Genomic DNA, 102,386 nt, shown 5'->3' on the forward strand with positions numbered 1-102,386 from the left:
GGAAACACCCGGAGTGGCCAGTGACGAGCAGTGCCCTTCACATCAAAGGGCAACGCTGTGTGATCAAACAGTGAAGGAGAGGGCAGGGGTTAAATCAAAATAGAGTTGGAGGGGGAAATGATGCACTCCACTCCCTGCGGCGCCCACCTCCCCCTGAACGACTCCAGGGTGTTGGTGGACACCGCGTGCTCCTTCTCCAGGGACACCCGGGCTCTAACGTAACCCCGGAAGAGGGGCAGGCAGTCGGAATAGGGAACCTGTCATTGCAGTGTCTTGCATGTGATTGGTTAGAACAACACACACGTGGAATCCACTCAATGTCTCGTTCGCCTGTTTTGGTCGGAGACGGTCAGCGAGTAGAAGGGAGTCTGCCTGGTGCGTTTTTCTCTGGTTAAAGATGTCTCTCTGTTTCAGCAAAATCAGCTCCCAAAGCAAATCGCACTCCACCCTGGCCAGCATCCATTCAGTCCTCTCCACACTCCCCCCACCCCCCACCCCAATCTCCCTTACCCCCTTCCAATCTCAGGTCCAGGGCTTCTGGAACTGCAACGTGGGCGAAAGTGAGGACTCCAGACGCTGGAGCTTAGAGTCGAGAGCGTGAAGCTGGGAAAAGCAGAGCGTCCGGGGAGCAGGCGAATCGACGTTCGGACGCCGCCTGGCCTGGTGTGCTTTCCCAGCACCTCACTCTCTACCGTAACGTGGCACCGACCGAGCGTTTTGGACTCGCCTCTTACCTGAATTGTGAACCTCTCTGTTTGCGTGCACTTTCGCTTTTTTTCCCCTCCCCAAAAACAACATTCCCAACGGAGGCGGCGGGTTGGACGATGAAACGCCCTGCCTGGTGAAAGCTGTCTGATGCCAGACAGGAAGGACAGTGACCGAAGCTGCAGGAAGATTAGCAGCAGCCTTGCGATACCTTGGTTCCACCTTGTGGAACGTTTCAGGGAACACCTCTGGGACACCCGGACCAACCAACCCAACCACCCCAACCACCCCGTAGCTCAACACTTCAACTCCCCCTCCCACTCCACCAAGGACATGCAGGTCAGAGGCCTGGAGGAAGAGCGCCTCATCTTCCACCTAGGAACCCTCCAACCACAGGGATGAATACAGATTTCTCCAGCTTCCTCATTTCCTCTCCTCCCACCTTATCTCAGTCCCAACCCCAGGACTCAGCACCGCCCTCTTGATCTGCAATCTTCTTCCCGACCTCTCTGCCCCCAACCCCTCTCCGGCCTATCACCCTCACCCTCACCTCCTTCCACCTATCGCATTCCCAACGCCCCTCCCCCAAATTCCCTCCCCCCTACCCATTATCTCAGCCCGCTTGGCACACCAGCCTCATTCCTGAAGAAGGGCTTATGCCCGAAACGTCGATTCTCCTGCTCCTCGGATGCTGGCTGGCCTGCTGTGTTTTTCCAGCACCACATTTTTCAACTCTGGTACTCCAGCATCTGCAGTCCTCACTTTCTGCTTGATGTAGCAGAAAGTCCTACTGCACTATGGTGAAAACACCGCACAAAACAAAAACTCACATAAAGTTGCACTTCCAACCAAGTGAACTGATCTATGTTAAAACAGCACATACTGTGTTTAGGGTCCTTGAAAAAAAATGAATGACAGTGATAAGGCGAGGCATTGATTGGCAACGATTACCCTCTTGATGGGGCGCAGAAGCGGAGAGATTTTTCAGCAATGTCTCCATCTCGATTTCCACACATTGGACGGAAAGTAGTGGGCAGGAAAACGAGATGTTTCTGCTAAAGTTGCTGACTGTGCGTGTAATGCCCTCGCCCACGCCACCACACACCGCCTACTCACTGCAGTGCCCTCTGCATTACAGATGCTAGCTCAACTTACTCGCCTCCGCAATCCTCTTGCAGATACAAATCAGAGCTGGTTCGCGATGAGAAGCAACTGTGCAGTCACCCGACCTATCATTGACACCTCAAGGGGCTATGAGTTTAGTTACCTCGCTCTGCCTTATCACCTGAAACGTTTGGAAATATATTTGCATCCTTGATAACTTAGGGAACAGTTGCAAACTACCATCGTGTTTTAGGCCGGGAGTTCGCCCGTATCCCTGTCCCGGTTGCTATATAAGGCGTTGGGAGAATTCCATCTGGGATGGAAAATCAATTCTTATTTGTCTTCCCCTGCCCTTCCCATCTTCGTATTTCCCTTGTATCTACACAACTCACTGGGGTCAGCTCAGCATCGTCTTCACGTGTTCCGGATATTTGTTGAGAAGTTCTTCCAGACATTATCCATCATAAGGGATCTTCCAGGTGTCGAACGTCACTCTTAAAGCCTCAAGACTCTCGAATTAGCTTCAGAATGCCTTTGTCCTGCTATTATCGCAAATTGGCGATTCCTTTCACGTCGAGCTTTGCATTGAGCTGGTCGCAGCCTTAAGTTTCCTTAATCCTTAAAGTACAGAGTTAGATTCGACACAAAAGTGTCTCACTCATGGTTTTTGGACCCGGGTTAAATGAAGTTAATCTCCAACTATATTTTTCATATTTAGTCAACAGACCTGGAGAAACTTGCAACTCCCTAACACAATCTCATTATTGAGGAGATGTGCAGGTAACTAAATACAAGTTGGCTCTTCAGGGTTCTCTCCAGCTCCTCGGATGCTGCCTGACCTGCTGTGCTTTTCCAGCACCACTCTGATCTGGCATCTGCAGTCCTCACTTTTGCCTCCTTAGGGTTCTCTGTCAACACGTGCACAACTTCAACCTATTGCTTCCATCTCTGGCACTGCTCGACCAACATAGGGCTTACTGGGGGCCATTCCTGTGCCTGTGCATAAAGATTCAGCGCCAACTTCACACAGAGTTGGAGATCCAACTTCTGGCTTGGCAGCGCAAGTTTGCAGACATGATTTGGAGGTGCCTGTGTTGGACCGAGGTGTACAAGGATAAAAATCACACAAAAATCACCAGGTTATAGTCCAACAGGTTTATTTGGAAGCACTAGCTTTCAGAGCACCGCTCCTTCATCAGGTGGTTGTGGAGTATAAGATGTAAGACACAGAATTTATAGCAAAAGTTTACAGTGTGATGCCACTGAGATGATATATTGGAAAAGACCTGGATTGTTTGTTAAGTCTCTCATCTTTTAGAATGAGCATGTTGGTTTCAGTTCTTTCTTATGTAAATCCCATAACTTTTTTAAAGTTACATTCTCAAGTGAACATTAACAACAGGTGCCATGCCAGCTCAGATAATGCATTGAAGGTGTAAGGTTAAAGTCTGTTCGTCTGTCCCCAGTGTTCAGACTGATTCTATATCTTAAAAAAAGGATTTAGAGAATCTTACGCGGATTCATGCAATTTTTGAGCAAACTAAAACATAATTCTGCAGGTACAAATTCACCTCATAAACTTATATGTGTGTGTGCGGGAAGGTGTGAGTGTCTGTGAGACAGAGTGTGTATGTCTATGTCCATGAGTGTAAAGTCTGTGAGAGGGTGTGTGTGGATGTAAGTGTGGGGGGAGGGGGGGGGGGGCGTGTATGCGTGAGCATATGAGAGAGGGTCTGTGTGAGTGTATGGGTCTGTAGGAGTGTGTGCGTGCATGTGTGTGTACAAGTACGTGTGTATGTGTGTGTGTCTGTCTGTATGTGTGTGTGTAGTGCAGTAGGGTCACCTGTCGTGTGACATGAACCCAAGGCCTAGTTGAGGCCATCCCCATGGCTAGCCAATTTCTCTCTCTCTCTCTCTCTCTCTCTCTCACACACACACACACACACACACCTACAGACCCATACACTCAAGCAGACACTCTCTCATATACAAGGTCTCTCTTATACGCCCACACATACACACCCCCACACTCACCTACATATGCACCCTCTCACAGACCTGTATCCCTTTACACTCACACACACTACACACATACACACACTCTCACAGACACTCACACCCACCCACCTACCCACCCACCCACGCACACATATACGTTTGTAGAATTACATTTTACTTTACTCAAAAACTGCACTAATCCATGTAAGATTCTGTAAATCCTTTATTTTTAGAAATAGAATCAATCTGAACATTGACACAAACACACAGACTCTATCGTTACATCTTCAATGCATTATCTGAGCTGACATGGCACCTATTGTTAATGTTCACTTGAGAATGTAAGTTTTTAAAAAAAGTTCTGGGATTTACATAAGAAAGAACCGAAACCAACACGGTCATTCTAAAAGATGAGAGACTGAACAAACAATCCAGGTCTTTTTCGATATATCATTTCAGGGGCATCACACTGTCAACTTTGGTTATAAATGCTGTGTCTTACATCTTATACTCCACAACCACCTGATGAAGGAGCAGCGCTTCGAAAGCTAGTGCTTCCAAATAAACCTGTTGGACTATAACCTGGTGTTGTGTGATTTTTAACGATGTTTGCAGAATTAACCAGGTCTGGAAACTACTGAAATGATATTATGATTTGCGTTTTAAAGGGGTGCGTTTCTGCACGCACGAAATTAATTTTAATTTATTATTTATTTAATAAATTTGGTTATTTATTATCAGCTGCTAACAAATAATCATTACGGTGAGGTGCTTTTGGCGGTAACTATTTGAACTACGGAAGGTTTCCCGTATAAATTCCTCCCGAACGTTGTCAATCAGCAGCCAGTCATCGATGGGATACAAGTTCTTGAAATTTGTTTCTGAAGATGCTGTTTCAAAATCAGTTGCTGCTTGCAAGTAAATAATGAAAATTGCCTGAATAAGGGATAAAAAAATGTTCTTTTATTTACTTCTCTTGGTAACCGACACTTGCATTATGTAGATTAATATTAATATGGCACATTGAACAAGCAAGAGATTGCAAGTGGATGGGAATAGATACAGCAATGGCTTGCTAGGGTTCTATGCAACGTTACTGCGACCCCTTCTGGACAACTGTGTAAAATGTTGGTCCCCGAACTGAGAAAGGATACAAATGTATTGGCTGTATTTAACAGATGATGCACTTGAGTGATATCTTGAATGAGAGATTATCTTATAAGGAAACATTTGAAAACTTGTATCTATGTCCTTAGGAGTTTTGAAGACCAACAGATAAACCTAATGAACTATGTGAAGCCCTGACAGAACATGCAGGGCCATGTTGTACATTTCTATGACTGATTTGGAGGTGCCGGTGTTGGACTGGGGTGTACAAAGTTAAAAATCACACAACACCAGGTTATAGTCCAACAGGTTTAATTGGAAGCACACTAGCTTTCGGAGCGACACTCCTTCATCAGGTGATAGTGGAGGGCTCAATTGTAAGGCACAGAATTTATAGCAAAAATTTACAGTGTGATGTAACTGAAATTATACATTGAAAAATATCTTGATTGTCTGTTGAGTCTTTCATCTGTTCGAATACCATAATAGTTTCACTTCTTTCATGTGTAAATCACAAAGCCTTTTTTTAAAAGTTGCATTCTCAGGTTGACTGTAACAATTGGTCTTAGTTAGACAATATGTTGAAGGTGTTAGCCCCCTGTGTTCTCTGTATATGCCATGATGTTTAGATTGATTCTAATCTGAAAAGTGAGACAACAGAGTTTTACATGAATTCAAGCAGTTTTTGATCAAAGTAAAATGTAACTCTGCAAGTACAAATTCACCCCACAAAATATATGTGTGCATGTGGGTCTTTGTGTCTGTCTGTGTGTGTGTCTGTCTGCGTTGGGGGTTGTGAGTGTGAGAGAGAGTGTATATGTGTGTGTATTGACTGTAGAGTGTCTTAAGTCTGTGAGGGGGTGCATTTATGAGTGTGGGAGTGTGTGTGTATCTGAGGTCGGGTGTTGTGAGTATGAGAGAGAGTGTATATGTGTGAGCGTGAGTGTAGAGTGGTCTAAGTCTCTGAGAGGATGCATGTGTGAGTGTCGGAGTGTGTGTGTCTGTAAGGGTGTGTGTGAGTGCCTGTGTATATGTGTGCCCGTGTGTATATGTGTGTTTTGGAATGCCTGTGTGTGCATGTGTAGGAGTGTCTGTGTGTGTGTGTGTGTGTGTGTGTGTGTATAGTGTAATGGTGGTCACCTGTAGTGTGACATGAACCCAAGGTCCCGGTTAAGGCCCTCCCTATGGGAACGTGGGTTCATGTCACACTACAGGTGACCACCATTGCACTATACACACACACACAGACACTTCTATACACACACATATACACAGACATGCACACAAACACTCATGCACACATATATACACACTCTCTCACACACACTCACAACACCTGACCCCAGACACACACACTCCCACAATCACACGTGCAACCCCTCACAGACTTAAAACACTCTACACTCAATATGCACACATATACACTCTCTCTCACACTCACAACCCCCAACCCAGACAGACACAAAGACCCACATGCACACATATATTTTGTGGGGTGAATTTGTACTTGCAGAGTTACTTGTACTTTGCTCAAAAACTGCATGCATTCATGTAAAACTCTGTTATCTCACTTTTTAGATTAGAATCAATCTAAACATCATAGCGTAGACAGAGAACACAGGGGGCTAGCACCTTCAACATATTGTCTAACTAAGACCAATTATTACAGTCAACCTGAGAATGCAACTTTTTAAAAAAGGCTTTTGTGATTTACACATGAAAGAAGTGAAACTATCATGGTATTTGAACAGATGAAAGATTGGTGTATGGGAGAAGGATTCACATTTTTGGATCATTTGAATCTCTTTTGGGGTAGAAGTGACCTGTACAAGAAGGACGGATTGGACCAAAATTGGAAGGGGACTAATATACTGGCAGGGAGATTTGCTAGAGCTGCTCAGGAGGATTTAAACTAGTAAGGTGGGGGGGGGGGAGGGGGGACCCAGGGAGATAGTGAGGAAAGAGATCAATCTGAGACTGGTACAGTTGAGAACAGAAGTGAGTCAAACAGTCAGGGCAGGCAGGGACAAGGTTGAACTAATCAATTAAACTGCATTTATTTCAATGCAAGGGGCCTAACAGGGAAGGCAGATGAACTCAGGGTATGGTTAGGAACATGGGACTGGGATATCATAGCAATTACAGAAACATGGCTCAGGGATGGACAGGACTGGCAGCTTAATGTTCCAGGATACAAATGCTACAGGAAGGATAGAAAGGGAGGCAAGAGAGAAGAGTGGGGGGGGGGGGGTGGCATTTTTGATAAGGGACAGCATTATAGCTGTGCTGAGAGAGGATATTCCCGGAAATACACCCAGGGAAGTTATTTGGGTGGAAGTGAGAAATAATAAAGGGATGATCACCTTAATGGGATTGCATTATAGACCCCCTAATAGAGGAAAATTGAGAAACAAACTTGTAAGGAGGTCTCAGCTATCTGTAAGAATAATAGGGTAGTTATGGTAGGGGATTTTAACTTTCAAAACATCAACTGGGACTACCATAGTGTTAAGGGTTTAGATGGAGAGGAATTTCTTAAGTGCGTACAAGACAATTTTCTGATTCAGTATGTGGATGTACCTACTTGAGAAGGTGCAAAACTTGATCTACTCTTGGGAAATAAGGCAGGGCAGGTGACTGAGGTGTCAGTGGGGGAGCACTTTGGGGCCAGCGACCATAATTCTATTTGTTTTAAAATAGTGATGGAAAAGGATAGGCCAGATCTAAAAGTTGAAGTTCTAAATTGGAGAAAGGCCAATTTTGACGGTATTAGGCAAGAACTTTCGAAAGCTGATTGGAGGCAGATGTTCGCAGGTGAAGGGATGGCTGGAAAATGGGAAGCATTCAGAAATGAGATAACGAGAAAATCCAGAGAAAGTATATTCCTGTCAGGGTGAAAGGGAAGGCTGGTAGGTATAGGGAATGCTGGATGACTAGAGAAATTGAGGGTTTGGTTAAGAAAATGAAGGAAGCATAAGTCAGGTATAGACGGGTTAGATAGAGTGAATCCTTAGAGTATAAAGAAAGTAGGAGTATATTTCAGAGGGAAATCAGGAGGGAAAAATGGGGACATGAGATAGCTTTGGCAAATAGAATTAAGGAGAATCCAACGGGTTTTTACAAATATATTAAGGACAGAAGGATAACTAGGGAGAGAATAGGGCCCCTGAAAGATCAGCAAGGTGGCCTTTGTGTGGAGCCACAGAAAATGGGGGAGATACTAAATAAATATTTTGCATCAGTATTTACTGTGGAAAAGGATATGGAAGATATAGACTGTAGGGAAATAGATGGTGACATCTTGCAAAACGTCCAGATTACAGAGGAGGTGGTGCTGGATGTCTTGAAACAGTTAAAAGTGGATAAATTCCCAGGACCTGATCAGGTGTACCCGCGAACTCTGTGGGAAGCTAGAGAAGTGATTGCTGGGCCTCTTACTGAGATATTTGTATCATCGATAGTCACAGTGAGGTGCCGGAAGACTGGAGATTGGCAAACGTAGTGCCACTGTTTAAGAAGGGCGGTAAAGACAAGCCAGGGAACTATAGACCAGTGAGCCTGACCTCAGTGGTGGGCAAGTCATTGGAGGGAATCCTGAGGGACAGGATGTACATGTATTTGGAAAGGCAAGGACTGATTAGGGATAGTCAACATGGTTTTGTGCGTGGGTAATCATGTCTCACAAACTTGATTGACTTTTTTGAAGAAGTAACAAAGAAGATTGATGAGGGCAGAGCAGTAGATGTGATCTATATGGAGTTCAGTAAGGCGTTCGACAAGGTTCCCCATGGGAGACTGATTAGCAAGGTTAGATCTCATGGATTACAGGGAGAACTAGCCATTTGGATACAGAACTGGCTCAAAGGTAGAAGACAGAGGGTGGTGGTGGAGGGTTGTTTTTCAGACTGGAGGCCTGTGACCAGTGAAGTGCCACAAGGATCGGTGCTGGGTCCTCTACATTTTGTCATTTACATAAATGATTTGGATGCGAGCATAGGAGGTATAGTTAGTAAGTTTGCAGATGACACCAAAATTGGAGGTGTAATGGACAGCGAGAGGGTTACCTCAGATTACAAAAGGATCTGGACCAGATGGGCCAATAGGCTGAGAAGTGGCAGATGGAGTTTAATTCAGGTAAATGTGAGGTGCTGCATTTTGGGAAAGGAAATCTTAGCAGGACTTATACACTTAATGGTAAGGTCCTAGGGAGTGTTGCTGAACAAAGGGACCTTGGAGTGCAGGTTCATAGCTCCTTGAAAGTAGAGTTGCAGGTAGATAGGATAGTGAAGAAGGTGTTTGGTATGCTTTCTTTTACTGGTCAGAGTATTGAGTACAGGAGTTGGGAGGTCATGTTGCGGCTGTACAGGACATTGGTTAAGGTACTGTTGGAATATTGCATGCAATTCTGGTCTCCTTCCTATCGGAAAGATGTTGTGAAATTTGAAAGGGTTCAGAAAAGACTTACAAGATATGTTGCCAGGGTTGGAGGATCTGAGCTACAGGGAGAGGTTGAACAGGCTGGGACTGTTTTCCCTGGAGTGTCGGAGGCTGAGGGGTGACCTTATTGAGGTTTATAAAATTATGAGGGGCATGGATAGGATAAATAGACAACACCTTTTCTCTGGGGTCGGGGAGTCCAGAACTAGAGGGCATAGGTTTAGGGTGAGAGGGGAAAGATATAAAAGAGACCTCAGGGGCAAATGTTTCATGCAGAGAGTGGTACGTGTATGGAATGAGCTGCCAGAGGATGTGGTGGAGGCTGGTACAATTGCAACAGTTAAGAGGCACTTGGATGGGTATTTGAATAGGAAGGGTTTGGAGGGATATGGGCCGGGTGCTGGCAGGTGGGACTAGATTGGGTTGGGATATCTGGTCGGCGTGGACGGGTTGGACTGAAGGGTCTGTTTCCATGCTGTACATCTCTGTGACTCTATGACTCAACAGACAATCAAGGTATTTTTCAATGTATAATTTCAGTTACATCACATTGTAAATTTCTGCTCTAAATTCTGTGCCTTTGAATTGTGTCTCTCACAATCACCTGATGAAGGAGCGATGCTCCGAAAGCTAGTGTACTTCCAATTAAACCTGTGGGACTATAACCTGGTGTGATTTTTAACTTTGAACACCCCAGTCCAACACAGGCATCTCCAAATCATTAAAAAACCCAGCATGTCGAATCACAGAATCATACATGGATAGGGGCATTGCCCCTATCCATGTGAATAGCCAAAGTCTTTGACCCAACATAGGGGAGTCCAGAACTGGACGGCATAGGTTTAAGGTGAAAGAGGAAAGATTTAAAAAGTACCTAAGTGGCAACTTTTTCATGCAGAGGGTGGTGCATGTATAGAATAAGCTGCCAGAGGAATTGATGGAGGCTGATACAATGACAATATTTAAAAGGCATCTGGATGGATACATGAATAAGAAGGGTTTAGAGGGAGATGGACCAAATGCTCACAAACAGTCTAGATTAATTTTGGCTATCCAGTCAGCATGGACGAGTTGGAGGGAAGGGTCTGTTTCTGTTTTGAATATCTGTATAACTCTATGACTCATACAGTATGGAATGTAAAGAGAAACACAGATAAAGGGTGAATGGACTTGAAACATTAACTCTATTTTCTCTCTACAGTTGTTGTGAAAATTGAAAGGGTTCTGAAAAGATTTACAAGGATGTTGCCGGGGTTGGAAGATTTGAGCTATAGGGAGAGGCTGAATAGGCAGGGGCTGTTTTCCTTGGAGTGTCGGAGGCTGAGGAGTGACCTTATTGAGGTTTATGGATAGGGTATAAAGACAAGGTATTTTCCCTGAATTCAGAATACCCTAGTCAGCATCAACAAGTTGGACCGAAAGGTCAGTTTCCATGCTCTACATCTCTGTGACTCAGTGACCTGCTGAATTTTGTTTACACTTTCTGAACTTGTTTCAGATTTCCAGCGTCTGCAGTTCTTTGTTTGAAATTTGTTTGTAAGTTGGGGGCACAGTTTAAACATAAGGAGTCTCCCAGTGAAGATGGAGTGAGATGGAACTTCTCCCATAGTGTCGAACTGTCTTCCACCAAACAGCAGTAGATATGGGTCTATTAAATACATTGAAGGCAGTGTTAAATGGGGAAAGGTAAGAATGTGGAGCTGAGGCCACAAGCAGATCAGTCATGACTTTATTGAATGTTGGAGTAGATTTAAGGCACCAAAGGGTTTATATCTGCTCCTGATTTGTATATCTATACAAGAATTTGCATTGGTTTTTCAGATAGAGTTTGCCATTTAGACCATCCCTATCCTTTACGTGTCAAAATTCCATTCTGGTCAAGCTTTAAAATGCTTTGCTGTAGGTCTCTATGTCATGTGCATCTGGTTGTTTTGGGGAGGTGGCAGGACAGGGAGTGGTGTATATATTGTCCTCCAGATATTTCATTTTCTTGATTTTCACCCTGATTTTAGGATGTTTGGGAAGAATGTTCAACTTCCATGTAAGACTCACACTGGTCTTCCCTGGTCTCCTTCAGTGTCAAACTGTAGCGAAAACCTTATCACAGGTTACAAGGTCAAAAACGACTCGCTCAGTGACACCATAGATACTACATGAATGTGCCCGACATGTGAATCCCAGAGCATCTTGGTGTGAGGTGGACAGAAGCAGCCACAGTTGCTATCACTGTTCACTTTTCAGTAATGCCTGTTGGATGTGGATAGAACAGTGGCTGAGATGGATATCTGAAGAGTTATCCCATAAAGTGACATTGATTGAATCCTGGTCAGAGACAATGGGTGGTCTCTGGTGTATCACAACCTGCTTGAGCTCATTAGTTTCAGAGACAATAGCAGGGAACTGAGGAATGGCATAACATTGCTGAGGAACCAGCTCAAACCAACTTTTCCATGATAAGAAATAGCATTTCATTTTCTCTTCCATCAGAATTTCACCTTTCAGTATTTAACTCCCTATTAAATTTGACTTCTCTGTATTCACATTAAAATGATTCCAAAGTTCCTACATAGAAATACATATAAAATTCACGGGTTCTGTATTCCCCTCAGATGTTCTTATTTTCCCTAGCTGTTCTTAAGATCCCAGAGGCAGTCACAGATTTGAAACAACTTGGTGGGACAAATTATTTGACTCAGTTCCTGGATTCACTGTTCAGACCATGACCTGGACAACTTAATTAATTTCCTTCACCTTCAAGATGCTCCAGCAGGACAATCTCACATGATCTTCAGTCGTCCAGCCTGGTCTTCAAATTTATATTAATTATAGAGTGATTGTTGTTGTGTAGGGAGAAATATCAAAGAGGAGTCCTTACTTCTATGTCCAGCAATATGAGCAACTTTTATTCAAAGCTTTTCTAGCACATATGAGGAGATGCCGGAGACAACTCTGTATCTGGCTTACACATGGGTCCCAGTCACCCTCTTAATTACAGCTCAGATCAGAGGAGAGATCAATGACATTAAGTTCCCCAGCTGAATACAATATTTTTATACCATTCACATTGCACAATTACATGCAACATTGAAGCCATTGTTAGCCACACACCCCCTAATTTATACATCAGATTCTGTAAACGTACAATCAATGAAGGAAAATTCTACGGACAGCTCTAGGTCCTCCCATGCTTACTAGACCCCTCCATCATCTGTCTTTGGGACTTTACAGTGCTTCTGACAGTTTAATTCATTCCCAGACATTATTCCCAGCTGTATCATGTTAATTGCCAATAAACTGGACACTTACTTATCGCTTAGATCTCTTCCAAATTTTGTACTAACTTTTGTATGACAGACTAGGACGGATATTAAATTCTACCAATGGTTATAAGATCAACTCTAATAAAAAGTTGCTACAATTCTGTGACACAGCTGATAAATGGAGAAAAACTCTTCTCTCACTTCAACTGAGAGATCACATTACAGTCCCTCTGATTTGTAGCTGCAGTTTATATCCTCTGCTATTTGCATGCTGTAAGAGAATCTTAAACTAAATTTTCATTTGTAAATAAATCTTTACTGCTCCTACTCTAAACACTTGCCATTACTAATCTTTTTCCCTCAACAAGAAGCATCTATTCGAATTCCACTTATAAGGGTGGAATTTAATCACTTTACAACTTTACCAAGTCTTCAAACAAAACTGAACTAACTGGGGGACATCAGCACATCTTCACTCGGCATTTTGTAATCTGTCTTTGTCACTCATCCTCTGGGTGTAAGAATTCGTTCAAATTATCTGCATCAGCATTTAAGCTTCAATTGTTGATCTCTCCCCAATCGTAACCTCTCTTTTTACAACCTTATTCTGCCCTCCTTCTCTGCAAATAGTTTTTTAGGGATCATTTTTACACCAGTTATTATTTTATCTTCCAGAATGATGCAATGGACCTTTTTACTGCCTGCAAATACGTGCTCAGGGAATGCAACTAAACCTTTTCATACTAATTTGTTGCTCTAATTCTACAATTACCTGAAAAATTAGGAATACTATAACATCAGACTTTTCATTCGACTTTTTACTAAATAACAAACTTGGGACTGTGGCCAAACTAAGTCTTTCAAAAATGCCCCTTATTAATATGCTTGTATGTTTAGAACCGCCTGTTTATAGAAACTTGATTAACTTCCTTAATGGATCTTCCTACGGAGAATCTTATCTTATTCAGTATCTCTGTATGGAGATCACAAGTCTGGCTGTGAATATCTGCTATATGTAGTTGCCAACCTCTTTCGGCCATCTTGTCAATTTTAGTTATGGGCCGGCACAATAGTTGGGATTCATGTTGAGTTTTGATTATGTTGTTGGTCAATAATATATGTGAGTTGCATTTATTTTGTACCAAGTGCAACAAGGCTTTGGGCATTTACAGAGGACATTCAATGTTAGAGCATAATGGACACTTTACTTAAACTTCTCTCCCAAGCTTACAAGCAAGTTTTAATCTGACGATGTTAGTGGACTCCATTTCTTCTTTCAGAATTTTGCTTTCTCTCATGAAACTTAAATTGAGAGTTGCCATTTTCCTATTCGCCGTTTGCTAATGACTAAACTTCAAATTAATATGGTGGATCACGCAGCAGCTCATTGAGATATTGTGGAGAGTGGGTGTATGACTTGCTGCACTGACCACCAAAGTCGTTGAAGAGTAATATTGGCTGATGTATTACACCAACTTTACACACAGTGTGTGGGCTCCCTGCTGGTCAGGTAGGTTGAGATGGGTGGTTGGCTCCTGGTTTAACCATGCCTGTCAGTTTCAGGGGAAACAAAATGGCATTTTTGAAAGACCTAGGTTAGCCACAGTTTGCTATTTCATAAAAAGTCGAATGAAAAGTCTGATGCTACAGTATTCCTAATTTTTCAAGTAATTGTAGAATTAGAACAATAAATTAGTATGAAAAGGTTTAGTTGCATTCCCTGAGCACATGTTTGCAGTCATAGAGCTGTACAGCACAGAAACAGACCCTTCGGTCTAACTCGTCCATGCCGACCAGATATCCTAACCAAATCTAGTCCCACCTGCCAGCACCTGGCCCATATCCCTCTAGACCTATTCCCATTCATATACCCTTTTCAATGTTGTAATTGTCCCAGCCTCCACCGCTTCCGCTGGCAGCTCATTCCATACACGTACCACCCTCTGTGTGGAAAAGTTACACCTTTGGTCCCTTTTAACTCTTTCCCCTCTCACCCTAAACCTATGCCCTCTAGTTCTGGACTCCCCCACCCCAGTAAAAAGACATTGTCTATTTATCCTATCCATGACCCTAATGATATTGAAAAAACATATTGTGTGGGACAGTCAACGTCAAATACATGTCATGCAATTATTTATTTCTGTCCAGCATTTGATGCACTAATTAGAACCTATTTGTCGAAACCCTTCATTTAAACACCTTGGGACAGATCCAAGAATTCCAATTTCCAAGGGAACAACAATTTGTACACAGGAGAAGCAAGGGGCTTATTATTTGGCTAATGAATTCTAATCAGTCCAGGCACCTGTCCTGTTTCTTGACCCTGGGCCAGCCATGAAACAATGAAAACAAAAAACTCTGATTTCAGCAACCAAATAGCATCCCAACACAACACTACAGTACACGGAACATATACAACACATCAAAACATTTATTTGTCATGAATCATATTTACAGTGCTTATGATAATAGGATACCACAAACAAATGTTTAAAATACAGAGATGCTCATTTGCTATAGGGTATCTTCCGTGGCTGGAAAGGACTTTGAAATGTCCTGGAGGTGGAACAGGCACTGAAAAAAGTAACTTGCTCCTTTGTTACTCAAGAATGGGAAAGGAAAACAACAATGAAAGTGTGCAAGTCTTTAAAATTATGAACAATTTCAACAAAGTAAATCAAGAGAGAATGTTTCCTTTTGTGACAGAGCCCTCAGTACAAGACAAACAGAATCCAATTGTTTTAAAGACTTCTCTCTCCTAAACTCGGTCTGCTGAACATCTTAGTACATGGAGTGGTTAAAGCACAAAGTATTGATGCATTAAGTGGGAGACAAGATAAGCAAATAAGGGAAAGGACAATAAAGGGTTCGAATGATCAATTTAAATAAGAAAAGTGGGACCAGGCTTGAGTGACATCTAACCACAGATATGAAATGCTTGTGATGGATAGACTGGTTTTCTGTTGTATATCATGTCTAATCCGACGTACTGAAGAAAGTTTAAACAGGGCTGGTCGCACACCAGATATGTCCATGAGCCACTGCATTGAAAAACAGAACATTAGGTTCAATGTTTCCATTATCCTATTGATTCACCACTTCAGCGCACTGGTGAGAATTTTCTCCATTTTCCTGCACAAATTATGAATGGAAAAGATGGTTAAGGAGTACAGTTGAACACTGGTTAAAGAGACCCTCACAAATCCCCCATCCTATTGCTTTTTGTGTTAATACAGGGTGCATAGAGGTTGCTTTAATTACAAAATGCAAACAGCAAGTTCAATACAATTTGCTCTTTAGCATCAAACAGGTGAGAATCACAATTTGCATATCTGTCTATTTTTCCCAATTGTACTTCTCCAATAATTCAGCATATTCCCAGTTTTCTGTGTTGATCCATGTCCAATTTGATGAGATAATATTGAATATGAATAATTCTGTTGAGTGCACTAATCAAAACACGTTTTGAAGGGACCCAATAAATGCTGCATGATCAACAGATAATGGATGAGTAACTCCAGTTGGTCGGATCCATCTTTTCAGTTTCCTTAAACAAAACAAAGTTTTTCCTGAAATGAATGCCATCTTGCACCTACTTTCCAACTGCCAGTTACCACCTTCTGCAGATGCCAATTAGACAGCAATCTTTAATTGGAACCAGGTCATATTTGTTAAAGTAAATGTTACACAAGAAGGGCACTGTCTCTGTTCTCTTACCTCATCCTTTGATGCACTTTCAGGTATAGGACAACGTTTCACTGAAATTTGAATGTGAGAAAAGTACAAGTAATTAGCTTTATGTCTCAATCCCATGAGGAAACTGTCTCAAACGTTTGTGTAAAATCGTTTCTCCATTAAATTTGCACTGATACCACACCAATTTTGAAGAACACGTCAGGAATTTGGTTCAGAACATTTGCAGTTTAATTGTTCAAGCTCTTGTTCATGCGGTGGCTCAGTGGCTAGCGCTGCTGCCTCATAGCACCAGTGACCCAGGTTCGATTCCTGCCTCAGGCAACTGTCTGTGTAGAGATTGCACATTCTCCCTGTGTCTGCATGGGTTTCTTCCCACAGTCCAAAGATGTGCAGTTTAGGTGAATTGGCGATGCTAAATTGCCCCTAGTGATAGGTGCATTAGTCAGGGGTAAATAGGTGAGGGAAATGGGTCTGGGTGGGTAACTCTTCGGAAGGTCGGTGTGGACTTGTTGGGCCGAAGGACCTGGTTTCATTCCGTAGGGAATCTAATCTAAAGTTTTCCTGCAGAGTTGCAGGTAAGTGGGATTAATTGGGCAGCTCTTTGAAAGTGCTAGCACTGGTATAATGACCTGAATGGCCTCAATCCGTGTGATATCATTCTATGACAGGTGCAAGATCATGACAGCATAAATGCCAAGGGACAGGTTATCTTCTTGGGTATATATGCACGTTTTTAATAGGTATGATATCAAAATCCTGACTAATGAATCGAGCAATGTGATGGGAGTATTATTATCACAAGAAAGGCAGCACGGTGGCTCAGTGGTCAGCACTGCTGCCTCACAGCACCAGGGCCCCAGGTTCGATTCCAGCCTCAGGTGACTGTGTGGAGTTTGCACATTCTCCCAGTGTCTGTGTGGGTTTCCTCCGGGTGCTCTGATTTCCTCCCACAGTCCAAAGATGAAAATCACACAACACTAGGTTATAGTCCAACAGGTTTAATTGGAAGCACACTAGCTTTCGGAGCTACTCTGAAAGCTAGTGTGCTTCCAATTAAACCTGGTGTTGTGTGATTTTTAACTTTGTCCACCCCAGTCCAACACCGGCATCTCCAAATCAGTCCAAAGATGTGCAGTTTAGGTGAATTGGCCATGCTAAATTGCTCGTAGTGTTAGGTGCATTAGTCAGGGATAAATGTAGGGGAATGGGTCTGGGTTGGTTGCTCTTCGGAGGGTCGGTGTGGACTTGTTGGGCCGAAGGGCCTATTTCCGTACTGTAGGGAATCTAATCTTTAAAAAAAACTGATGCCACAATTAGCTACGAGTGATGGTTAATAAAAAGGTGGCCCTGTTGACATTAAATTCATTTCATAATGCATTCAATTACACGAAGAGGTATCATTTAAACTCGGTCAGTTTTGAAGTGGTAATGACAGCGGCGCTGTTAGCTTTGACTATCGTCATCATGACTGCATCGCAACTGACATTATCTTCAGGAAATGGTGCATGAGTTACCAGGATGTTGCTGGGTATGGACGGTTTGGGTTATAAAGGAAGGCTGGATAGGCTGGGACCTTTTTCACAAGGATGTAGGAAGTTGAGAGGTGACCCGACAGAAGTTTATAAAATAACGTGAGGCATAGGTAGAGTTGATGGTAGTTGGCTTTTCCCTAAGATGGGAAGCTTCAAGACTATGGAGCATATTTTTAAGGTTAGAGCAGAGGGATTTTAAACAAAGACATGAGGTGATTTTGGTTTTACACAGAGGGTGGTTCATGTGTGGAACGCACATCATGAGGAAGTGGTGGATGTGTAAACAATTCCAATGTTTAAAAGATATTTGGATAGATACATGAATAGAAAAGGTTTGGAGGGATGTGGGCCAGGTGGGACTAGTTTAGTTTGGGATTACGATCGGCATGGACTGGTTGGCTGTATGACTCTACGTGCTGAATAATGTGGAGACCCAGAAGTTGCTGCTTTAGGGATTCGATTTCACTCCAGGGATGTGGGGGTAAAACAAGTGCCTAAAATACCCCTTCTTTGAAGAGAAATGACCCAGCTTTCACTTGGAAATAACTTATTTACTGACACTGAAGAGACTTTATTTGTTGGGGTACCTCAAATTTCTCCAGAGTGAGAAAAGAAAATCACAGAATCCTTGCAGTGTGGAAACAAGCCCAATCGGTCCACACTGACCCTCTGAAGGGTATCCCATCCTTTGAGGGATGATAGATATAGGACAGATGTCAGAGATAAGTTCTTTACTCAGAGAGCAGTAAGGGCATGGAATGTCCTGCCTGCAACTGCAGTAGGCTCACCAACTTTAAGAGTATTTAAATGGTTATTGGATAATCATGGAATATTGCACGTTAGATGGCCTGCAGATTGGTGCAATATCAAGGGCCAAAGGGCCTGGACTGCACTGTAATGTTCTATCTTCACCAAGAACCATTCCCCCACCCTATTACTTTACATTTCCACCGTTTAATGCACCTAACCTACACATATGCCTGAACACTATGGGACAATTTAGCACGGCCGTTCCACCCGAACCGGCACATCTTTGGGTTGTAGGAGGAAACTGCAGCACCCAGAGGAAACGCAGGCAGACATGGGGAGAATGTGCAAACTCCACACAGACGGTTGCCTGAGGCTGGAGTCGAACCCAGTTCCCTGGCGCCATGAGGCAACAGTGTTAACCACTGAGCCACCATGCTGCCCTGTACGTGCTCATAAGAGTTTTTAAAAAAAGTGTATCCTTATTTTATCAATTTTTAAAATCGTAGATGAAGAGATTCTTAATTTAAATTTCAACATTGCCGGCTGTGGGAATACTTCAAATGGAAGAGTTGATTAAGATGTTTGCTGACATCACCACTGCAGCAAGGTTACAGATCACTTCAATTTAGCACTCTATTCAAATGTAAATGGGAAAATATGCAAATTGCATCACAGAGATTGATACATCTGGGCAAATATTTCAAAGGGAGCTAAACAGGAGTTAGTGATTTGTATGATAACAGTAACCAGCATCAGTAAAGGGATCTTTAGACAAGACAGTAGCAGTCTCTCCATAATCAGCACTGTCACTCCAGCCTCCTGTTGCTTTACATCTCTCTGAGTGATACCAGCAAGGAAGGTCAAATTGTATCCGGTTTCTGCTCTGGCAAATAGGGATTGAAGCTCGTCTTCTTGGGAAGGTATCGGAAATATCTAATCGTTCAGCATTTCACTCAACTGACTCTGGGATACTGCCTGTTTCACCCATAACAAAATCCTGCACCAATAAATAGGTAGTTATTGTCATCAGGGACAGCAAAACCATATTGAACTAGTCACTGTTTGCCGCAGTCGCTTGAGGTTACAATACAAAGGTTACAAGATATAATAAACCATGCAGCTGCCCCAAAATATATATTTTCTTGTTAGTTACCTGTTACGTTAAGCTCGTCATATCCATAATCATGCCTGCAAAAGGAGGGGAAGATTTTATAACCATCAGAATAAAATAAACATCAAGGAATGAAAAGTTCGAAGATGATTGTCAGCATCTAAAATGTACTTAAACAAAAAAGCCTCAGAAACTCAGGCCATGTGTTCCAAAAAAACACCTTCAGCCTACCCAACCAATCACTGTGCTCCATTTTATTTCAATAAAGCCACATCATTTCAGTCTTGTTATGGACCAGACCAAATCCCCTCAAAATACATTAAGGAGATGGCCTAGACGCTAATCTTTTCTTAATTTAAAGGTAAATTTAAGGTTCCAGATGCAATTCAACTGGTCAAACAATCAGATTTAAGGTAAAACACACTTTATTCATGTACGATAGTTAAAATACAACCAAAGAAAAAAATAAAGAAAAGAATCGGCTTACCTGTAACTCTATCAAAATGCTTAACCAAATAATAGATACAGTATATATTACTAATTAACTGTTCCAATATATTAACATCCCATAAAGACCCCCTTTACAAAGGCAAATTTAAAAAATAAGATTGACTAGTATGCAATTCTAACAGCAGGAACATAACGCTAGCTTTTCACTATAACAGGGAGAGGGGAAAAAAAACAGCATCCACACCTTCAAGAGCCCAGCAGCAACTTCTACTGAAATGATAAGTCCTGGTTCTATAGGAGTTTGACCCCCACCCATTCAGGCTGCTTCTATTGTTCCAACTTTAAAACAAAACCCAAATCCTCACAAACTGCTTAATCTGGTGGTTCTGCGTAGACTGCTTGGTGTATGTGCCTTGAAACCTCTCAGAAAGAAACAGGGCAAGCTACACCTCATAAAGCCATAGTATCAGCACAATCTTTATATTTTATTTGCAGAACAGAACATAGTCATAGAGTGTAGCATAGTCACTGCCGTTACTTGTAATTATGAAAATGCTGACGAATCTGAAGATGTGCAAATTAATACCCTGGGATGGCTTTACAAGAGTTACTTGCACTTCATTGAGATATCTTGGCACATTGATAGTTCAACGGGCTGTCAACAATGTGAAAAAAAAATACTCCCTGCTTTGCTGTCACACAATGCAACACTGTAGAAACTGTGCGGTAGATTTTGACCGAGACACTTCATGGTATTCCAGGATCTTTCAGGATAGATTCAGGAGTGCAAAACTGGCTTCCTGAATCTCCTGACCTAACAACAACACATACACTGTAAGGTTTAATGCTGCTTGCTGAAAGGTAAGTAGGAATAGGCATTAAATGCTGGTCTTGCCAAAGATCCTTATATCCCCTTGAATTTAACAAGAAATGCGAACACATTTACAAAAGGAAACCATCTGAGATAAATTAAAGTGGATTTGTGGAATTCAGAATTAAGGAAGAGTGTTGAAATTGCATTTAAAAATCGGAAATGAAGCAATAATCTGAGATGTTGGACCAGTGGGGCTGTGCTGTCATCAAAAGGGATGGTCAGTTGGATGGGTCAAACAGATTTTGTTTGTCTCTTCTTGCTTTCAAGTTACTAGGACAGAGTGACAAGACAGAGCAAAACTTTTGATTGGTCCTTTCAGTAAAGATGGATATTCAATTATCTACAATGAGCCAGGTGTGTCAGAGGAGACCTCTCAGCTTATATGCAAACAACATATGCTTGGGTCCATGACTAGAAAGTGAGAGAAATTGCCATTATACAGCAAAGATATTTTAAAGGGAGAGCATTCAATGTCCCTCAGGATGAGAATGCCTCTTACTCTGGGCACAAATCTTTGTGTGGAATTTTCTTTTAACCACAGAATGGGGACTACAGATCTGACTGATCAGGAAATTTTCTCCCTCTCTTTCGTCACCCCCTACCATGAGCTTGTTGGAAAAGTTTTGTCAACAGATAATCAATCAGTTTGGTGAAATTATAACAGGGCTCCCATTGCCGCCAGATCTTGAAGTGGCACTTGAGCTTGGAGATTCTGACCCAGATAGAAGGGCTTTTATCATTGCAACAGCTCCCACCTCTTCTAATTCTGAGTCGCAAGTTTTCGACTACGGTCCAGTACAAGCATTGAAATGTGTCAATTCATTACATCTCCTGAGAATTCTTTCAAAGCATCTTGAGAACCACTTGTTTACTTTGATTCCAAATGAATGTGGAACTTGATTCTGGGAGCATTGTAGTTTTTTTATTTCAAAAAAATACTTTATTCATAAAATAATTTGATGGTCTGTATAGTTGGACATGCCATACATCTGTAAACATCCCATTTGTTTGCATACCGAAAACAGAGTAATCATTCCTATTTACAGGTCTGTACGATTACATATTTAGCTGAGGCACCAGCAGAGCCCAAATGACTGCGCGGGCCCCCTGTTCTTCTTTAGGCAGGCAGATGTTACACGGTGGTCTTTCCCTACCACGCCATGGCAGCAGCTGCCCCAAGCTTCAGCGCGTCCCTCAACACGTAGTCCTGAACCTTGGAATGTGCCAGTCTGCAACACTCAGTCGGGGTCAACTCCTTCAGCTGGAAGATCAACAGGTTTCGGACCGCCCAGAGAGCGTCCTTCACCGAGTTGATGATCCTCCAGGCTCAGTTGATGTTCGTCTCGGTGTGCGTCCTGGGGAACAGGCCGTACAGCACGGAGTCCCGCGTCACGGCGCTGCTCGGGATGAACCTCGACAAACACCACTGCATTCCTCTCCAGACTTCTTCTGCGTAGGCACATTCCAGAAGGAGGTGTGTGACAGTCTCGTCCCCGCCGCAGCCACTTCGAGGGCAGCGTGCGGTGCGGCAGAGAGTCCGGGCGTGCATAAAGGATCTCACAGGCAGAGCCCTTCTCACCACCAGCCAAGCCACGTCTTGGTGCTTGTTGGAAAGTTCTGGTGATGAGGCATTCTGCCAAATGGCTTTGACAGTCTGCTCAGGGAACCGCTCGATAGGATCCGCCCTCTCCTTTTCCCGAAGGGTCTCAAAGACACTACGTGCTGACCTCTTCCTGATGGACTTGTGGTCAAAGGTGTTTTTCTTCATAAACTTCTCCACGAAGGACAGGTGACATGGAACGGTCCAACTACTCAGAGCGTTCTGCGGCAGCGAGACCAGGCCCATCCTTCGCAACACCGGGGACAGGTAGAACCTCAGTACGTAGTGACACTTGGTGTTTGCGTACCGGGGATCCACGCACAGCTTGATGCAGCCACACACAAAGGTGGCCATCAGGGTGAGGGTGGTATTGGGTGTATTTTTTCCCCCGTTGCCCAGATCTTTGTACAGTGAGCCCATTCGGACCCGGTCCATCTTTGACCTCCATATAAACTGGAAGATGGCCCGGGTGACTGCAGCGGCACAGGTTCTGGGGATAGGCCAGACCTGTGCCACGTATAATAGCAATGACAGTGCCTCACACCTGATGACCAGGTTTTTTCCCGCGATGGAGTGCGACCATAGCTTCCATCTGCCCAGTTTCTCCCTCACTTTGCTGATACGCTCCTCCCAAGACTTGGCGCACGCCCCAGCCCCCCCGAACCAAATACCCAGCACCTTCAGGTGGTCGGTCCTGACGGTGAAGGGGATCGAGGATTGGTCGGCCCAGTTCCCGAAGAGCATGGCCTCGCTCTTGCCTCGGTTTACCTTGGCCCCCGAGGCCCGTTCGAACTGGTCACATATGCACATGAGTCTGCGCACGGACAGCGGATCCGAGCAGAAAACGGCAACATCATCCATGTACAGGGAGGCCTTAACCTGCAGGCCCCCGCTGCCAGGAATAGTCACCCCTCTCAGGCTCGCTTCCTTCCTGATGGAATCGGCAAATGGCTCTATGCAGCACACAAACAAGGCGGGTGAGAGGGGGCATCCCTGCCTGACTCCAGATCTGACTGGGAAGCTATCTGATTCCCACCCATTGATTGAGACTGCACTGACAATGTTGGTGTAGAGCAGTCTGATCCAATTGCAGATTCCCTCCCCAAAGCCCATTTTGGAGAGGACCTCTCTCATATACCTGTGTGATATCCTGTCAAAGGCTTTCTCCTGGTCCAGGCTGATCAGGCAGGTGTCCAACCCTCTGTCCTGCACATAGGCGATCGTATCTCTGAGGAGTGCGAGACTCTCAGCGATCTTCCTGCCCGGTACAGCACAGGTTTGGTCAGGGTGAATCACCAATTCCAGGGCAGACCTGACCCGGTTGGCGATTACCTTTGACAGAATTTTGTAATCCGCATTCAACAGTGAGATCGGTCTCCAATTTTTGAGTTCCTCCCTCTCCCCCTTCCGCTTGTAGATGAGGGTGATGATGCCTTTCCTCATGGATTCACTCATGGTACCTGCCCGAAGCGTACTGACATACACCTCCAGCAGGTCCTGGCCGATCAAGTCCCACAGAGCGGAATAGAGTTCGACTGGTAAGCCGTCGCTTCCGGGAGTTTTATTCTTTTCGAAGGACTCGAGGGCCTTGGTCAGCTCATCCAGAGATAGCGGCTGGTCCAGCCTCTCTCGTGTTCCGTCATCTAGGACCTCCGTGATAGAGGACAGGAACGACTGGGAGGCCGCGCTGTCGGTTGGCTTCGAGTCATACAGACTGGCGTAGAAGGATTTACTGATCCTCATGACGTCAGCCTGAGATGACGTTATCGAGCCACCTTCTTTCTTCAGGCTGCTGAGCACGGAGCTCTCTTTGTGCACCTTCTGGAAGAAGAAACGTGAGCACGTCTCGTCCTGCTCCACCGAGCGGACCCTGGACCAGAAGATTATCCTGGAGGCCTCCGAGGCAAAGAGCGAGGCTTGCTGGCCCTTCACCTCCTTGAGGTCCTCCGTGACATCCATTCCCATCGTCTGCAGCAGGAGCAGGTTCTGCATCCTTTCCTGGATCTGGGATTGTTTCCCCCACCTCTCTCTCACCTCCTGAACACCTTAAGGATGAAGAACCTCTTGATGTTCCCTTTTACTGTTTCCCATCAGTCTGCTGGGGACTCAAAGAGGGGCTTCACGGTTCTCCAACCTGCGTAGTCCCTCTTGAGCTCCTCAATGTTTCCCGGGGTCAACAGCCTTGTGTTCAGCTTCCATGTTCCCTTACCAGCCCACTGCTCGTCCTGTAGGTGACAGTCGGCCAGCAGGAGGCAGTGGTCAGAGAAGAACACCGACTTGACATCATGGATCTGACCGAGAGCGTTCGGGTAGTTATACCTATACTGTCCAGCAGTGGTTAGTATGTAGGTCTTTGGGAATGCCAACACACTTGGGTTTTTGCAGTTTATCAGACCATTCCTCAGTTCGGATGTGTTTGTTTCCCTCTCCTCAGTGGGATCCAGGAAATCCATGCGGCAGCGTCCAAGCATTGGTCAGCAACCCTGGCTAATTCGCAGAATTTGGGAAGGATTGGACTCATTGTCAACACACCACAATCACATGATTGACAGGAGTCACCAAGCAATGAATGCATTCCAACATGTCACCTGGCGGCCACTATCTGTCACAGAAATCAATATTGACTTTCAGGCTGATGCTAATTACAGAAAGGACAGTTTTCAACAGGAAGTGTGTGTCTCGAACAACCTTTTTATCAATGCTATACTGACTGAAAATGGTTGACTCCTTAACGGAGATAGTTACAACACTGTAAAAGTGATGAATAATTTTTTTTAAAGGGACAACCCCCCCCCCCCACAGCCCCCAGCAATTGCAGTGTCAATGAATAAGGTGTACATTACATTTGAGTCATTTCAATAAGAGAAAATTTTGACTCACTCTAAATCATTGCCTTCCACAATCAAGTTCAGAAAAGATGATCCATTAGCAGCCTCGTCTAACTTTAACGTTGCGTAATGTATATTGGCTGATGAAGTGGTCTAATTAAACAGAAATGTTACGTTAGACTAAATTGACCATATTTTACGCTCTTTGGTTAAATAAAGTTTGTGCAAGTGACCGGCTTTTTCAATTGAGATTGAGAAAGGAAGCTTGTTAAAATGTAAGTGATTTTGAGACAGTAATGGTCAAGAAATGCAACTAAGCTTTAAAAGGTGTAGATGAGTTCAATTAAGGGTTGGCACTGTGGCTCAGTGATTAGCACTGCTGCCTCACAGCACCAGGGACCCACATTTGATGCAACCCTCTGATGACTGTGTGGAGTTTGCATGTTCTCCCTGCTTGGGTTTTCTCTTGGTGCTCTGAGTTCTTCCCACAGTCCAAAGATGTGCAGGTTAGGGTGGATTGGCCATGCTAAATTGCCCCATAGTGTTCAGGGATGTGCAGGTTAGGGTGGATTGGTCATGCTAAATTGCCCATAGCGTTCAGGGATGTGCAGGCCAGGTGGATCAGCTATGGGGAATACAGGGATAGGGTAGAGGGGATGGGTCTGGGTGAGATGCTCTTTGGAGAGTTAGTGTAGAGTTGATGGGCTAAATGGCCTGTTTCTGCACTGTAGGGATTATCTTCTAAGATCTGGGTGCATTTTTGCTGAAGCAGAAAGTTGGTGGAGGTATACAATAAAGAGATTTGATATTTAATTTTAAAAGGATATTGATTCTTGGCCCTGTATCCCTTTCCTATTTTTGCCATGTCTCATCATCTTTAAGCAGAGTGTGCTGAACATTTTATTTTCATGTCATGGTTTGGTAGCTGTTCAGTTTGCTAACTTATGAAAGCCAGCCAATTTACACACGTCCTACGGTCTGCTATTGGTACTGCAGAAAACCTCAATCTGAAATTTGTTGAAAAGGGTAACTTGTTGGGCTCTTAAAGGCTATGAACTTGAAAGGCAGTTTGATCCGGAACAGCATGGATTAAGTAAAATCTATCAATGGTGAGAGATGTGCTTGTGAAATCATTGCAACTAAAAATCGCACGTGCATGGTTTGTTGATGAAGCATGCATTTTAGATTATTGCTTACCTGTCGTTTGGGTGCAGAACTTTGGCAATCTGCAAGAATAAAATGCAGTAGGTAAGAAAAGGCCAGTGAAGTTCAACACACTAAGGCACAGCACGGTATTAGCAATAATATATTGATGCTTTATTTGTGAGTGTTAGGATGACTGTTTGAAAAATAGCAGATTTGTTTTTCGATCCAGTTGGGCCATTTTCTAATTGTCTGATAGAATAGCCCAGAAGGGTTGAATGGCCTCCTGTCCTTACATTTCCATAATGTCGAATAATTCCTGGATTGCCATAGACTTTCTCATCCAAATAGTTGCTGTATCTATGCCCAGCTAACTTGTACTGTGCTGCTGGTCACTTTTCAATGAGGGATTCTCTTAACAATTTTTATAGATGTGCTACAGAAAGCATTCTATCTGGATGCATCACAGTTTGGTAACTGCTTTTCCCAAGACCGCGAGAAACCTACAGAGAGTCACAAACACAGCCCAATTGATCACACAAACCAGCCTTCCAACCATTGATTCCCTACAGTGTGGAAACAGGCCCTTCGGCCCAACTAGTCCACACCGACTGGACGAAGACTAACCCACCCACACCCATTCCCCCAAACTAATGCAGCTAACTCTACAGGAAATGTAGCATGACTACTTCACCTAACTTGCACATCTTTGGACTGTGGGAGGAAACTGGAGCACCCGGAGGAAACCCACGCAGACACGGGGAGAATGTGTGAACTCCACACAGTTGCCCAAGGCTGGAATCGAACACAGGTCCCTGGCGCTGTGAGGCAGCAGTGCTAACCACTGAGCCACCATGCCACCCCTCATCGATTCCATCTATACTTCCCGCTGTCTCCGGAAAGCAGCCAACATCATCAAGGACACTTCCCACCCTAGTTATACTCTCTTTCACCCACTTCTGCTGGGCAGAGGCTACAAAATGTTGTACACACGTATGAATTCATTGGAGAAAAACTTCTTCCCCACCATTATCAGACTTTTGAACTGACCTCTCAAATGTTAACTCTGATCTCTCTCGGTGCACCTTCTCTGCAGCTGTGACACCATATTCTGAACTCCATTCTGCTATCCTGATGCATGTTGTATAGTCTGTTCTATCTGTAGAGCACTTTTCACTATAACTTGGTACATGTGCTAACAATAAAAATAATTCAAATCAAAAGGTTATGATGTCAAGCTCTCAAATCCAGACTGGAACTCTAGTGCAATGTTTCCAGAGGGCTAAACTGTCATTTGATCTCTACCCCAAATACCCACCACCGCACCACGTTAGCATATTAGCTAAGCATATCGGTGAGCTCGCAGTCAAGATCGATTTTCATTCTGTGGGGTATGAGTTCAAGCCCCATCAGTGATGGTTCAAACATCGAATCTGAAATTGAGTGAATTTAAGAAATCGTGCCATGAAGCAATTGCTTTGTTTTGTAAAATTCCTTCTTGCTGTATTTCCCTTGAGGGAATGAAATCTACCATCATCATCTGATCTGACCTACATGCTGTTCCCGACACACAGCGAGTGGCTAATTCTCAACTACCCTCAGCCCAAGGGCAATTAGAAATGGAGCAAAAAATTCCAGTTTCAATTCACACCTCATGACAGAATAAATAATAATGGTGATTGCATGGAGTGAAATCACTGCTGTTACGAATGTTTTCTTTAAAAAAATAATAGTCCCAAAGATATAAGTGGCCAGTTAATCTCATTGATGTGTGTTTGGATGCCACAGTATGTTTCATGTCAGCAATAAGCTGGATTAACGCAGTTTGTCAAAACAACATTCACCTGGAAGAGAGGACAGAGGTGGAATATCTTGCATCGCAGCACACCCTCACTCCCACACAATTGCAGGAAACCATAAATATCCAAGGAACGTTTGAAGTCACACTTAATTCTGCAACATCCTGCTCCAGAAGCAGAACTGAGCCAAATTCATGCAAAAGAGATGAGTACCGATGGAGTCACTTGTATTCATATAAAGTCTAACTGACAAATCATTTTTAAAAAGAGCAATAGGTGGCTTACATCATGAACAACACTGATTTAAAATAACAAGTAGAAAACTGTGAAACAAACACAATTAGTGTTCACTATGTCATATATTGAGGGGAAGAGTTGGCCAAGTGGTAATATCAGTTCATCCAGAGACCCAGGTGATGATCTGTGGCCATTGGCAGATGGTAGAATTTGAATTCCGTAAAAAGAAATCTGGAATTAAGAATCTTACAATCTCCATGAATCCATTGGCAATTGTCAGGAAATACCCATCTGGTTAACTGACGCCCTTCAGAGAACGAAACAGTCATCCTTACCTGGTCCGGCCTCCATGCGACTCTAAACCCACAACAATGTGGTTGACTCTTATCAGCCCTCCAAGGCAATTATGAATGGACAAAGACGCTGGCCTAGTCAGCAACGGTGGCATTTCGTGAGCGAATTTTAAAAAATTATGTCGACCACTTTGTTACAATTTGCTGATGGCACCTTCCATTTGATGTCACTTATGAAGGCAGATAGTTACTCTGAAAGTTCATTCCTTTGTCACTGTTAAAATCAAAAGCGCCACTTATTTTTACATTCAATATCTGAAGTAGCATGCGGCTAATTTAAATCTCAAGGAAACCACTTCAACATAATGCTTCTATTTCCCAGAGCAGCTCTGTTCCTGAGAAGGTAATGAACGGTTTTGTGGTGGTTTATCAGTAATTTCCTGTTGTGATCACATTAAGGCACTTCATATTAATTCACATGCTAACTTTAGGTCAAGCACTTGGAGCATTTAGCCTTCTCTCTATCTGTGACTGAATAAATGAAGTTAGCCGATATAAGTTGTCTTCTGTATTCACCCAGTAGGACTACTGCTGCTCAATGAGGCATATTCCGTCATCCGTGAGTAAAAAGATTATGGTATCAAGCTACTCAAATCTCAAATCTAGACTTGCAAAATGCTACCAGAGTGCTACCAAATTTTACACATTATAGTGGATGTAAAAGCACAACAACAACTCTACTTCCTCAGAAACCTAAGAAAATTTGACATATTGATAAAGATCCTGATAAATGTTTACAGATATGCCTATCTGGATACAGACCAGCCTCAGCTATCTGAACATCAATTAATCGAATTTTGGATTGTCCGAACATGATCTCAAGGTCGCGCAAAAACATTACCTATTGTCCGAACTCTCAGTTATCCGAGCAAAATAGTTGTTCTGTGCATCATAATGTAATTTGACAACAACTCTGCCTAAGACCACAAGAAATTACAGAGTCCTGAACACAGCCCAGTCTATCATGCAAACTCTTATCCATTGACTTCAACTGTGCTCCCTACTGCCTTGGAAAAGTAGTCAGCATACTCAACACCCCCTCCCACCTCAGTTACTCAACATCCCCTCAACACCCCAGTTACTCAACATTCCATCCCACCCCGTTACTCAACATTCCCTCCCACCCCAGTTACTCACCACCCCATCCCACCCCAGTTACTCAACATCCCCTCCCACCCCAGTTACTCAACACCCCCTCCCACCCCAGTTACTCAACACCCCATCCCACCCCAGTTACTCAACATCCCCTCAACACCCCAGTTACTCAACATCCCCTCCCACCCCAGTTACTCACCACCCCATCCCACCCCGTTACTCAACATTCCCTCCCACCCCAGTTACTCAACATTCCCTCCCACCCCAGTTACTCAACATCCCCTCCCACCCCAGTTACTCAACATTCCCTCCCACCCCAGTTACTCAACATTCCCTCCCACCTCAGTTACTCAACATCCCCTCCCACCCCAGTTACTCAACATTCCCTCCCACCCCAGTTACTCAACATCTCCTCGCAACCAGTTACTCAACACTCCCTCCCATCCCAGTTACTCAACACCCCCTCCCATCCCAGTTACTCAACACCCCATCCCACCCCGTTACTCAACACCCCATCCCACCCCGTTACTCAACATTCCCTCCCACCCCAGTTACTCAACACCCCATCCCACCCCAGTTACTCAACATCTCCTCCCACCCCAGTTACTCAACACCCCCTCCAACCCCAGTTACTCAACATCCCCTCAACACCCCCTCCAACCCCAGTTACTGAAAACCCCCTCAACACCCCAGTTACTAAAAACCCCCTCAACACCCATAGAACATAGAACATAGAAAAATACAGCGCAGTACAGGCCCTTCGGCCCTCGATGTTGCGCCGACCAAAGCCTACCTAACCTACACTGGCCCAATAACCTCCATATGCTTGTCCAATGCCCGCTTAAATGACCATAAAGAGGGAGAGTCCACCACTGCTACTGGCAGGGCATTCCATGAACTCACAACCCGCTGAGTAAAAAATCTACCCCTAACATCTGTCCTATACCTACCACCCCTTAATTTAAAGCTGTGTCCCCTAGTAACAGCTGACTCCATATGCGGAAAAAGGTTCTCACTGTCAACCCTATCTAAACCCCTAATCATCTTGTACACCTCTATCAAATCTCCCCTAAACCTTCTTTTCTCCAATGAGAAAAGTCCCAAGTGCCTCAGCCTTTCCTCATACGATCTTCCTACCATACCAGGCAACATTCTGGTAAACCTCCTCTGCACTCGTTCCAGTGCCTCCACATCCTTCCTATAGCATGGTGACCAAAACTGCACACAATACTCCAGATGAGGCCACACCAGAGTCTTATGCAACTGCAACATGACCTCAGGACTCCGGAACTCAATTCCTCTACCAATAAAGCCCAGTACACCATATGCCTTCTTCACAGCACTATTTACCTGGGTGGCAACTTTCAAAGATCTGTGTACATGGACACCAAGATCCCTCTGCTCATCCACACTACCAAGTAGTCTACCATTAGCCCAGTAATCCATCTCCTTGTTAGTCCTACCAAAGTGAATGACTTCACACTTAGCTACATTGAATTCCATTTGCCACCTTACTGCCCAGCTTTGCATCTTATCTATATCACGCTGTAACCTGCCACATCCTTCTTCGCTGTCCACAACTCCACCGACTTTCGTGTCATCCGCAAACTTGCTCACCCAGCCTTCAAGCCCCTCCTCCAGGTCATTTATAAAAATGACAAACAACAATGGTCCCAAAACAGATCCTTGTGGAACACCGCTAGTAACTGTGCTTCAAGATAAACCTATACCATCAACTACTACCCTCTGTCTCCTTCCAGCCAGCCAATTCCTAATCCAAACCTCTATTGCACCCTCAATGCCATACCTCCGTAATTTTTGCATTAGCCTGCCATGGGGTACCTTATCGAACGCCTTGCTAAAATCCATATACACCACATCTACTGCTTTACCCTCGTCCACTTCCTTGGTCACCTTCTCAAAGAATTCAATAAGGTTTGTGAGGCACGACCTGCCCTTCACAAAACCATGCTGACTATCCTTGTTCACATTATTCCTATCCAGATGTTCATAAATCCTATCCCTTACAATTCACTCTAAGACTTTGCCCACAACAGAAGTGAGACTCACTGGCCTATAGTTACTCGGGCTATCCCTGCTCCCCTTCTTGAACAAGGGGACCACATTCGCTATCCTCCAGTCTTCTGGCACTATTCCCGTAGACAACGACGACATAAAAATCAAGGCCAATGGCTCCGCTATCTCCTCCCTAGCTTCCCAGAGGATCCCAGTTACTCAACACCCCCTCAACACCCCAGTTACTCAACATCCCCTCCCACCCCAGTTACTCAACACCCCCTCCCACCCCAGTTATACTCTCTTCCACATTCTTACAACAGGCAGAATGTATATAAAAGATCGTATACACAGATGAACAAATTCAAGAACATTTTCTTCAGTGCTGTTATTAGACTTTGAATGGACGTCTTAAATGTTGATGTTGCTCTCTCTCTGCACCTTCTCTGTGGCTGGAACACTTTGTTCTGTTACCCTGATGCACTTGTACAGTACGATCTCCCTATAAAGCATGTAAAGTGACACTTTTCACTATATCTCGATAACGGTAATAAATCAAAACAAAAAAAAACTGCCATGGCATTATTTTGAATAAGAGCAGAGGAGTTATGTCTGGTGGCTTAACTAACGTACTTTCCTGAACAAGCAACTTTAAACTTTATCACTGTCAATTACTGCTTATGGGGCACTGCCACATACAAATTTCTGTTTCGTACATTGTATCAATGGCTACACTTCCAAGAGTTCTTCATTGGCTAGAAATCACTTCTGTAATTCACACTGTAAATAACATGAACGCATTGTTATGACACTGCAGCAAAGCTTTTCCATGCCACTACCACCTGAGAAACTATGAAGGCTATTTCCAGTAGGTCTGCCGACAAATGGTAACAAAGATGGTCAACCTACAAAGGCATATGTACTTCTAATTCATACGATTACTCATTAGCTGTTCCAAACATTTAATTAATCTTTAATGAGTTACTTGCCCATCACATTAGCTGTCGAGTTGCTGAAGGTCTTTAGGCTGTCAGAAGCAAAAAAAAAATGCTGTTTATTATAAACAGAGAATGCAAACAACTGCACTTGTTTCAACTTTACTTTTATAGTTATGTTTAATCAACCCCACTGAGACATGTTATGCCACTCCTCTGGAGCAAGTGGGACTTGAACACTCGTACAACTGGCTTCATATTAAAGTGGACAAACTGAGTAAATGGTCAAATCAATCTGGACCTCATGACTGAGGCCTATTCCCCAAAAGGGTACTTCCCCCTTTGTAATTACTCCCATCCCCACTATGATTACAAAGTTAGACCTTGTCTGAGGAATTTGAGAAGAAACCCGTCCATTCTGTGGATAGTGGCCAATCTGGAGAACCTATCCAGACAAATAAAATAGCTTGTTTATTCTTGATCAACCACACTTTCCTGCAGGGTAAACACTGACAAACAAAATTCAAATCCTAAAGAACACCACCCATTCATACGAATGACCGGGGCAACTTTGTTTTACACAGAGTGGTTCATGTGTGGAATAAACCAGTCAGGAGAAGTGATGGATACAGCTACAGTTACAACATTTCAAAGACATTTGGATAAGTACATGTATAAGTAAGGTTTAGAAGAATATGGGACAAATGCGTTGGGCCATCTGGTTGGCATGGACGGGTTGGACCAAATAGTCTGTTTCCATGCTGTACATCTCTATGACTCTTAGTGGGACAAGTTTAGTTTGGGAATGTGGTCGGCATAGGCTAGTTGGACCAAAGAGTCTGTTTCCATGCTGTGTGACTCGATGACTGCGAGATGGCAATGGAGGCAGCAGGAGAAACCTTCACTTCCCCCACCGACAGAAGACCAGAGGTTCAGAGGGAAAACTAGTTTTGCATCCGACTCAATATTACTCCCCAGTGGAATGTGGAGTAAACCTTACTGCTCTTTAAGTCTCTGTCAAATTGCACCGATCCCCTCAGCATCCCGACCGGTAGGTCACTTGCATCTCACGATTTAACTCCCTAGTGTAGGGTAACTCAGCATACAATGTAAAACTAGGTGGAGGTGGGTTCTGTGGATGCTAGAGATTAGAGTCAAGATTAGTGTGGTGCTGGAAAAGCACAGTGGGTCAGGCAGCATCCGAGGAGCAGGAAAAATCAACGTTTCGGACAAAAGCCCTTCATCAAGAATGCTCTGTGCTTCCTGACTTGGGTTAAAATTTGCTCCTGCTTTGTCAATGATCACTTCAAAGTGAACATAAGTTCATTCAAATCTCAACAAGTACAACGTGGGATATGGAAGAAAATGAAACAATTTCTACGGAGTTAAATAGCTGTGGTGAAAATCAACTTCCTGGGATTCACCAAAGGAATGGTCCCAGACAATGCATGGGAAGAAAAGCTAGCAGAATGCAGAATGAACTGCTGATCGTCTCCGTGTTGGCTTATGAGCTTATAATGTGCACCCAGGTGTCCTAAGGGGGGGGGGGGGACAAGTTGATGCACAGTGACAAGTTTTGGAATCCCATTGAGCAAACCCCCCACTTAGTACCAGTTGGGCCCACACCTTTGATGTCAGTGTCTGAGCACACCAACCTACTGTCACATTCATGAACTGCTTTTGCATGTGGGTGCCTGAAAATACTGCTTGTTGCTGGAGAGTGCTGGGAATCCTTGTAACAGGATTAAAGCATACCCTTCCTATTGTTTGCCAATGGGCATGTGATATCACTTCCCATTGGAGCAAAACTGAAATGTTACGGTTTATCTGTGAAAATACGAAAAGAGAAAGACGATCATGTTCCTTAAGGTTCATTGATGTTTTGATATCATTGTCCACATTTGAACTCGGAAAGCACATCCACGTGTCTGCCACTAAATCCCCAAGGTTACTTTAATGTTATGGGGTGATGCAAGGCTGTGTTTTGGTCAGGGTCCAGAGTATTCGTTAGACCACCATGACATGGAGCAGAGAATTCTGCTCCTCTCTAGTAGACCTAAAGTTCGGTTGTTGGGGGATATGTAGGAAAGCCCATACATTTCTTCTTCCTTGATCTCAAAGCCATCCATAACCACACTAAGATGGCTAGATCACATGTCTCAGCAGACTACTATCAGTTCCACGGGAAAATGAGTAGCTGCAACTAACACGACAATAGAAACATTAGGATTCACCTTTCCATTGGGAGATAAATGGATGTTTCTTCTTCGCTTCCAACCTTTGGAACACAAATTAAACTCTGTTCTTGATTACTTTGTTTTTGTTGGAGGGCAGCATAATTGCACAAATCATCAGATTCCAGCAGACCCGCATATTGATTCTGTCATAAAATAAAATCATTACCCAAAGAAATGGATATTTTACAGAGACCACGATATTTTAATACATTCATCTGTAAACTGTCACTAAAATTGAAAACATCATTCTCTGCATTCAGAGTTAAAGTTATGTATAGACTCCTTACCATTTGTAATCAGGCCATTCAGCCCATTGAGTCAGCATTGACCCTCCAACGAGCATCCCACTCAGACGCACCCCACCCACTCTATAACTCTGCATTTCCCATGGCTAACTCACATATCCACACATCTTTGGATGGTGGGAGGCAACTGGAGCACATGCTGACCTGGGGATAATGTGCAAACAGTCGCCCGAGGGTAGGATCGAACTGACGTTGTCATTTGGTTTAGGGTGTAGGTTTGCTCGCTGAGCTGTAGGTTTGATATCCAGACATTTTATTACCTGGCTAGGTAACACCATCAGTGGTGACCTCCAAGTGAAGCGAAGCTGTTGTCTCCTGCTTTCTATTTATATGTTTGTCCTGAATGGGGTTCCTGGAGTTTGTGGTGATGTCATTTCCTGTTTGTTTTCTGAGGGGTTGATAGATGGTGTCTAGATCTATGTGTTTGTTTATGGCCTTGTGTTTGGAGTGCCAGGCCTCTGGGAATGCTCTGGCATGACTTTGCTTAGCCTATCCCAGGATAGATGTGTTGTCCCAGTCGAAATGGTTTTTTTCCTCCATGCGTCGGGCTACGAGGGAGAGAGGGTCATGTCTTTTTGTGGCTAGCTGGTGTTCATGTATCCTGGTGGCTAACTTTCTTCCTGTTTGTCCTATGTAGTATTTGTGGCAGTCCTTGGATGGAATTTTGTAGATGACGTTGGTTTTGTCCATGGATTGTACTGAGTCTTTTAAGTTTGTTAGTTTTTGTTTGAGAGTGTTGGTGGCTTTGTGTGCTACTAGGATTCTGAGGGGAGGGGTGTGGGGGGGATTCCTGGGGGGGACAAAACCAACGTCATCTACAAAATTCCATACAAGGACTGTCACAAACACTACATAGGACAAACAGGAAGAAAGTTAGCCACCAGGATACACGAACACCAGCTAGCCACAAAAAGACATGACCCTCTCTCCCTCGTAGCCCTACACACGGAGAAAAAAAACACCATTTTGACTGGGACATCACATCTATCCTGGGACAGGCTACATAAAGACATGCCAGAGAATTCCTAGAGGCCGGGCACTCCAACCACAACGCCATAAACAAACATATAGATCTAGATACCATCTATCAATCCCTCAGAAAACGAACAGGAAATGACATCACCACAAACTCCAGGAACCCCATCCAGGAGAAACGTATAAATAGAAAGCAGGAGACAACTGCTTCGCTTCACTTGGAGGTCGCCACTGATGATGTTACCTAGCCAAGTAATGAAACGTCTGGATATCAAACCTACAGCTCAGCGAGCAAACCTACACTCTAAACCTCAACCTGAGCTACAAACCTTCACAAACCTTGCTGCAATTTGGTGTCAGCTGTATTGATGCAGAGTGTAATGTCGGAGTTTGACAGTTGGAGAATGGTAATCGCTCATTGTCTCACTGATGATTGTATACAGATTTTAGCCTGCAAAAAAGTGCTAACGTAAACTTTGAGCCAACTTCTATCCACAGTTGGACTAACATGTCTAGTAAGAACAGAACTGCCTGAATGAACACTGAAGCACAAAGGGATTAAAGACATTCTAGCAAATGTCAGTAAGACAGATGATACGGAATTGACTTCTGATTAATCACTTCCCTTGATATTTATTCCTGTTGACAACAGTACAGCCAAATAGCGTGTGCTGGCTACCTTGTTATCCAAGAACACAAACCATATTCAGTAAAGTAAAGTGTGTTAACTAGATTTAAATCATGCATAGGAAGTGAAGTAAGATTATGACATACAGTTGATTAAAATATATACACACTCTTTCAGTATACAATGATATTTCCAAAACTCATCATCTGTATCAGAAATGAGTCTTCATGCATGAGAAGTTGTTCAGAACCAGTAGAGCTGTTTGAGAGTGTTTTTGTTACTCAAGTCATTTATTTCCTAATGCACCAGCTTTAATTATGTCCTGCCCATCTTTATACAGGGAAACTAGTCATCGGTTATCCCGAGTTCAAGGTGGTGCGTTGTTCCCATTGATGAGACAACAATAATGGAGAGTGTGGGAGCTCTGATAGCAAATTGTTAATAACCACTTTGAATTGAGACATCAAACATTGCTGTCTGATTTACTTGAACATAATAGTGATCAGTGTCAGCCTCATAATTATTTTTAAACAAAATCTGTTTCAGTTCTTTAATGGCAATAATTTTCAGCAACATCATCGCAATCTCATGTTTGATTTTCTAAGTAGGGACTTGGGTATATTTTATTTCAACCCTAAACTGTAAATGTAGTTTTTGAGTGTTGTGAGTTGCTTCTTTTGAGGTTACTTACCAGATCCTGTGCTCCATCCTGTGCACATAATGTTACAAAATCTAAAAGACAAAAGCATAAGAATGCAGATTAGAACATGTATGAATAGGAAAGGCTGGGAGGGGATATGGGCCAGGAGAAGGCAGGTGGGACTAGTTCAGTTTGGGATTATGTTCGGCATGGGCTGGTTAGACCCAAGAGTCTGTTTTCCATGCTGTATGACCCTATGACCCTGTATAGGAAGGTATCTGCTCGGATTGTTAAAAATGTTGCATGCATGGGTATTTTGATAGGAAGAGTTGTTGACTTTTAAGATACTACCTCACAAGAATGTCTATAAGACTGTTGAATATTTCCAGTTGTGCTTAGTTGGCAACACTGAATGGTGAAAATTCTGGATTCAAGCAACACTCCACCATCAGAGAACAGAAGAATTGCTTTACATTTATGTCTAGAACTGAGGGAGTGCAGCATTGTCAGAGGTTCTTCATTCAGTCAAATAGAAACTAGTTTATAGTCAGTACAATTTGAAGGGATCCTTCAGAGAAGAGTTGGGTACCTTTGGAGTGTATTTGGGTAAGCAGTTTCAACACGGGAGTTATACTGTCTGTGAGGCATTGTAATGTATAAATTGGCTTTTACTTAACTCATCAGTTAAGTCCCGAGGGTCAGCAATAGTTCTGCAATTTTGATACCCTTGCTTTCTTTTGCTAAAAAAAAATCTCATTGCATCTCATAAATTTTATTAAACTACCAGTTTATAGTCTTCACCAAAGATTTACAAAGATGTTGCCAGGGTTGGAGGGTTTGAGCTACAAGGAGAGGCTGAATAGGCTGGGGCTGTTTTCCCTGGAGTGTCAGAGGCTGAGGGGTGACCTTATAGAGGTTTATAAAATCATGAGGGGTATGGATAGGGTAAATAGGCAAAGTCTTTTGCCCGGGGTGGGGGAGCCCAGAACTAGAGGGCATAGGTTTAGGGTGAGAGGGGAAAGATATAAAAGAGACCCATGTGGCAACGTTTTCACGCAGAGGGTGGTACGTGTATGGAATGAGCTGCCAGAGGAAGTGCTGGAGGCTGGAATAATTGCAACATTTAAAAGGCATTTGGATGGGTATATGAATAGGAAGGGTTTGGAAGGATATGGGCCGGGTGCTGGCAGGTGGGACTAGATGAGGTTGGGATATCTGGTCGGCGTGGACAGGTTGGGCTGAAGGGTCTGTTTCCATGCTGTAGATCTCTATGACTCTAATTCGACTGACGGTACTTTAAAATAAACAACACCAATTTGCGATTGTACAAGTCATTGGTGAGGCTTCTTCTGGAGTGTTGTGTCTGGTTCAGGTCGCCCTGTTATGGGAAGGGTATTATTGAGCCGGAGAGGGTTCCAGGAATGGAAGGTTTGAACCATAAGGAGGGGCTGGGACTGTTTTTTTCAGTGGAGCATAAGAGGCTGAGGGGTGACTTTATAGAGGTTTAGAAAATCATGAGGGGCATAGATAATGTGAATGGCAGGTATCTTTTCTATAGGATGTGGGATTTCAAGGAAAGGGAACATATTTTAAAGGTGAGAGGAGCAAGATTTTAAAAAAGGCCATGAGGGGCAATTGTTTCACACAGAGTGGTTCGTGTGTGGAATGCACATCCAGAGGAAGTGGTTGATGTGGGTGCAGTTACAATGTTTAAAAGATATTTGGATAATTACGTGAACAGGAAAGGTTTGGAGGGATATGAGCCAAGTGCAGACAGGGAGGACTAGTTTAGTTTGGGATTATGATTGGCATGGACTGGTCAGATGAAAGGGTCTGTTTCTGTGCTGTATAACTCTGTGACTCCATGACTCTTATTATGCATTTTGAAAAATTTCATTGAAACAGTTGTATTTTTACCCTAATCTGCCATTTGGGAAAACCAGCAAGAATGCTTGGAACATTGGCTTTAAACTCTTAAAAAAAAAATCCTATCACTCAATAAAATTCACTACAGTGATATCGTCGAGGAGATACAACTATCTTTTCAACCTGTTCGTAGGATACTTACCTGGTTAATATTTAATATTAACTTTGATAACAATGAGAGTTAAGTGCCTGATATAACAGTCAGTAAAATACATTTCCAACATGCTTTGTGACACCACTCCCATCCAACTTAAAACCCAATGTATCCCAACAGTTGAGGCATCTCAGGTATTCACAAATTAATATCACAAATAGAATAGAACCATAGCGCAGAATGGTACAGCAAAGATGAACCTCCTTTGAATCCTCCCACTTCCTCCAGACCAAAGGGGTAGCCATGGGCACACGTATGGGCCCCAGATATGCCTGTCTCTTTGTTGACTACGTAGAACATCTTCCGTAATTACACCGGCACCAATCCCCACCTCTTCCTCCGCTACATCGATGACTGCATTGGCGCCACCTCGTGCTCCCGCGAGGAGGTTGAGCAATTCATCAACTTCACCAACACATTCCACCCTGACCTTAAATTTACCTGGACCATCTCTGACACCTCCTTCCCCTTCCTGGACCTCTCCATCTCCATTAATGATGACCGACTTGACACTGACATTTTTTACAAACCCACCGACTCCCACAGCTACCTGGATTACACCTCTTCCCACCCTACCTCCTGCAAAAAATGCCATCCCGTATTCTCAATTTCTCCGCCTCCGCCGTATCTGCTCCCAGGAGGACCAGTTCCACCATAGGACACACCAGATGGCCTCCTTCTTTAGAGACCGCAATTTCCCTTCCCACGTGGTTAAAGATGCCCTCCAATGCATCTCGTCCACATCCCGCACCTCCGCCCTCAGACCCCACCCCTCCAACTGTAACAAGGACAGAACACCCCTGGTGCACACCTTCCACCCTACCAACCTTCACATAAACCAAATCATCCGCCGGCATTTCCGCCACCTCCAAACAGACCCCACCACCAGGGATATATTTCCCTCCCCACCACTTTCCGCCTTCCACAAAGACCGTTCCCTCCATGACAACCTGGTCAGGTCCACACCCCCCTACAACCCACCCTCCCATCCTGGCACCTTCCCCTGCCACTGCAGGAATTGCAAAACCTGCGCCCACACCTCCTCCCTCACCTCTATCCAAGGCCTTAAAGGAGCCTTCCACATCAATCAAAGTTTTACCTGCACATCGACCAATATCATTTATTGTACCCGTTGCTCCCGATGCGGTCTCCTCTACATTGGGGAGACTGAACGCCTCCTAGCATAGCACTTTAGGAAACCACACCGCCCTTTGGCCCAACATTTCAACTCCCCCTCCCATTCAACCCAACCAAACCTCTGAAGAGCATCCCACCCAGATCCACCTCTATCCCTGTAACTTTGCATTTCCTATGGCTAACCTACCTAGCGTGCACATCCTTGAACACTATGGACAGTTTCCCATCGCCAATGGAGGTCCTGGGCCTCCTTCACTGCCGCTCCCTCACCACCAGACGCCTGGAGGAAGAACGCCTCATCTTCCGCCTCGGAACACTTCAACCCCAGGGCATCAATGTGGACTTCAACAGTTTTCTCATTTCCTCTTCCCCCACCTCACCAAGTTCCAAACTTTCAGCTCCGCACTGTCCCCATGACTTGTTCTACCTGCCTATCTTCTTTTCCACCTATCCACTCGACCTTCATCCCCTCCCCCACTCACCCATTGTACTCTATGCTACTTTCTCCCCACCCCCACCCTCTTCTAGCTTATCTCTCCACCCTTCAGGCTCTCTGCCTTTATTCCTGATGAAGGGCTTTTGCCCGAAACGTCGATTTTACTGCTCCTCGGATGTTACCTGAACTGCTGTGCTCTTCCAGCACCACTAATCCAGAATCTGGTTTCCAGCATCTGCAGTCATTGTTTTTACCTTTTACAAAGATGAACATGTGTTAGCCCATTGAGTCTGTCCTTTCCCTTTCAAAGAGCAAGAGTCTTATGCCCTTTTTCCCACTCATTCCCCATGCTCTCACTAAAATCTATAAAATGTTATTCAAGGATATATCCATTGTCAAATGATGGTTTGGTCATACACAACGCAGTTCTAGCTGAAGAAAATCACATTTTTTAAAGCTTCATGTTTTGCCACTCATTGTAATTCTCACATCGAGGGCTATTTTACAAAAGTTGCCTCATCACAGGATTACATTTAACGTTGGGCATGGTGCTGTGGTGTTTGCTTACATGGACTACTTGGGTACTGTCAGCTCCTGCTTGTTTCAAACAACTGAAAGGATATGCCTTTTTATACGATATTTGGTCTTTGCCTGAAAAACATATGGCCTCCTTGTTGATTATCACACAGGAATTGAAAGGTATATCCCACATCATTAACTGCTGAGAGAGAAAGGATGTCTGTTTCATTTTACCTGTTAGGCTGAAGAGGCATTCTGTCCATCACACAGATATTTAATGCGGCAGGTGGAACCACAGCATCCCTATAGTGTGGGAGCAGACCATTCAACCCAACCAAACCTCTGAAGAGCATCCCACCCAGATCCACCCCTATCCCTGTAACTTTGCATTTCCTATGGCTAACCTACCTAGCCCGCACATCCTTGAACACTGTGGACAGTTTCCCATCGCCAACCCACCCTAACCTGCACATTTCTGGACTGCAGGAAGAAACCGGAGCACCCGAAGGAAACCCAGGCAGACACAGGGAGAATGTACAAACTTGACAGAAGCAGTCAGAATCGAACCCGGCTCCCTGGCGCCGTGAAGAAGCAGTGCTCATCACTGAGCCACTGTGCCAGCTCATTGAAATGTGGATTTCAATGATAGTCCGACGCTAGGTAAGTCAGCCATATGTCACAATGAAGGACAGATCTTAGAACCATAGAATCTTACTGTACAGTAGGAGGCCATTCGACCCATTGCACCTGTACTGGCTGCTGAAAGAGCTACCCAGCTCGTCCCACTCTGCAGCCCTTTTTCCGTAACCCTCTAACCCCTCCAACTTCTTGAAACAAGGAAAGTATTCAACCTATTTACACTTGCAAACCTCACAACGCAGTGCCCAACATTAAGTGTGATTGGGAAACATTTGCTATGTAATTCTGATTATGTGACGAATTACACTAACAACCAATTTTTGATTATCTGTTGGGTTTGCACTTTGACTCATTCATCCATTCTTGAAGCTAGATATGTTAAGACACAAGCCTTGCAGATAGAAAGAACACAAACTGAACCAGTTTCAACTTAACAAAGTAAGTCACAGTTATTTTTAGGATAATTTCTCTGAGCAATGCCCAGGATCAAATTGCCTGGTTGAAAGTTTAATGAAACCTTGGCAGTTAACTGTCAATCATCCAGAACCAGGTTTGCTCGCTGAGCTGTAGGTTTGATATCCAGACGTTTCATTACCTGGCTAGGTAACATCATCAGTGGCGACCTCCAAGTGAAGCGAAGCTGTTGTCTCCTGCTTTCTATTTATATGTTGTCCTGGATGGGGTTCCTGGGGTTTGTGTTGATGTCATTTCCTGTTCGTTTTCTGAGGGGTTGATAGATAGTATCTAGATCTATGTGTTTGTTTATGGCCTTGTGTTTGGAGTGCCAGGCCTATAGGAATTCTCTGGCATGTCTTTGCTTAGCCTGTCCCAGGACAGATGTGTTGTCCCAGTCGAAATGGTGGTTTTTTTCATCCGTGTGTAGGGCTACGAGGGAGAGAGGGTCGTGTCTTTTTGTGGCTAGCTAGTGTTCATGTATCCTGGTGGCTAACTTTCTTCCAGTTCATTCTACAGCTTAGAGATAATTTGCTAACTAATCAGCATTTTCTCTCATACAATATAATAATATACAATGGGTTTGCTATTTGCATTAGCTTTTCTTGTGAATTGTCCTAATGGGTGCAAGACTAATTTTTTACAGCAACATTCATATCCATATTTCTGGAATTGTATGGCATTTCAAGAGTAAGAGGCATGTTTTTCAGTTGAGATGAGAGAAATTTAAAAAAGACACGAGGGGCAATTATTTTCACGCATGTGAAATGAACTTCCTGAGGAAGTGGTGGATGCGGGCTCAGTTACAACACTTAAAGGACACTTGGATAAGTACAGGAATAGGAAAGGTTTAGAGATATGGGCCAGGAGCAGGCAAATGGGACTAGTTTAGTTTAGGATTATGGTCGGCATGCACTGGTTGGACTGAAGGGTCTGTTTCCATGCTGTATGACTCTATCGCTCTATGACTAAAAAAACTCTTAAAAGACAGAAATTGTAATTATCGACCAAGATGGGAACTTTGTTCAATAGAAGAGCAAACATAAAGCAATACCTTCTGATAAATCAGATGCAATTGACTGAAAGGTAAATCCTTGTGAAAATAGATTTACAAGGTCAATAAATGAGTTAGGACAGGTGTAATGGTTGAGAAATCTGATTTGAGGACTTTCTTTCTGAATCAAAATGCAGGTGTCAACCTGGAAATTTCTCAATCATTTCAAAATCAGAATCTTGGTAATTTTGCGGGTCTTCATAACTACATATAGGTAATATATTATTTTCCAGTGTAACAAAAATCAGATTTACTTACTATCCACAGAGGTGATTTCTGAAATAACTCTGTCTGGTCTGCAAAACAAGAAAAGGAAAGAACTCAGCCACATTTGCTCTCACAGAAATGTGGGTGTATTTAAAGCAGTCATGATTTGGAGATGCCGGTGTTGGATTGGGATGTACAAAGTTAAAAATCACACAGTACCAGGTTATAGGCCAACAGGTTTATTTGGAAGCATTAGCTTTCAGAGCGCTGCTCCTTCATCAGATGGTTGTGAAGAATAGGTATCCTATACTCCACAACCACCTGGTGACGGAGCAGCACTCCGAAAGCTAGTGCTTCCAAATAAACCTGTTGGACTATAATGTGGCGTTGTCTGATTTTTAACGATATATTTAAAGCAGAGGGAAGACCATTCAGCCCATCGTGTCTATTGAGATAAGGTGAGTTTCCTGGCCGACTCTAACTTCCCAACCCTTGACCTTTAACTTTGTCGAATAGGGGGGGCACCTCAAGTGCATTGATAAGGAGACCCTTCTCAAGTCTGAGAAGAGTTTCAGGCTTCTCCACCCTTCCAGAAAATGGGTTGCAGGGAACCTGCATGAAAAGGATTTGCTGCTAAACTGTCGACGGATCTGTCAACCACTTCAACTGCAAACAGAGTGCATTTCTTAATCGCTAAATGTGTATCTGCTGATGCTCACTCACCGTTGAGCCCACTGAGCACCTACAAAGGGATATAACAAAATAGTGGATTACAAAAAACATTTTTTATTACTAAAATCTTATTATTCATCAATGCCAGTTTTGTGCATGGAGCTGTAGTAACTACACTTCAGAATAATCAATGACACAAAATTATTTACTACACACGACAGACAAAATAAAGACAGTAAATGTGCAAATGATTGTCTTTAATTCATTATTTTCCCCCAAAATGTGTCAGCAGAAAGCATAGAACAAGGGGCAGCTTAAAAGAAGTTCTGAGAGTGTTTGATGGTGGTAATGGATAAAACATTTCTGATCGTGAAGTTTACCAATAAATAGGTAGTTGCCAATAAGTGCAGCAAGGAGAAACTGATTCAACAACAGCATGGCCAAACTATTGCTGTGAGTTGGAGCAGTTGAGGTAAACTGCTGAGTTGCACTTACGTGAATGCTAGACAAGTACTTCAGAAAGAAAGCATTGGAGGTTGGGTTGAAACAGTGAGATGAAATGGGTGGGAGAAGGCTCAGGCAGCTGTCAGAATGCTGCAGTCAGAATAGACAGGCAGGAGGCTGGGAGAACACAGCACGCCAGGCAGCATCGGGAGGTGGAGAAGCTAACGTTTCGGGTGTTACACCCAAAACATTGTTCACCACCTCCTGAAGCTGCCTGCCTTGCTATGTTCTTCCAGCCTCCTGCCAGTCTATTTTGGATTCCATCACCTGCAGTTTTCTTTTTCTCTAACTAAGTCTGCTCCCGTCAGACAGAATGGATATATTCTGTGTGGCAACGCATTTATGATTATTAATACTTTAAATTTTGGGCCATGGGAAAAATCAGCATGCCCTCCAGCAGAAAGGCCTGCAAGACTAGTGAAGAGCTATAATGAAGCATGCTGGGAATTTTGGTCAAGCCAGTTTAAACTCTGACTTCAGTTAAAGCTGCAGCCAGAATATGTTGTGATGCAGTTTCCAGTGTTGACCAAAGAAGGAAAGTGTTATGTGGTCTCTAGACATGCTGTCACCACTACTACCTTAAATAGAGTGTAGCTGTTTACAACTTGCTGTAAACACTTGGAAACTGTTAACCAGTAAATTCCATTGACTGGGATTGAACAATATAATCCAGCTATGGTTTATTTCATTGGTTGAGGGCCAGACAGGAGTCTGCTGGCAGAGCACAATGTTCTTTCGAGGCAGGTTAACAAAACAAAGGATTTATTTTTGTAGGAGGAGCCTTTAAGACCTCACTTCAAAAGTCTGGCCTTAAAGTGACTTTCAGAGAAAGCAAATAACAATGAGGCAAGGTCGACACTGAGAGCAAAAGTTGGCCACTTCAACCGAATCAGGGTTTGACTCAAGCTGAACTTAGAGTTAAAGTTAGGGTTAAATGTGAACTCAGTGAAGTCAGGCAAAGTTGAAGTTAAGGTTGATGACGTAAGAAGTAAATGTTGCAGCTCAAATATGTCTTACATTGAGGCATAGAATCATACAGCATGGAAACAGACCCTTTGATCCAAACAATCCATGCCAAACATAATCCCAAACTAAACTAGTCCCACCTGCCTGCTCCTGGCCCATATCCCCCCAAACCATTCCTATTCATCTAGTTAACTAAGTGTCTTTTAAATGTTATAACTGTGCCTATATCTACCACTTCCTCAGGAAGCTCACGCCACCAGTGAATCACACTCTGCTAGAACATTTATCCCTCTTGTCCTTTTTTAAATCTCTCTCCTCTCACCTTAAAAGTATTCCCCCAGTCTTGAAATCCCACATCCAAGGGAAAAAGACACCTACCATTAACTCTATATATACCCCTCATGAGTATATAAACCTCGAGAAGGCCACCTCTCAACCTCCTACACTCCAGTGAAAGAAATCCCAGCCTATCCAGCCTTTATTTATCACCTAAACCTTCCATATTCGGCAACATCCTCATAAATCTCTTCAGAAGTCTCTCCAGCTTAATAATACCCTTCCTATAATTGGGAGTTAAAGATATGAGGAACTTGTTTAGTTAGATTCTGAGTCAGTTCCCTGTCATTTGTCTGCCACATATGGGAAGAATATCTGAGTAAGAAGTTTTGAGTTGTCCTTTTGAGGAACAGGTGTTGGCATCCCCTGCTGGCCATCGATAAGGAGTGACCTTAAGTTGTTCTGAAGTCAGATCACCAGGCTTGGTAGATTGATCAGCAACTGGAAGTAAATCGGGCGTTTGCTGAGTGTAACAAACAACCTACAGAATTTGTGAAGTGAATCTGGTCCTTTCTCGTATCGCTTAGAGGATGCTTAGAGAATTAAGAGTCATAGAGGTGTATAGTAGGGAAACAGACCCTTCAGTCCAACCCGTCCATGCTGACCAGATATCCCAACCCAATCTAGTCCCATTTGCCAGCACTTGGCCCATATCCCTCCAAACCGTTCCTATTCATATATCCATCCAGATGCCTTTTAAATGTTGCAATTGTACCAGCCTCCACCACTTTCTTTGGCAGATATCATATCCATCACTCTCTGTGCGAAAAAATTGCCCCTTAGGTCCCTTTTATATCTTTTCCCTCTCACCCTAAACCTATGCCCTCTAGTTCTGGACTCCTCCAACCCAGGGAAAAGACTTTATCGATTCATCCTATCCATGCCCCTCATGAATTTATAGACCTCTGTAAGGTCACTTTCCCACATTAAACTCCATTTGCCACCTCTCAGCCCAGCTCTGCAAGTTATCTGTGTCCCTCTATAACTTGCAACACCATTCAGCACTGTCCACACTTCCACCGAACTTAGTTTCATCGTCGAATTTTAAGAGTGAAGAATGGCAGATCTCCAAGTATGGTCGGAGATACTAAAGAAGTATCTAAATAAAAAAGGTGGCCTGAGTGCTTGTGCATTACAGTAAGTTAGTAACGGGTCTGGGATCCACAGTTCAGAAATAGTGTGAGAGGCCTACAGCGCAGAGAAAGGCCCACGCCAAACAAAATGTCCATCCACGCTAACCCCATTTCCCTGCACTTGGCCCATATTCTTCTAATCCTTCCCTATCCATGTTTTTGCCCAAATGCCTTTCAAATGTTGTTAATGTACCTGCCTCAACCACTTCCACTGGCAGCTCATTCCATATGTGTACCACCCACTGTGTAAAAAAAAGTTGCCACTCAGGTTCCCTTTTATTCTTTCCCCTCTAACCTTAAACGGAGGCCCTTGATTCCCCAAAACCTGTGAAAAGGACTGAGTTCACCCACCCTATCCACGCCTCTCATGATCTTATACACTCCTGTAAGATTCCCCCCCTCCGTCTCCCACGCTCGAAAGAAAGAAATTCCTAGCTTATCCAACCTGTCCCCGATAACTCAGACCGTTGAGTCCTGGCAAACATTGTGAAGAAACAGAGAGAGCAAAGGAAACGCGCTACCAGGTTTAGTGAGGCAACAGCAATAGTCATTTTGCTTGCAGAGATACAAAGTAAAATATTACATGAAGACAATGAGAGATGTCTTCATGTGAGGAAAATTATCTGGACAGATGGAAAGTTAGGTGGAAAAGTAGTGGACCAGGAGCAAAGGAATCAGATGAATGTGTTGTATGTGGACCAGTTTCTGATGCAGTTTGAGAAGTATACAGTGCATATAGTGATCAAGATGCGGCCAAACAGAATGTAAATGAATTGAATGGAAACTGGATCAATTTGCAGGCCGACGTGAAAGTTCTGTATCAAGTAGACAGAGGAAGTTAAATCTCTGTGACTGACCATTCAAAGTTACACTGACCCTCTGAAGTGTAACCCACCCAGACCCATTCCCATATCCTATTACTGTACATTTACTGCCAACTAATGCACTAAGTTTACACACATCCCTGAACACTACTGGCATTTAGCACAGCCAATTCACCCTGACATGCTCACCTTTGGATTGTAGGAAGAAACCAGAGCACCCAGAGAAAGCCCACACAGACACGGGGAGAATGTGCAAACTCCACCCAAGGCTGGAATCGAACCCAGGTCCCAGGCATTGTGAGGCAGCAGTACTAACCGCTGAGCCACCATGAAATCCCAGCTATCAATAGAGAAAGGAATAATGCCTGAACTTGGGACTGTTCAGTCTGAGGGCAATGGTGATTATAGAGTAGGTTGGGAAAGTTAGAAAAGAATGCTCAGTGAGTACTGATGACTGGTGACCCCCAACTCCCTTTCCTGAGACACTGAAGCCCTCAGCACCCGTGAAACCTGCTCTCGCACCAATGATTCTGTGACTGCCAATCGCACAGAAAGTGAGGACTGAGAGTAATCACCTACACAACCCCCCTTGTGGTAACACAGTTAAGGGAAATTGCTAATAAGATTTTGTGCGGCTTTAAGAGGTTATTTTGTTCCTTTTTTTTGAAAGAGGGGGTTTAAGACAGAGGCATCGAGCTGTCTAGTTGGAAAGCCAGTAGAGTAAACAGCTTGTGAGGCCTTGGGTGTTTTCAAGGTTGGAACAATAAAAACAGCCTGAATGGGTGTGTTCAAGCTCCCACAGAACGAGGACTTTTAGTTTTAGCTTTCAGCAGTTGCTATTGGGGTCTTAAAGAAGTGAAAGCTATTTTTCCCTTCTCTTGGTTACAGCCATAAGCTGGGGGGAGTATCTGCCTGTCACTGGAGTTACATGTGAGACCATTTGTGTATGAATTTGCCTTTTACCAAAGGTGTGTTTATGCGATGTTGCTATATTGGAACAGTTAATTAATAATAGTTACTGTATGTATCGTTCTGTTAAGTTTTCCAATAGAGTGATGTTATTCCAATTCCATTTTTGTTTTGTTGCATTTTAACTATAGTGGATGAATAAAGTCTGCTTTACTTTAAGTCTGACAGTTTGACCAAATGAATTGCATCTGGAACGGAACACCTTACACTTACCTTTAAAATAAGAAAATAAGTTAGGGTCTGGACTATCTTCTGAGTATGTTGAGGCAGTTTGGTTTGATCCATCACAGTTTCCACTTTTCAAACCCTTTTGAATTTTTTCTAAAAGCACTCATCAGCAAAGACTTTTATATGGCCTCGCTGATAGAGAAGTAAAGTTAATGCTAGTGTGTGTGTGAGCCCTGTGATTCAGTCTGCTTTACCCACTGCTCAGCTTGAAGAATTGGGAGATATGAAGGAAGCTATATTTACCGTGATACGTGAGAACAGAGGGGATCCAATAGATGGTTTAAACAGATATAGTCAAACAAAAGAGAGAGCCTCTGCTAAATATGCAGGTCAGTTATGGATTCATTTCACTCATGTTTTTGGAGAAATGGATCATGCTAGCTTAACTGTACGCGATTATTCTAAATGGTTAAGATCTTTAGTAGTGCGTGTTTTGGAATGGAGGAAGAAGATGGGTGACGATTTTGACCCAGAGATGGTGCACATGATGAGATATGGACAGTATGGCAATGGTTCGAGCTTGGGTGAAGGACATTAAAGAGATGAGCAAAGGGAGTAAGAGTGCCAATCAGATACATCAACCTTAAGAATACAAATGCAAATGCTCACACCACAATATCTCACAACCTTAACATCTGCCAAACAGCAACAAGATACATGTCCTTACCTTTCGTTCTGCGTAACTTCACACAGTAGACCACGAAAATGAACAAGAAAGCCACGTGCACCAGAGCACTGATCAACAGGAATGACCATAGGGTCATGGCACCTTTTGTTTTCGCTACAAAGAAAGAGACTAAAGTCAGATAGCAGCGCAGGTCAAGGCAGGAGGCCATTCAGCCCCTTGCATCCAGTCAACCATTTGGTTAGATCATGGCTGATCTAAACCTGAACTCAATCTGCTCAGCTATTTATGGACCCCATTTTAACCCTGCCTTGTGATATCCATCAACCCTGCCTTTGCAAGTTTCAGTGCTTTCAGTCTTTCCAAGGAGGGTTCCAGATTCCCACCCAGCTTCGCAACCAAATCTGCTAGGTGTCTTCATTGCTTAATTAGCGATCTCTGATTTTGAGATCACATTCCATAGTTCTTGATGCTCCCATGAAAAGAAACATTTTTCTCCCTTTTTATGAACTCAAAAACTGTGCGACAGCTTAAACACCAAGCTCCTGTACCACACTGGTGACTCAAGATTGTGATCTACCAAGGCTAACATATCCTTCCTGATTTAAAACTGCATGCCTTACTCCAAATGTGGTTCGTGTCATTTCAAGCAATGGAGGAATATTCTCTCCCCATTTGCATTCCGTAATGTGACGATTGCTTCCAATCGCATATTTAATTAATTGTTATTCCTGCAACTTCAGAATACTTTTCTCAGTTAACTTTCAAAATGACAATCAGGTTTCTCTTCGGGAATACTGTGTGTAGTTCTGGTCACCGTGTCACAGGAAGGATATTATTAAACTGGAGGTAGTTCAAATGAGATTTACAGGAATGTTGCCAGGTGTGGAAGGTTTGAGTTATAAAGAAAGGTGGGGTAGTCTGGGACTTTTTTCCCCCAGAGCGTAGGACATTGAGAGGTGGCTTTAAAGAGGTTTATATAATCATGAGGGGTTGAGATGGTAGGTGTCTATTCCCTAGGGTAGGGGATTTCAAGATTAGAGGGCATATTTCGAAGGTGAGAGGAGAGAGAGTTTAAAAAAAAGACATGAGGGGCAAATTTTTTTATACAGTGTGTGGAATGAACTTCCAGTGGAAGTGGATGCAGGTCGTGTTACAATGTTTGAAGGACATTTACATAAGTACATGAATAAGAAATGCTTGGAGGGATGTGGGCCTAGCGCAGGCAGATGGGACTAATTTACTTTAGGATTATGGCCATCATGGATTGGTTGGACTGAACGGTCAGCTTCCATGCTGTATGACTATGACTCGATGACTTTATTGTTTCCATTCACATATTTAATTAGCTGTTAATTCTGCAATTTAAGAATTTTCAGAATAATCTTGCAAGTTAATTTTCAAAATGGTAATCAGGCTGCGATGTAAAATATAGAATTCTTGCTTGACGGTTATAATCTGGGAGAGTGGATAATCCACATCCTCGTGGCAGGAGGAGATGAAAAGTTGCAAAAGGCTGATCATATCTTCACAGCTAATTTAGAATAGAATCCCTACAGTGTGGAAGAAGGCCATTCAGCCCATTGAGTCCATGCTGAACTGCCGAAGAGCAGACCAATCCCTTACCCTGTCCCTCTAAACCTGCATTTCCCAAGACTAATTCACCTAGTCTGCACATCCCTCGATACTACGGACAACTTCCCATGGCCATTCCACCTAACCTGCACATCTTTGGATTGGGAGGAAACCAGAGCACCCAGAGGAAACCCACGCAGACACAGGGAGAATGTGCAAACTCCACACAGAAGTTAATACTAATCGTTGCAACCTGCTGGACTATAACCTGCTGTTGTGTGATTTTTAACTTTGCAAAAGTAAGGACTGCAGAGGCTGGAAATCAGAGTCGAGATTAGAGTGGTGCTGGAAAAGCACAGCAGGTCAGGCAGCACCCGAGGAGCAGGAGCAGGAGCAGTCCTGATGAAGGGCTTTTGCCTGAAATGTCAATTTTCCTGCTCCTCGGATGCTTCCTGACCTTCTGTGATTTTTAACCTTGTCCAACACCGGCACTTCAACATAATTACTTGTAGAAGATTGTATTTATGTATAACTGAGGTATTATGAAGGTCTGATAACTGAACACACCCCCACTTAACTTCAGCAGGAAGAGCTAGAAAAAAGTTGCCTGTTGCACTGATTCTCATACCATGCATGTTTAGATTAGATTACTTACAGTGTGGAAACAGGCCGTTCGGCCCAACAAGTCCACACCGACCTGCAGTCAAAGACTGCACACCGAACTGCAACAGACCACACCGAAGCGCAACCCACCCATTCCCCTACATTTACCCCTTTACCTAACACTAAGGGCAATTTAGCATGGCCAATTCACCTGACCTGCACATCTTTGTGACTGGGGAGGAAACCCACACAGACACGGGGAGAATGTGCAAACTCCACACAGACAGTCGCCTGAGTCAGGAATTGTGAGGCAGCAGTGCTAACCACTGTGCCACCGTGCCGCCCTAATGAAGGGCTTTGTTATTGGCCAATGTTATTGGCAGGCAAGTGAATCGGTTACCTCTCACGGTGAGCTGTGTTCCTGCTCCATATTCCTCACCCAGTTCCATGATTTTCACACTGCAATAATACATCCCGGAATCAGTCACTTTCAGCTCCTTCAGCAATAGCGAGGCATCTCGGCCGTTAAAAAAATCCTCTTGGGATCTGTGCACCCGCCCTCTGTACTCTGCCGTCTGACCAGAAACTTCTGTGCCATTCCTTCCACCCTTCAGCCATCTGTAAGAGCCTATTGGCCGGGAGACATTGCCCGTCCATTTGCAGGGGATGAGGACTGATTGTGTCTCCTCCACCAGAATCCTGGGAAGTTTCTGAACAACGTGGAACGTCTCAGCGCCAATTCCTGAAAGTTAGAGGGGAGGGAGTGATTGGAAGTTGGAACTGTGAGAGGCAGTCTTGCATGGAGGCTTACATTGATCACAACTTTATGATAAATAAGAAAATTACCAGCGCAATGAGAGAAATGTGCAGTAGCATTTACTTAACTGTTTTATCACTTAGTGAGACGCACTCTGTCTGAAAGGGCAGATTCGATCACAACTCTGAGCAAGGAAGCTGACTGCACCCTTCAAAAGGAAGTCCATTGAGAAAGGATTGTGGTCCAATTAGAAAGCGCTTTGAAAAAAAACCTTGTGCTGATCCCAGGAATGAAAGGCTTATCGTATGAGGAGCCTTTTGAAGAATTTGGGACTATATTCAATGGAGTTTAGAAGGATGAGGGGTGGGGGGGGCAGGGTGCGATCTGATTGAACCTTGCCGAGGACTGAACAGCCCGACAGAATGGACGTTGGGAAGATGTTTCCCTTGGCGGGAGAGACTAGGACCTGAGGGCACAGCCTTAGAGTAAAGGGAAGACCTTTTAGACCGGAGATAAGGAGAAACTGCTTCAGCAAATCTATGGAATTCATTGCCATAGAGGGTTATGGAGGCCAAGTCATTGAGTATATTTAAAACAGACATAGATAAGGGGATATTGTCTGCCAAGGGGACCAAAGGTTATAGGGAGAAAACAGGAAAATAGGTTTAAAAAACAATCAGCCATGATAGAATGGGGTAGCAGATTCAATGGGCCAAATGGCCTAATTTCATCTCTTATTGTCTTATGAGCCAAATTTGGCAAACGGGACTACGTCAGATTGGGATATCTGGTTAGCGTGGACGAGTTGGACTGAAGGTTCTTTTTCTGTGCCGTATAATTCTATAAATGCTGAACAAAAAGGTTTTGCAACAGCCGAGGGAGGTCGTGGTGAGGTTGTGGCAGATTACAGAGTAAGCGAGACTGTTGAGCAGTGTCTTTGCACTGAGTCTGATTTGCTTGTCCATCGCACTGTTCACTCTTGCCTTTACCTGCACAGTCACCAGACACCAACCCGTAAAATTTTGTAAACAACGGAATGCTACTTACCCGAGAAGGCAGCCAATATCCAGAGGATGGGGCTTGTGTTCATCCTGCTTCAGTGATGAACAAATAAATTGCACAGTAAGTGAAATTAATACTCATAGTAGAGGCAACTAAAAACTCCTCATTGTAATTGGTTTTCAATTCATTCACAAGATGGCAGCATCGCTGCCTTGGCCAACATTTATTGCAAAGAGGGGCAGTTGAGATTCACAAGTAGGCCAGACCAGTGTAGTACGGCAGTTTCTTTCCCTCGGATGCATTGGATGGGCTTTTCCCAGGTCACCATTTGACTTTTAATTCCAGATTTTATCTTGAAGAAAAAGGATCCAATGTGCCACTCAAGCCCATGTCCTCAGTGATTAGCTGGGATCTCTGGATTAGCAGTCCAATGATAACAGCACTCGGCCATCACCATCCCACTCGAGATGGTCGAAGCCATTATGGATGTTGATTGGGGTCTCGGGTTCCCACTGTCGGTGCTACACAGCACCTACCCATCAGATTTCACCCAATCAGATTCTGTCCAATTGCGGCACGGAAACAGACCTTTCAGTCCAGCCAGTCCATGCTGAACATAGTCGCACACTAAACCATACCCACCTGCCTGCTCCTGGTCCATATCCCTCCAAACATTTCTAATTTATTCTGCCATTGTTAAATTGCCCCCAAGTGTACACACAATCCCATGAGAATGCATGCAAATTTAAGATGGTTATACATCAATGAAGGACTTTGGGGCCTAGGGCATCCTGAACTGAGAGCAAATAAATTCAACTTTGAGTCCGAACACAAAATTTCAACCTGCTGAGTCACCATCCATGACTTTCAATTTGTTTTTATTATTTTCATGAAGCTTCACATTCAGGAGCTTTCCCATTCCCAATGTGGAATATTCTCAACCACAAAACAATGCAATGAAACAAATACAAACAACAATACCTCGCAGCCAATTTTGCTCTTTCAGATTGAAGAAAAGCCTAAAAGGCAATAGGAAATGGTTACGCCAGTTAATGTTTCCTGACAGAAACTGCTGGAGAAGCTCAGCAGGTCTGGCAGCATCTGTGGAGAGAGAGATCAGAGATAATGCCTTGGATCCAGTGACTGCTCTTCAGAACTGATCATAGCTCGGAAAGTGCAGGTTTTGTTTTGTAAAAGATAGGGTGATGGGGGGGTGGTGGGGGGGGGGGGGAAGAGTCGGCGATAGGTGGGGATAGAGCCCAAAGACAGTGGAGAAAGATTTTCAAACAGGCATTTGAGGCAACTTTATTACACAGAGATTGATTTATGTGTGAAATGATCTTCCAGAGGAAGTGGTGGGTGCAGGTACAATTGTAATGATTAAAAGACATTCGCATAAGTAAAAGAATAAGAAACGGTTGGAGGGATATGGGCCAGGAGCAGGCAGGTGGGACTAGTTTAGTTTAGGATTATGGTCGCCATGGACTGATTGGACCGAAGGGTCTGTTCCCATGCTGTATGACTCAATGACTGTATAACAACTGGACAGCATCTGGTTACCAGGTTAATTGAAGACCCCTCACTCAGATTTAATAGGAGGGGAGCTAGGTGCTCCTGTGACTACAGTGGTAGTGTCCTAATATTGGAACCAGGAGAGTTGGCTCAAATCCCAGATGTGCCTGCAAATAGGTTGATATTGAAAATATTCACGCAGGATCTAGCCATTGTGGATGGACGTTGGCGCAGAAAGTTTGCTGGAATCTAAATTACAATGTGGAATGACATAACTATACAAATAATGTAACTACAGAGCATCTGGGCATCATAGAATCGAACAGCACAGTAACAGACCCTTTGGTCCAACTCATCCATGCCAACCAAATATCCTCAATTAATATAATCCCACTTATGTGCACTTAGCCCATATCCCTCTAAACCCTTCCTATTCATGTACCCATCCAGATGCCTTTTAAAGTTTGCAATTGTACCAGCCTCCACCACTTCCTCTGGCAGCTCATTCCATACACGCACCACCCTCTGCATGAAAACGATGCCCCTTAGGTCACTTTTAAATCTTTCCCCCCTCTCTCTCTCTAAGCCTGTGCCTTCTCGTTCTAGTTGGGAGAGGGTTCTTCTTTTCTGCCTATGAATGAAAGTCAAACCGTCCAAAAGAGATGTTTGGAAGCAGTTCTACAGCCATAAAGGGTGTCGATTAGAGTGGTGCTGGAAAAGTACAGCAGTTCAGGCAGCATCTTCTTCACCAGGGATGAAGGGCTTTTGCCCGAAACATCGATTTTCCTGCTCCTGGGATGCTGCCTAGCCTGCTGTGCTTTTCCAGCAGCCACTCTAATCTAGACTCTGGTTTCCAGCATCTGCAGTCCTCGTTTTTACCCATAAAGGGTGGCAGATGCTTGGAAACCTCTTCCACATGTTGACCAGTTGATAATTTTAGATAGGAGGCAGAATGTGGGCAGGTGATTGCCCTGCTGTGTTATCCCTGGATTGTTAACCCAGGGGACCCAGGTTCGAATTCCATCTTGGCGCAGAGGGTGGAATTTGATTTCAATTTTTATTTTAAAAAGTCTGGAATTAAAAATCCAGTGATGACCATGAATCCGTTGTCAGGGAGGGGGGGGAAAAAAAAGAAAATCTAGCTCACGAATGTCCTTTTGGGAAGGAAACTGCCATCCTTACCTGGTCTGGCTTCCACATAACTCCAGACCCACAGCAGTGAGATTGACTCTTAACTGCCCTCCCCATTCTCTGGGCAAATCCCCGTCGTTAAAAGCAAAATACTGCTGGATGCTGGAAATCTGACATTTTTTTTAACACAAAAGCCCAGAGAGCGCCGGAGAAACTCAGCAGATGTGTGCGTGGGGAGAGAGAGAGAGAGAGAGAGCCAGAGCAGAATGAACTTTTGGAGTCCTCTGAGGAAATAGCCACATACAAACCCATCTGTAACTCACTGAACAGTTGGACGCACTTGGGAAACCTGGTCAATAGTCCGGTTCATTTTGTCAAGAAATCAGAATCTTGATTTGAACTAAAACATCAGGGTGTGGAAAGGAGAAAAAAAAAATAAAACTTGCATTTTCTTTCCCGTCCAATTACACAAGAAAAAAATCGTCGGTGAAATCATCGCAAATTTTCCGCCGTTTTCGCTGAAGAAAAGCTGAATCTCTGAGAGCGAAAATTCACATTTCTCACTGGCTTCAGGGGATGAGATTTGACTGGTGTTACCTCCAGAGTGTACCGCACTGGCAGCAAGTGAAAATTTAAGTTAAACTGGACATTGCACCCCGTTCCCTGCTCGATGTAGAGAAAGGCAAATTCTAGATTCCAACTGTTGCTCTCTCTCTCTCTCCCCCCACACACAGACCTGCTGAATTTCCCTAGCATCCTCAGTGCCTCAGACCTGCACCGTCCCCAACATTACTTTGACTTTATTTAGAAAGAGAAAATCCACCCAGAGTTATTTTTTATTTTTAAAAAAAGACCCTCTCTTTATCCCGAGTGTTATTTCCAATGCGGCTCACCTTAATCCCAAATCCGCGTCTGTGTATTTCTACATTTTCCTTCCACGCCTAGAAGTTTGTAACTTTTCTTATTTTCCGACTCATGCAGTCACCCACATTTGGAAATCGCAGTCTCCTGTTAGTCTCCCCGGGAAGAGAGAGAGAGAGAGATCACCCTGTTTCTAACCCGAGCTCATCTACAGTCAGTTACTGAGATAACACCCTCCCCTCTTCCGGAGCCGCCACTCTGTGTGTGTGTGTCTGAGCGAAATTCCTCGCTCTCACCGGCGCTCACTCGCCGCCCGTTCCCCCAAATAAACACGCGAAGGGCCTGCTGTCTCTATTTTAATCCGGCCGGTCTCCAAAATAAACCTCTCCCCGCTCTGTTTCGACCAGAGGTAAAAGATAATCTCCGGCGGTTCTGTGGCTGAATTGATCGGAGGTGGGGGTGAGGGAGCTGGGAGATGTTATCAATTGCACAGAGGCGCTCAGGCAGACTCTCTCACACAGAAACAAAAATGTGACACCCAAACTCACACGCACACATACACTGACGTTTGCACACGGTGACAGAAAGGTTCCCATAAATCTGTACAATCTATAAAAAAAGAAAACACGTGCAGAAACTCAGGTCCAACTGGTCCACGCCGACCAGATATCCCAACCCAAACCAGTCCCATTTGCCAGCACACGGCCCATATCCCTCCAAACCCTTCCTATTCATATCCCCATCCAATTGCCTTTTAAATGCTGTAATTGTACCAGCCTCCACCACATCCTCTGGCAGCTTATTCCATACACGTACCACCGTCTGTGTGAAAAAGTTGACCCTTAGATCCCTTTTATATCTTTCCCCTCTCACCTTAAACTTATGCCCTCTAGCTCTGGACTCCCACACCCCAGGGAAAAGACCTTATCTATTTATCCTATCCATGCCCCTCATGATTTTGTAAACCTCTATAAGGTCACCCCTCAGCCTCCGACGCTCCAGGGAAAACAGCCCCAGCCTATTCAGCCTCTCCCGATAGCTCAAACCCTCCAAACCTGGCAACATTCTTGTAAATCTTTTCTCGACCCTTTCAAGTTTCACGACATCCTTCCGATAGGAAGGAGACCAGAACTGCACAGAATATTCCAAAAGTGGCCTGACCACTGTCCTGTACAGCCGCAACATGACCTCCCAACTCCTATACTCAATACTCTGACCTATAAAGGAAAGCATACCAAACGCCTTCTTCACTATCCTATCTACCTGCGACTCCACTTTCAAGGAGACATGAACCTGCACTCCAAGGTCTCTTTGTTCAGCAACCCTCCCTAGGACCTTACTATTAAGTGTATAAGTCCTGCTATGATTTGCTTTTCCAAAATACAACACCTCAAATTTATCAGAATTAAACTCCATCTGCCACTTCTCAGCCCATTGGCCCATCTGATCAAATTCCCCTTGTGCTCTGAGGTAACCTTCTTCGCTGTCCACCAAACCTCCAATTTTGGTGTCATCTGCAAACTTACTAACTATACCTTTTATGCTCACATCCAAATCATTTATATAAATGATGAAATACAGTGGACCCAGCACTGATTCTTGTGGCACTCCACTGGTCACAGGCCTCCAGTCTGAATAACATCCTCCACCACCACCCTCTCTCTTCTACCTTTAAGCCAGTTCTGTATCCAAATGGCTAGTTCTCCCTGTGTTCCATGAGATCTAACCTTGCTAATCAGTCTCCCATGGGGAACCTTGATGAACACCTTACTGAATTCCATGTAGATCATGTCCACCACTCTGCCCTAATCAGTCCTCTTTATAACTTCTTCAAAAAACTCAACCACATTTGTGAGACATGATTTCCCACTCAGTAAGCCATGATGACTATCCCTAATCAGTCCTTGCCTTTCCAAATACGTGTACATCCTGTCCCTCAGGATTCTTTCCAATAACTTGCTCACCACCGAGGTCAGGCTGACTGGTCTATAGTTCCCTGGCTTTTCCTTACCACCTTTCCTAAATAATGATACCACATTAGCCAACCTCCAGTCTTCTGTCACCTCACCTGTGACTATCGATGATACAATTATCTCAGCATGAGGCCCAGCAATCACTTTCCTAGCTTACCACTGAGTTTGAGAGTACACCTGATGAAATCCCAGGAATTTATCCACTTTTATGTTTTTCAAAACATCCAGCACTTCCTCCTCTGTAATATGGACATTTTTCAAGATGTCACCATTTATTTTGCTACATTCTATATCTTCCATGTCCTTCTCCACAGTATAGCATAAACATTCATAAACAGCACAAGATTTACACTCTCAAAGGCACATGTGCACATGCCCACAGACATGCGCTCACAAAACATGCTCACACATACATAACACATGTACATACAGGTACAGATATGCACACTGTCACAGACACACAACACAGACACATATACAGCACAGATATGCACTGTCACAGACACATACACAACACAGATACACACTGCCGCAGACGCACAACACAGATATGGACTGTCACAGACACACAACACAGACACATATACACTACAGATACACACCGTCACAGACACATACGCACCACAGATACACACTGTCACAGATACATATACACTACAGATACACACTGTCACAGACACACAACAAAGATATGGACTGTCACAGATACACAACACAGACACATATACACTACAGATACACACTGTCACAGACACATATACACCACAGATACACACTGTCACAGACACATACACAACACAGATACACACTGTCACAGACACATATACACCACAGATACACACTGTCACAGACACATACACAACACAGATACACACTGCCGCAGACGCACAACACAGATATGGACTGTCACAGACACACAACACAGACACATATACACTACAGATACACACCGTCACAGACACATACGCACCACAGATACACACTGTCACAGATACATATACACTACAGATACACACTGTCACAGACACACAACAAAGATATGGACTGTCACAGATACACAACACAGACACATATACACTACAGATACACACTGTCACAGACACATACACACCACAGATACACACTATCACAGACACACAACACAGATATGGACCATCACAGACACACAGCACAGACACATACACACCACAGATACACACTATCACAGACACACAACACAGATATGGACCATCACAGACACACAGCACAGAGACATATACACTACAGATACGCACTGTCACAGACACACAACACAGATATGGACTGTCACGGACACACAACACACATACACACTGTCACAGACACACAACACAGATATGGACCGTCACAGACACACAGTATGGAGATATACGCTACAGATAAGCACTGTCACAGACACACAACATAAACACATACACCATACACAGACACTATCACAGACACACAACACAGATACGTACACACCACAGATATACCCTGTTAGTCACACAACACAATACAGACTGTCACAGACACACAGCACAAATGCATGCACACCACAGATACAATCTGTTAGTCACACAACGCAGATACAGACTGTCATAGGCACAATGCAGATACATGCACACACTGCAGGTAGACACTGTCACAGACACACACCACAGATACATGCACACACTGCAGGTAGACACTGTCACAGACACACACCACAGATACATGCACACACTGCAGGTAGACACTGTCACAGACACACACCACGGATACATGCACACCACATACATAGACTGTCACTGACAGAAAATACAGATAGACACTGTCACAGACACACACCACAGATACAGACTGTCACAGACACACACCACAGATAGTCGCACTCACAGGCACATAACACATGCACACAGATGGACACTTTCACAGACACATAGCACAGATACACACGCTGTTGCATTTAATTACATGATAGATATGGTCGCAGATGCACATATACACACAGCCACATGCTTCCATATGCACTCCCACCGATACTCAACACAGATCCACATGCTCACAAACATACTCTAAAAGACACAGAACAAGATTCAGGCTCTCAAATACACAGCCTCATGGACATATACCCACCGATATATGCTCACAGATACACAACTTACACACTTTCCAATGTACTCTCACAGACAAACTCCCACCAAGACATAGCAAGATATACACTCACAGGTGCATTCTCACAGACCCACGTTCACAAATACAGAGGAACCTCGATCATCCTGCATTTGATTAAACAAATTTCGGATTATTCGAACATGATCGCAAGTCTGATGTTTGGTGAACTATATTATCCGGCACTCGATTCTCCAGCATTCAATTAACTACATGAAATACTCCCAGCCCATATACTTTGGGTAATTGAAGTTCCTCGGTACTATGAAGACATGGACAGGTCAGAGGCTAAGCACCCCGCAGTAACTCAGCGAAAGTGAGAACTGCAGATGCTGGAGATTAGAGTCAAGAATGTGGATCTGAAAAAGCACAGCAGGTCAAGCAGCATCCGGGGAGCAGGAAAATCGATGTTTCAGGCAAAAGCCCTCCATCAGGAAAGAAGCTGTGAGCCAAGGGGGCAGTGACATAAATGGGAAGGTGGTGGGGTTGGGGGAGAAAGTAGCTGAGAGTGCGATAGGTGGTTGGAGGTGGGGGTAAAGGTGATAGGTCAGAGGGGAGGGTGGAGCAGATAGGTGGGAAGGAAGATAGACAGATGGGACAGATCACGAGGGCGGTGCTGAGCTGGAAGGTTGGAACTGGGATAAGGTGGGGGGGGGGAGGGGAAATGAGGAAACTGGTGAAATCCACATTGATGCCCTGGAGTTGGAGGGGTCTGAGGCGGAAGATGAGGCATCTTTCCTCCAGGCATCGGGTAGTTAGGGTTTGGTGATGGAGGAGGCCCAGGATCAGCATGTCCTTGGCAGAGTGGGAGGGGGTGTTGAAGTGTTTGGCCACGGGGTGGTGGGGTTGATTGGTGCGGGTGTCCGGGAGATGTTCTCTGAAGCGAACCATGAGTTGACATCTAGTCTCCCCAATGTAGAGGAGACCACATCAGGAGCAAGGGATACAATAAATGACATTGGTGGATGTGCAGGTGAAATGTTGATGGATGTGGACGGAGCTGAGGGAGGAGGTGTGGGCGCAGGTTTTGCAATTCCTGCGGTGGCAGGGGAGGGTGCCAGGAAGGGAGGGTGGGTTGTTGGGGGGCGTGGACATGATCAGGGAGCCTTAGAGAGAATGGTCTTTACCGAAAGCGGATAGGGGTGGGGAGGGAAATATATCCCTGGTGTTGGGGTCCATTTGTAGGTGGTGGAAATGTCAGAGGATGATGCGATGTATACGGAGGTTGGTGGGGTGGAAGGTGATGACCGGGGGGGGGGGGGGGGGGGGGGGTTCGATCCTTGTTACGGTTGGAGGGTTGGGTTTGGAGGGCAGAGGTGCGGGAAGTGGATGAGATGCATTGGAGGGCATCATCAACCACGTGGGAAGGGAAATTACAGCCTTTAAAGAAGGAGGCCATCTGGTGTGTTCTGTGGTGGAACTGATCCTCCTGGGAGCAGATGCAATGGAGGCAGAGGAATTGGGAATACAGGATGGCATTTTTGCAGGAGGTAGGGTGGGAAGAGGTGTAATCCAGGTAGCTGTGGGAGTCGGTGGGTTTGTAAAAAATGTCAGTGTCAAGTCGGTCGTCATTAATGGAGATTGAGAGGTCCAGGAAGGGGAGAGAGGTGTCAGAGATGGTCCAGGTAAATTTAAGGTCAGGGTGGAATGTGATGGTGAAGTTGATGAACTGCTCAACCTCCTCGCGGGAGCTCGAGGTGGCACCGATGCAGTCATCAATGTAGCGGAGGAAGAGGTGAGGAGTGGTGCCGGTGTAACTACGGAAGATGGACTGTTCTACATAGCCAACAAAGAGACAGGCATAGCTGGGGCCCATACGTGTGCCCATGGCTACCCCTTTGGTCTGGAGGAAGTGGGAGGATTCGAAGGAGAAATTGTTAAGGGTGAGGGCCAGTTCAGCCAAACGAATGAGTGTTAGTGGAAGAGTACTGTTGGTGACATCGGGAGAGGAAGAAACAGAGGGCTTGGAGGCCCTGGACATGGCGGATGGAGGTGCAGAGGGATTGGATGTCCATGGTGAAGATGATGTGTTGGGGGCCAGAGAAAAAGAAGTCTTGGAGGAGGTGGAGGGTATGGGTGTTGTTCTGAACATATGTGGGGAATTTCTGGACTGGGGGGATAGGACAGTGTCAAGGTAGGTGGAGATGAGTTCAGTGGGGCAGGAGCATGCTGAAACAATGGGTTGGCCAGGGTGGTCAGGCTTGTGGATCTTGGGAAGGAGGTAGAACCGGGCAGTGCGGGGTTCCCAGACTATGAGCTGTGGGTGGGAGATCTCCTGAGGCGATGAGGTTTGTATGGTCAGGGAGATGATGGTTTGGTGATGGGGGGTGGGAGGAGGAGATGTCTTCGAGTTGGCGCCTGGCTTCAGCGGTGTAGAGGTCAGTGCGCCAAACTACCACTGCACCCCCTTTATTCGCTGGTTTGATGGTGAGGTCAGGATTGGAGCAGAGGGAGTGGAGGGCTGCGGGAGTGGAAGGAGTAGAGGGAGTGAGAGGTTGGAGTGGGGGAAGGTGGAAGACAGTTTGAGGCGGTTAATGTCTCGGCTGCAGTTGGAAATGAAAAGGTCGAGGGTGGGCAACAGGCCAGCGCGGGGTGTCCAGGTGGATGCAGTGTGTTGGAGACGAATGAAGGGGAGGGTGGGTAACAGGCCAGCGCGGGGTTTCCAGGTGGATGCAGTGTGTTGGAGACGAATGAAGGGGAGGGTGGGTAACAGGCCAGCGCGGGGTTTCCAGGTGGATGCAGTGTGTTGGAGATGAATAGCGTGTAGGCTATGTGGATTAGCCACGGGAAATGCAGTGTTATAGGGTGGGATGTTCTTTGGAGGGTCAGTGTGGATTCAATGGGCTAAATGGACTGCTTCACTGTAGGGATTCTGTGATGATGCCCACCTCAGTTGTTTCCTGATTTATACTTTGTCCCTCAATGAGGCAATCCTTGAGGGCTTACAGGCAACCTCCACCTGCGATACTAGTCATCAGTGCACTGCAAAAATCCTTTGTCAACAATGCCACCCCATCTCCTTTTCCTTTTTGTCTACCTTTCAGAATGGGGAATACCATTAAATATTGGGTTCCCTGCCTTGGTCATGCGATAACTGCATCTGTGTAACAGCTATAAAATAGAGTCAGAGAGTCATAGAGTTGTACAGCACGGAAACAGACCCTTCGGTCCAACTCGTCCATGCCGACCAGATATCCCAACCCAATCTAGTCCCACCTACCTGGCCCATATCCCTCTAAACCCTTCCTATTCATATACTCATCCAGATGCTTTTTAAATATTGTATTTGTGCCTCCACCACTTCCTCAGGCAGCTCATTCCACACTGTAACACGCTCTGCATAAAAAAGTTGCACCTTAGGTCTCTTTTATATCTTGAACCTCTCACCCTAAACCTGTGCCCTCTAGTTCCCCCACCCCATGGAAAAGACCTTGTCTATTTACCCTATCCAAGCCCCTCACGATTTTATAAACCTCTGTAAGGTCACCCCTCAGCCTCCGACGCTCCAGGGAAAACAGCCCCAGCCTGTTTAGCCTCTCCCTATAGCTCAAGTCCTCCAAGCCTGGCAACATCCTTGTAAATCTTTTTCCAACCATTTCAAGTTTCACAACATCCTTCCGATAGGAAGGAGACAAGAATTGCACGCAATATTCAAAAAGTGGCCTAACCACTATCCTGTATAGTTGCAATGTGACCTTCCAACTCCTGTACTCAATACTCTGACCAATAAAGGAAAGCATACCAAACGCCTTCTTCACTATCCTATCTACCTTCGATTCTACTTTCAAGGAGGTATGAACCTACACTCCAATATCTCTTTGTTCAGCAACACTCCCTGGGACCTTACCATTAAGTGTATAAGTCCTGCTAAGATTTGCTTCCCCAAAGTGGAGCACCTTGCATTTATCTAAATTAAATCTGCCACTCCTCAGCCCATTGATCAAAATCCCATTGCACTGTGAGGTAACCTTCTTCACTGTCCACTGCACCTCCAATTCTGGTGTCATCTGCAAACATACTGACAATAAGTACTATGTTCATATCCAAATCATTTATATTCCGTGAGATCTAACCTTACTAACCAGTCTCCCACGATGAACCTTGTCGAATGCCTTACTGAAGTCCATATAGATCATGTCCACTGCTCTGCCCTCATCAATCCTTTTTGTTACTTCTTCAAAAAACTCAATCAAGTTTGTGAGACATGAGTTCCCTCACACAAAGCCATGTTGACTATCCCTAAACAGTCCTTGCCTTTCCAAATATATTAAATCCTGTCCCTCAGGATTCCCTCCAACAACTTGCCAACCACTGTCGTCAGGCTCACTGGCCTATAGTTCCCTGGCTTGTCTTTACCGCCCTTCTTAAACAATGGCACCACATTTGCCAACCTTCAGTCTTCCGGCACCTTACCTGTGACTATCAATGATACAAATATCTCAGCAAGGGGCTCAGCAATCACTTCTATAGGTTCCCACAGAATTCTAGGTTACCTGATCAGGTCCTGGGAATTTATCCACTTTTATGCATTTCAAGATATCCAGCACTTCCTCCTCTGTAATATAGACATTTTTCAAGATGTCACCATCTATTTTTCCCTACAATTTATATCTTTCATGTCCTTCTCCAAAGTAAACACTGATGCAAAATACCCGTTTAGTATCTCCCCCATCTCCTGCGGCTCCACACAAAGGCCGCCTTGCTGATCTTTGAGGGCCCCAATTCTCTCTCTAGTTTTCCTTTTGGATTCTCCTTAATTCTATTTGCCAAAGCTATCTCATGTCCCCTTTTTGCCCTCCTGATTTCCCTCTGAAATATACTCCTACTGCCTTTATACTCTTCTAAGGATTCACTCGATCTATCCTGTCTATACCTGGCATATGTTTCCTTCTTTTTCTCAACCAAACCCTCAATTTCTCTAGTCATCCAGCATTCCCTATACCTACCAGCCTTCCCTTTCACCCTGACAGGAATATACTTTCTCTGGACTCTCGTTATCTCATTTCTGAAGGCTTCCCATTTTCCAGCCATCCCTTTACCTGCGAACATCTGCCCTTCAATCAGCTTTCGAAAGTTCTTGCCTATAACATCAAAATGAGCCTTTCTCCAATTTAGAACTTCAACTTTTAGATCTGGTCTATCCTTTTCCATCACTATTTTAAGACTATAGAACTTTGGTCGCTGGCCCCAAAGTGCTCCCCCACTGATACCTCAGTCACCTGCCCTGCCTTATTTCCCAAGAGTAGGTCAAGTTTTGCACCTTCTCTAGTAGGTACACCCACATATTGAATCGGAGAATTTTCTTGTACACACTTAACAAACTTGTCTCATCTAAACTCTTAACACTATGGCAGTCCCAGTCTATGTTTGGAAAGTTAAAATCCCCTACCATAACCACCCTATTATTCTTACAGATAGCTGGGATCTCCTTACAAGTTTGTTTCTCAATTTCCCTCTGACTATTAGGGGATATACAATACAATCCCAATAATGTGATCATCCCTTTCTTATTTCTCGGTTCCACCAAAATAACTTCCCTGGATGTATTTCCGGGAATATCCTCCCTCAGCACAGCTGTAATGCTATCCCTTATCAAAAACGCCACTCCCCCTCCTCTCTTGCCTCCCTTTCTATCCTTCCTGTAGCATTTGTATCCTGGAACATTAAGCTGCCAGTCCTGTCCATCCCTGAGCCATGTTTCTGTAATTGCTATGATATCCCAGTCCCATGTTCCTAACCATACCCTGAGCTCATCTGCCTTCCCTGTTAGGCCTTTTGCATTGAAATAAATGCAGTTTAATTTATTAGTCCTACCTTGTTCTCTGCTTTATCCCTGCCTGCCCTGACTGTTTGACTCGCTTCTTTTCTCAACTGTACTAGTCTCAGATGGAGCTCTTATCTCACTATCTCTCTGGGTCCCACCTCTCCCACCACCCCCCCCCTCCCCAACCGCACCCCCCCCCCCCCCCCATAACCTTACTAGTTTAAATCCTCCCAAGCAGTTCTAGCCAATTTCCCTGCCAGTATATTAGTCCCCTTCCAGTTCAGGTGCAATCTGTCCTTCTTGTACAGGTCACTTCTAAGCCAGAAGAGATTCCAATGATCCAAAAATGGGAACCCTTCACCCATACACCAGCTCCTCAGCCACACAGTTGTCTGCTCTATCCTCCTATTCCTGCCCTCACTAGCTTATAGCACTGGGAGTAATCCAGATATTATTATTCTCTAGGACCCCTCCTTTTAAATTCCTGCCTAACTCTCTGTAATCTCCCTTCACAAGCGCATCCTTCTCCCTTCCTATGTCATTGGTTCCAATGTGTACAATGACCTCCTGCTGACCCCTCTCCCCCTTGCACCCTCTCTGAGACATCTTTGATCCTGGCACCAGAGAGGCAACACATCATTCTGATTTTTCGCTGTTGGCCACAAAAGTATCTGTCTGTGCCTCGGACTAGAGAGCATTCCTGTGTATTTGAGCTATCAACTCATCCATCTTGTTACAAATATTATGTACAGACAGATAAAGAACCTTAATGGAATATTTGATTCAATTCTGGTCTCCCTGCTATAGAAAGGATGTTATAGACTTATATAGCACAGAAGCAGACCCATTGGTCCAACCAGTCCATGGTGAACATTATCCTAAACTAAACTAGCCCCACCTGCCTGCTCCAGGCCCATATCCCTCCAAACCTCTTCTATTCATGCACTTATTGAAATGTCTTTTAAACTTTATAATTGTTCCCATAGCCACCACTCAGAAAGTTCACTCCATACACAAACCACAGTCTGTGTAAAAGATTTGCCCCTCATGCCTTTTTTAAATCTCTCCCCTCTCACTACTTAGTGCCTCGTAGTCTTGAAATCCCTCACCCGAGGGAAAAGGCAACTACCATTAACTCTTGTGTACCTCTCATTAATTTATAAATTTCTATAAGGTAATCTCTCAACCTCCACAAGGTCCAGTGAAAGAGGTCCCAGCCTATCTAGCCTTTCTTCATAACTCAAACCCTCCATCCCTGGCTACGTCCTGGTAAATCTCTTCTACACCGTCTCCAGCTTCATAATATCTTTCCTATAACAGGGCGACCAAACCTGGACACGGTATTCCAGAAGAGGCCTTGTTAAACTTAAAAGGGTTCAGAAAAGATTTACAAGGATGTTGCCAGGGTTGGAGTCTTTGAGCCACAGTGGGAGGCTGAACAGGCTGGGGCTGTTTTCCCTGGAGCGGCGGCAGCTGAGGGGTGACCTGATAGAGATTTCTAACATCATGAGGGGCATGGATAGGATAAATTGACAAGGTGTTTTTTCCTGAAGTGGGGGAGTCCAGAACTAGAGGGAATAGGGTTAGGGTGAGAGGGGAAAGATATAAAAGGGGCAAGTGTTTCACACAGAGGGTGGTGCATGTACGGAATGAGCTGCCAGAGGAAGTGGTGGAGGCTGGTACAATTACAACACTTAAGAGGCATTTGGATGGGTATATGAATGGGAAGGGTTTGGAGGGATATGGGCCGGGTGCTGGCAGGTGGGACTAGATTAGCTTGGGACATCTGGTTGGCATGGACGGGTTGGACGGAAGGGTCTGTTTCCGTGCTTATCAGCTCTGTGGCTTTATTAGCTTTGACAGTTTGCCACGATTACTTTTACTGGTTCTAATTTCTGTTGCACACTTTGGTTTATACTACTTGCTCCTTCCTGTCGCTCTTTGATTTTTGTTCACCTTTTCACTTCCTTAGGAGTCTGCTCTCTCTCGTTTCATTTTGATTTTTTTTTCAACTTCCCTTCAGTTGAAACTCCTCCTCCGCACACGTCCCCCAACCAGATCCCAACATGCCCCACCAATTTCCTTTTTCATGGTCCATCAATGACCATTGTTGTACAGTTTGCCAGGAAGGGGCCCCTATGATGCAATGGGTGTATCCTAAGGCCTATGCTCAAGTCCAGTCTGCTGCAGAGGTTTGCCATTGCACTTTGGAACGGGTGGATGGAACAAATATCTGCAATTTGCCAGGCCAGGTCCCAATGTGGTCCAAATTAAACCTGCCCTGATGAAACAATGATACCGCACTGGGGGCAAGAACCTCATACCCATTTGCTAAGGTCACTGGCTGAGGAGATATTAAAGCTCAATTCTCAACCCCAGTGCCAACCTTATTTGCAGTTATAGAACATAGAACATTACAGTGTAGCACAGGCCCTTCGGCCCTCGATGTTGCGCTGCCCTGTCACACCAATCTGAAGCCCATCTAACCTATACTATTCCATGTACGTCCATTTGCTTGTCCAATGACGACTTAAATGCACTTAAAGTTGGCAAATCCAGTACCGTTGCAGGCAAAGCATTCCATATCCTTACTACTCTCCGAGTAAAGAAACTACCTCTGATATCTGTCCTATATCTATCACCCCTCAATTTAAAGCTATGCCCCATCGTGCCTGCCTTCCCCATACTTGGAGAAAGGCTCTCCCTGTCCACCCTATCTAACCCTCTGATTATCTTATATGTCTCTATTAAGTCACCTCTCAACCTTCTTCTCTCTAACGAGAACAGCCTCAAGTCCCTCAGCCTTTCCTCCTAAGACCTTCCCTCCATACCAGGCACCATCCCAGTAAATCTCCTCTGCACCCTTTCCAAAGCTTTCACATCCTTCTTATAATGCGGTGACCAGAACTGTACACAATACTCCAAGTGCGGCCGCACCAGAGTTTTGTACAGCTGTAGCATAACCTCATGGTTCCAGAACTCAATCCCTCTATTAATAAAAGCTAAAACACTGTATGCTTTCTTAACAACACTGTCAACCTGGGTGGCAACTTTCAAGGGTATTTGACTGCGCCTGACCACTGGCCAGATTTGACGATATTAATCTTAGGTATGTGCCTGTCTCGTGAGACACAGTGAGCAGATAACTCGCTCTTTCCCAGCTGTGTTTCAGTCTTAGACTGAAGCTCATCAACTCAAAGCTGAAGTTCCCCAAGCAACTAACAACTGGGAGCTCAGTTTTGCAGCACAAAAGATGATTGCAAAATAAAAGTCAATTACAGGTATAATGTTGTCTGTCTCTGAGAGAGCAGTTGAGATACGGCACGGTGGCTCAGTGGTTAGCACTGCTGCCTCACAGCACCAGGTCAGCATGATCACCCATTCCTGACGAAGGGTTTATGCAGAAATGTCAACTCTCCTGCTCCTTGGATGGTTCCTGACCTGCTGTGCTTTTTCAGCGCCACACTTTTCGACTTGGACTATCCAGCATCTGCAGTCCTCACTTTCTCCCATTGCTGTAGCCACATCGCTGGTAAGCTAGCTTTACCTTACTTCACTCGGATACTAACTATTTTAAATTGAATTTCCAACAGCATCTGCTGATTTTAAAAAGAAACTGACCAATGAAAAGAAATGTGAATGAAATACCTTTTTTTTCGGTGTGCGTACAGGCAAGGTCTTGGGTAGTACAATGGCTCAGTGGTTAGCACTGCTGCCTCACAGTGCCAGTGACCCAGGTTCAATTCCAGCCTTGGGTGACTGTCTGTACAAAGTTTGCCCATTTGTGCTGTGTCTGCATGAGTTTCCTCCTGCAATCCAAACAAAAAGAGACCTAAGGGGCAACATTTTCACGCAAAGGGTGGTACGTGTGTGGAATGAGCTGCCAGAGTAAGTGGTGGAGGGTGGTACAATTGCAACATTTAAGAGGCATCTGGATGGGTATATGAATAGGAAGGGTTTGGACAGATATGGGTGGGTGCTGGCAGGCGGGACTAGATTGGTTTGGGATATCTGGTCGGCATGGACGGGTTGGGCCGAAGGGTCTGTTTCTGTACTGTACATCTCCACAACTCCATGTGCAGGTTAAGTTGGATTGGCCACGTTCAGTTGCCTAAAGTGTTCAGGGATGTGTAGGTTAGATGCATTGTTCAGGGGTAAATATAAGATAGGGGAATGGGCGGGTTACTCTGCAGAGGGTCGGTGTGGACTTGTTGGGCCGAAGGGCCTGTTTCCACACTGTAGGGATCCTATTCTATGGTGTACAGTAGCAGCATCTAAAACTTGAAGCTGAAGCATTGGCACACTGATTGTGTGTACTGGTGTGTGCAGAGCCTCAGAGGGAACACACAAATCAATCAGCTCCTGTGAAGTCACTTCCTGGCTCAGACAGGTGCTCTCTGTCATTGTTGTTATCTCCTATCACAGATACTATTCCCACACAGTTCTGTTTCACTCAGTCTGCTTTACTGTAATGCTTACATAGAACCTAGAAAAGTACAGCACAGAACAGGCCCTTTGGCCCACAACATTGTGCCGAGGTTTAATCCTAATGTAAAATACAGTAACTTAACCTGCACATCCCTCAACTCACTGCTATCCATGTGCATGTCCAGCAGTCACTTAAATGTCCCCAATGACTCTGCTTCCACCACCACAGCTGGCAACGCATTCCATGCATTCACAACTCTCTGCGTAAAGAGCCTACCTCTGACATCTCCTCTATACCATCCTCCTAATATCTTAAAACTATAACCCTTTGTACCAGTCAACCCTGCACCGGGGAAAAGTCTCTGGCTATTGACTCTACCTATGCCACTCATTACTTTGTACAAGTTGAACAGGTCTCCTCTCTTCGTCTTTCTCTCCCAAGAGAAAAGTCCGAGCTTATTCAACCTTTCTTCATAAGGCAAGCCCTCCAGTCCAGGCAGCATCCTGGTAAACCTTCTTTGCACCCTCTCCAAAGCCTCTGTATCTTTCCTACAGTAGGGCGACCAGAACTAGACATAATATTCCAAGTGTGGTCTCACCAGGGACTTGTAGAGCTGTAGCAAAACCTCGCAGCTCTTAACCTCGATCCCCCTGTTAATGAAAGCCTAGACACCATATGCTTTCTTAATAACCCTATCCACTTGGGTGGCAACTTTGAGGGATCTATGTACTTGCACACCCAGATCCCTCTGTTCCTCCACACTGCCAAGAATCCTGTCTTTAATCCTATATTCAGCATTAGAGTTTGACCTTCCAAAATGCATCACTTCGCATTTATCCAGGTTGAACTCCATCTGCCATTTCTCAGCCCAGCTCTGCATCCTGTCTATGTCGCTCTGCAGCCTGCAGTAGCCCTCTATACCATTGATGACACCTCCAATCTTTGTATCTTCTGCAAATTTATTAACCCACCCCTCGACCTCCTCGTCCAAGTCATTTATAAAAACTACAAAGAGCAGAGGCCCAAGAACAGAGTCTTGTGGGACCCCACTCAACACTCAACAGAAGACACAAAGGTTGGAGGCATTGTCGATAGTATTGAGGGCTACTGCAGGCTGCAGTGCAACATAGACAGGATGTAGAGCTGGGCTGAGAAACGGCAGATGGAGTTCAACCTGGATAAATGCGAAGTGATGCATTGTGGAAGGTCGAACTCGAATGCTGAATATAGGATTAAAGACAGGATTCTTGGATTCTGTGGAGGAACAGAGGGATCTGGGTGTGCAAGTACATAGATCCCTCAAAGTTGCCACTCAACACTGTCCTCCAGGCAGAATACTTTCCATCTACAACAACTCTCTGCCTTCTGTCAGCCAGCCAATTCTGAATCCAGATAGCCAAATCTCCCTGTATCCCATACTTGCTGACTTTATGAATGAGCCTACCATGGGGGACCTTACTTACTGCACACTCCTCCCAGTCTTGTAAGTAGCATGTCTGCATGTGACTATTATTTCAGACAAATGTAACGAACCTTTGAAATGAGAATGCCCTCGATGTTACATTTTCATGGAAAGCCACAAGATGCTTACAAAATAAAAGTCAGTTAGAAGTATAATGTTGACTGTCTCTGAGACAACAGTCAAGGTATGGCATGGTGGCTCAGTGGTTAGCACCGCTGCCTCACAGCACCAGGGATATGGGTTCAATTCCAGCCTTGGGTGACTGTGTGGACTTTGCACGTTCTCCCTGTTGTCTGTGTGGGCTTCCTCCCAGAGTTGTGCAGGTTAGGTGAATTAGCCAAGCTAAATTGCCCACAGTGTTCAGGCTAGGTGCACTAGTCAGGGGGAAATATAGAGTGATAGGGGAATGGGTCTGGGTGAGATACTCTTCAGAGGGTCAGTGTGGACTTGTTGGGCCTGTTGCCAGACTGGAGGATTCTGTGATTAACCTCTGTGAAAGTGAGCCTAGGAGACCCAGGGTACTCCTTAACATAACCAATTCACTATTTTATTCTCAAATATCAAGCAGCCAGACATACCAAGTGTCCAACTTTTCGAAAATATCTATGTGTCAAAATATTACCGTAAACAGTGAAAAGAAACCACACTAATCACCCTCTGCTAACTCAGTACTGCATTTAAATGGAAACACATTAGCTGGCAAGGTTCAGCTGGCCAGGCTGCACAAGTCCTGTGTTTTTTTATCTTTCCTTGCACTTCACACCACATCTCCCCTTCTCTGTTTCTTTCCCCCACCCCCTCCTGGCAAAGGGTTGCGAAAGCCCTGTTCTTCTCCAGGAGTTACCCTCGAGGGCTGAGGCGATGCCTCGATTCATCAAGGATAGGACATGCCTGACAGGTCTGATAGAATTCTTTGAGGAGGTAACAAGCGGGTTAGAGAAAGGGGAGCCAGTGGACGTAATCTATTCGGATTTCCAGAAGGCCTTTGACAAGGTGCCGCCCAGGAGGCTATGACATAAGCTAAGTGCCCCTGGTGTTAGGGACAAGGGACTGGCATGGATAGAGGATTGGCTGACTGGCAGACAGTGGGGATGAAGGGGTCTTTCTTCAGGATGGCAGCCAGTGACCACTGGAGTTCCACGGGGGTCAATATTAGAACCATAACTGTTTGCGTTATACATCAGCAATCCAGACCTAGAAACTGAGGCCATTGCTGTCAAATTTGCAGGTGACATAAGGATAGATGGAGGAACAGGCAGTATTGAGGAAGTAGGGAGACTGTAAAAAGGACTTGGGCAGGCTTGGACATTGAACAAAGATGCGGCAGATGTAATACAGCGCGGGAAAGTGTGAGGTTACGCACTTTGGTCGGAGGAATAGAGGCGTGGACTATTTTCTAAGCAGGGAAAGGCTTTGAAAATCTGAAGCACAAGGAGACTTGGAAGTCCAGGTTCAAGATTCTCTTAAGGATAAGATTAAGGATATGTTGGCAGTTGGGAAGGCAAATGCAATGCTAGCATTCATTTCAAAAAGGCTAGAACATAAGAGCAGGGATGTACTGCTGAGGCTGTATAAGGCTTTGGTCAGAGTGCATTTGGAATATTGTGAGCAGGGTTGGGCCCCATATCTGAGTAAGGATGTGCTGGTTTTGGACGGGGTCCAGAGGAGGTTTACAAGAATGAACTGACGGATGAAGGTTTGTCTTATGAGGAGCTGTTTACGACTCTGGGCCTGTGCCCCATAGTGCTTAGAAGGATAAAGTAGGGTGCGATCTAATTGAGAGTACTGAGAGGCCTGCATAGAGTGAACATGGAAAAGATACTCCGACTACTAGCAGAGACTAGAATCCGAGGGCACAGCCTTAGAGTGAAGGGACAACTTTTTCAAAACTTGTCAACCATTCCTGGTATCATTCTAGTAAATCACCTTTGAACTCTGTCCAGGGCTTTAACATCCTTCCTTACATTCTCCGCGGGTTTCCTCTGGGTGCTCCAGTTTCATCCCACAATCCAAAGGTGTACAGGTTAGTGAATTGACCATGTTAAATTGCCCATAGTGTTCAGGGATGTGAGTGGTTAGGTGCATTAATCAGGGGGAATCATAGAGTAATAGGGTAGGGGAATGGGTCTGGCTGGGTTACTCTTCCGAGGGTCAGTGTGGACTGGTTGGGCCGCAGGGCCTGTAGGGATTCCATGATTCTCTGACAACTGAACACAATACTCCAGATGTGGTCTGACCAATGATGTGTAGACATGGTTTTGCACTCTGCCCCTCTACTTATAAACCCAAGGATTACATTACAGTGTGGAAATGGGCCCTTCAGCCCACCAAGTCCACACCGACCCGCCGAAGCCCAACCCACCCATGCCCCTACATTTACCCCTTACCTAACACTACAGGCAATTTACCATGGGCCAATTCACCTGACCTGCACATCTTTGGACAGTGGGAGGAAACCGGAGCACCCAGAGGAAACCCACAATCCAAAGATGTGCAGGTCAGGTGAATTGGCCATGCTAAATTGCCTGTAGTGTTAGGTAAGGGGTAAATGTAGGGGCATGGGTGGGTTGCGCTTCAGCGGGTCGGTGTGGACTTGGTGGGCCGAAGGGCCTGTCCATCTTTGGACTGTGGGAGGAAACCGGAGCACCCGGAGGAAACCCACGCAGACACGGGGAGAACGTGCAAACTCCCGGGTCTCAGGCGCTGTGAGGCAGCAGTGCTAACCACTGTGCCACTGTGCCACCCATAACAACTGATTCTCAACAACTGTTTCAACTTGCCTCACCACCTTCAGAGAATCGAGAAAAGAAGTAAACTTTATGGATGTAAGAATCATTTTACCCGATTCTGGGAAAATTGAATCTCTATTTGAAGGACTGTGTGATATGGTGAGGGTCCTTAGTCGCACCCACCCCAGACCACATGAATGGGTACATTGATCAGAAAACAAACACAATTGTTTTGTCCAAAACATTAAAAAGTTGGCATTTCATTGTGTGGTTTGCAGTAGACGTTTCTCACAAATTTAGTGTATACTTAATTGTGCTTTGTTACCGTTAGCTTCTTCACAAAAAGTTAAATCATGTCATCCTGCCAACTATTAACCGGAAATTGAATTTCCTTTTGAAGAAATTGCCAGTTTCAATGGAGAGCTTTACAATAAACAAGGAAGGATGAGAGCTGGAGAGGGAGGAGGCAGCAGGAGCCTGCAGGTCAAAGCCTCCCTGTACATTGGGCCACGTTGCCATTTTCTGCTCCGATCCACCGTCGGTGCACAAGCTCACGAGCATCTGTGACCAGCACGAACATGCCTCGGGAACCAGGGTAAGTGGAGATAAGAGAGAGGCCATGGTCTTTGGAAACTGGGCTGACCGATCCTTTATTGCCCTCACCGTCAGGACGGACCAACCGGAGGTGCTGGGAATATGGTTCGGAGGGGCTGGGGCGTGCACCAACACTTGTGAGGCGCGTGTTGTCAAGGTGAGGTAGAAACTGGGCTTTTGGGAACTCCGCTCCTCCCTCTCCATTGCAGGTAGAAACCTGGTCATCAGGGTATGAGGCTCTCTCTCTCTCTCTCTCTCTCTCGCTCTCTCTCTCTCTCTCTCTCTCTGTTACTGTATGTGACCCATTCCCTGAAACTGTGCTGGTTCAGTCACCCAAGCCACCTTTCACTTCACCTGGAGGCCTTATATGGGACACCATGCACAAGGGGAGGGGGGGCAGAACATACTCAATGCTGCCCTCTTCCTGATGGTCTCCTTTGTGCGCAGCTGCATTAAGCTGTACATAGGTACACAAACACCAAGTGTCACTACGTACTGAGGTTCTACCTGTCCCCGGTGTTGCGATGGATGGGCCTGGCCTCGCTGCCGCGGAACGCTCCGAGTAGTTGGACCGTTCCGTATCACCTTGTCCTTCGTGGAGAAATTTATGAGGAAAAACACCTTTGACCACAAGTCCATCAGGAAGTGGTCAGCACGTAGCGTCCTTGAGACCCTTCGGGTAAAGGAGAGGGCGGATCCTGTCGAGCGGTTCCCTGAGCAGACTGTCAAAGCCATTTGGCAGAATGCCTCATCGCCAGAACTTTCCAACAAGCACCAAGACATCGCTCGGCTGGTGGTGAGAAGGGCACTGCCCGTCAGATCCTTCATGGACACCCTTCGGTCTGTGCCATCACATGCTGGCCTCAAAGCAGCTGTGGAAGAGTGGGTAGAGACTGTCAGACATCTCCCTCTGGAATGTGCCTTTGTAAAGGGAGCCTGGAGGCAGATGCAGTGGTTTGGGTTGAGGTTCATCCCGAGCAGCTCCGTGACTCCATGCTCTCCGGGCTGTTCCCCGGGACACACACCGAGACAAACATCGACTGTGCCTGGAGGACCGTCCCCTCGGTGAAAGACGCTCTTCAGTCTTCCAGGGCAAGGAGTTGACCCTGACCGAGTGTTGCAGACTGGCACATCCCAAGGTCCAGGACCACACGCTGAGGGACGTGCTAAAGCTTGGGGCAGCTGCTGCCAAAGGGGCGGCGGGGAAAGACCACCATCTGACATCTTATTGCCAAAATACAATGGGAATTCATTCAGTTCTCAGACTCCCATTGTCTTAAAATATGTATAAATATTTTTCCTGCACAAGTTAAAAATGTCTTTGTTTTTGCAGCTGGGCTGTAACTTTTTTAATTTCCAAAAATATGTTTTATCCATTAAAAAAACATTTACGGACAGTCGGATCTTAACTTCCCATATATTGTTTGTGTCTCATTTTTCTCTCTGTAAAGACTGCAGGGAACAGATTGAGAACCCTTTTTATGAACATGTAGGTTTTTTTTTGTGAATAAAGCACATTTTTTGCAATAAAAATAGCACATGCTGAGATGCTACTTTGCCTTCTGTCCCCTTGAAGTGATGGGCAAGCACAGATCGAGCAGGTTTATACCCTGCTGCGTAATTGCTTGCAGGAGAAAGTGGGGACTGATGAAGAGCTCAAAATGTTGACTCTTCTGCTCCTCGGATGCTGCCCGACTGGCTGTGCTTTTCCAGCACCACACTTTTCAATGCATAATCACTTGCTCTAAGTAGGAAACTGCAAATGTGTATTTTAATTCTTATGGGTGCAATGACATAAAGGTATCAGCAGATGGTGGTAGAGAGACAGAGGTGACTGAAGGCAGTGGGAGAAGGGGAGGTCGGCAGATGGCGATGTTTTGTTTGATTTATTATTATCATATGTACCAAGTTACAGTGAAAAGTTTTGCTTTGTGTGCAGTCCGGGCAGATCTACACCATACAAAGTGCCGTAGGGTAATGGAACAGAGCGAGGAATACAAAGTTATGGCTGCAGTGAAGGTGGACAGAGAGCAAGATCTTCAAATTGGCGAGGAGCATTCAGAAGATTAATGACAGCCAGCAGAAAGCTGTTCATGAATCTATTTGTACGTATATTCAAGCTATTATATCTTCTGTCCAACGGCAGAGGGTGGAAGAGAGGATTACTGGGGTGAGAGAGGACTTTGGTTATGTTGGTTGCTTTCCCAAGACAATTGGCAGTAAAGACAGAGACAATGGAATGGGAGGTTGTGACAGACTGGGCTCTGTTCACAACCGTGTGTAGATTCTTACGGTCTAGGGGAGAGCAGTTGCCAAACCACACCGTGATGTACACAAATAGGATGTACCTATAAAAATTGGAAAGAGTCTTTGTGGATATTCCGAATTTCCTGATCCTCCTGAGGAAGGAGGAAGACTGTTGTGCTTTCTTGACCTTGGTGCCAATGTGGGTGGACCAGGACAGATTGTTGGTGACCGTCACTCCCAGGAACTTGGCCACCTCCACCTCAGCTTCATCAACGCAGACGGGAACGTGCCCTCCACTCTGCTTCCTGAAGCCAATGACCAGCTCCTTCGTTTTGGTGATGTTGATGGAGAGACTGTTGCCTTTACCCATGCTGCTGGGCACTCTATCTCCTGTGTTCGGTCTCGTCACTGTCTGAGATCCAAGCTACAATGTTGGTGTTGTCAGCACAGTCGCCACACAGTCGCGAGTGTACAAAGAGGACAGTAGGAGGCTGAGTCCACAGCATTGTGGAGCAATGGTGTTGAGGATTACATTGGAGGAGCTGTCATTGCTGATTGCGGTGTATGGGTCAGAGAGTACCTCGTAACAGAGGCGGGAGCCAACATCTAGGTGAATTGAATTGAATTGAATTGAGTTTATTGTCACGTGTACCGAGGCACAGTGAAAAGTTTTGTCTTGCGAGCAATAGAGGCAGATCACAGAGTTAAATAGCATAGATAAGTAAATTGCAGGTAAACAGCAGCAAAAACGAAAACACAGGTACAGGCGACTGTTAAGAGTTTGTGAGTCCCTTCAGTATTCTAACAGCAGGAGGGCAGAAACTGTTTCGAAACCGGCTGGTGCATGTGTTCAGGCTTCTGTACCTTCTCCCCGATGGTAGAGGTTGTAGAAAAACATTACCAGGGCGGGATGGATCTTTAAGAATGCTGGCGGCCTTTCCTTGACAGCGGGCCTGGTAGATGGATTCGATAGATGGGAGGTTGGCGTTTGTGATTGTCCGGGCTCAGAGTTTAGAGATCAGTCCGTTCAGAATGATAGTGTTAAAAGCGAAACTGTACTCAGCTGACGTAGGTATCCTTGTTATCCTGATGTCCCGGGCGGTGCGTGCTGGGCCGGGGAGATTGCGCCTTCTGGGGACCTGTTGAGCAACAGTGCAATTCCTCAAGTTCAGCTTGAGTGTGCTTCCTTTGTCCTCGCTGGAATGTGAGCCATTCGAGAGCTGAGAAAACAGGAGGGGGAGGAGAAGACAGTTTCTTTGGCCATCTGGATAGCAGCTGGCTCACTGATGATGGATCAAGGACTCAGTGCAGACACTAGTATGGTAATGACAACAGCTCAGTACTCTATGATGTTCAGTGATTTCATAGGTTGTGAATTGCAAAGGGTCAAGGCTATCTGGTAAACTGGGGTTAGATGGATAGATAGGTAGGTAGACACAGAGCGAGAGAGAGAGAGAGAGAGAGAGGATGAGACCAAATGAGGCAAGATCAGAACATTAGTGGATGGAGACATGTCCTCCGCGGCAGGAAGTGGATGACACAGCACAAAGGAGAAGAGATGTGTGCGATGCAGAAAGGGGAACAGAAGCAAAGTCCACGGAAGGCCGAGTGATCTTCAATACAGGCAGAAACTGCTGGAGAAACTCAGCAGGACTGCTACCATCTGTGGCGAGAGAAACAGAGTTTTGAGCCTGATTAATCTTTTGTTTCCGAAGAAAAGTCACATCGGACTGAAAACTCTCTCTCCCTGTCCACAGACACTGCTGTGTCTGCCCAACGGTTTGTATTTTCATCCAACAGGGGGATGTTGCTGAAAGGGTGTGTGCGTTTGTGTAACTATTTGTGAGCGAGCGTGAACACAGTGTGTGATATCAAGACAACACTCGAGGGGGAGAAGACCAAAAGACATTGGAGCAGAAGTTGGGCCATTCAGCCCATCCAGTCCGCTCCACCATTCAATCGTGGCTGACAGGTTTCTCAACCCCATTCTCCCACTTTCTCCCCATAACCCTTGACCCCCTTGATACTCAAGAACCTATCTATCTCAGTCTTAAATATGCTCAATGACCTGGCCTACCCAGCCTTCTGTGGTAATTAATTCCACAGATCCCCCGCTCTCTGGCTGAAGAAGTTTATCCTTATCTCCATTCGAAAATGTCTTCCCTTTACTCTAAGGGTGTGCTCTTGGGTACTAGTCTCTCCCACTAATGGAAACAACTTCCCAACATCAACTCTGTCCAGTATTCTATGTGTTTCAATTAGATCCTCCCTCATCCTTCTAAACTCCATTGAGTACAAACCCAGAGTCCTCAAACATCCCTCATACATTAAGCTTTTCAGTTCCGGGATCATTCTGGTGAACCTCCTCTGAACACACTCCAGGGCCAGTACATCCTTCCTGAGATATGGGGCCCAAAACTGTGCACAATATTCCAAATGTGGCCTGACCAGAGGCTTCGGGAGCCTCAGAAGTACATCCCTGCTTTTATACAGAGGAACCTCGATTATCCGAACACCAATCATCCAAATTTCGGATTATCTGAAGAAGATCTCAAGGTCTCCCGCCAAAACGTTATATCAAAGAGGTAAGTGAATTCGGATTACCTTTGCTGAAGAACGTGTGAAAACGCTGAGGAAAACAAAGAAACACAAGCAGCTCCAGCATCAGTGACTGGATGGTTTTAACATAAGGGTTAGTTACACAGCCCTTTGCAACAGTAAGTGCTTTATTCCTATCACTTTATCAGGCCGTTCATGAAAAAAATAGCAGAGAAAATAAACACATGTCCGAGGCGAGGCAACTGTCTCTCTATCGTGTTCTTGGAATCCGACAAGTGCTCTCGTGATTGTAGACGCTGTTCAGGACTCTGTTTGATGCTGGGATTTCATAAACAGTATTATGTGAATGTAAGGGTTTAGTCCTTCTCAGTGTAACCTACAATTTGCAGAATGTAATGATTAGTTTGTTTAAACAACAGACTCATCAAAATTATAGATTGAAACAAACTCTCCAGGGGAGCACGGCGTTCGATCAATTTGGCTTCCCTTGTTTAAGGTCAAATCGATTATCCGAACGAAATAGTGCCTACCCATCTCATTCGGATAATCAAGGTTCCCCTGTATTCAAGTCCTCTCAAAATAAATGCCACCATTGCATTCTCTTCCAAACGGATGAAGCTGAAGGTATCTCTGTGGGCAGAGGGATACAGGCTATCTGTGAAGTTGATGATACGTTTCACTCAGAGTTCCTGATTTCCATTGTGCACCTCCCCGTGCCTGAACAAACTGATTTCTGACCCCCAGATCCTTAGGCAAGTGCGGTCGGACAACCCAAGAGGACCGAACGTGCTTCCATTTCTTTCATTTCCTACGGGTGGCCTGTCCCATGATCCAGATGGTGTGACTTTAAGCCCAAAGCAGATTGATGGAAAAGTCTCATTCTTTTACAATTGGCCTCCGTGACCAAGAGGAGGGGGAGCAAAGGCATGGTGGCTACGTTTGCAGCTAACACCAAGTGAGGTGGGAAAGTATGTCATCAAGAAGCTTGGGGTGGCACGGTGGCTCAGTGGTTAGCACTGCTGCCTCACAGCGCCAGGGAGCCGGGTTCAATCCCAGCCTTGGGCGACTGTCTGTGTAGAGTTTGTATGTTCTCCCCGTGTCCGCGTGGGTTTCCTCCCACAATCCAACGATGTGAATTGGCCATGATAAATTGCTCCATATTGTTCAGAAATGTGTAGGTTAGGTGCATTAGTTAGGGGTAACTGTAGAGTAATAGGGTAGGGGAATGGGTCTGGGTGGCCAATGGGCCTGTTTCCACACTGTATGGATTCTATGAAGCCATAAGGATGTAGCAGATGGATACGGACACGTTGAGTGAGTGGTCAAAGATTTGGCTGATGGAGTATCATGTGGGGAAGTGCAAAGTCATTGACTTTGGTAGAACACATGAAAACGCAGAGTACGTTTAAATGGAAGAACACCTGGGGATTCCAGAGTGCAGAGGGATTTGGGTGTTTCAGTGTACGAAACACAACAAGCAAGTACAGTGTGATGCCGTCCTTAATTTACCAGAGAAATTGAACACCAAAGGGAGAATCATAGAATCCCGACAGTGTGGAAGCAAGTCAATTGGTCCACAGTGACCTCACCTCCCGAACTCTGCCCCCACCGCCTCAAAGAGCATCCCACCCAGAACCTCCCCTCTCCTGCTATTTCCTCTGAGATCCCCCTCCCCTCATTCTTCTGAACTCTGATGAATATAATCCCAGGCTGGGTTAGAGAGGCCCACCCAGCAACGTTGTCCAGAGGTGCTGGGGATGTGGAATTGGAATCACAAGCAGATCAGCGTGACCTTTTATTGAACAGTGGTACTGGTCGCCAGAGGCGAAATGGCCTACTGCCGATCCTACTCCGTATTAAACCATTTCCTCGACTGAGTTTGTGATCGCTGGCCTCTGTTGGCTTTAGCGTCAACCGTAGCTCAGTTAGTCACCCTCCCACTTCCTACCAAAGGACACTTCAACAGCTTCAACAAAGATAAGCCGTCACACTGCGTTAAGACAGTGACCTTTGGGTTTGGCAAGTGTTTCCAACTCGCTTCACAGTCGGACCGCGTTTGCAGAAGGTGCGTGTGAAAGGGGCAACGTGTGGCAAAAAAAAAGAGGAAGTGACCAGGACCAAAGCAGAAATGGGTAATGAGCACTTTTGACAGATGGTATAAATAGTCACACTATTTGCCGTCAGTGTAAAGTGATATAAAACCGAGCTGGACAGGTTCAAATTGGGAAAAAGAAAATGTTGCAGCAACTTCAAGAAGTCCTTGCACAGGAATGATTAACACGTGGAATGGAATTCAAAGTTTGGGAGAAGATTTGTAGCTCGGGTGCTCGTTGTTGTGGTTCTGTTCGCCGAGCTGGGAATTTGTGTTGCAGACATTTCGTCCCCTGTCTAGGTGACATCCTCAGTGTTTGGGAGCCTCCTGTGAAGCGCTTCTGTGATCTTTCCTCCGGCATTTATAGTGGTTTGAATCTGCCGCTTCCGGTTGTCAGTTCCAGCTGTCCGTTGCAGTGGTCGGTATATTGGGTCCAGGTCGATGTGCTTATTGATTGAATCTGTGGATGAGTGCCATGCCTCTAGGAATTCCCTGGCTGTTCTCTGTTTGGCTTGTCCTATAATAGTAGTATTGTCCCAGTTGAACTCATGTTGCTTGTCGTCTGAGTGTGTGGCTACTAAGGATAGCTGGTCGTGTCGTTTCGTGGCTAGTTGGTGTTCATGGATGCGGATAGTTAGCTGTCTTCCTGTTTGCCCTATGTACTGTTTTGTGCAGTCCTTGCATGGGATCCTTAATCCACCTCACCTACATATCCCTGGACACTTTAGCGTGGGCCAAACAACCCTAACCTGCAAATACTTGGACAGTGGGAGGAATCCCACGCAGACAAGGGGAGAATAAGCAAACTCCACACAGACGGTCGCCCAAGGGTGGGATCGAACCCAGGTTCCTGGCTCTGTGAGGCAGTGGTGCTAACCACTTAGCCACTCAAATTGCAACGATAATATCTTAAAGATTAGGATTAGCTGAATGTCAGGCACGTTTGGTCGGATGAATTGAAATGGCCCAATCCCAGTCAAGAGCAAAATGCCAGGCTGAGGGAGTGCTGCAGTGTCAGCGGTGACATCTTTCAGATGGACCACTCATCTTAGACCCCCCCCATCTCAGCGGTATCTAAATGATCTCACTGGTTATTTCGACTGTCCTGGTCTATACTGACCAACATCAGATACAGTTCAAAGCGGATGACCTCATTTCCTGTACTGCTGGGTTTGCTCAGCATATCCGGCTGCTGCACTTCCTGCGTTACAAAGATTGGTGTCGAAGCACTTGGACTCGGAAAGCGAACCTTTTGTCCTGGAATGCAACCTGCATTTGAGTGGACTATGCCAGGATGGGTAAGAAGCGTACATTGGGTGTGCTGCTAACTCAGTGGCTTCACAGCTGTCATTGTCAGCTCCCCCTGGTCGCTCCCTCTCAGTCGTAAACAGGATGCTGCAGACCCGAAACTCAGCCCTGTGACTTCCTCAGTTCACACAACTCCTTCTTCAGGGTAGAGACCGGCAGTGGAGGGGGGGAGGTGCCGCGCAAAGGCCCGGAACAGATCACCAAGAGATTCTGGAGCAGAGCTCCCTACATGGGAGAAATGGGCAGACATAACTCGATGGGCGCGTGTGAAAATGGGTTCATCGCTCACACAATCTGAACAGCTAGCCCATCATTCACTGAACCTGGTAATGTGCGCGACACACGGCTAAGCGTTCTTCGGTTTAGATCGAAGAACATTACACCTTCGGCTGACTTTCGTGACCCCAACTGAAAACAACAAACGCTGGAGATCACAGTGGGTCAGGCAGCGTCCGTGGAGAGAGAACACGCTAACATTTCGAGTCACGACGACTCACAATCCCAGACTAGGCTGTCAAATTTATGCTACAGCACACACACACACACACACACACACACACCCAAACACACACCCCCTACACACACACCCCTACACACACACCCACACACACACACCCCTACACACACACCCCCACACACACACACAGAAACACCCCTACACACACATACCCCCACACACACATACACACACACTCAACACACACACTCACACACACCCCTACACATACACACCACTACACACACACCCCTACACATACACCCCTGCACACACTCACACACACCCCTACACACACACCCCTACACATACACACCCCTACACACACACCCCAACACATACACCCCTGCACACACACACACCCAAACACACACCCCCTACACACACACACACCCACACACACACCCCTACACACAACACCCACACCCCTACACACACACACACACACCCACACACACGCCCCTACACACACACACCCCCTACACATACACACACGCATACACACACAGACACACACACACCCCTACACACACACACACACCCACACACACACCCCTACACACACACACCCCCTACACATACACACACGCATACACACACAGACACACACACACCCCTACACACACACACACACCCACACACACACCCCTACACACACACACTCACACACACACACACTCACACACACACACATACACCCCTACACACACACCCCTACACACACACACACACCCCTACACACGCACACCCCTACACACATACACCCACACCCACACACACACCCCTACACATACACACACCCACACACACACACCCTACACACACACAGACACACACACATCATACACACACGCAGACACACACACCCCTACACACACACAACATGCCACACACATGCATACACACACACACACCAGACACATACACACAGACACACAAATACACACACACATGCACACGCATACAGACACACACATCCCACACACACAGGCACACAAACACACACACATGCACACGCACACACACACACAGACACACACATCCCACACACACACACGCACACCAGACACATACACACAGACACACAAACACACACACACACACGTATACACACACAGACACACACATCCCACACACACGCACACCAGACACATACACACAGACACACAAACACACACACACATGCATACACACAGAGACACACACATCCCACACACACACACACCAGACACATACACACAGACACACACATCCTACACACATACGCACACCAGACACACAAACACACACGCACACGCATACACACACAGACACACACATCCCACACACACACATCAAACATACGCACACACAGACACACACATGTGCACGCACATACACCAAACACATGCACACACATACATACACAGACACGCACCCACATACACACACACAGACACCTCCACACACGCACCCACCCACCCACAACCCTCACACACAAACACACCCCTACACCCCCCACACACACACAGACACACACACACACACACACCAACAGGTTCAAGAACAGCTTCTTCCCCACTATTATGAGACTGATAAATGGAGCTATCTAACTTCAAACAATGTTGACCTTGCTTTATGCTCCTCCTGTGCAGCTGTAACCTGTTGCTGTGTCTAAACACCCTGTGATCCGTATTTCCCTGTTTGCTATGATCTGCCTGTACTGCTCACACAACCAAACTTTTCACTGCACTGAGGTACATGTGACTACAATAAATCAAATTGAAAGTTGACAAAGTTATCAGATCCAGTTGTGAAGAGAATAACGTCTCAACATTTCACAGTGTTAAACTAAACAAACTACAAAGTTAGAACAGTAATACAATAATCATAGCACCGACATATTTTAACACCCAGAATATCATGCGGCAAATACGGGTTGAATTAAAAGTGTGATAAAACATCACCAAGACTCAGCAACACCCCTAACTCTGACATGTGCGGCACTTCAGTTCAGCAAATCTCAGTTAAATTTCCAACAGTTTTAACATTTCCTCACATCCATCTCATTGAATTCCCACAACGACATGTTTGCCTCACCTTTCCTTAATCTGAATCCACACTGAGGCCGGGAGTCTGGGTCCCACACTGAGGCCGGGAGTCTGAGTCCCACACTGAGGCTGGGAGTCTGAGTTCACACTGAGGCTGGGAGTCTGAGTTCACACTGAGGCTGGGAGTCTGGGTCCCACACTGAGGCCGGGAGTCTGAGTTCACACTGAGGCTGGGAGTCTGAGTTCACACTGAGGCTGGGAGTCTGAGTTCACACTGAGGCTGGGAGTCTGGGTCCCACACTGAGGCTGGGAGTCTGGGTCCCACACTGAGGCCGGGAGTCTGGGTCCACACTGAGACCGGGAGTCTGAATCCACACTGAGGCTGGGAGTCTGGGTCCCACACTGAGGCTGGGAGTCTGAGTCCCACACTGAGGCTGGGAGTCTGGGTCCCACACTGAGGCTGGGAGTCTGAGTTCACACTGAGGCTGGGAGTCTGGGTCCCACACTGAGGCTGGGAGTCTGAGTTCACACTGAGGCTGGGAGTCTGAATCCACACTGAGGCCGGGAGTCTGGGTCCCACACTGAAGCTGGAAGTCTGAGTCCCACACTGAGGCTGGGAGTCTGGGTCCCACACTGAGGCTGGGAGTCTGAGTTCACACTGAGGCTGGGAGTCTGGGTCCCACACTGAGGCCGGGAGTCTGGGTCCACACTGAGACCGGGAGTCTGAATCCACACTGAGGCCGGGAGTCTGGGTCCCACACTGAAGCTGGGAGTCTGAGTCCCACACTGAGGCTGGGAGTCTGGGTCCCACACTGAGGCTGGGAGTCTGAGTTCACACTGAGGCTGGGAGTCTGGGTCCCACACTGAGGCTGGGAGTCTGAGTTCACACTGAGGCTGGGAGTCTGGGTCCCACAATGAGACCGGGAGTCTGAGTCCACACTGAGACCGGGAGTCTGAGTGCACACTGAGACCGGGAGTCTGAGTCCACACTGAGACCGGGAGTCTGAGTTCACACTGAGGCCGGGAGTCTGAGTTCACACTGAGGCCAGGAGTCTGTGTCCCACACTGAGGCCTGGAGTCTGTGTCCCACACTGAGGCCGGGAATCTGAGTTCACACTGAGGCCGGGAGTCTGTGTCCCACACTGATGCCGGGAGTCTTTGTCCCACACTGAGGCCGGGAGTCTGAGTTCACACTGAGGCCAGGAGTCTGTGTCCCACACTGAGGCCGGGAATCTGAGTTCACACTGAGGCCGGGAGTCTGAGTTCACACTGAGGCCGGGAGTCTCAGTCCCACACTGAGGCCAGGAGTCTGAGTTCACACTGAGGCCTGGAGTCTGTGTCCCACATTGGAGCCTGGAGTCTGTGTCCCACACTGAGGCCGGGAGTCTGAGTTCACACTGAGGCTGGGAGTCCGAGTTCACTCTGAGGCCGGGAGTCTGAGTCACACATTGAAGCTGGGAGTCTGAGTCACACATTGAAGCTGGGAGTCTGGGTCCCACACTGAGGCTGGGAGTCTGAGTCCCACACTGAGGCTGGGAGTCTGGGTCCCACACTGAGGCTGGGAGTCTGAGTTCACACTGAGGCTGGGAGTCTGGGTCCCACACTGAGGCTGGGAGTCTGAGTTCACACTGAGGCTGGGAGTCTGAATCCACACTGAGGCCGGGAGTCTGGGTCCCACACTGAAGCTGGAAGTCTGAGTCCCACACTGAGGCTGGGAGTCTGGGTCCCACACTGAGGCTGGGAGTCTGAGTTCACACTGAGGCTGGGAGTCTGGGTCCCACACTGAGGCCGGGAGTCTGGGTCCACACTGAGACCGGGAGTCTGAATCCACACTGAGGCCGGGAGTCTGGGTCCCACACTGAAGCTGGGAGTCTGAGTCCCACACTGAGGCTGGGAGTCTGGGTCCCACACTGAGGCTGGGAGTCTGAGTTCACACTGAGGCTGGGAGTCTGGGTCCCACACTGAGGCTGGGAGTCTGAGTTCACACTGAGGCTGGGAGTCTGGGTCCCACAATGAGACCGGGAGTCTGAGTCCACACTGAGACCGGGAGTCTGAGTGCACACTGAGACCGGGAGTCTGAGTCCACACTGAGACCGGGAGTCTGAGTTCACACTGAGGCCGGGAGTCTGAGTTCACACTGAGGCCAGGAGTCTGTGTCCCACACTGAGGCCTGGAGTCTGTGTCCCACACTGAGGCCGGGAATCTGAGTTCACACTGAGGCCGGGAGTCTGTGTCCCACACTGATGCCGGGAGTCTTTGTCCCACACTGAGGCCGGGAGTCTGAGTTCACACTGAGGCCAGGAGTCTGTGTCCCACACTGAGGCCGGGAATCTGAGTTCACACTGAGGCCGGGAGTCTGAGTTCACACTGAGGCCGGGAGTCTCAGTCCCACACTGAGGCCAGGAGTCTGAGTTCACACTGAGGCCTGGAGTCTGTGTCCCACATTGGAGCCTGGAGTCTGTGTCCCACACTGAGGCCGGGAGTCTGAGTTCACACTGAGGCTGGGAGTCCGAGTTCACTCTGAGGCCGGGAGTCTGAGTCACACATTGAAGCTGGGAGTCTGAGTCACACATTGAAGCTGGGAGTCTGAGTCACACACTGAGGCCGGGAGTCTGAGTTCACACTGAGGCCGGGAGTCTGTGTCCCTCACTGAGGCCGGGAGTCTGAGTTCACAGTGAGTTCAGGAGTCTGTGTCCCACCCTGAGGCCAGGAGTCTGAGTTCACACTGAGACTGGGGGTCTGTGTCCCACACTGAGGCTGGGAGTCTGAGTTCAACACTGAGGCCGGGAGTCTGAGACCACACTTAGTCCGGGAATCTGTGTCCCACACTGAGGCTTGGAGTCTGAGTTCACACTGAGGCCAGGGGTCTGAGACCCACACTGAGGCCGAGAGTCTGAGTCCCACACTGAGCCCGGGAGTCTGACTCACATACTGAGGTCGGGAATCTGGGTCCCACACTGAGGCCGAGGGTCTGGCTCCCACACTGAGGCCGAGGGTCTGGCTCCCACACTGCGGCTTAGGGTCTGAGACCCACACTGAGGCCGGGAGTCTGAGTTCCACACTGAGACCGGGAATTTGTGTTCCACACTGAGGCCGGGAATTTGTGTTCCACACTGAGGCCGGGAGTCTGAGTTCACACTGAGGCCGGGAGTCTCAGTCACACACTGAGGTCTGGAGTCTGAGTTCACACTGAGGCCGGGAGTCTGAGTTCACACTGAGACCGGGAGTCTGAGTCCCACACTGAGGCTGGGAGTCTGTGTCCCACACTGAGGCTGGGAGTCTCAGTCACACACTGAGGTTGGGAGTCTGTGTTCACACTGAGGCCGGGAGTCTGTGTCCCACACCGAGGCCGGAATCTGTGTCCCACACGGACGCTGGGAGTCTGAGTTCACACTGAGGCCAGGAGTCTGAGTCCCACACTGAGGCCGGGAGTCTGAGTCCACACTGAGGCTGGTGGTCTGAGTCACACACTGAGTCCGGGAGTCTGAGACCACACTGAGGCCGGGGGTCTGGGTCCCACACTGAGGCTGGTGGTCTGAGTCACACACTGAGTCCGGGAGTCTGAGACCACACTGAGGCCGGGGGTCTGGGTCCCACACTGAGGCTGGTGGTCTGAGTCACACACTGAGTCCGGGAGTCTGAGACCACACTGAGGCCGGGAATCTGTGTCCCACACTGAGGCCAGGAGTCTGATACCCACACTGAGGCCGGGAGTCTGTATCCCACGCTGAGACTGGGAGTCTGAGTCCCACACTGAGGCTGGGAGTCTCAGTCACACACTGAGGCTGGGAGTCTGTGTTCACACTGAGGCCGGGAGTCTGTGTTCCACACCGAGGCCGGGAATCTGTGTCCCACACGGACGCTGGAGTCTGAGTTCACACTGAGGCTGGGAATCTGTGTCCCACACTGAGGCTGGGTGTCTGAGTTCACACTGAGGCCAGGAGTCTGTGTCCCTCAGTGAGGCTGGGAGTCTGAGTCCCACACTGAGTCCGGGAGTCTGAGACCACACTGAGGCCGGGGGTCTGGGTCCTACACTGAGGCCGGGTGTCTGATTTCACACTGAGGCCGGGAATCTGTGTCCCACACTGAGGCCGGGAGTCTGAGTCCACACTGAGGCTGGTGGTCTGAGTCACACACTGAGTCCGGGAGTCTGAGACCACACTGAGGCCGGGGGTCTGGGTCCCACACGGACGCTGGGAGTCTGAGTTCACACTGAGGCCAGGAGTCTGAGTCCCACACTGAGGCCGGGAGTCTGAGTCCACACTGAGGCCAGGACTCTGGGTCCCACACTGAGGCCGGGAATCTGTGTCCCACACTGAGGCCAGGAGTCTGATACCCACACTGAGGCCAGGAGTCTGTATCCCACGCTGAGACTGGGAGTCTGAGTCCCACACTGAGGCCAGGATTTAGAGGCCACCACTTGTAATTAGCTCCTTGTTCATTGGCAGGTTTGAATGCAGACACCTCACGAATCCCCGGGCCTGTCTGTCTCCTGAGCATGACGACTCACTGCCTCCTGCACCGTTCAAAGGGATATGCAGAAACTGATCTCATCACCACGTGTCAGATGCAAAAACAAAGCATTGTGAAAACAACAAATAACAGCAGAAAATCCTGCAAACACTCACCAAGTCTGCCAACATCCCCGGAGTGAGCAACTACGTTAACACTGCAGGCCGATTTGTCACAGAGTTGAAATATTAACTTTGAATGTCTGACTCCTTTTGTTGCTACCGGATCTACTGAATATTTTCATCGTTTTTATTTCCTGTTGCTGAATCTACTGCTTTCCATTACAACGAGCAATTCCATCAGGATTATACCTCCAGGTGACGGGCAGAAGCGATGTGGTAGGAGTGAATTTCAGCTGGGAAACTTTTGGCATCACATACAATTTATTCTAATAGTTTCTCTACAATATAGAAGCAGGCCACTGGGCTCATACCAACCCTCCGAAAAGCATACCACCCAGACACAACCCCTTCCCCTATAGCCCTGCGTTTCCCGTGGTTAACCCACTTCGCCTGGACACTTTGCATGGCCAATCCACCCTAACCTGCACACCTTTGGACTGTGGGAGGAAACCCACACAGACATGGGGAGAATGTGCAAACTCCACACAGGCAGTCACCCGAGGCTGGATTCGAACCTGGGTTGCTGGTGCTGTACTAACCACTGAGCCACAGTGTCAGCCATAGCCATCCATTTCTGTTTATTTATTCATTCGAGGGATGAGGGCACCTCTGGTTAGGCCAGCAATGATGACCCTAATTGCCCAGAGGGCAGTTAAGAGTCAACCACATTGCTGAGGGTCTGGAGTCACATGTAGGCCAGACCAGGTAACGATGGCAGATTTCCTTCCCTAAAGGACATTAGTGAACCAGATGGGGTTTCCCAATAGTCAGTAATAGATGCGTGGTCACCACTAAACCCTTCATTCCAGATTCGTTACTGAATTTAAATTCCACCACATACTGAGGCAAGATTCGAACCTCAGTCCCCAGAACGGTAGCTGAGTTTCTGGATTGATATTCCAGTGATAATGTGGCCCCAGTGGCCTCATGGATATGGCACTGCCTTCCCCCCAAGTCAGGGATTGTGGGTTCAAGTCCCATTTGGGATGAATGGAGATTTGTCCTAAACCTTCTGTTTTTGTTGTCATAGTGCGGTTTTCTTAGTGGGTGGCACAGTGGCTCAGTGGTTAGCACTGCTGCCTCACAGCACCAGGGACCCGGGTTCCAATCCAGCCTCGGGTGACTGTCTGTGTGGAGTTTGCACGTTCTCCCTGTGTCTGTGTGGGTTTCCAATGGGTGATCTGGCTTCCTCCTACAGTCCAAAGGTTAGGGTGGATTGGCCGTGCTAAATTGCCCAGAGTGTTAGGTGCATTAGTCAGAGGGAAATGGGTCTGGGTGGGTTACTCTTCGGAGGGTCGGTGTGGACTGGTTGGGCCAAAGGGCCTGTTTCCATACTGTAGCAATTCTAACCATAATGCCGTAAGGCCTTTGCCTCCTACATCCCACTCCCCTGACACGCCCTGTCAAAGGCGAACAGGAATATTGGATGAGATGTTAAATCAACATCCCAGCTCATCCCATGGGATTGTTGCTCGGTAAGCTTAGTTAAAGCTGCAATGTGAACCTTCTGTTTAGTGATTTTTAAACCTGGCCATGTGATTATCAGTGCCAACAACACATCCGCTCTCAATCCTACTAATCACTGACTCACCAAACTAATTGTTCTCACTGGCTGTTGCTCGGCTGGGTCAAGTGGAAAGAAGCATGCTGTTACTTTTGCGTGTCGTCCATCGTCGTGGACAGTCACTCAGCACTAGGATGGGGGTCTGCCCCAGCCTCATGTCTCCTTGGGCATCTCAACAAGACCACAGTGTAAGGGCTGCGGCAAGTACCTCCTGTGCACTAATATCAAGCCCCTTCACCTTTGGAGGTGGACTGTGGTCTCTTGGATCCATGAGCACTTAAGGAAGTGGCCTGAGAAATAGTGAATGCATTACTGGTCATTTTCAAGATTCTGCAGACTCTGGAACAGTTAGACCATAAGACTACAAGACACAGGAGCAGAAATTAGGCCATTCAGCCCATCCAGTCTGCTCTGTCATTCAGTCATGGCTGATCAGTTTCTCAACCCCATTCCCCCACTTTCTCCTCATAACCCTTCATCCCTTTGATACTCAAGAACATATCTAACTCAGTCTTAAAAACACTCAATGACCTGGCCTCCCCAGCCTTCCTGGGCAATGAATTCCATAGATTCCTCACTCTCTGACTGAAGAAGTTTCTCCTTATCTCCTTTACTCTAAGGCTGTGCCCTCAGATCCTGGTCTCTCCCACCAATGGAAACATTTTCCCAATATCCACTCTGTCCAGGCCATTCATTATTCAAGATGGTTCAAGATGTTCCAACCTCATCCTTCTAAACCCCATCAAATATAGACCCGAAGTCCTCAAACATTCCTCATATGTTAAGCTTTTCATTCCCGTGAACCTCTGAACGCACTCCAAGGCCAGTCCATCCTTCCTGAGGTATGGGGTCCAAAACTGTGCATAATATTCCAAATGTGGTCTAACCAGAACTTTATAGAGACTCAGAACTACATCCCTGCTTTTACATTGTTATGGATCAGTGCACAGATACTGCACAAAATACAAATCCTTACACAGCAGTGCGGCAGGTAATCAGGAAGACTAATGGAACAAAGGAATCCCTATGATGCAGATGGAAGCTATTTGGTCCATCAAGTGTTTACCCACCCTGCAAACAGCAGCGTCTCCTCCCCATAGCTGTGCACTTCCCAAGTAGCCTGCACAATCAGTCCACCTGACCTGCAGGAGGAAACCCACTCAGATACGGGGAGAATGTGCAAACTCCACACAGACAGACACTTGAGGCTGGAATTGAACCCGGCTCCCTGGTGCTGTGAGGCAGCGGTGCTAACCACTGAGCCACCATGTTGCCCCTAACTGTTGGCTCTTATTTCAAGGGGGGGGGGGTGGAGTTGGAGTATAAGAGTAGGGAAATCTTACTGCAATCATACAAGGTGCTGGTGAGACCACACCTGGAGAGCGGAGAGCAGTTTTGTTCCCCTTACTTAGGGGAGAAATTCTTCAATGCGGTTCAGAGATGGTTCACTGGGATGATCGTTGGGATGGAGGGATTGTCTTGTGGGCAAAGTCTGACCAGGTTAGGAAACTGTTCACTGGAAATTTGAAACAAATAGGATTCTTAAGGGGCTGGACAGGATAAATACTGAGAGGATGTTGCCCCCTCATGGGAGAGAGTAGTACCAGACAGCAATGTCTCAGAATAAAGGGGCACCGGTTTGAGACTGAGATGACACGGAATTTCTTTCAAAGGATTATGAGACTTTGGAACTCCTTGCCTCAAGCAGCTGTGGAGACAGACTCCTTCAGTATATCTCAGGCTGAGATAGATAGTCTTCATCAGGTTATGGGGAAAGGGCAGGAATGTGGATGCAAGGTGTGTCAGATCAGATGTGACGTGGAGGTGCCGGTGTTGGACTGAGGTGGGCAAAGTTGAAAATCCCACAACACCCAGGTTATTGTCCAACAGGTTTAATTGGAAGCAGTAGCTTTCGGAGTGCTGCTCCTTCATCAGGTGGTTGTGGGTTGTCCTGATGAAGGAGCAGCGCTCCGAAAGCTACTGCTTCCAAATAAATCTGTTGGACTATAACCTGGTGTTGTGTGATTTCCTTTTAACTCCAACCAGTCATGATTGTATTGAAGAGTAGGTTCAAGGGACAGAAACAACCTCTCCTTTTCCTATTTCTGATGGTGTATGGTCTTACAGTGTTAACACCATTAACACTATTGGACTGGCACTATTTCCAAAGTTGCTTTGTTCAACATGTCCCAGTAGTTGTATGACACTATGAATATAGCTTTGTTCAATGTATCGCATCAGTTGTATGATACCATGATCTTTTGCTATAAATTCTGTGTCCTATGATCCTGCTCCGCTCGCTACCCGACAAAGCAGCAGCGCTCTGAAAGCCAGTGCTTCCAAATAAACCTGTTGGACTGTGACCTGGTGTTGTGTGATTTTTAACTTTGTACACCCCAGTCCAACACCAGCATCTCCACATCAACAGTAACTTTGAAATCACGCAATTGCTTTGCATTTTTCGCTTCACGAAATATGCTTTATTTATTAAAAATGCAAAGAATGCCTTACACAAGTTCAACGTTGCCATTATATGGGAAGTAATTTCAATATAAGACTCTGACCGGCCTTGCTGTAATTGCAACTACAGGTTATATATTGAACATGTTGCATTTGTGTTTCACGTCAACATTTCTTTTTAGCGTAGGCGGCCAAAGGGGTTTTTGACAGGTTCCAGCCCCTCAAGTTCGCAAGGACGGGAGGGACTCACACTGTGGCCTTTTCCAAATTTACTTCTGCAGTTGCTGGCCCAGACTTTGGCGCATCCCTCAGCACACAGCTCCAACTAGCATGTACCATTTTCCAACAGCTACAGACCACTTGTCTAATATGTTAATCCACCAGCAGGTGGCAATGTTGTGCTATAGTCTGGGCTGGATGTTGGGGGTTCTGGATTAGTGGTGCTGGAAGAGCACAGCAGTTCAGGCCGCATCCAAGGTTCCTATCTTTATTCAGGGGAGTGGGATTACTACTTGCAAGGGAAGTGTTAGGATTGAGCCCTCCACTATCACCTGATGAAGGAGCGCCGCTCCGAAAGCTAGTCTGCTTCCAATTAAACCTGTTGGACTATAACCTGGTGTTGTGTGATTTCTACTTGCAAGGGAAGTATGAGATCCCTGAAGCCCTCTGGGAGCAGGTCGTCATCGATTTTTTTTTCCGAAATTGGCCAGATTTGAAATTGCCCCCACGGGAAATGAACCAAGGCACTGAAGGTTACGAGCGCAAGAGCAACTCCTCAACCCCACTGACCTCCTGAATAGTTAATGAAAAATCTCTGCATCATTATGACCATTCATTTGTGCCTGAGGATATCAGCAACTTTAACCAGACTTTCTGTCTCCACAGGTCATCAGGAAAGAAGGAAATGACCCGTCAAACATCCAGAAATTTGCAGCTTCCTGACCAAACTCTTTTGATTATAGATTGCAGGCAAAATCCTTCGACTGCAAGTTAGCGGCTGGATCTTTTGCATTGCAAATTATCAGGAGAGATGTAAAAACTTTGTTGGTTGTACAAAATACTTGCAAGGTTGAGGTTACTCGGGCCCACTAGAGGAGGGCTTTTCCCACCCCTTTTGATCAGATTCCCTACAGTGTGGAAACAGGCCCTTCAGCCCAACAAGTCCACACTGACCCTCCGAAGAGTAACCCACCCAGTCCCATTTCCCTTCGACTAATGCGCCTAACATGACGGGCAATTTAGCATGGGCCAATTCGCCTGGCCTGCACATCTTTGGATAGTGGGAGGAAACCCACGCAGACACAGGGAGAACGTGCAAACTCCACACAGACAGTCGCCCGAGGTGGGAATCGAACCTGGGACCCTGGTGCTGTGAGGCAGCAGCGCTAACCACTGAGGTCCTTTAAAAGCAGAAAAGGCTGAGGAGATCGGATAGGTTCTTTTTAACATCATGGAGTGTATGGCCAAAGCAAATGAAGAAAGAACGTTCCCAAACTCTGAACAATTGACAATAGCACATCTCCACGATTATAAATTTTGCCTATCTCCATGTGTGTGCAGTTATCCAATTCCAGTCTTGTCACAGCACATCTATGGCTGAAACCTGTTTTTCCTCTCTCTCTATGGATTCAATTATTCCCTGGAGCTGTTTTCCCTGGGGCTGAAGGGTGACCTTACAGAGGTTTACAAAATCATGGGGGGCATGGATGGGGTAAATAGGCAAGGTATTTTTCCTGGGGTGGGGGAGTCCAGAACTAGAGGGCATAGGTTAAAAACAATGACTGCAGATGCTGGAAACCAGATTCTGGAGTAGCGTGGTGCTGGAAAAGCACAGCAGTTCAGGCAGCATCCGAGGAGCAGTAAAATTGACGTTTTGGGCAAAAGACCTGCATCGGAATACACATAAGTTTAGGGTGAAAGGGGAAAGATATAAAAGAGACCTCAGAGGCAACCTTTTCACACAGAGGGTGATATGTGTATGGAATGAGCTACCAGAGGAAGTGGTGGAGGCTGGTACAATTGCAACATTGAAAAGACATTTGGATGGGTATATGAATAGGAAGGGTTTGGAGGGATATGGGCAGGACGCTGGCAGTGGGACTAGATTAGGTTGGGATATCTGGTCGGCATGGACGGTGGGACTGAGGGGTCTCTTTCCGTGCTGTACATCTTTATGACTCTATAAGTAGGGAATGACACAAGGAACTGATTTCAAAGCTCACTGCAGGGCTGGAGAGGGACAGTGGCCTGCCAGTGCAGTACTGAGGGAATGCTGCACTGCTGAAAATGGCTGCTTTTTGTTGGAGACATTAAACTGTGGTGTGGGTGACTGAGAATCTGGAGGGGTTCTATTGTCTGAAGAAAAGCAGGGAGCAACCCTGGTGCACTAGCCCTTGTGAATTTAAAAAAAGAAAAATGGTAATCATCAATTTCAGTTCCTGTCTGTTGGGTCTGGCTATGTGTGCACACAAATTACACTTTGTGTTATAACAGTCATTGCCATTCGAAGGTCCTGCATCATCTTGTAGTCTTGGAAGGGAGCGACAAAAACACAGGCCTGGAGTGGCTCCAGGTCAGATCTCATGACACACCGGCCTTGCCAAGTGCTGTTGGGCTGTTCCCTAACACATGCTACATGAATGCAAGCTGTTGTTGTTGCTGTTGGTCTCCCTCCTATTGGAAGGATGTTGTAAAACTTCATAGAATCCCTTCAGTGTAGAAACAGGCCATTCAGCCCAACTAGTCCACACTAACTCTCCTAACAGTAACCCACCCAGAGACATTACCCTTACCCCTGAGTAATGCATCTAGCTGACATATCCCTGAACACCCTGGGCAATTTAGTGCGGCTAATTCAAAAAGGTTCAGAAAAGATTTACAAGGATGTTGCCAGGGTTGGAGGATCTGAGCTATAGGGAGAGGCTGAAAGGCTGGGGCTGTTTTCCCTGGAGCGTCAGAGGCTGAGGGGTGACTTTGTAGAGGTTTATAAAATCATGTGGGGCATGGATAGGGTGAATAGACAAGATCTCTTCCCTGGGGTGGGGGAGTCCAGAATTAGAGAGCTTGGGGTGAGAGGGGAAAGATATGAAAGAGACCTAAGGGGCAACTTTTTCACACAGAGGGTGGTACGGAATGAGCTGCCTGAGGAAGTGGTGGAGGCTGGTACAACTGCAACATTTAAGAGGTATTTGGATGGGTATATGAATAGGAAGGGTTTGGAGGGATATGGGCCGGGTGGGATGAGATTGGGTTGGGATATCTGGTCGGCACGGACGGGTTGGACTGAAGGGTCTGTTTCCGTGCTGTGGATCTCGATGACTCTACGGCAGTAACAGTAACACGGGCCACTCGTAGTTCTGACACTTTTGCATGTTGGTAGTACCTGATGAGGCAGCAAAGCCAGGAGCTTTGGGAGGAAGGAGGAGGAGAGCACCCTGAAGAGAAATCCACTCCGCGTTTTAGCGTGTGCTGGCAACTTTCCCCCTCTGCACCATACCAGCAGCTCCGGCTCTCAGCAGGAAGGGACTGAGGCTGCCCGAAATACATGGAGCCGGATCCCGGGGGGGAGGTGGGTGGTGGTGGAAGGGGTTGGAAATTGACGGAGGAGGGGGTGCAGATTCCTCCTGCAGAGACATGGGAGGGGTTGCTCAGGGGCGAGACAGGGAGCATTGATGCAAATCTGCAAGAGAAAGAGCGAAAGCACCATTCCCCCCCCCCCCCCCCCCCAGCCTGTGGCAACCTCTCTCTCTCTCTCTCTGTCTCTCTCTGCGTCTGTCTCTGTGTCTCTCTGGGGTACCAGCAGCAGGGCTGGTTACACCCGGTCCCATCTCTCCTTCAGCCCGGACCAGACCGAAACCTTCGCAACATTTCATCAGTCAGCAGAAATCAGAAAGGGGGTGTCGCCTTTATCCAGCTCTCTCTCTCTCTTTCTTTCTTCCTCCTTGCCTTTTGCTTTGCTGACTGTGAACAGTTCTAATCTCTCTCTCTCGCACACACACACAAACACACACGCCCTGCTATCCCTCGGCTTGGCAGCTAAGGACCTCTTCCCTGTCCGGTTTGGGGGGGCGGGGGGGATAACTCTGGTGCTTTCCTGAACAAGGTCATTAAGTGCTGGGGGAACTGACCGCTGAAAGTCAGGCTGCCTCCGATTTCACCACCGAGTTAGCAGCTGGGCATGTGCTAACGGCGGGTAGGTACCGGGAATTTGCACGTAATGTCAGGCGGACAGCCACCTAGGTGTGTATGTATGTGTGTGCCACTGTATATGTATGTGTGCCACTACATCTGTGTGTGTCTGTGTCTCTGTGTGTGTATATGTGTGCCACTGTATATGTATGTGTGCCACTACATCTGTGTGTGCCTGTGTCTGTGTGTGTGTATATGTGTCCCACTGTATATGTATGTGTGCCACTACATCTGTGTGTGCCTGTGTCTCTGTGTGTGTATATGTGTCCCACTGTATATGTATGTGTGCCATTGTATCTGTGTGTGTCTGTGTATCTCTGTGTGTGTATATGTGTGCCTCTGCATCTGTAAGTGGGGGGCGTGGTGCTGGAAAAGCACAACAGGTCAGGCAGCATCCCAGGAGCAGGAGGAGCGATGTCCCGGGGATGATGAAGGGCTTATACCCGAAACGTCGATTCTCCTGCTGCCTGACCTGCTGTGCTTTTCCAGCCCCACAGTCTCAACTCTGATCTCCAGCATCTGCAGTCCTCACTTTCTCCCTCTGCATCTGTATGTCAGTATATGTATGTGTACATGTGTGCATGCATGTGTTTCAACATGTATGTTTGTGTAGAACTGTGAACATGTGTGTGTATATACACGGATGTGCATGTATAAATGTCCGTGCCTGTGTGTAGATCTGAGAATGTGTTTGTGTATATGTATAAATGTCCGTGCCTGTGTGTAGATCTGAGAATGTGTTTGTGTATATGTACACACATGAGTATGTTTATGTGTATGTATAACTGTCAGTGTGAGTATTTGTGTATGTGTACTTGGTATGTGTTTAGGTCTGTGTGCATGTGTGTGTGCTTGTGGGTCAATGTGGTCATGTCAGTGTCCATTAGTGTGTGTATGTATCTGTTCATCTATGCATGATTGCGTGTATCTGCATGTGTGTGTGCATATGTCTGTGTATGTGTACGTGCCTGTGTGCATGTGTCTGTGTATGTGTACGTGTCCATGTGTATGTCTGTGTGTGTACGTGTCTGTGTCTCTGTGTGTACTTGTGTGTCTGTGTGTGTATTTGTATGTATATACTTGCGTATGTGTATGTACATGTGTATGTACTTAGAGTCATAGAGTGGTACAGCATGGAAGCAGACCCTTCAGTCTAACCCGTCCATGCCAACCAGATATCCCAACCCAATCTAGTCCCACCTACCACCACCTGACCCATATCCCTCTAAACCCTTCCTATTCATATACCCATCCAGATGCCTTTTAAATGTTGCAATTGTACCAGCCTACACCACTTCCTCTGGCAGCTCATTCTATACACGTACCACCCTCTGTGTGAAAAAGTTGCACCTTAGGACTCTTTTATATCTTTCCCCTCTCACCCTAAACCTATGCCCTCTAGTTTTGGACTCCCCCACCCCAGGGAAGAGACTTTGTCTATTTATCCTATCAATGCCCCTCATAATTTTATAAACCTCTATAAGGTCACCCCTCAGCCTCTGACACTCCAGGGAAAAGAGCCCCAGCCTGTTCAGCCTCTCCCTGTAGCTCAAACCCTCCAACCCTGGCAACATCCTTGTAAATCGTTTCTGAATCCTTTCAAGTTTCACAACATCTTTCTGATAGGAAGGAGACCAGAATTGCATGCAATATTCCAACAGTGGCCTA

The 102,386-nt window shown here is 45.9% G+C and overlaps 1 protein-coding gene across 1 annotated transcript; it reads right to left on the bottom strand.

The window, feature by feature from the left end:
* Nucleotides 1–15,054: 15,054 nt before the first annotated feature.
* LOC140455400 (uncharacterized) lies at nucleotides 15,055–77,724 on the bottom strand. The gene is made up of 15 exons (XM_072550216.1): nucleotides 77,637–77,724; nucleotides 71,575–71,735; nucleotides 54,580–54,626; nucleotides 53,176–53,517; nucleotides 50,640–50,753; nucleotides 45,064–45,082; nucleotides 44,392–44,429; nucleotides 37,867–37,907; nucleotides 35,265–35,410; nucleotides 33,085–33,122; nucleotides 26,650–26,678; nucleotides 25,505–25,605; nucleotides 19,743–19,777; nucleotides 16,329–16,369; nucleotides 15,055–15,743 (listed from the first exon to the last, which is right to left on the bottom strand). The coding sequence occupies exons 2-15, from the start codon at nucleotides 71,706–71,708 to the stop codon at nucleotides 15,696–15,698; spliced, it is 1,173 nt and encodes a 390-aa protein (XP_072406317.1). The 5' UTR covers nucleotides 71,709–71,735; nucleotides 77,637–77,724; the 3' UTR covers nucleotides 15,055–15,695.
* Between the last annotated feature and the right edge of the window lie 24,662 nt (nucleotides 77,725–102,386).

The sequence above is a fragment of the Chiloscyllium punctatum genome, chromosome 30, assembly GCF_047496795.1.
Source record: "Chiloscyllium punctatum isolate Juve2018m chromosome 30, sChiPun1.3, whole genome shotgun sequence".
Classification (NCBI taxonomy): Eukaryota; Metazoa; Chordata; class Chondrichthyes; order Orectolobiformes; family Hemiscylliidae; genus Chiloscyllium; species Chiloscyllium punctatum.

Excerpts from the sequence above, each read along its gene's own strand:
- LOC140455400 (XM_072550216.1), bottom strand. The coding sequence starts at position 71,708 with ATGGGCAAACTTTGTACAGACAGTCACCCAAGGCTGGAATTGAACCTG. Across the intron at positions 35,411-37,866 it reads AGGATGGAGCACAGGATCTG|AATCAATATGCGGGTCTGCT; the intron begins GTAAGTAACCTC and ends ATTTTATGACAG. Across the intron at positions 33,123-35,264 it reads ATTTATCTCCCAATGGAAAG|CCTAAAGACCTTCAGCAACT; the intron begins GTGAATCCTAAT and ends TGCTTCTGACAG.